The sequence below is a fragment of the Loxodonta africana genome, chromosome 2 (genome assembly GCF_030014295.1).
Source record: "Loxodonta africana isolate mLoxAfr1 chromosome 2, mLoxAfr1.hap2, whole genome shotgun sequence".
Taxonomy (NCBI): domain Eukaryota; kingdom Metazoa; phylum Chordata; class Mammalia; order Proboscidea; family Elephantidae; genus Loxodonta; species Loxodonta africana.
In genome coordinates, this window is record NC_087343.1 from 102666463 (window position 1) to 102810641 (window position 144179).

Consider the following 144179-nt stretch of genomic DNA (forward strand, 5'->3'; position numbering starts at 1 on the left):
CTATTAAAAAACAGTGTTAAGATAACTCTGAAGCATAAACAGAATATGAAACATAACAATGCACAAACGCCAGAAGAGAAACTAGATAACTGGGAGCTTCTAAAAACCAAACGCTTAAACGCTCATCAAAAACTTCACCAAAAGAGTGAAAAGACAACATACAGACAGGGAAAAATTTTTTGGCTATGACATATCCAATCAGGGTCTAATCTCTAAAATCTACAAGATACTGGAAAATCTCAACAACAAAAAGACAAATAGCCCAAACAAAAAAATGGGCAAAGGATATGGACAGACACTTCACCAAAGAAGACATTCAGGCAGCTAACAGATACATGAGGAAATGCTCTCGATCATTAGCCATTAGAGAAATGCAAATTAAAACTACGATGAGATTCCGTCTCACTCCAACAAGGCTGGCATTAATCCAGAAAACACAAAATAATAAATGTTGGAGAGGCTGCGGAGAGATTGGAACTCTTATACACTGCTGGTGGGAATGTAAAATGGTACAACCACTTTGGAAATCGATTCAGCACTTCCTTAAAAAGCTAGGAATAGAAGTACCATACGATCCAGCAATCTCAGTCCTTAGAATATATCCTAGAGAAATAAGAGCCGTCACACGAATAGATATATGCACAACCACGTTCACTGTAGCACTGTTCACAATAGCAAAAAGATGGAAACAACCTAGGTGCCCATCAACACACAAATGGATAAACAAGTTATGGTATATACACACAATGGAATACTATGCAATGATAATGAACAATGATGAATCTGCAAAACATCTCACAACACAGATGAATCTGGAAGGCACTATGCTGAGTGAAATTTGTTAGTCTCAAAAGGCCAAATATTGTATGAGACCACTATTAGAAGAACTCAAGAAAAGGTTTAAACACAGAAGAAAATATTCTTTGATGGTTAGGAGGGTGGGGAGGTAGAGGGGAATTCAATAACTATATAGTAGACAAAAATTATCTTAGGTGAAGTGAAGGACAACACACAATACAGGGAAAGTCAGGACAATTGGACTAAACCAAAAGCTAAGAAGTTTCCTGAACACAACCAAATACTTTGAGGAGCAGAGTAGCAGGGGTGGGGGTCTGGGGACCATGGTGTTGGGGGACATTTAGGTCAACTGGCATAACGAAGTTCGTTAAGAAAATGTTCTGTATCCCCTTTGGTGAGTGGCATCTAGGGTCTTAAAACTTGTGAGTAGCCATCTAAGATGCATCAATTGGTCCCAACCTACCTGGAGCAAAGGAGAATGAAGAACATGAAAAACGCAAGGAAAATATCAGCCCAAAAGACAAAAGCGTCACATAAACCGGGGACTCCATCAGCCTGAGACCAGAAGAACTAGATGATGATGCCTGGCTACCACCAACGAACACAACACAGAAGCCCTGACAGAGCAGGAGAAAAGTGCCGTGCAGAACTCAAACTCACATAAAAAGAACAGACTTAATGGTCTGACTGAGACTACAGGAACCCCAGAAGACATGGCCCTTGACTCTCCGTTGACCCAGAACTAAAACCATTCCTGAGGCCAACTCTTCAGACAAGGATTAGACTGGACTATAAAACATAAAATAATATTCATGAAGAGTATGCATCTTAGTTCAAGTAAATACAGGAGGCTAAATGGGCAGCTCCTGTCTGGAGGTGGAATGAGAAGGCAGGTAGGGACAGGAGCTGGTTGAATGGACACGGGAAACCTGGAGTGGAAAAGTGTACCATCACATTATAGCAGCTGCAACTAGGGTCACATAACAATATGCATATAAATTTTTGTATGAGAAATTAACTTGAGCTGTAAATTTTCACCTACAACACAATTAAAAAAAAAAAAAGAAGAAGATAACTACGAAGAGGGCCCAAGATGGCTGCTTATTTAGACATACCATGCTGTCCCCTACAGCAAAGACATGAGAAACCAAGTGAAACATACAGATGACAATCCTGAAACCCTAAGCTTCAAATGGAAGGATAAAGAATTAGATCAAATATGGACTGGAAGAAGAAACTAAACAAAAACAGTGAACAAAGAGAGACACTGAGCGGAGGTGCCCTGCCAGCCAGCTTGTCACAGCGTGGTCATCTTGAGACAAAGTCAGCAGCAATCCTGGGTGAGGATCACAGAAAGGCAACTTCACAGAATTCCCAATAGGAGACAGAGAAACTGTGTAGACATACCCTGTGAAGGAAGGTGAGCAGGACATGAACCAGCTCTAAGGAGGGAAAGTACAGGAAGGAGGGTGAGAGCTCTAGAGATCCTGGGATTCACAGAGCAGGGAGGGAGCCAGGATCTAAAGACAGGACTACTCACCAGAGGCGGTCCCTGACCATTAGGATAGGTGGCATACACAAAGTAATAGATCCATAGAGTGTCAGCAGGTGTTCCCCTCCCCAACCTGACCAGACTCTGGGCATCTGCTCCTCATACTAGGTTGGGGCCAGGTCCCGATTGCTGGCTACAGCCAACAAGATGTTCCCAGGCACCCATGCCTGGTTACCAGAGGAGCATGCCCCCCCTCCTGGTGAGTAGTGGCATGAGCCCGCACCCCCACTGCCACCCCATCCACCTGGGGACCATGGTACGAGTCCCCCCTTCTCCCTCTTCCCTGTTCACCACCCCACTGCCCACCACCCTGCCCACCCAGCGAGTGACAGAGAACTCCTGTGCTGCCAGTCACCTTCCACACCACCCTCTGCATGCCACCTCACCCCTCTGGCAAGTGGGAGAACTCTCTCACATCCCAGGTAGCCTGCCACAAATCATCAATGAGTGGCACTCAGTGAGCAGCAGTGAGTGCATCTGCCCCATTGGTCTTCTGTCACACACCCCCATGCAATGCCCCACCCACAGAATGAGCTGCAATGAGTATGCTCATGCTGCCAGTCAGCTGCTACACCACCCCACCCACCTCCCTGCCCACAATGAGTGCCACTGCATGCTCCTATGCTCCTGGGCCAATGACATGCAGCAGCTGGCACCCACCCAGCCTGTCCCCTGCTGCCCAGCACACCCAGTGACCAGTGATGCACCCTTGCCATGCCTGCCATGGCCCATCCCATCCAGGGACAGGTAGTGAGTGCTCCTGTGCCGCCAGACCAGTGATAAGTGGAGCATGCCTGCCCCACCTGCCCTGATATACCAAAATAAAATAAAAGAAAAAATCAGGACAAAACAAACAAACATGCAATCAATCAATCAATAAATACATAATACCTTAATGCCTTTGAGACGGCAGACAACAACATATCATATTAAAAAAAAAAAAAAGACAAGATGTCTCAAACAGGTGAGCAAGACAAAGGGAAAGAAAATATTCCTGAGGAAGAAAGAATAATAGAACTACATGATAAGGAATTCAAAAGATTTATTTTTAGGACCCCCAAAGAGATCAAGGAAAACACAGAAAAAATCCTAAAATAATTCAGGAAAATAATACAAGAATAAAATGACAGACTCAATACACAATTAGAAACCATACAAAAATGACAACTAGAAATTCAGAAGATTAACAATAAAATATCAGAAATAAATAAATAACTCAGTGGAAGAACATAGAACACAGAACTGAATCAATAGAACAAAGAATCAGCAAAAAGGAGGACAAATACTGTGATACTAATTTGTGTGAGGAACAATCAGAAAAAAGAATGAGGAAAGACGAAGAGTTATGTGGGACACCATAAGAAGAATAATTTATGCATAATAGGAATTCCAGAAGAAGACGGGGGAAAAAAAGTACAGAGAAAATTTTTGATGATATATCAGCTGAAATCTTCCCAAATATCATGAAAGATGAGAAAGTTTCCATCCAAGAAGCTCAGCAAACCCGATTCAGAATAGACACACACCCACAAAAAAAAATTCACCAAGACGTGTCGTAATCAAACTTTCTAAAACCAAAGACAAAGAATGATTTCTGAAAGCAGCTTGTGAAAAATGAAATATCACTTACAAAGGGGAACCAATAAGACTAAGTGCTGATTTCTCATCAGAAACCATGGAGGGAATAAGGCAGCGGGATGACATATATACAATCCTGAAGGAAAAGAATGCAACCAAGAATCATATATCCAGCAAAATAGTCTTTCAAAAATGATGGTGAAACTAACATTCCCAGATAAGCAAAAATTAAGGGAATTTGTAAAAATCAGACATGCCTTACAAGAATTATTAAAGCTAGTTCTTCAGATAGAGAACCAATGACATCAGACAGCAACTGAGATAAAGATACAGTATCACCCAGATACCAACTCAGATAAAGACTTCACAAAAGCAAAATAAAGCTAAAACCTGACTACAGGGAACCAGAGGAGTTAAGTTGTAAATGATGACAACTTCAAAACAAAAAGGGGGAATAAAAGATGTAGCTATACAGCTTCCATATGGGGAGGAAATAAGATGATTTCAAGATATAACAGACTGCTTTAAATTTAAAAAAATTGTGGTAAACTTCAGGGTAACCACAAAGAAAAGTAATAAATCTACTCACTAAAATAAAGATGAAAATCAAAAAGGCTTGGAAAACACAAAAACAACAACGATTGATAAGAAAAGAAAACCTGTATACAAAAAGAAATCAGCACAGAAAATTAAGAGGAACAAAGAAACCATTAACACACACACACACACACAAATTATAACAAAATGACAGCAATGAACTTACACAGTTGAATGCCTTTGGATAGTCAATGAAACATAGGTAAACAACTTTATGGTATTCTCTCCTTTCAGCCAAGATCCATTTGACATCAGCAGTGACATCTTGTTACACATCCGCTTCTGAATCCGGCTCACATTTCTGGCAGTTAACAGTTGATGTACTGTTGCAATAGTTTTTGAATTACCTTCAGTAAAACTTTACTTGTATCTGAAATTGTTTGATAATTTCTGGATTCTGTTGGATTACATTTCTTTGGAATGGGCACAAATATGGAACTCTTTCAGTTTGTTGGTCAGGGTAGTTGTCTTCCAAATTTCTTAGCATAGACGAATGAGTGTTTCCAGCATTGCAACCATTTGTTGAAATATCAAAATTGGTGTTCTATCAATTCCTGGAGCCTTGTTTTTTGCCAATGCCTTCAGTGCAGCTTGGGCTTCGTCCCCCAATACCATCAGTTCTTGATCATATGCTGCCTCCTGAAATGGTTGAACATCAACAAATTCTTTTTGGTACAGTGACTTGTGTCTTCCCACCATCTCCTTTTGATGCTTCCTGCATGCATGTTGTTGTGTTAGTAGAAGCTATGTCACCAGTGTTTCAAATATCAGCAGGGTCACCCGTGGTGGACAGGTTCCAGCTGAGCTTCCAGACTAAGAAAGACTAGGAAGACCTGGTGATCCACTTAAAAAAAAAGTAATCAGTGAAAACCTTATAGATAGCAGTGGAATATTGTATGATACAGCATCAGAAGATGAGCCTTTGGGTTGGAAGGTATTCAAAATACAACTGGGGAGGAGATGCCTCCTTAAAGTAGAGTCACCCTTAATGACATGGATGGAGTCAAGCTTTTGGGGTCTTCATTTACTGATATGGCATGACTCAAAATGAGAAGAAACAGCTGCAAACATCCATTAATAATCAAAATGTGGAATGTACAGAGTATGAATCTAGGAAAATTAGAAGTTGTCTAAAATGAAATGAAAGGCATAAGCATTGATATCCTAGGCATTAGTGAGCTGAAATGGAATGGTATTGGCCATTGTGAATCAGACAATCACATGGTCTACTATGCTGGGAATGACAAAGAGGAAGAGAAATATGTCACATTCATTGTCAAAAAGAATATTTCAAGATCTATCCAGAAGTACAATGCTGTCAGTGATAGGATAACATCCATATGCCTACAAGGAAGACCAGTTAATATGACCATTATTCAAATTTATGCATCTGCCACTAATGCCAAAGATGAATAAATTGAACATTTTTACCAACTTATGAAGTCTGAAATTGATCAAACGTGCAATCAAGATACATTAATTACTGGTGATTGGGATGCGAAAGTTGGAAACAAAGAAGAAGGATCAGTAGTTGGAAAATATGGTCTGGGTGATAGAAATGATACTGGAGATCACATGACCGAATTTTGCAAGACCAATGACTTTTTCATTGCAAATGCCTTTTTTCAACAACATAAACCACGAACGGAAAATACAGAAATCAAATGGACGATGTCTGTGGCATGAGACAATGGAAAAGCTCAACATCATCAGTCAGAACAAGGCCAGGGATCAACTGCGGAACAGACCATCAATTACTCATATGCAAGTTCAAGTTGAAGCTGAAAAGATCTAAAGAGACCTAGACAACTGGAAAAACATACCAAGGTCATGGATTTGAAGAATTAACATTATGAAAATGTCAGTACTATTCAAAGGGGTCTATCGACACTATGCAATCCCAATTCGAATCCCAACAACATTCTTTGATTAATGAAATGGAAAATCTAATTTCCAACTCCATATGGAAAGAAAAGAAGCACTGAATAGCTAAAGCATTATTGAAGAAGAAGAACAAAGTAGGAGGCCTCAAGCTTCCCCATCTCAGAACTTACTCTACAGCCAGGGTAATCAAAACAGCCTGATACTGGTACAATGACACACACATAGACCAATGGTACAGCATTCAGAACGCAGAAGTAAATCGTTCCAGCTATGGACAGCTGAACAAAGGGTCAAAGTCCATTCAGTGGGGAAGAGATAATCTCCTTAACAAACAGTGCTGGCAAAGCTGGATATCCATTTGCACAAAATAAGACAGGATCCATACCACACACCATACACAAAAACTAACGCAAAATGGATCAAAGACCTAAATGTAAAACCTACAACTCTAAAGTTCCTGGAAGATACACAGGAACAAAGCTAGAGGTCCTGATTTATGGCAAAAATACACTATCAAACATAACTAAAAATGTACAAACAACAGAAGATAAACTAGATAAGTGGTTTATCAAAACATTAAATACTTACGCTCATCAAAAGACTTTACCAAAAGAGTAAAAGTAGAACTTACAGACTGGGAAAAAAATTTTGGCAACATATATCTCACAAGGATCTAATCTCTAAAATATGTAGAAAACTTCAACACCTCAACAACACAAAGACAAACAATCCAATAAAACGGAATGGGCAAAGGATATGAACAAACACTTCACGAAGAAGACGATCAGGCAGCTAACCCATGAAAAGAGGCTCGTGTTTCTTAGCCATCAGACGGCTGGAAATCAAAACCACAATGAGATACCATCTTACCCCTTCCACAATGGCACTGATCAAAAAAAAATTGAACACAGCAAATGCTGTGGAGGTCATTGGAAGATTGGAACTCTTATACCCTGCTGGTGGGATTGCAAAATGGTACAACTATGGAACATTGTATGGTGCTTCCTCTAAAAGCTACAAATAGAAATACCATATGATCCAGCAATCCCACTCGTAGGTATATATCTTAGGGTAATAAGAGAAGTGATATGAATAGACATATGCACATCTGTGTTCATTGCAGCAGCATTCACTGTAGTAAAAAGATGGAAACAACCTAAGTGCCCATCGATAGATGAATGGATAAACAAAATATGGTTCATACATACAAAGGAATACCATGCAATGGTAAATAATAATGATGAGTCTGCAAAACCTAACATGGATGAATCTGGACATTATGTGGAGTGAAATAAGTCAATCACAAAAGAACAAACATATGATACCACATTTATGAAAAGTAAAGAACAGGTTTATACACAGAAAGCAAAATTCTTTGATCGTTATCAGTGTTTGGAGGGTGAAGGAGGGAGAACCCCTCACTAGATAGTAGGCACCTGTTAATTCTGGTGAAGGGAAAGGCAATACACAATATGGGAGAAGTCAGCAAAATGCGCCCAAGGTAAATAATGACACTAAGAGGTACGCAAGAATAAAGGACAACTATGGTAAATGCTGTAACATTTATGGTAAATGCTGTAACATATACAATTCTGCTACAATAGTATTAACAACCAAAAATTTGTGAGTGGTTACACAAGTAGATAGGTATGCTATCTAGGTGAGGGAAGACATATGGAAGTACATGGATGTGCATTTACAGTATAGTTGTGGGCATTTGTACATACATATTTGTATGTGCTGCATATATATTCATATATATAATAGAGCACAGAGGGGGCATGTTATGGATACTTTTTAGATATTTCCAAACACCTCATGGGACTGAGTTACTGGGCTTGAAGGTTAAAGGATATAGTCTCGGGGAACATCTAGGTCAGTTGGCATAACATAGTTCATAAAAATGATGTTCTATATCCTAGTTTGGTGAGTAGTCTCTGGGGTCTTAAAAGCTTGCGAACGGCCATCTAAGATGCAATTATTGGCCTCTTCCTGTCTAAAGCAAAGGAGAGTGAAGGAAACCAAAGCTTCAAGGAAGCAATTATTCCACCGGACCAATGGTCCACAGAAATCACGACCTCCTCAAGCCCGAAATCAGAAGAACTAGATAGTGGCCGGCCACCACCACCAACTGCTCTGATCTGGGTAACCATGGAAGTTCCCTTTTAGCATGGGAGAAAAATGTAGAGTAAAACTCAAACTCATAAAAAAAAAAAAGCCAGACTTACTGGACTGGTGGAGACTGGAGAAACCCCAGAGGCTATTGCCCTAAGACACCTTTTAAATGTGGAGCTGAAACTACTCCTGGAGGTCACCTTTCGGTTAAGTAATAGATTGGCCTATAAAGTAAACAACACCAGTGAGGAATGTGCTTCTTAGAACAATCAACTATAGGAAACGAAATGGGCAGCCACATTTGCCTGAAAGCAAAGATGAGAAGGCAAGGAGGAGCAAGGAAACTGGAGGGATGGAAACGGGGAAGGCAGGGTGGAAATGGGGAGAGTGCTGACACATTTCAGGGATAGCAGCCAATGTCACGGGACAATTTGTGTGTGAATTGTTGAATGGGAAGCAAATTTTCTGTGTAAATGTTCACCTAAAACACCATAAAATGTTAAAAAAAAAAAAAAACATGAAAAAGATCTTTAAGAGATCAGAAGATGGTCCATGTATGATATTGTATTGGCCAAGATAAGTTGCACTAGCGGCTGTAATAGCTGACCCCGAAATATCTGGCTTACTTCAATAAAGATTTTTTTATATCACAGTACAATGTATGCTGTGAGGAGGCTCTGCTGTAACAAGTCATTCAGGAACCCAGGTTTCTTCTTTGCTGCAGCTCCAACATCTTCAAGCACATGGCTTCCAGGCTGACCCGGCTTCATCCAGTTAGGAGACAGAAGGTTAAAGACAGTGAAGACGGCAGTGCTCTTAACTGCCACAGCAGGGATCATATTCCATCGGTGAGAACAAATCACCTAGTCCTATCTACATGCAAAAGTATTGGAAAATATAGTTTATGGGCTGTAGAAGAGAAAACAGGTTTGACGAGCATTTAGCTAGGCTTTGTCACATACACAGAGACTGGTCTAGACCAGGGGGTCTCCATATAACTTGACCATCGCCAGGTCTAAGTTTTGAAATCTCTTGTGAAGCTTCCACCACTTTCTTTTCTGCCTTCCTTAATATAAGAATTTGCAGACAATACTACATCATTCATGGGTCCCTGCTTAAGCCATCCATGATGTTCCACGTCTCCACACCTTTATAAGTGATTCTGTTCCCTTTGCCTGATACTCATTCCCTTCCAACCTCCTCCTTCTCCAAATCTAGAAACTCATCTTTTAAGACCTAAGTCAATGGTTACTTCCTCTATGATGACATAGAAACACAGATCTCTTTAATGCTCACTGACCTTTATTTATTCTTACCTCTATTACTGAATGCATAAGCCTGTATTATAATTATTTAAAGACCAGCTTGTTTTCAAAAGGACTGGGTTCATTAATATTCACAATCTAGTGACTGTTAATAGACTTACCTTCTCAAGGGCAAGGACTTGGTCATTTACCTTAGTATGTCCCATGTCTACCTGCATGGGCCTGGCTCCCATACTCAGTAACTGAGGGAAGAATGAATTCCTGCCACTCTCAGTTGCCACACTTCTAAAGCCTTTGTTTTGACTTGTGGGTTATTGGAAGGGACTAACAAGGAAGTACATTTTCTGTTGACATAACAGAAAACGTGATCCTGTATTCTCGATTTTCTCAGGGTAGTTACGTTCTAGAGACTAAAAGAGAAAGCATACTGAGTGCAAAGGGAAATTACATTAAAAAAATCAGCGACCACACACAGAATGCCTCCTATTATGTCCTACCTGAGTATTAAACTATTACTTTCAACTGAGCAATAAGGGCTCATAATAAAAAATTGTAGACATTCCCAAGGCCTCATACCCTAGCCTTTTCACTGCCCTAGTCAGTACCTAGTATTTCATACCCTCAAAATAGCTCTTTTGAGAAAAGAAAAGAGCATGATTTCAAAGTAGGCCAAAATAAATCAACAAAAGGATAAATGAGAACTTTTTCAACTCAGAGCACTTGTAAGAATTTTAATATTTATGGAGAAGCTGAGCCCCCAGTAACCCCTGGCCCTTCTTCCTGGTTTTAGTAGTGAATTCCACTGTTCATTTGCATTGAGGTAGTTCGAGGTCCTTTGGGGACATTCATAACCTTTACTTAAGTGCCTTATCATAAAATAATCTAAATTATCCTTGCATTAGGATGGTCATGATTTTTTTCAGTTGGTCTGAGAAGCTATTATTAAATATGTAGCCATAATGTTTATTGAGAAATCTCCAGGTACACTAGCACTTAGCTTGCAAACCCATCAAATACCTCACATATAACTTCTTTTAAAAGCTATCACAATAAAAGCCCCAACACTTAAAAAAAAAAATCCTGCAGTTACTACAATTTGGGTAGAATATGCCAAAAGTAGCTAGAAATAGTAAATAATCCCTTAAAAGCGACATTAGCAAATTGCTTGGCTTGTGAACAAAGAATCGTTTCTGCATCAGCATGAATGTTGCCTTTATTTTTTCTCACGAGTATGCTTTTAGAAAACAGCTGTAGTGCATGTTGACAAATGACAAAGCAGCAGACGTGGTAAAATACTTTCGGTCAAGGCCAAGTAGGGGAAGAAAAACCGGGTTGCTAGCGGAGCAAACCGGCCTGAATCCTAAGCTTCCTTCACCTCTTTTTTTGGACTTTAGTTGAGCAGGGGCGTCACCGCCCCACCCCACTTTCTTTGGCTCTGGTTACACAGGCCCTTCAGAGTTGAACCAACTTGCTGCAGGCGGATAGGCGGCCGCGAGCTCCAGGACTTGTGCGTTTTATTTGTTAATTTATTTCCCGCGGCGCCCCGCGCCGGCCGCTCCTTTGTATCTGGCCGCGGCTCCGGGGCCTCGGAGGGGAGCGCGTCCCCCGCGTCCACCAGCCTGCGGGGACCCACACGTGCGCGCCCGCCCGCCCTGTCCGTCAAGGGGGCGGAGGCCCCTGCTTTTCCCCTCACTCCCTCCCTCCAGCAGAAGGAGGAGGAGCAGCAGCAGGAGGCGACAGCTGCCCGGCGGAGGAGGTGTAGTGTAGAGGGGGCTGCGGTCAGCGGAATCTACTCGGGTCTGCAGAGAGGGGCTGCAGCGCGGCCCCGCGCCCGGCGACTCGCGGCGGTGGCCGCCCGGGCCGTTCCTGGGCACTTCCTGACTGGCTGGCGGCGCGCACACGGCCGGCTAGTACGCCCCGTTCCTCCCCGCTCGCTCGCTCGCTCGCTCCCTCGCCTCCTGGCTCGCGCGGCCTCGCTCTGCGTCGGCGGCGCCGCGGTGGAGGCGCGCGAGGGGGACGCGGCCGGGGATGAGCGGATTGCGGGTAAACACGCCGCCGACGGGCCCTGAGAGGCCGTGAGAAGCCGCTTTTCTCCGAGTTGCCGCCCCGCCCGTGGATTTGAGATCATGTACGTACGCGTCGCGGTCTTGCCATTGTCTGTACCCCGAACGCGTGTCTTGCGCCTAGGCGAGGGGCTCGTGCCTATCCTTGGCGCGCGTCTGGCCCCCGCACTTCCTGTTCCCATTAAAGTGAACAATCGAGCTGACCGTGGTCCTTTTCTCCTCTGGCTCCCTTCTGTGACCATGTAGGTCCATTCACATCGTGGCGCTGGGGAACGAGGGGGACGCGTTTCACCAGGACAATCGGCCGTCGGGGCTCATCCGCACTTACCTGGGGAGAAGCCCTCTCGTCTCGGGGGACGAAAGCAGCTTGTTGCTGAACGCGACCAGCACGGTTGCGCGCCCCGTGTTCACCGAGTATCAAGCCAGCGCGTTTGGGAATGTCAAGCTGGTGGTCCACGACTGTCCTGTCTGGGTAAGCGGCAGCAGCTGCTCTGTGCCGAGGCCAAAGGAGCTTTTCTTTCTTTTTTTTTTTTCTCCTTCCTCTTTGCCCCTTCCCTGAATGTGGAGTGTCTGGGTCACCTGGGTAGAGTTTTTAAACATTTTGGGGGAAAATCTTTGGTTCTTTGTTTCATTGAGCAGGGGGCAGCCCAGTCAGAGAACACTCTTGGAAGGCAAAAAGCCCCAGTGGGAATGTGAAGCACTTACTCCTACCCTTCACCGCTGTGGATCGTCCCTTGGTAGGCAGCTGACAGTTGAATGTGCCAACCCCAAGGGAAGGGGCCACTAAGTTTCACCAGCAGACAGCTATGTTTTTTCATGCCTACCCAGTGGGTGATAATGTAAAAACGCTTTGACTGGGGCCATTCAGAAATAGGATCTCTGGAAAGGGGAAAAAGACAGGGCTGAGAATTAATTTTAAATGGTTCATTTTTAGTGTTATCTATATCTGAAAATTTTAAATCAGTGTTTTTATTTTGAATAATGCAGATGCTGTTAATATATTGGCCATTTGCTTTTAGTGATACATAAATGAGAGATATTGTTACTGGTGCTTAGAATTAATTTTGAAAAAATTTGGAGTAATCGAAATAAATTGTAACAGTTGATCAATTCCAATGTAATTACTGTTTGGTAAAAGGAGAAAGGAATCTACTTCCTCGCACACATAAATGTTTCCAGTATACAATAACATTATATTTTGAACGTTTTCATTTAATCTTTGAAAATTGGATTTTTTACTGATAATTGGAATTATATTGCATTTAGAGATTGAATTTTATAATACAAGAAAATTCAGTGTCTGAAAAGAAAATACGCAGATTAACATTAAATGAGATTTTGCGTTCAAACAGCAATTAAAAAAAAAAACCTTAATGGGGGCCAATAGGAACTAGCACCACTTTCTAAAGAAGTGTGTACAATGTCCATAGAGAAGTTTCATATGTAGTTTTCCATATTATGAAAGAAAAGATCATTTGCCTGTATAAATTTTCAGTTAAAGGAAAGTTAGTAGTTGTTGTATACCATCGAGGTGATTCCAACTCATAGCAACCCCATAGGACAGATTAGAACTGGCCCGTAAGCTTCTCAAGGCTGGAATCTTTATCGGAACAGATGCCTAGGAGTTAGAACCCACCAGTAGCTCCTCAGGAGAACAGACCTGGCAATCTGCACCTGTAAAGATTATAGCCTGGGAAACACTATGGGGCAGTTCTGTTTTGTCATATAAGGGTGACTATGAGTTGGATTTGACTCGATGGCAAATTACAACAAGGGAAAGTGGCTAAAATAAATGAAAACCAGGCTTTTTCAATAACAGCGTTGCTGTTAAATCCCTAATTATGACAGTGATGATGCTGACCATAAGAAGTATTGGTAGAGAACTTATTTGATGGAGTCCATGCAAACACATGAAACACTTTTTTTTACTTCATCTCTTTCATTGTGAAGAATCTTACTGCCTACAAACTTACTGGTTCAACATGCATTTGAACACGTGAGTTAGTAGAGTAAATAAATGTAGGGAAAATAAAACAAGCTGAATTAGCATGTTAGACTCGCGTTTCTTGTTTTTTCTCTGAGCTGTTAACCGCTTCCTGTTTATGTTGTTAATTTAGCAAAAAGCAGTACTGGTGACCCCGTGTATTGTGTATAGTAAATGAAATCTTCCAAATGGATTTAAGTAAGCCTCTTTGGCCTGGATTTTTGCCATATACTGAGTGTTATGGTTTATTACGCTAATCAGTTTTTGTTTGGCTAGTCTCTGGCCCTGCTTAAGGCGCTGAGTTTGTAACCAGGTACAATTTTCTAGGTCATAATGGTCAGCAGGCATAATAGCATACATTTCTAGGATTACGCTTTATAAAGTGCTTTTCTTCTTTTGGTGGTAAGGAAAGCTCATCAGAGATATTAAAGTTGATTGTATTCATCTGCTGATATTTGTCATATGTACTGAATCAGAGCATTAAATATGGCAAAGCAGAGAGAGCACAGATTTTGATATCAAAAGAACTTGATTTTAGAACCCCACACTGCCACTTGATGCCTGTGTGTCCTTGGTAAGTCATTTATCATCTCTCAGCGTTATATTGCCTGTCTCCTAGAGCTGTGGTAAGGATTCAATGAGATTCAATGAGATAGCACACGTAAAATTCTTAGGATAGCGGCTGGCACATGGTGGATGCTCCGTAAGTGGTAGCTGCTCTGATAAATGAGCATTTACTGCTATTTTAGCCGTGTATCACTTGTACTCAGCAACAGTAAAGTTTTCCTGCACATCATTCAGTATATACACAAAGTTCATTGAGGCGGTGATGTTAGTACTTAGTAGGTGCTGTATTTGCAGTCTCACGGTCAAGCAGAATAAAGTTCACTATATAAATTCAGATTTTTTAGAAAAAAAGTATTTTTAAAGGTATTTAAAAGTGATTTTTCAAAAGATGAGTTCAATTCTCCAAATGCGGCTCCAAGCCTTCTGTTGCATAACCCCCTAGAGGAAATCCTGGAACTGAATTACAAAGGGTGGGAGAATTTGATTTCCTTCATAATTCTGGAAACAAATGGAGCACTTTGACATAGTTTGAGGAAAAAATGCATTGTTGTCTTAGACTCGGATTGAGATAGTTGTGCTTCTCTTTCCTGGTTCTTGTCTGTAGATCCTTAGTCTTACCCAGGATCCTTGCCCTATATATACTTGGCGCTTTTTAAATAAACGTGTTTCCAATTTATTAGATGTAGCTCATTATTTAGTATAGATCTCTTCAACCCACTCCCTTTTCCTGTGTAGTTACACTGTTATTTCATTTCACATTTCTGTATCTTTTCCTGTTCACCAAAAATATTCCCCCAAAAAAGAAAAACCAGGTAATACATTTACAATTTTTTGTGTGTACAGTATTTGAAGCTCTGATTTGTATTACAAATACAATTATAGTCTTCAGATCCTCAGTACCACAGTATTAATGGTGCAAGTACCCATTTTTTCATGACAGCTTTCCTTAAATGTCTCCTTTCCTACCCTTCCCCACATATACCTTTCTGGTCACTCTGGAATTTCGAACTGTCTGGAATGCAAAGAGAAATTATTTTGATCTGTTCTCTCAGAGTGAAATAGCTGTTTAATATTGGTCCTGCGTATATTTAATTTTTTATCACATTCATCTGATTTTCCCCTCTTTGTTACACTTGTATACTTTGTCATACTTATATATCTGAACTTGAGTAATATAACAGTTGGAACTGAAGAGGTTTTCTGGTTTGGGACTTAGAAATTAGAGTAGAACTCTGTTGGGAAGCTTTCACGTTTCTTGCTGTGTCTTACTCCACTTCCACCCACTGTTAGGTCCCCTGCCCAGCGCAGACCTTTGCCTTTGGTGTTTTTATTTCACAGTTTGCCAGTTTTTTTTTTAACTTAAAAAATGCTGTATCCATCCCATTTTCAAAAGGGTATTCATATTTATAACTTCTGTACTCGTCCTTTGAGTGTACTTGTGAGAGATGGAGAGGTTTATCCTGAACTTTTCACTTACAGCAATATACCTTCAGTGCAGATGTAACCCTTACCATGTTAACCCCTTAATAACATTCACAGTCCCTTTCAGAGGCATAAACCACCCCCGCCCACACGCACATACAGATACACTACACACATACAGTATTGTCCAAAGAATGGTTAAAGTTGAAAAGCATATATGAATTTTGGAAATATGGATGAAATATTTGAAACGACCCAGAATTCACAGTTGATTTACATCATCAAAACACTGAACAATCCTGCAGCATCAAACTGAGTTACACAAAATCCTTTGAAGTGTCTACACTCATACTAGTGCATTGCATCTAATGCCTAGTGTTACATACTTGAAATTATTAGGTGATAAAAGCGTACATAACTTTAAACCAAAATGTTTGTTTTTAATAGAGTGTTGAAAGAGGTTGTTCGTTTAATCAGATTCTCAGAAATTTTCTAGATCTTCTGTTTTTTTTATTTTCTCTAGGCTAAATGAATTAAGTAAAAATTAAAAAAAATTGAGTTGACAGACTTTAAACATTTTAATTTTTTGTGGTTACTTATTTAAAAATTAAGTTTACTTGATGAATTGCAAACATTAAAATATAGAAAAATTAAACTAATATGTTACAGTTGATTTTACGATTGATTTCACGACAGGTAAACTAAAGACTGCTATTTGCATTTTGGTTTAGGATATTTTTGACAGTGATTGGTACACCTCTAGAAATCTAATTGGAGGCGCTGACATCATTGTGATAAAATACAATGTAAATGACAAGTTTTCATTCCATGAAGTAAAGGATAACTATATTCCAGTGATAAAAAGAGCATTAAATTCAGTTCCAGTAATCATTGCTGCTGTTGGTACCAGACAAAATGGTGAGTATTTAAATTTCTGTATTATAATGAGAGTGCAGGTACCACATTACTTTTAATAGAGCTAAGTTTATTAATGATGAATACAGGTTTTTAAAAACAGAAGTTGCCTCCAGATTCAAATACCAGCTGCTGTCTCTCTGTCATTGGATATGCTAATGAAACATCAGAGGAGAGTATCTGAAGCTTCCGTGGTTCTGATGGATACAATATGTCTTCTAAACTGCTCATCCACAGTAGCCAGTAATTGTGTTCTTTTGATATATAAGAGGTAGTAGGCTGACACAGCTCTGGAAAACTATTTTTTAGCAATCTAAACATCTGTCATAGTGAGAAGGATAGATTGTACACATAAGGATATGTGCTTGGGAGCAGGACTTTTAGATCATCAATAAGCTGAATACACTGACTACATCACCTGAGAGAGGTTTACTCCAGGTCTGGTGGCTTCATTATTTGTTGCTATGAAGATTATTGTTAAATATCTCAGGGTCAACCCAGGATTCACGTTGATTTGGTGGTATTTTACAAGGTTGAGGTCCTGGTGGCGAAGTTGTTAAGAGTTCGGCTGCTAACCAAAAGGTTGGCAGTTCAAATCCACCAGCTACTCCCTGGAAACCCTATGGGACAGTTCTGCTGTGTCGTGTAGGGTCACTATGAGTCGGAATCGACTTGAGGGCATTGGGTTTGGTTTTTGATTTTTCAGATCTTCTTAGTGGTATTTTCCTCACTAAAGCTGTCTTTAAAATTTTAGTTTTATCCTTTTTTTTTTTTTTTATTGAAGTATATATAGCAAGGTAAGGAAATGCTGGTGGTGTAGTGGTGAAAAGCTACAGCTGCTAACCAAAAGGTCGGCAGTTTGAATCCACCAGGCGCTTCTTGGAAACTCTGTGGGGCAGTTCTGCTCTGTCCTTTAGGGTCGCTACAAGTCGGAAACGACCCAACAGCCAGAGGTTAGCAAAGGTAAAGTACGTAAATTCACACTGATCTTAGAGTTCAGCTTATTGCATTTTTACGTATGTATTCATCCCCTTGCCACTGTCACCCAGATCAAGATACAGAACATTTTCTGCCCTGTTAATAACCCCCCTCCCCAGAGGTCACCGCTATTCTGACTTCTGACACCATAGATTAGTTTCTTAAATTTATCACCAATGCAATTATATATAGTGCTTTGGAAACCCTGGTGGTGTAGTGGTTAAGTGCTACAGCAGCTAACCAAAAGATCGGCAGTTCAAATCCACCAGGCAATCCCTGGAAACTCTATGGTGCAGTTCTACTGTGACCTATAGGGTTGCTATGAGTCGGAATTGACTTGATGGCAGTGGGTTTGGTTTTTGTTTTTTTTTTTGTGTCTGGCTGATTTCACTTAGCATAATGCTTTAGAGATTCATCCATGCTGTCTATAATCTGTAGTTTGTTCTTATTGCTGTGTAATATTCTATTGTGTGGATGTGCCACAGTTGGCCTCCTTATTGCCATTCTCCTTTTGACGGGTGTTTGTGTTGTTATCTTAGGACTGGGTCATAGGATAGCGTATGTTCAGCATTAGTGAAAAATAAGCATTAGTAGGTACCATTAAAGGAGGCTTAACCCTCCCTTGACCCCACATCCCCACTGTTTCCCTAACTTTATTTTGTTCTGGCCATGATTCTTGAAAGAGGCGCTCACACTTCCTGAGTCTGCTGTTGACTTCCCATTTATTCTTCAGTCCTCTGTGGTCTGACTTCCACTTTCACAATTACACTGAGTTCTCACCCATGTTGCCAAGTATGTCCTTACTGCCAAATTTAATAGACTTTAATGTCTATTCTGTCTTTGAGAGATTATTCAAACACAACTCTCCTTCCACTTAGTAAAGCTACTGTGTTTTTCTTGTCGTGGTTCTTCTAATTCTGGGTCTCCCCTTCCCCACACCACATGTTGTATAGTAGTTTCCCAGGGTTCCTTGCATTGGCTTCATCTCTTCTGCTCTTTACCCAGACCAGGAGCTCTCTAATCTGTTGCCCTGGCTTTCCCTGTATTTTCACTGAAGATGGTCCAGTCTGTTTCTCTGGCTCCAGTTTAACTTTTGATCTGTATCTCTGCAGACATCTTTTTTTCTGGATTCCCTGTCTTGGTGAATGCTGTGAAAACTACCATCCACCCAAGCCAGAATCATTAAGACCTCACTTTCTCTCTCATTCTCCACATCAGTTGCCTGTGAGGCTCTTTGATTGTGCATGTTAAGTAAATCTCAAACTCACCACTTTCTCTTCATCTCCACTGGACTTCAGATCCTAGTCATTTAGTTATCTGTAGCGGCCTTATTTGGTTTCCTAAGGGGGCAGTTTCAGATTTTCTAGGGGCTCAAATTACACAATTTGGGAGGTCCTTTGTAAGGAAAGAACTCACAAAACTACAAATACATATATGTACAAAAGTGAATATTTAAGGTAAGAAAAGCACACAAATTACAAATCTGAAAAAGCTGTCAAACTCCCAAACATTTTCCAAAATAGCATGAAGTTTTTACTGTTCAACAGCCTGATACTTCTTTTTCTTCCTCGATTTTTTGGGCTGCATACTTTTTTTTTTTTAATACTTTTGGTGAGAATTTCCCTTCCAGTTTGTGAGTGTTGTTTTTATGTTCGTGCTCTCTCTTCTCTTTCTTTCTCTCCCTCCCTCCCTCCTCCTCCTCTCTCCTTCCCTCATTTCTTGAATTTGGCAGGGAAGGGAGATCCCAGTGTGGACATAGCCTGCCATCTTGAACTTGGACGTGAATATTATCCTTCTTTCTCTCTCCAGGCTTCTGCATTTGCTGTACCCTCTGATTGGAGTGCCCTCTACACAGCCCCACTGTGTCTACCCACCAAATTCATACTCATCCTTTAAATCGTTACCTTTTCTCTGAAATCTCTCACATTTCAGGCAGACTTAATTTCCTCTCCCCTGTTCCCATAGTGACTTCGTACACCTTTATTATAATATTATTGTAATTGTTTACAGTCTTATCTGTCTTGCTTAGATGACTCTGAGCTTCTCTTTGTATCTTAATAGCCCTAGTGCCCCATGTATAGTGGGTGCTCAATAAACATTTGTTCAGTCAGTGAATGAATGTTTTATAAATGATTTAAATCTGTGAAAAACTCAATTTCAGTAACAATAAGAAATTAATTTGCCATGCACACTGTGATTACAAAGTAATCACAAAGCTAAATCTAGCTCTTCAACTCAAGGATGTTTATTGAGGGCCCCCCACCCACGCAACACATGTAACTGTGCTCAGTGCTCTTTGTAATTCCTCTCTTAGAATCCATTTTATAATTAGTTCAACAAAGACAATCAATCTCATCTCTTTCCTTTGTTACGCATTGTTTTTGACAAGTGTGACTGTGTGTTCCTTCTTCATCAGACTTGGCTATGAATAAATTTTTCGCTGTTACAAAATATTGAATCTGTCTTTAAAGGGGGGATTCCCCCCCCTCCGCCCCAGAACATACCGGGGCTGTATTCATAGCCTTAAGCTCCTGAAGACGGGAATCATGTCTTGTTCTTTTTGAAGCTCTGATAGAGCCTAGTGCATTGCTAGGAAGAGAATACTTGAAAAGAATTTCTAAACTATTTTAAACAATGGTAACATTGTAAAAATCACACTCCAGGTTCTCAAAGCAACCACTTGGAGAAGAGATTCATTTGAATGCTGGAGTTACATGTTGTTTGCTTTTTTTTTTTTTTTTTTTAAGAAACCCTTTATTATATTTTAAAAGATAACTGGGCACTAATTCACAAAGTAGATATGACCCTGAGATAGAGCCACAGGAGTTAGCTCCTGAAGAAGGTACCACACTTTAATTAAAGTTATTGTGTGCCTTCTGATCGTTCCTGACAAGATGCTCAGACTAGCTTAATTTAATCCATAAGTGTTTTGTTGGTTCTCTTGCTGTACAAGTCAGACTTCTTCTTAGAATCTTAGATTATATAGGTGATTGATATGGAAGAATATAGGAATGGTTCAGAAGAGAATCGCAGAACAAATAATCAGGAACAGAAACCTATGAATAAAGTTTTAAGAAAGAATATTTTAGAATCCAGATAAAAGTTTGTTCAGTGGCGATTAATTATAGGATAATATTGTTATAATGACTAGTCATTTTTTCTTTTTTGGTGAATGTGAACAAAAAGAACTGTCTGATAGAAATTAGTACAAAAGGAAGAGCTTTCTAGGGTAGTGTATCAGAAAGGTGCTTACCGCTACACACAAAGGAAAACCCTACTTGGCTGGCTTAAACCTGGCTGAAATTAGTTTTGTTTTCCCTTCAAATCACGATTATTTGTTTAAAATTATTTCACATTTTGTTCACTTTTCCATTGAAACACTACTGACTTTCATATATTTTTGTCCAGAAATAAGAGTTTGATAGGATGATCTGCCTACCCACCCACCCCATTCCATCAGCATAAGGAGAGCTTTGTAAACAGAAGAAGGCCTCAGTCTCTCAGAAATCAAAGGCCCTGTTTGTGAAGGCTTTGTAAAGAATGTGAAATACCAACGTGTTATTTTTCAAGATAGGCTAAATTCTTTCTGAAAACTTTATTTGCTCCAAACCTAAAATGACCTTAGGAAAGGTAAAGCAGAAACTCAGACTTTATGGCATAACTTAGGGAACTTAAGTATAGTTTTTAAATCACCATAACTTTGTCATCAATAATCGTTTACCCAAACTAAATTTTTATCTTCTCTCTTGATGTCACACATCTATTCTTGTTTTGCTATGTCGAACTCACAGTGAGACTTGGACAAATCACTTAATCTCTTGAACTTCAGTTTCTCCTCTGTAAAATGACAATTGGAATGCATGGTGGTTTCTCAGCTCTAAAATGCTTTCTATGAAGCTGAAATTATGCAGGTAGTGTGCGTATGCACATACACACACATTTTTACATACGTAGTATGCAAACGTACTAAATATCCTTAGTGTGCTCCCAGTATATACATATACGTGTTCCATCTATATACAGTTCATTGGCAGAAATTGTGTGGTGGATCTTATGGGAAGCTGTCCAGATGCCCCTTCAGGGCCAGTGTGCTTCCACCTTTAGTTACTCAGCTTGTTGGCTGCTGACCACTCACAGTTGACCGAGTTCCTTTTCAGGACTTGCTCTTTGTGGAAGGAAGCTGCCTTGCCTGAGTCACCCGCCCCCCCCCCCCCGCACCGCCCCTCCGCCTCATCCCATTACTGGTTAATTTAGGAGTAAAAAGACCTAGCCTTCTTTCCTCAAATGGAAAATTACTCGAAAGGGCCGTCCAAGCTTAAGGGTGCCCTGAAGGATCAGCTGAGGTCTCTCTTGCTGATGCATTGTAGCTCAGCTTTTCCTGTGCCCAGCCCCACTTCTGTCACCCTAAGAAGAGTTGTTCCTAGGATCACCCCATCCCTTCCTCAGTGATCCTCCCATACACAAATCTCCATCTCAGAGTCTGCTCCCCAGGGAAGCAGCCTATAACAGTATGCATCCTCCTCTTTTAGGGACATGAATTGTCCTCTTTGAACTTGACTACTTTTTGAACAATGCACATCCAGTGTAGTGGTAATGAAATAAAACAAAGCTAACTGATGCCTGTGGAGCTGGACATACATTTTTAGCTGTATGAAAGAGTGTTCTTACAGATAGGTTAATCTAGTACCGTCCCAGCCATGGATATATACATGATACAACCATGAATACTGGGGCAGTTCACATTTTGAGTGAATACTTTTTATTCCTCCTGTTTTTTTTTTTTTTGAGTATTTTTTAATGTTGAGGAAAAAGATAAAAAGAGTGATTGAATTTGGTCTCTGCAGTTGAATGCTTTAGAGTCTAATGATTGAAATGTCTGGATTAATAAGAATGTACCTTATATGAAATTTATGAAGGCAGTGGCATTTTGCAGCCTTAAATATTCAGGGAAAATTGAAGATTCCATTCAGACTTGGTGAATATATTTAAAGCAAATTACCAAAAACAAAACAAAACAAAAAACCAATCCACCATTCTCCATGTTTTAAATTTGTTGTTAAATTTGCATTCTTTTCTGTTAGCGTAGAAATATTGATACTTGGGAAGTCAAGGTTGTATAAAAGGAAGTAGGTGTCATTCCTGGTGGTGGCTTTAATCACTTTACTAGCCTTGGTAATGTCTACCACCTATTTTTAAATCCTTCTATTTCTAAAATACTGTTTATACTTCTTGCAGTTAAAGCTTATTTAGTTAGACCTTTCTATCATCATTGACACTTTTATCTAGAGTCTAGCAGTCAGTGGTTTCACTGAAGGTCCTTGAATGGTAATTCTGAGATGAGCTCTTAATTTGTTATTTAGTGTTCATATTGTCTGTGTATATTTTTTTCTGTTTTACTTAAAATCTCTTTGTTATTCAAATTTATTTTCTCAGAAGAATTACCTTGTACATGCCCACTGTGTACCTCAGACAGAGGGAGCTGTGTTAGTACAACTGAAGGGATCCAACTCGCTAAAGAACTAGGGGCTACCTATCTTGAACTGCACAGCCTTGATGACTTCTATATAGGAAAATATTTTGGAGGAGTGGTAAGTGGAAATCCCTGTAACATAAATTAAAGCAATTTCTTAGGTTGTCTAAAGAGCAGTTTTCCGTAGCATCAATAAGACCTTTAGTTTTAGAAACATGATTAGCCCTAATTGAGAAATAAGAGTAAGTTGAAAAGGTTTAAGTAGCCCTGGAGGCACCGTAGTTAAGTGTTTGGCTGCAAACCAAAAGGTTGGTGGTTCGAATCCATTAGCTGCTTCTTGGTAGGAATATGTGGCAGTCTGCTTCCATAAAGGTTACAGCCTTGGAAACCCTATGGGGCAGTTCTGCTCTGTCCTGTAGGGTTGCTATGAGTTGAAATTGACTCTACAACAAAGAGTTTTTTTGGCTAGGAAGGGTTTTGTTACAGTAAAATTAAAATTTTATTTTTCTCTTCAAATGAAACATTTTCCATATTTTAATATGCTATTTAGCATTTTCCCATTTGGTGATACTTTATTGATCCTTGTTTTACATACCACAAGCATGTTTATTTATACAAACCTGTGATGTCAGTTTTAATAATCACCTTTATTCAGCTGAGAAAGCCTGGCAGCCACAGGCAGTGGACCCTGAAAGTTCCCCTTTTCCGGCTAACAGTTTTGAAAAGAATACTTTTTCTTCCTGTACGTGTGCTTTGGCAACATTTCATATCTTCTGATCTTGTGATAGTTAAAAAAAATACCCAGAGAAACTGTTTATTGTCAGGTATGTGGGGAACCAGAATTTGCTCACTCCGTTGCAGGGGCATTTGCAGGCTATGAGTTGGAGTTGACTTGACAATGACAGCAACTGCAGCGGCCAGGCATTTTGAAGCTCGTTTTAGCCTATAGCACACACCCTAAAATATTAGGACTCCAGGGTCCTTGGGGAATATAATGAGTTGCATCATTTAAGTGTTTACTGACTTCAGAGCTATCTTTATAACTCTCCAAAATAGTAACTCCTCTCAACAGACACCTGATAAACATAAATAAGAGGTTTAATACAAAGAAAACCCTCCCTTAAGCAGCAGAACTTTGGAATTCTTCACTTGTCTGTTCCCCAAGCCCTATGTTGAGTTCTCTTTCTAATTTGCCAGAACATTTGTTATATAAATGTGTGACTGAATATGTTGAAATGTTGATGTTTCTATAGATGACTATAGAAATTTCATTTATTGTGAAGTCATTCAGCTGGGTAAAATAAATACCAAATATAAATGGTACTGATTCCTGTACGATATAAATCAAAACCAAACCTATGAGACAGAGTAGAACTGCCCCACAGGATTTCCAAGGCTGTAGTCTTTACAGAAGCAGACTGCCACATCTTTCTGGGTGGGATTGAACCTTCAACTTTTTAGTTAGCAGCTGAGCACTTAACAACTGTTCCACCAGGGCTCCTTCTATATAATATAAATGACTGTTATTCACCCAGTAACGTAAAGAAGCATTAATAACATGGATTCAGGAAAATACACTCACAATATTGGTATTATCCATGGCATTGAGAGAATTTTGCTTTATTTATACTGATAAGCATTGAGGGAGAGAAGGGACAAAAATCTAATTATCCTGTCACAAAGATTATATTATAGTGACTTTTTAAAAAGTCTTAATTTGGTCTAAGACTCCTACATTTCCCAGAAGTCCCTATGGAGTTGAGAGAAAAAGAAATTTTGGTGTCATTTGTTCAGAGCAAAGAGGTGGAGGCTGGTTCCTTTTGGGTCCTTAGGTCTCCTTGTTCCCTGTTCCAGGTTTCTGAACCTGAAGTACTCGGGTTTACTCTTCACACCTTCCAAATTCAGTGAAACCTGTGAGAGCCAGAACTTGATGGGACTACCGTGTTTTTCTGTGTCTCACAAGGTTTCTGCTGTTGACAGGGTGCAGTCTTACCACGTTTGTATTGCTTGGTTTAGTGAAAAATATTTTAGTTTTCCTTTTTGGATGGTATTCCACCTTACGTGGGTTTTGGGTTTCTCAGGTTTTACTGTATCACTTTTTCTTCTTTCTCCCCATTGTTTTTCTTTGTTCCTAAAGCCTAGTGTTGCAGTTAGGGTTTTAGTATGATGAAGATGGAAGATTTGTTTAAGGTTGGAAGAAAGACATGGCTGTTTCTTTTTTCCTTAACTCAAGACTTGATGAGGATATGAAAGTAAGATCCAAATGATCTCTTTATAGACACTTGAATGCCAAAGTATGACTAAGATCTTGTGCGTAAGAAATAGTGGCATTTGCAAGAATCATGGATGGATATGATAATGTTAGAGGGGAAATCTTACATTAAAGAGTCAGGGATGAAGACATATGTAGCATTACCCTCACACCTGGCTGAGAGAGATACCTGCCCTCTCCCTGAGCTTTAGAGAGTCCCATCTGGCTCTCTTCCAGTTGCACTCCGCCCCACAGGGCATGAGTCCATTGGGCCAAGAGGATATCCCACTTAAAGCTGGTACCCCCCTTTTAGACCTGTACTATCCATTGTGGTAGCCACTAGCCACATATGGTTATTTATGTTTAAATTGATTAAAATAAAATAAAAGGTAAAATTTAGTGTCTCAGGTGTACTAGCTGTGTTTCAGGTGCTCAGTGACCATATGTGGCTAGTAACTACTATGTCGGACAGTGCAGAGATTACAGAATATTTCCGTCAACACAGAAAGTTCTGTTGGACAGTGTTATGACCATACTCCAGAACCCCAGGCCCGAGAATTTGCTGACCACCTGGCCTTGAGCCTGTTTCCAGGACCTGTGCAGGCCCTTTGCTTGGTCCGTCCTGCTGAAGGTGAATTGCACCACTGGTGTGTGCATACTTAGACCTGAGAGGTGGCCAAGGGGTGATTGTTCATGGGGAGTGAAGGGAGCAGAGTGGATGGAGCTTAGATATGTGAGCCTAGATGTCTACCTGTGTGCACAAATCGCTTGAGGTGTAGGATAGAGCAGGGGATGAGAACAGAAAGGGTGGTCTTGGGGCCCAGAATTAGGGGCCAGCTCTCTCTATGCTGATGAAACTCCAGGAAGTCTGAGGATTTAAATCTGAACCTAGCCTTCAGGGCTTTCACAGCAATATATTTGTCAAAGCAGGAGGAAAGAATATATTTTATGTAACAGTTTGTTTTCCTGATTTACAGCTTTTAAATATTTAGATATACATAATGCGGACTTCCATTGTACTTTTGCCCCAGGCCTCACAGCGTAGGCCAGGAGCAGTGTAAGTACGTGTGGATGATATTTTTAATTTGTAAAATAAAGGACAGACTTGAGAGTATTTTGTTCAAGAAAAAGAAGTTGGAGCACATGTGAAGTTCTCTAGTTGATATGAACATCTGTTTACAAAGAGCCAACGCAGTTCCTGCCTTGAATCTGCTTCTAGTATTAACTGCTGTGGTTGCCCACTGAAAAGATTCTTGACAGCCACACAGTGGTAGTGCTTGGCTTTCTTGATTATTCAAGAGAATCAACAATTTCTCCTTGAATGAATAGTTTTTTTTATGTTTAAACAAGGTACAGTCCTTTCCACTTGGTGTTTTTGAAAAATTTTTAAATGGATTTAAGTGTTCCACTTAAACGTTAACATGTTTAATAAAACACATGCTAAAACACTTAATAAAACATTAACATGTTTAAATAAAACTTTAAAAGCATTTGTTAATGCGTGCATGTAGGTAATACTGATAGTAAAAATGTTTGCCACCTGTGGTTTGGTGTACAAATAATCATGTCAGATACAATTGTGTTGGTGCTTTAATTAAAATCTGTTTCACGTTTTAGTTGGAGTATTTTATGATTCAAGCCTTAAATCAGAAGACAAGTGAAAAAATGAAGAAAAGGAAAATGAGCAGCTCATTTCATGGAATTAGACCACCTCAGCTTGAACAACCAGGTACATTTATAAGCCAATATCCAGACATTCAGTTGCTATTTATTATTTAAAAAATTCTTTTTCAGCTGCTGTTTATTAGAGATCATTAAGTCTTAGAACAACGGTTCTCAAATTTAAGTGTGCTCAGGAGCCACCTGACATTCTGATTCAGTAGTTTGGGGTGGCAGCATACATCTGCTTTTTCAGTAAGCTGCTCAGCTGATTCTGAAGCAGGTGGTTCACAACCCACGTCTTAGACCACACTTTGAGTAATACTGTCTTTAAAAACTTGAGCCTATAGATTCTTAAAAATAATGTTGGTGGAGAGGGGTGTCTGTTCTAGATTGAAGTTTGACACATAATAACAACCAGATGTAATGCATGTACTTTGATGAAATTCTGCTTCAATTAAAAACATCTGTAAAAGTCATTCTTGGGACATTGGGTAATATGTTAGTAGGGACTGGAAATCAGGTGATACTATGAAATTATTGTTAATTTTTTTATGTCTGATAATGCATTGTGGTTGAATAGGAGGATGTCCTTATTCTTAGGAGACGAATGTGAAAGTAATTAGAGCTAAAGTATCCTGATGAGTGCAGCTTACGTGCTTTTCAATGGTTCAGCAATGTGTATGTGCGTCTGTCTAGCTAGAGATAAGGCAAAAGTAACAAAACGTTCATAATTGCAGAATCTAAGTGGAGGATATATGTGTGTTCATTGTATCATCCAACCTTTTTGAATGTTTGGGAATTTTCATAGTAAAAGGTTAAGGGAAGACAAAGTGAAAAATAAATGAAATTACATCAGTGGTTATTACAAATAACCAGTTATATCTCAGAATTTTTTTCACAGTTTTGTGACAAATAATAATCTGGATCAGTTTTCTACTGGTATTTTTAAAAGTAGGGACTCAATAAATTTTTGTTAAATGAACAGATACAAATTAAAAAATCATGAAAATATAAATTAGGATGGGAGGTCAACTCCAGGTTTAAAAACAGATGCACATAAGTTGACCATAAATGATACACCCTTGGCTTTCACCTTCCTGGTGTGCAGAGTTAAAGGGGAGACTTGGTATGTTATGTAGCAAACGGTGGGACCTTAAATACTTTCTGGATTAGAAAATGGGTAGAGAATGAGTAAATAAGTAATGTAGATAGCTAGTTCTTTTTTTCTTATTAACCAAGAAGAGAAAACATACCAGTTTTTGAGAGAAAGCAAAGCAGTAAAAATGTCATTTAGCTCTACAAGAAATTTTTCACGTGGGTCTTGGTCTAGGGATACCAAGTAATAAAGTAGATAGGACTTTCGTAAGTGCCTCTTCAGCAAATGCAGTCACAGCTTTCACAAGGCTGTTTTCTATACCATTCTGTAAAAAGAACTGGGTATGATGCTATCCATAATCTTAGGTAAAAGGGAGCCATATTGTTTTGCTAGGAAGAAAAAAATACTAATACTAGGATCAAGATAAAATGGCAACGATACTTTCAAATAATAGAGTCCAAAACTCTGAGCCCTGAGCCTTTGAGAAGTTGAAGAATTTTAACAGTTTAGCCCTCTACTCTACCCCCTCTTCAGGCCCAGGAGGAGATCGACTGCAGATGTGAGGTTGTGCTCTTTGGAACCCATTCGGTAATTGGTTTGGGTTTTTTAATCAAGTGAAAGTAAAGAATGATGACTGCTAAACTTCAGTGTTTGGAGGAATATTTTTTTTTAAAAAAAAACAAAAACCCAAACCCGTTGCTGTCGAGTCATTCCCAACTCATGGCGACCCTGTCAGACAGAGTAGAACTGCCTCATAGGGTTTCCAAGGCCGTAAATCTGTACGGAAGCAGACTGCCATTATCTTTCTCCCATTGAGCGGCCGGTGGGTTCAAACACCGACCTTTCAGTTAGCAGCCAAGGGCTTAATCACTGTACTACCATGGCTCCTTTGTTTTAGAGACCCGTAAATTATGAAAATTGTTACTTTATTTCTTTTTATGTCATTTGTAGCTTTTCCGTTTGCACTATAAAATGTAAACGCAGTATTTAAGTGTGTGCCTGTGTTGTGAAATCCTACAATACCTGAATAATTAGTTTATATGTGTTTGTAATTAGGTTAATTTATATAAAGTTGCTGTTTTTGTAGGTCAAAAATTGACAGTTTCCTATGGTTGAACCTAATAATATTAAAATATACTGTGTATTTTGTTGTACTTAAAGAAAACCTGAAATTATTGGAACTATAGACCTAAAGAGCAGTTTATTATTTTTATTTTCTTTTTTGAAACAGAAAAAATGCCTGTCTTAAAGGCCGAAGCATCACATTATAATTCTGATTTACATAACTTGTTGTTCTGCTGCCAGTGTGTGGACGTGGTATTCTACAACCCAGATTTAAGGGAAGTTGTAGAGGCCCACAAGATCGTTCTCTGTGCTGTAAGCCACGTTTTCATGCTGCTTTTCAATGTGAAGAGTCCCACTGACATTCAGGATTCCAGTATCATCCGGACTGCCCAGGATCTCTTTGCTATAAACAGAGACCCTGTATTTCCAGGTGCCGGCCAGGAGTCACCTGGCAACCCACCATTACGAGTCGTCGTTAAGGACGTCCTCTTCTGCTCTTGTTTATCAGACATCCTGCGCTTCATTTATTCAGGTATTTTGTCTAATGGTTCTGGTTACGTAACACTGTCTTATGCTTTTGAAATGAAGTATGCCTGTAATCCTTGAGAGTATTAGTTTTACAATCTGTCTTCTTCCCACCATCAAGAGGAAAATTATACATGAAATGTTACTTGCTTTATGTATAGAAATTGATCCAAACTTTCTCTTTCTAGCAAGTTTGCCTTACTGTTCAGTCTACTTGTAAAAACAGTAATCTCTTTTCCTACTGAGCAGGAATGTTAGTAGTTTATTTCTTTTTCTAAATACCCAAAATATGGAAACACAAGGATCTATCGTCCAGTTTAACTTAAAGGAAATAAAACATTTCCAAGCGTACTTAACAAGTTTCTGCATCTTAAAACCTAGCCATTCACTCTTCTGATTGATTGAGATTGTGGAGTGAATCTAGGCAAGAAATTAGCAGGGTCATTGCACTCAGTTTAGGGACTAGAAATCTATCCAAATTGAGCCAGGCTGAGATCTGATTAACGTTGACCATGACTCTCCTGATGGCTACTTTTTCACCCTTACTGTGCCCTTATCTGGAAACCTTAGTGACGTAGTGGTTAAGTGCTACAGCTGCTATCCAAAAGATCAGCTGTTCCAATCCATGCGGTTCTCCTTGGAAACTCTATGGGGCAGTTCTGCTCTGTTTTACAGGGTCACCGTGAGCCAGAATTGACTAAACAGCAATAGGTTTGGTTTTAGTTTGGTGCCCTTATCTTTTGAAGAATTCAGCTTATCAGTTATTTTTATTTTTGTCCTTTTAAAAACTCAGTAGCAACTCTGTTCTAAAGAATAGGAGTTTAATCTGAGTCATTTTAGCACATCCAGGTGCTCCATAAAGAATGGAAAAGAATGGATGTAAAATGACTTTTAAAGTAAGCCTCTAAATATGAATTTTCCAAGGACTTCTCCTTTTTCTTTTTCCACTTGGAATCGTGTACTGGTGGACTATTAGGCCAAGGCCATTCCTGCTCTGGAATGTATCTGAGGAGATGTGTATAATCTGTTTTTAGGCTTTAGAGTTGAAAAATTAGGAACAAATGAGAAATTTATAGGGATTTGCAAATAAAACAAATTTCGTGTAGGTAGGAAAGTTTTGGTATAGCCTTCAGTTGAAATGATTGATGTTAAAGATCTTATTTTTCATTTGGTTTGTGGTTATATAATTTTACAAGTTAAAATAAAAATTATTGTTTTGACAAATATAGTTGCAATGTGCAGACTTATATGGATTAAAAAATATATTTTGGAACAGAATGTGGTGGTAGTTCTTAAATCCTTTGTTCAGTGAATATTGGTTGGGAAAAGACATAAATAACCACTCATGCGTTGAACACACAGCACAGTGGCTTCAGTGTGGCAAGTTCTCTGTAAGTTTCAATTGAATTAATGAGTAAGCTCGAGTAGTTATGAATCATCTACAAATAGGGCAGACTAGTTAAGGACCTCATTCAGTGCTATAGATTTCTATGTTTAAACTTTGAATCTCACAGTTCAGAATTTAAGACTTAATTTTGAAAAACCAAAATGTTTAAATGTCAAAATAAGAAATATTTTAATAATATGTTTAAGGAGTCATAAAGGAAGTGTATAGCTTTTCTTTTCAGTGCTTTTACTGTTGAAATTATGTGAATTATTCAGCAAGTTTCCCATAATATCCACTGAATACTTTCAAAGACACGTGACCACTTTGAGGTTAGGTACAGGCTGTTTAGTAGCAATGAAATAGCTAGCTGCATTCCCAGTGACTGAGCCTGCTTTTAGCTTTCTCCTAGGGAGTGATTTTATTTAAAATGCAATATAAATACATGCAAATAGAAAGGAAATTACGTGCAGAGGGAAAAAAGGAAAAGAAGAAAAGTCCTCATACCCCAGACCTCTAGTTCCCCGTCCCCTCTCCATGTTTCTTATGTATTCACTTTAATAATATTTGAAAGATGCTAATATATTGGGAAAAGTTAATAAAATGTAAGCCTTGGGTAACTGCTGTTTCCAGGGAACCACAGGTAGTTCCCCTTCCCATGGCTGAAGTATAAAGTGGGAAGTGATGGCTGGCAGGAGATGAGGCCAGTGGGAGCCATTCCTACCATTCTTAGAATTTTAAACATCATCGTATTGGTCTGTAGAGAGTTCATCTGTGGGAATGATGGGGGGTTGGCATAGAGCAGGCAGGACAGGAGTTTGGTTGGGGGCTCGCCATGGTCTGGGCGATCAGCCTCATGAAGGCCAGTGTTCTGACACGGGTGGTTGGAATTGGGGCATATCCCTCATCATGCTTCTCAAGCTTTAAAGTGCCTCCAGATCTCCTGGCGATCTTGTTCGTATGAACATTCTGATTCAGTAGGCCTGGGGCAGGACCTGAGATTCTGCATTTCCAGCAGCCTTCCAGGGGACACTTTTGCTCTGGCTAACAAGAGGCAGCTGGGACACCTGGTGTTGGAATCCAGCCCAGAGGCCTAGGAGAGGAACCTAGTTATCATTCTCAGCGCACAGAGTTAAATTGGGGTCAGCTGCAAGGCTGACCAGATGCTGAGCTTTTTGGAGCTTGGGCTCTCAGTACTCTGTTGTATCCTCTGCCTGCAGTTGGGGAAAGTAAATGCTTAGTAGAAGCTGAGGAGCCTGGCGATAGGGATAGGAGGCAGAAGAGCATGGTGGCATGGAGAGCTTGCTGAGCTACAGGTCCCGAACCAGTTCAGAGCACAGGCCTCTTAATCTGGTACTGAGCTATTATGTGTCTGCTCTGATCTCTCTTTATGTCATGGCCAAGGTGGGAAGTGGTGTCAGGTATGATCAAGGGCTCAGGTGATTGACCTGGAACTGCAGGGAGACACTGATGCTGGTTGAGGAGAAGGAAAATAACTGGTTCTTCAGGGTACCTGTTAATTGTTTTTTAATTATTTACAGATTTTAACCCCTGACTCAAGCAAAATTTATGTATGTTATGTTTAAAAAGGTATTAAAACTTAATTTGCACATTTTTGGGAAAATATGAAACATTGAAAAGAGGAAAAAAAAGAATCGCCCAGATTCCCACTATCAGAAGAAAATGTCTAAGCATTTATTGGTGTTTTGCTTTACACTCTACTCTTTGTTTTTCTGTGACTGAGGTGTGGTTTTTTTTAAAACATAGTTTTTAACAAAAATTTTCAACCTGCATTTTTATCAGACACATCAAATAAAGGGGCCAGACCTGTCTTTTTCGTTGAACATTTAAACAATTTTGAACAGAACACAACTTCTAAGACACAGTTGTGCAGTGGTTTCCTCACAGAGGGACTGGCCTGCCCATGGGCTATGTTAGGAAGCTGTTGACGACAGGAGTCGTTTGATTGTACTCAGGCCACTAATACAGACGTAAAACTCCAGGATGTGGCATGCTCAGGAATATATACTCTGAGAACACATGGGCTGAAGCATCATATTAAACCCATCTCCTGCCTTTTTTCCAGTGAATGTCTTAATCATTTTTAAAAGAACATAATTTTCTAACTTTAAGAATTTGAAATTTTTACATGTATATCGTACCACAGTGGACATTTGGTCCTCTATTGCTAGTCTGGTTAACTCTTTCCACCTACATACAAGGCTTCAGTTTATTTTCCTATTCAGATTTCCAAGTAAATAGACACAGTAAAGGTAGGTCTGTTTGGTGTGTTAATTTTCTCTTGGCTAACAGCTAACACTGCATAATGTTTAAGTACTTACAGACTAACCCTAAAGGAGGAGGAGTAATCTGGAAAGTGAGGCCAGCACAGGGTAATCCATAAATGGTGCACGATTGTAACATTCTTAAAGTATTCGATGCAGCCTTTAGGCTTACGAATTATGGAGTCACATGGTCCCAAATGGTTAGGAATTTAAATAGTTGTAACAGCCTCAGGAGTTTAGCTTTGAGTTCTTCCTGCCACAGATAAAAAACCAAACCAACCCCCCTGCGTCAAGTTCTGACTCGTAGTGACCCTATGGATGAACGTTAGAATTTCACATCAGTTACTGAAATGCTGCCAGAGCAGATGAATATGTGGACAGGAGATTTCGTCTTCAGTTTGTGGAGTATTTTCTGGTACTTGGAATTACTCTGTGGCATGCTCTTTTCTGCATCGCCTAAAAGCACAGCGTGGTACACGTGGCTACACCATGCTGTAGGAGCCTCAGTAAATTAAATAAGGCCTCTGAGAAGTTAAAGAAAATCTCAATGCAAAGACCATGGCTTTATTAGGATCTAAAAGTGTCAAAGATGACTTAACACTTCTATGATTATGAAAACAGCCCAATCTTTTAGAGTGTCCTTGAGAACTAGTCATACTTTCATTTTCGTTTATTAGGTTTTTCTGACTTTTTTTCTAATAGATCAGTGTCTCCTGGAGATTTTTTTCCCCATTTCTGGTTCAGTTGATGCTGACTCATGTCGACCCCATGTGTTACACAGTAGAACTGCTCCATAGGGTTTTCTTAGCTGTAATCTTTATGGAAGCAGATTGCTAGGCCTTTCTTCCACAGTTTCACTGGGTGGGTTTGAACTGCCAACCTTTAGGTTAGTAGTTGAGTGCCAACTGTTCATGCCACCCAGGGACCTCCTGGGGATTCACCTGTTACTTCTTGTTAGTTTGCCGTCGAGTCGTTTCTGACTCGTAACGACCCTGTGTACAACAGATGGAAACTCCACCCGGTCCTGCGCCATCCTCACAATCGTTATGCTTAAGCCCGTTGTTATAGCCACTGGGGTCAGTCTGTTTCATTGAGGGTCTTCCTCTTTTTCACTGACCCTCTACTTTACCAAGCATGATGTCCTTCTCCAGGGACTGGTCCCTCCTGATAAAATGTCCAAAGTATGTGAGACGTAGTCTTGACATCCTTGCTTTCAGGGAGCATTCTGGTTGTACCTGTCACTAACACCATATATTTATGGAACCCTGGTGGCACAGTGGTTAAGAACTCTGCTGCTAACCAAAAGGTCGGCAGTTCAAATCCACCAGCTGCTCCTTGGAAACCCTATGGGGCAGTTCTACTCTGTCGTATAGAGTTGCTATGAGTTGGAATTGATCCAACGGCAGTGGGTTAGGTTTTTTTTTTTTTTTAATACCATGTATTTATTTTTTGCCTTCTTTCAGATAATCTTCTGAATGGAGATATTGTATAGGTGTTCTTTAGATAGTATAATTTTACTTTTAAGAAACATCTGTGCTCCTTTTAGCATGCATAAAAGTAGACAATCAGAAGTACCTCACATCTACTGTATGCTGAAGGGTCCCTGTGTAATACAAATGATTAACATTCTCGGCTGCTAACCAAAAGGTTGGAGGCTCGAGTCCACCCAGCGGCATCTTGGTGGAAAGGCCTGGTGATCTGCTTCTGAAAAATCATCCACTGAAAATCCTATGGAGCACAGTTCTACTCTGACATACATGACTCAACGGCAGACTGGTTTGGTTTTGGTTTACCGATTGCTGGATACCACTAACCCTGGGTTTTCATAATGGATAAGATTTCTAAAGAAAGAGCAGTGGTCACCAGCACTCAGTGCACATTAGAACCGTCAGGGAAACTTTTGAACAGTATTGATGCCTGGGCCCCAGCCCCAGAAATTCTAATTTAATTAGTCCGGAGTGAGAATTCCTCCAATGGTATTTTATAAAAGATCTTTATGTAACTATAATGCACAGCTAGGGTTGAGAATCACTAGTATAAAGAAGTTTCTTAGAGTCCACAGGACTCTAAGGAGTTCTTACATTCCTGACATTTTATGCAGACTTTAATGTGTATGTGTGTGTGTGCAATTTTCTGGAGAGGAGATCTGAAGAATTTATCGGATTCTAAAAAGTATGTGACCCCAATGTTAAAAAAATTATCTGTGTAGGAAGAGGAAAAAAAGCATGGCGCTCTTCCAGACTGCATACCCTTGGAAGAATGAGGTGAAAAGAGAAAGAGCTAACAGCGAAGTCAGAAAAAGAGCTGTGTTAGGTAGGAAGAAGTGGTGTCCTGGAACCAGCCAGCACTGGTTTTGAGAGCCAGTTTTGTTCATCTCTTCCCAAATCCTCATTCTGTTATATCATGTGGGCACTTTGAAATTGGCTGTAGTGGTAGTATTTACAGCACAGAAATAGGAAAAAAGACTTCTTTCCCTCCCCCCCCCCCCCCCCGCCAGTACACACTGACTAGAAGGGCACAGTCATCACAAAGGCCGGGTGAGGAGAAGTTAAAGGATATGTGAGACTGCTAAGTGCTGCAGGGATCAGCAGTAATGAGGCCTGAGAACTGCTGGGTTATAAGGCTGACCCTTCAGATTGTCTTTGGAGTCCAGTTGATACAGGTTGGCTGTAACTGCCTGACCTCCTTGGTTTAAAAAAAAGAGTTTATTACATATACTCCCTACTCCCCAGTATCCATGAAGGCATCTAGTAAAGTGCTGGATACATGAAGGGAAGCATTAGAAGAAATAGATTGGGAACAGATAGAAAAGGATCTTGAATCAAGCAGACAGGTGTGATGGGCTTAAAGCAGGGCTTCAAGCCATTTTGTTCCAGTTCAACCTCCTGCTGAGAATTTGGATTTCTACCCCAGACATCCTGAATCAGAATCTACATTTTAACAAGATCCCCAGGTTATTGTTGTAGCAGAATTTACAGTTTAACAAGTTCCCCAGGTGATTCATATTTATACTTAAGAAACACCTGGATACTTGTTAAAATGTAGATTCTGATTCAGTATGTCTGGGGTAGAAATGCAAATTCTCAGCAGGGGGTTGAGCTGGACCCAACCGGTTCGAAGCCCTGGCTTAAAGTCATGCCACTAATTAATGGTAGAAATAGAGCTAGAACTTGGGACTCCAGCTATGCCTTCCCATACTGTGTTGTTGTTAGGTGGTGATGGGTCAGTTCTAACTCATAGTGACCCTATCTGTGTACAACAGGATGAAACACTGCCCAGTCCTGTGCAATCCTTACAGTTGTTGTTTTATTTGAACCCATTGTTGAAGCCACGGTGACAATCCATTTCATTGAGGTCTTCCTCTTTTTCACTGACCCTCTGCTTCACTACACTATACCTTTTTTAATTTTATTTTTACAATTAGTGCTTTCTATAAAACATGGAATAGATGGGGTAATACAGTAAAACATGTGAAAGCCAGAACATTTGTAAGACAGAAACCTCTCAGAGAAAGAAAACCCAAATATTTTCTGCTAAAAACGAGTGATAGAAAAGTAATAAGACTGCACTCTGTCAAAGGCAAAAAAGTTGCGAGACCTGGAAAAACAAGACAGTTCCATCAAGTTCTGGCTCTCACAGGTTTCACTGTATCTAGGAGTATCATGATCAGAATTATATTTTTTGAAAACTTAACAGCATTGAGTACGTTGGATGGATTCAATTGGGGGAAAAGACTAGAAGCTGGGAGGCTGGATAGGAGGCCACTGTTGGCCAAGTATAAACAGTACTTGGAGAAAAGGTGAACTTTTGCTAACCATAGAACAGGAGTTTCATAAGACACAGAGAAAAAGGAGCTAAGAGAATGAGAGAAGTGACGTGAACCTAGGAAGAGATAGCTTTGAAGTGAGCTGGGGTGAATACAAAGACAGGAAAGACCAGGTGGAGGGATTTTGTTCCAGTGACAACAATCACGTAGCTCATTAGGAAATTATCTAGCTCCTTTTTCAGACTGGTTCTGTAGAGTTGGCTATTGAGCATACCAGTCTGCCCTTGACTGCATTAGACCTTCTGAATGTGTTCTATTCCTATTGCATAGTCCTCTACTTAATAGTAGGCTTTGCCTTCCACAATTAAAAAAAAAAAACACGAACCCACTGCCGTTGAGATTCATAGTGACCCTATAGGACAGAGTAGACTGCCCCACAGGGTTTCCAAAGAATAGCTGGTGAATTCGAACTGCCAATCTTTTGGTTAGCAGCTGAGCTCTTTAACCACTGTGTCACCAGGGCTCCCTTCTGTGATTAAAAAAAAAATTAGTGTGATTTAATTCAGCCGTGGTAAAGACCACATCTGCAGCCTTATCCAGGGCAAGTAAATAATTTGTACGTTGGGCCACTTGTGATGTTGGCTCCTTTTCTGGCCATTGCAGTTATCACTCTACTCTGTACCTATTACAGACAGGTAGACGCTGTTCATGGAGCAAGACTTCATGTTTTGAGAAATAATTTAGGGGAAGGCAAACTGATGTTTTCAAAATGAGTGCTACTGAAATTTTTTAGCTTATGAGGATATTAGAGAAAAAGTAAAAGATAATACTGGAAAAAAGGGAACGTTGGTATCTAATAAAAGCTTTATTTTTCTTACTGCTTAACGGTTAGAAAAATTCAGCATGTTTTAATTCGTGTACAGGTGCTTTTCAATGGGAAGAATTGGAAGAAGATATCAGGAAGAAGTTGAAAGATTCTGGGGATGTCTCAGATGTAATTGAGAAGGTTAAATGCATTTTAAAAACACCAGGAAAGGTAAATTAGTTAATTATAAATTAGTCTACTTTGGCTTTTAGTGAATTATAACTGAAGTGCTATGATGAATATAATAACTGAGTTATGAGAAGAGTCAAATAAGATAGAAGTGTAAATATTTTCCTAAAGTATATTTTGCCATTTAAATGTATTAAGCATAAACATATGTTATTTCCCACTATCTTAGATTTTAATTCATGTAAAAATTAGCATATGTATGAGTTATATCTTTAAAATGTTGATATGTAGGTCCTGTTCTCTGAAACATTCTCCTGAAGCTCTAGGAATACAAGATCTATGCCAAGAATGAAGGGTTGTTTAATTTGTATAGTTAAAGTTTATTGGAGAGGATGCTTTCTCACTCCTCCAAATAGTTTCCAAATAGTTTTCAGGAGCAAGAGTTTCTATGTGTACTTTTTTCAAGAGCTCTGGGAAATGATCTGTTTAAGTGGACAGTTATGGCTTTTTCTCTCATCAAGCTTCAAAGTTATAAATTAGGTTGAAAGCTTTTAAAATATATATATCTAGTTATAAATTTCTGCACATTAAAACGCCAGTAACTTAGACTGAATAGAGTTTTGTAAAGGCTTTCAAAGTAGGTTTGTTAAATTTTAAGACAAGTACGTTACACAGTTTAGCCAGTGTATTCTTATTTCAGAGTCTGTGATAAACAAATTGACTATAGTTATCTATAAGATAAGTTGTGTGCGCTGCCTAGCAGAATATAAGTTTACTGTGTATGTAAACAAAATGATTATTCCTTTAAGTTTTCACAGGTGATTTTTTTGTCAGTCCTGAAGCCCTGGTGACACAATGGTTTAAGAGCTCGGCTACTTACCAAAAGGTCGGCAGTTCAAATCCACCAGCCTCTCCTTGGAAACTTTATGGGGCAGTTCTGCCCTGTCCTGTTGGGTTGCTATGAGTTGGAATTGACTCAACAGCAACGAGTGTTTTGGTTTGTCAATTCTACAGTCGAAGTTGTTAACATTTTCAAGTTGATATTTTAAAAATGTGAAACATGCTAGGCTTTAGTGAAGATTCCTGAACATTCTGTAATTGAGGAAAAAAAATTTTTATTTAAACAAAGTACCTTGGAACGAAGGGTCAAGACCTTTCTTCTCTTGCTTCAGTGAGTGACACATTCAAGCAGGTATACAGAAGTTGTCCAGTTTTACAGGTATATGACAGAGTGGTAGTTCTCTTACACTTTAATTCAACTAAATAATCCTTTTGTAGAAATGTGCAGATACACCTATATTCTGTGTTTCAGAGTTCTCTAGATTAACTTGTTTATGAATCAGTGAAAATGTTCATCTGTGTTCTTTCCAAACTTTTATTGTCTCTTTTTTTTTTTTTAATTTAAGGCATAGGTGAAAAAGGAGTCCGTTTATACAGATTCATAGTCTTTATATATGTCTGTTCATATATAATATCTACGTAATATTCATGATATACAAATCAATTATCTTTATATGAATGGTAAGGAGCACTGGTGGTGTAGTGGTTAAGCAATCAGCTGCTAACCGAAAGGTTGGCAGCTCGAACCCACCGGCTGCTTCATGGGAGAAGGATGTGGCAGTCTGCTTCGGTTAAGGATTTATAGCCTTAGAAACCCTACGGGGCAGTTCTGCTCTGTCCTATGGGGTCTTTATGAATCAGAATAGACTTGACAGCAATGGATAGCTGAATAGTAATGTCAGAAGTGTTGTTTCTTGTTCTGAACCTGGCTAGACCTTTCCTTGGATCTGATTCTGAACACATTCCTTTAAGTATTGAAAATAAAATGAATTCTAGTTGAGAAAGGGGGACTCTGGGAGCTATATGATTCCATAATATTGAACTAAATTCCCACCTTTGCCCGGGAGGAGAGTGGAGTTCTTCCACTCCCTGCTGTGCTTTCTTGGGGCTAGGGCCTCTCTCAGTCACTGAAGGATGTAACACTGAATTGGGAATTAGGAAATGTACATTTAAGTTGTGAATTGGCAGTGGGTGGTCTCTGTTGCTTTGAGCAAGTCAACAAACTTCACAGGGCTTTCTATACAATAAGGGATACACTGGATAATTTGTAAAGCCCCTGCTAGTTGTCAAATTCTGTGATGCTTTTTGGCCCTTCTTCTCTTTTTTCTCAGGTGTGGCAGTCACCTGAATCCTATCCCCCTATGCCATCAATATGTATCATGGTTGTTTACTATGCATAGGATCTGAGGATGTACTTTATAGGACCAGGACTTACATGAGCCTGTTTTGCTTCTCTGTCTTGCTCATGCATACTATCCTGGGTTGTGTTTTCTTCTTCCTTGTGAGGAGGGATGGTACCATTTTTCCCCCTCACCAAAGTTTTTTTTTTAAAGTCATACAACTTGGCTCTGTGTCCACAGTGGATTATCCAGAATGGAGAGTGGACATCATTTCTTCTTATTGTTAAAGTTGTATGACACATTATTTCTTAGAGACAAAGTGTTCTGAGTTCTGTAGCTAGCCAAACAGACACTCAGGGTTCTGACTGGAGCTAAAGGTCAGAGAGATTCAGCAAGGGATTTGGGTGAAGGGCGAGGGAAGAGGACTGGCCCTCAACTTCTGGGGTTGAAACAAAGGGATTTCTGAAAAGACAGCAACAGGGGATGAAAGTGAGATTGAACACCACAGAAAGTACAAACAAAGCACCAAGTTCTGAATGCACAGCAGAGGAGACCACCAGGTCAGACAGAGACACTGTTACCGGAGGCTGCCAACTAGAGTAAGCGGGTATAAGATAGGTGTTCTCATGGGAAGAGATTTTCTGAAGTTCCTGATGAGAGATCCAGGCATCCTTTTGTAGATGCTAGCCATCTGTACTATCGGTGGGAAAGATACTTAGGATTATAATATTGTAGAGAAAATGGGGACGAACAAATTAATCACTCTCAGGTATTTTTTTTATATTCATTCCTTTAGGAGAAAATACTGAGCTAATTATCAGTAGCAGGACATGGTGTGGTAGGGAAAAAATAATAAAAATTTATATGTAATTTTCCTAATTACAGATTAAACGTTTGTAAATGTCTTTTCTTCATTGGCAACCAAACTATCAGATTACATGTGAAAACATATTTTACTAGGCACTCGTATGAGGTTGGACTACTGTGGCCTGTCTCCCAGATAACAAAGACCTGTGGGGATTCAGGTCTATCCAGCGTATCAGCTGTAGAATTCATTTTCCACATAGCCAATTCATTTACTGCCGTAAATGCTGAATAGTATAATGTTGCTTATTGGCAGGTAGTGGATGCCACTCTTGAGGGTAAGTTCCCATGAATGCTATGATCAGAGTTGTCGTAGAGTAGGTAATCATTATTTCTTTAGAAATTTAGCACAGTTTTCTAGATTTTCTAATCCGCTCATACCAAAAAAACCAAACCCATTGCCTTCAAGTCAATTCCAACTCATAGCGACCATATAGGACAGAGTGGAACTGTCCCTTCGGGTTTCCAAGGAGCAGCTTGTGAATTCGAACTACCAACCTTTTGGTTAGCAGCTGTAGCTCTTCACCACTGTGCCAGTTACCTCATATATAGTATTAAAGCATATTGTGCAACATTTCCCCTTGTCTTTTTTTTTTTTTTTAACTTATAGATTAACTGCCTAAGGAATTGCAAAACTTATCAAGCCAGAAAACCTCTGTGGTTTTATAACACTTCCCTCAAGTTTTTCCTTAATAAACCTATGCTTGCTGATGTTGTCTTCGAAATACAAGGTACAGTTTAACTTTTGTTACTCTTTCTTGTTTTGTCTCTTTATTTTCTGTTTAAGCTTTGAATACGTTGGGGAAAGAAAGATTATTCTCTCTTGCAGTATGTAGATTGACACTGCCTGAGTTTTAACAAAATTTTCCGGGGAAATCAAAAGAAATATATATTTTCCTTAGGTTTTTTTTTTTTTTTCTTTACCATATGCTTCATTAACTTTTAAGGACCAACAAGGGTTGGGATCATCTGTAATATTTCATTATACATTTTGTTTATTTCTTTAAGATCCCAGTTTTTTGATTCAGCTGAAACTAGCTACCTTAAAATCATGTTGTTGTTGTTGGATGCTGTCGGGTCATTTTTGACTCATATTGACCTCATGTGATAGAGTAGAACTGCCCCATGGGGTTTTCTAGGATGTAATCAGATTGCCAGGTCTTTCTCCTGGGGAGACACTGGTGGGTTTGAACCACCGACCTTTCATTTAGCAGCCAAGTGCTTAACCGTTCGCACCACCAGGGCTCCTTAAAATCATATTACCTTTAGCTTATTTTATTCAGCTCTTTTCCTTTTTATCTGAGCAAAAGGAACTAAGCGTGGGTTGAGGGTCCTGCCTGGCCTACATCAGGCCTACATACTGCTGCGTTTATTCCTCACAACACTCTGAGAAGTGCCATCTCCACAGCAACTGAGAGCTGCCGCTTATCTATGTGGGGGAGTAAGGCTACCTAATTTTAATGAAGGTGAGCTGTTCTAATGCCCATTAATGATGATTCTTTTGGGTAATTTTGTAACTCTAGTACATTAAGAACATAACCTTAAAAATGAATTGTCAGATGCTTTCAATTACGCAAGCAGGTTAGAAGTTGTTCCCAAACTAATTGGATAGAGCTTCAGATGGGCTGTTACTAAGAGGGACATACCATTTCTGATTTTACGGTAGAAATCTATGGCAGCTGACATAGTTATTTACTTTTTCAAATCGCACCCCAGAAAGATCCTTTTTACTTTTAACCTTGGTCACTTGCCAAGGCAAACAGTGAATTGGAGGCTTCCCAGAGTGCCCTCTGCCAAGCTGCTGTCAGTGCTGTGTGCACTGTGAGCCTGGGACTCTTGAGAATGGGGCAGTAAGAGTGACCTTGATATGCATAAAGATGGTTTGAAGGGGAAAAAAAAAAAGCTAACAGGAGAACCCAGACTTTATGTGATCCTTTTGTCATTTTAAGGAAGACTGAAACTGACTCTGATTTAGCCCCTAATATTTTCACACCCTGATTTATTAGCCGAAATAAAAATCCAGTTTGTTTATGTAAAGCCAGCTCTCATAAATTATTCATTAGAGGGAGAACAGGCCTTGTCAGGGATAAAGCTGCTGGTGATTACAGAATCCCTTCATTAGCTTCTAGGAGAGAAATCTCTGTTGATGAAGGTGTTTACTAAAAGTGCTTGGTATACTCTATCCATACGAGAAAGAGTGATAGATAATTTTGTGCAAGTCATTTAATAAGCTTCACATTCCAATAGAAAAGACCACATCCATGTTGAGAATAAATATGATTGGTAAATAAAAGCATCTTTCCAAAATTAATCCTGGAAAAAAAGAAGTGTGGTTTAGAAAAATGGGATAGTAATTTCTATATTCTGTAACAGAAGATGCGACGGATGCCACAGGAGATGGCTGAATTCAGTTTTTCAGATGACTTCCTGGGTGCACTAAGGCTGTGCTTTGGCCCCACTGGTTTTTAGGGTTGATTGGATTCATGCTGAGTAGGCTCAGACAGACGGGATTAGGGTGGGGATGGACACACCTTTCCAGTGACTGTGTTACAGTCTAAAAAATCACCAAACCAGTTGCCATCAAGTGGATTCTGACTCATGGCAACCCCATATGTTCCACAGTGGAACTGTGCTCCATAGGGTTTTCAGTGGCTGTGATCTCTTGGGAGCAGATCGCCAGTTTTTCTTCAGAGGTACCTCTAAGTAGATTCAAACCGCTAGCCTTTTTTTATTTCAGTTGTGCTTTAAGTGAAAGTTTACAAGTCAAGTCAGTCTCTCACACAAAAGCTTATATACACCTTGCTATATACTCCTAGTTGCTCTCCCCCAAATGAGACAGCACACTCCTTCTCTCCACCCTGTATTTCTGTGTCCATTCGGCCAGCTTCTGCCCCCTCGGCCTTCACATCTCCCCTCCAGACAGGAACTGCCCACATAGTCTCATGTGTTTACTTGATCTGAGAAGCTCACTCTTCACCAATATCATTTTCTATCCCATAGTCCAGTCCAATCTCTGTCTAAAGAGTTGGCTTTGGGAATGGTTCTTGTCTTGGGCTAACAGAAGGTCTGGGGACCATGACCACTGGGGTCCTTCTAGTCTCAGACCAGTAAGTCTGGTCTTAGGAGAATTTGGGATCTGTATCCCACTGCTCTCCTGCTCCTTAAGGGATTCTCTGTTGTCGAACCACCAACCTTTTGGTTTGTAGCCAAGCGCCTGTTTGTACCACCCAGGATACCATACGACAATCTGGGGCATTGCTTGTCATAACCAGGAAAAAATTAACCTCCCCCCCCCAAAAAAGCATTGCCATCAAGTCAATTCCAACTCATAGTGACCTTATAGGACAGAGTAGAAGTGTCCCCACAGAGTTGCTGAAAAAATTAGGAAACTGAGTATTATATGGTGTAGTTTCTAGTGGTGTTTCATGTGGGTCATGGTGAGTTCTGATGAATGTTCTGATGAATAATAGACTGTAAGAACAACAACAACAAAACCCATTGCTGTGGAGCTGAGTTCGACTCATAGTGACCCTATAGGACTGAGTAGAACTGCCCCATAGAGTTTCCAAGGAGTGCCTGGTGGATTCAAACTGCCAACCTTTTGGTTAGCAGCCGTACCTCTTAACCACTATGCCACCAGGGTTTCCATGATAGACTGTAGTGTTTTTATTAATTAGATGGACTATCTCTGACCTTCGTGGATGATGCTAAGAATAAAACTGCCTGTCAGTTACTGGTTCTTTGGCCTGGGCTAACCAATCTCTCTTACCTTTTACACAGTATTCTCTATCAGTAAAGTACAATGTAATCGATTAAATATTCACTTCCTAATCATCACTTTCAAGTCCTCTATCTGCCTTTTTACCTAAGCCACCTTGATCGGAGATTTGGGTGTTCCAAACTCTTCATCATCACTTAGAGACAGATTCTTGGGTTATTCTCCAGAAGGTTAATCTCATCCTTTGTATATTTTAGAAATTTAACTGTGAGAGGGACATCAAAGTTACTGATCTCAGAAGGAAACTTAAAATGACTGCTAAAGAAAGCATCTGTATCTTCACTGTTCTTGTTGCCTGCAGTATCTCGAACAGTGACTTACGTTGATAAATAGTTGTTAATGATGCTGAACCTGAGAATCAACAACTCACGCATAAATGCTGTCCTAAAAGACTTTGCATGGCAATGAAACTATGAAATGAGAGAGGATAGTCTTCCTGCCAGGGCTGTTAATAATTTAGCAAAGTTTGAGAGCAGCCTTTCTCAAGGGAATTGAGTATAATGTGTGACCCTGTTGTAGCTTAATGAATGTAGGGATTATCTCCCATCCCCACCTTTTATCTCTTGTTGTGCTATTACGTAGCTACCAAATTTGCTTATAATTGGCATTAGAGGCATTAACAGGTCACTATGAGTCGAAATCCATTCTATGGCATACGACAATAATTTGTATAAGAGGCACTGACACCAAACATGTTAGTGTAACCTACTGAAAAAGATTTTCAGAGGGAATACGCAACACATAAAGATATATATTATATTAAAAGAGATAAGCAATGATGCAGAGAATCCTTTCTATCAACTCTTGGTGACCCTCTTGTAGGCACTTGTTCACACTCCTGCACGTATGAAGGGGTTGGGAGTCAAGAAGAACTAGTTGTGTGCCTGTGCTGGTGACTAGCAGCAGTTGCAGGGCGGTCTTGGTAGCCTCCCCAGCTCAAAAACAAAGGCCCCCCAGGGAGACTGGGGCGGGGCAGGGGTGGTGCAGAGAGAAGCAGGAACCTGGTAGAAGCGGGGTCTGGTACCAGCTTCCCTGCCATCAGCTAGAGGAGCCTGCAAGTCTAGCTTCTGAAGAGTGTAGAGGGAGAAGAATTGTAGAAGGCAACAGTGTTGTCTCTTCCAGAAGAGGGTGAACCTGGACCCTTGGCTCCAGCCTTGGCTTTGCATTCCTTGGGCAAGTCACTTAACACTTCTGGCCTTCAAGTCTTCTCATTTGCAAAGCAAGAAGCGTGAACCCTATAGATTCTAAGCTCCCTTCTGGTGTTAATAGCCCCCTTTATTTGATTTTCCCTGCACCTACTGAGTAACAGACTACTGGGGAGGAGTTTTGAGTTGGAAAAAGTTGAGTGAATGCTTGTCCCTTTCTGGGATTAAAATAGGAGTCCGTCGTCCTGCTGAATGCTGTGGAGCATTTTTTAATGCACTTCAGCGTGCTCACTTGGTCACTGGCAGCAGGCTGAGTTTACAAGGGCCCAGTTCTCCCATGTACTTCTGGAATTCTTCCAACACGTAGAGGGAGAGAGAAGTAGCAAAACCAGAGGCATTCTAAATGAGCAAAGTAGTAAAGGACTTAGAGAATCACTGATCTAATTGATAGCTCTCCCTGAGTAACAAATAGTTGAATACATATTCATGAAGAAAGTTTACTTTTCTGATTATGAAAGTCACGTATGATTGTTACATAGCAGTGTGCTCAGAATGATCCCATTTAGAGAAAATATGTCTATTAGGTTTATAAATGTAAAAAAAAAGTTTTAAAATATATTTTTAAGATAGAAGAATATGTAGAACATGGTAAACAACGGTTATCCTTAGAGAATGAGATGGGGATGGTAGTGATTAGAAAAATGGTATAATTGTTCACTAAAAGATTGTCAGGTAATATATAATGACACATACACAGACAAAATCCACCCATACTGCTGCTACTCAGTGATAATCACTGTTGACATTTTGGCATATTTCCCTCCAGTCATTTTTCTTCTGCTTAAAAAAAAGATAATAAATACTGTCCAATTGTTTATCCTTTATTTTTAAACTTGTGTCATAATCATTTTGCATGGCATTAAAAACCTTTTGTTAACATTTTTAATGTCATTACATAGCTGTGTCCTATTTTTCGGTCTAGGTACGAATTTACATATTTCCTGCGTTTTCAGTATTACAGATAATAGCTGCATTGAAGATTTACTACAATTATCTCACTCGGAAATTAGGATTATCTCCTTGGGATGTATTCTTAGTCAAAGGATTTGAACATCTTTAAGACTCCATGTATGCGTGTAAAAATAGCATGGGGCCAGTGTGTGACTTTCTCCAGCCCCACATGGGGAAGGAGAACCAAGATCAACAGCTCAAGGCTGTTTCTTATGAGGCAGAAGTCAGACATGCCTCCCCTCTCCGCCATCTCTGCCAGTTCTGACACCAACTGCCCTGCACACAGCACTCTCTACTGAGTTCGATAGTTCATTGCAGTGGCCACACACAACTCACAGACCATACTCAGAATTATGGGGCTTATTAGGGAAGTAGCAGTTACAATTCAGGCTCAAGAACACTGAGGATACAGTTCTTCCATCAGGACAGCCTCTCCCCAGCTATGCTCGAAGGCATGCCTCTCCCTGACCCTAGGCTTCTGCCCAAAGGCACTTGGCTTTTTCTGTTTGGGGGCTGAGAAGTCCACCAGGACGTCTGCTGCTGTAGGGTCCCTCCTCCTCTTGTGGTGGTGGGCTCTTCCTGCCTGCTCTGGAATTGGCTGTCTTTTAAGGCAAAACTGACCAGTCCCCTTGGTAGGCCACAATTTTCTTATCACACAATCACGTGGGTGGGAGTTGCAAGCCCATGGCTAGAAAGGCCACACATAAAAGTAATTAATCACACTGCAATGCTGTTAAACTCTATACATATCCAGAAACATTGTGTCAATTCCCATTTCCACTGGCAGCATGTGAGAGTGCTTGTTTTACCACACCTTTGCCAGCATTAAGTATGCTTCAGTCACCGTTTTTCTTGCAAGTTTGGTGTGGCTGTGTGCTTTTAATATTCAAAACTGTGTTCATGAAGCCCACATTATGCAAATCCATTGAACATTTTAGTTTTGAGACATTCTTACAATAACAGTAGTGATTGCACCTCTACTAGAGATTATGCATGCCAAGGTCAAGTCTCTAAGCAGCCCTGTATTTTGGTATTGTTATTCTAACAGTTGAGGAGACCCAGAGACGTAAAGTAACTGGTTCAACGTCACCGCACTGGTCACCTAGTGATGATGAAGCAGAAATGTGTGCCCAGACCTTTCTAACTTGAAGACTGGGGCAGTGTGTGCTTAAAACATCTGGTTAGCGTTACTGGAAAGGTTAAATAGATTTTCAGAGTGGTTTAGTGATAGCTGTAGCTTTATTCAAACGGGTTTCTGGGTAGCTCTATTCAAAGTCAGCGTGCCTTCTGTCATATATACTATTTTATATTTTTGTCATTTTCAAAATTTATACCTGGCATGGAAGTTTGTCTTTTTTTAGGTCATATTAATGCCTCTCAGCGTGGCAACACTTAGGCCTATGGGTTTTAATTGTAGTTAAAATATTAACAGACAGCTAACCTTCAGTGTCACTCTGAAGAATTAACTAATGCGTGTGTATGTGTGTGTGTGTGTAAATAAAATAGCTGTTTGAAGTGTGACTGTATCTCCAACTTTGTCGGGGGAGGGAAAGAATTAATATATTTTAAATTTGTTTATAGTTGAACTCTAGACGCTTAGTGTAATATTTGGGTAATAACCTGTCTCAAATCTTAATTATAATTTTTTTTTATTAAAGTTACAGTGGAATTTTCTCTACACACTTTGCCTAAAATATTTATAATGCAAAATACACATTTTTAAAGGTTTACATTTATGAAATAATTCACATATGTAGTTTTGATCTTAATATAAAATTATATAAAGTAATGAGAAAGATAATTTAAAAACTAAATACTTATCCCTATGAACACAATGTTTTCTCTTTGTGCAATAATAAATTTGACATCATGTGTAATAACTCTTTGACTTCTTCACTTCAGTTTTTAGAATGACTATGACTCAACCTCATGAGAGGTTTAATGAAACCTGACAGAATAGACTGTATGGAACAGTCCAGACCAGAGCTGCAACATAGATCCACCAGCAAGACGAGGTGGTAGTGACATGTACTTTGGGTTAGAAAGCCCTGGTTGGAATCTTTGCTTTCATGCACATTTACTGTGGAGGTCTGGCTGTGTTACTTTACATTTCTGATCCTTTGTTCCTCACTTGTGAAATGGGGATACTAATTTTTACCTTGTGGAGTTGTCACAAGGATTGAAATGGTGTATATAAAGAACTAGCAGGGGCACATAGTGTAAACTCCACTTCCCTCCCCCTGCAATGGCAGCCGACACTGGTTGATCACTGTGCTCTTTCTTACTGAACCCGGGTACAGAATTGAATCCTTCTTTAAAAATGTTCTAGGCCGTCAACAACAACTAGATGGAGTTGACATGGGACATAAAACAGCCTATTTAATATCCCTGTAATAGGTGTTCATCAGATTATCATCTGTCTTTCTGTCTGTCTATCTCCACCTTCAGCTTGGTTTGGTTTGTATCTTTTTCCATTAAATAGAAAAAACTGCAAGAGCAGCTCTAAAATTAGTCTTGGTAAACATTTAGACCTGATATAGGAAAATAGGAGTTTTTCCTTTTGACATTTGAATCTGTGTTGCATGAAAATACTCTTACAAAATTATATTCCTTCCCTATTCTGTTGTGTAAACTCTAAATCTCTTTTGAGCTAGACAGATTGCCAATTTTCAGAATAAAACAAAAAACGATTAAAATTTTTATTTTTGAAAGCTGGAATGTAGTGTGAAGAAGGTATGACAAATGGTAGTATTTTAAGATACAGTAAAAACAAAGGTCTTTCATAATTTATGCAAAATGACTAGAAAACTTAGGCTTTATATTTCGTTCTACTCTCAGAGTTCTTATAAAAAGTTTCTTAAGACTGCAACAACAAATAAAGAAAAGATACTTTGGACCTTGACGTTTTCAAAGAACATGTTTATTTTTTAACTAGAAAATTGATGTTTTGTGTAGGTATCTTGTGATACCTAGTTTCTGTTCTGATTATACCAAGCAAACAAAAAACCCAAAATTGTCTTTTTCTTGCTAAGAAATTTTTCAGCTGTATCCTACTGCTGGTTGTTGGTATATAAATACTGCATTATTTTCATTCAGAATATTTTTATATACAGTGTGTAAAAACATGACTAGTGAGGTATTGTGTTACAGTTTCACAGTAGAACAATTTAGAACACCAAAACAGTAGCTTAAACAGGTAAGAAACAGAAGTTGATGTTCTCTTAACTGAAAGTATAATGGTTTTTCACACTAAATTCTAAGCTTGAAATGGGTTTGAAAATACCTTAAGGTACTTGAGTGTTTTGTTGCTAATTTTGTAACTATTGTAACCACATTAAGCAACTGAAAATTTCTGTTAAAATATCAAGGTTACTTCTCAAATTCCACCCCCCTGTACTATCCACTTGGTATTTTTGGTCAGTCTTAAATCTCTCTGCTTATCTCAAATGATGGGTTATTTAGTTTGTTTAAACCCTGCTTGTAATTTTCCTTTCTTCTTCCTTTTTTTATGTTGACCTATTTAGGATTTTAAAACCTTAAAATTATAAGTCAAACCACATTACCTGTTTGAGTTCTTTGTTAATCACTTTATACAAATAATGACAGAGAGGAGTGCTGGGATATTCAGTGTGTTTTTACTATGGAAACCAGTCTTCCTCCATAGAGGGACACTGTAACATTAAGGGCATCCACCTGCAGCCGAAAGCCAAGGGCAGGGGGGTGATTAGGGAGGGGAAAGAGCTGAGTGGCAGGGATGCCTGCTAGTGGGTGGGATTGCTCAGTGGGAGGTGTGGTTGTGCTAATCACAGTGCCAAGCCGTGGACGCAGAAATGGTTAAGTCAGGTGTTGCTTATGGATCCTGAGGGATTATTGGCTTTGAGGAAAGCCACTGGTCTTAGGTGGAACTCTTTGCTTCCTTCTTAAGCCAGGAAATGTTTTACTTCGGTTTAAAGGGGATGGAGAACCCAATTGTGACTATTTTAGAGAAAAATTTGTGCCCCTGATAAGTATGATATTTTAGGGATGCGTAGGTGAAGACTCTTGGGTGGAGCACAACGGTTGGGTTCATAGAATTGCTTTCTGGAAGGGTGGCAGCTTTGTCCCTCGTACTGACTGTAGCATTTTTCTTCCACATTAAAAGCTTGGCTGCTCCAGAGTGGGGGTAGGTTTGTCTTCCTCATCTTTTTATCTTTGATACCAAACGTGGTAATCGGCACATGGTAGGTGTTCAGTAATGATCTGTTGAATTGTTTTAGACTGAATTGAAGGCTGGCAGTATGGACTCACGGTTTCCTAAGGTGGTTGGAGTGGTAAGAGCTGCCTTACCACCCCATGAGCCATGAGCCACGAGCCACGTGTGCTCTGGTCTGATGCTGCCTTTGTACATGGGAATAGTACCTGCAGAGCTTAACAAGCTTTAACTAGAGTGTCTATTTAGTTTAATGAGCGTCAGTGAGGAGTGTGGGGTAAGGGGGCCTTTTACATTTAACATAGCTCTGACTGTCTGAGAAGCAGGTATGGTTTATTTAGGAAAGAGAGGTCCGGGGTGCGGGGGAGGGGCAGTGTGCTGGGGAGACAGCAAGGAAACTAGGGTCATCACCTTCCAGATTTTTCCTTAAGTTCTGAAATGTTCTCCATAGCTCCACAAAAGATGCCTTTGTTGTTCCTGCTGTGATCTACAGACCTCTTAGGCCTAGGGTGGTTTGCTTCTTAGTTTTCTCTTTCTGGTAAGGGGAAGTCTAGCCAGGACTATGGTGTGAGTATGGCCAAGAAAGGGTAATGGTGGTGTTTTCTTGGAAAGCACGTGGGCAGGGGTGGTGGTGTTATTTTAAGCCAATTGGAAAGGAATTAAAAACATGAAGCAAAAATATTTCATTGCATCTATTTTAAGGAAATAAAAACTAAGTAACAAATAAATAGTTGCCTGACTTTCAGATTGTTGGTTTCAAAGTCAACTTTTGAACTTCATTTTCCAATTAAAAACCCTTATGCCTAATGTTTATTTAGAAGGAAACTTGTAGAATAGTAACTATGTACGTTTTTCTTACTTAGCTATCTGTTGTCTTTGTTTCCCTTTTGGATCTTGTAGGTACAACGGTGCCAGCCCACAGGGCCATCCTGGTGGCCCGCTGTGAAGTGATGGCAGCCATGTTTAATGGTAATTACATGGAAGCAAAGAGTGTTCTGATTCCAGTTTATGGTGTTTCCAAAGAGACTTTTCTGTCATTTTTAGAGTATCTATACACAGACTCCTGCTGCCCAGGTGAGCAGTTTTAAGTGTTAATACCTCACAATACATTCTTCCCTTTTCAACTGTCTTGATAAATTGCTTTCAGTGGAATCGATGTTTCTGTTTAAGGTTTATCAGAGTTGACATCATGGAATGTGCTAAGCAGTTGGCAACGGTATTGGTGCAATGATGAATTTTCAGTCAGTTCAAGTAGGAGAGCAGATTGGCTGCTCTCAGACTCTGGCATCATTTCCCATACTTTAGCCAGCGCCGATGGCGTGGTGACTGTTACAGGTACTCTGGAGATGGAAGGTATCTTGTGCTACCCAGTGGTTAGCCTAGTCTTACAGATTGGAGCAGAGAGCTCCCTTCCATGACAGGAGGAGGGTGGCCAATTGCTTTTATGGAGCTGATTTCTGATCTAGGCACTTTTAAGACTGAATATTCTGAGAGCTCCTTGGTCTTCTCTCTGGCCCAGAGGATGTACGTTATTTTTTTAAAAAACCCACCTCAGTTTGGCTTCTCCTAAAACTTCTCCTAAAACAGTTAGAATGCCCAGCAGACTGTAGGATTTAGTTCCCTATCAAGTCACCTAGAACTGTCTTTAACAAGGAAGCAACTCACCATGGCACCTACAAGATGGAGCACATCTTACATGTTTCCTCTAGCTGGAGGTACCTGAAAAAATGGCAGAATCCTTTCAGCAGGCCTGGAGCATTGGGATGCAGGCATGGAAGCCCTCTTTGATTAGTCTTCACTCTTTCTCCTTTGGCCACCAGATGGCTCCCACCACAGACACAGCTAGAACAAGCCACTTGTGGCTCGGTCCAGGAGACTGAGACCTTGATTTCAGAACCCGGCCAAGCACCTCAGCAAACATAAAAAGAAAACACTCATTTGAGATCATATCTCTCTTCGGGTTCACAGCTTTATTTTTAGATTTGGATGATTTCGTGTGTTTGTTAGTGAAATCTCTAATTTTAAGCAAGTCATGAGCCCTCTAGTGAAAGGCTTTAGAACTTCCAAAACAGAAAATTCCTTTTTTAATTGAGTCATTTCTGGTCTTGGAGCTAGCTATAGTTTTTTGGAGCTACGGTGTTACTATGAATGATAAAGACTGGCTTATCATATTTGCTTAATAAAAATGAAAGAATTGATTCTTATTGGAAGTAAGTATTGTTTATTATTTCAAGACTGAAAAATTTGTATATTAAACTTAAAATATGACTAGATTCGAATAGGGAAGTATTTCTAGTAATTGAAAAATTCCCAGTAATTGAAGCTGCTAATTTTAGATTTTACCTAGCTAATTAGGAAAAAATGCTCAGAAAAACAACACTAGTACAAGACACTTTAAAAACTGGTTAAAAGTGTGGGGGAAAATGGGTCAAAATAAATAATCAAAAAGTTAAGTTGGACACTGGGACATAGGCAATGGGGAAATCATAGAGAGAAAGAGGATCTGTTCGTTACGTTAAATATTTGCCATACATAGTGTTCCCAGTTTCACAGCTACAAAAGAATGGAAGGAGCTTAAGGTGTGATAAGATAAAGAGAATTACATTAAAAATCAGACTTAAAAGAAGTGTTAAAAAATAAAACAAAAAATTTGGGGACTAAAACCAGGAGAAGAAAAATCAGAAGGATTTAGATTAGCTAGCCTTCAGTTAGCCTTCAGTATGGATTGCACCTCAACATAAAGTAAACAAAAATCCTCACGACTGGACCAGTGAGCAACATCATGATAAACGGAGAAAAGATTGAAGTTGTCAAGGATTTCATTTTACTTGGATCCACAATCAACACCCATGGAAGCAGGAGTCAAGAAATCAAACGATGCATTGCATTGGGTAAATCTGCTGCAAAAGACCTTTTAAAGTGTTGAAGAGCAAAGATGTCACCTTGAAGACTAAGGTGCGCCTGACCTAAGCCATGGTATTTTCAGTTGCATCATATGCATGTGAAAGCTGGACAGTGAATAAGGAAGACCGAAGAAGAATTGATGCTTTTAAATTGTGGTGTTGGTGAAGAATATTGAATATACCGTGGACTGCCAAAAGAATGAACAAATCTGTTTTGGAAGAAGGACAGCCAGAATGCTCCTTGGAAGCAAGAGTGGCGAGACTGCGTCTTACATACTTTGGACATGTTGTCAGGAGGGATCAGTCCCTGCAGAAGGACATCATGCTTGGCAGAGTACAGGATCAGTGAAAAAGAGGAAGACCCTCAGTGAGGTGGATTGACACCGTGGCTGCAACAATGGGCTTAAGCATAACAACAATTATAAGGATGGCGCAGGACAGGACAGTATTTCGTTCTGTTGTGCGTAGGGTTGCTGTGAGTCGGAACCGACTCAGCAGCACCTAACAACAAGAACAACAACAGCAAGAAGGTTTACTCATGTAGCCTTGGAATTGATTATTAAGGGCAATTATAGAATCACCCTCTCTGAAAAATAAAAAGATTTACTTCTCAGCGTAAAGGCTTAAATTGATTCTTTCTGAAAATAGCATAGTAGTTTAGAATGCTGGCTCCTTCAAGGCTTTTTCTAAGCATTTTATTCTACATTTGATGATACAGTCAAAATATAGATAGATAGATACATGTTTATACATATATATGTGGAAACCGTGGTGACGTAGTGATTAAGAGCTACTGCTGCTAACCAAAAGGTTGGCAGTTCAAATCCACCGGGCGCTCCTTGGGAGCACTATGGGGGGCAGTTCTACTCTGTCCTATAGGGTCTCTATGAGTTGAAATCGACTGGACAGCAACGGGCTTCTGTGTGTGTGTGTATATATATATATATTTAGGTTATAAATGATCTTATTGCCTGTTTTCTCTTATTTCCTTTCTTTATCAGCTGGCATTTTCCAGGCCATGTGTCTCCTGATCTGTGCTGAGATGTACCAGGTGTCCAGACTGCAGCATATCTGTGAGCTTTTCATCATCACACAGCTGCAGAGCATGCCAAGTCGGGAGCTGGCTGCCATGAACCTGGATATAGTTGACCTGCTCAAAAAAGCCAAGGTAATTGCCTCTTACGTGTCTGGTGGTGGTGGTGGTTGCCTTCAATCCTGTAACAAATTATACCGCTCTTGTTAAAGTTATTGTTTATTAAGAGACGTATTGCTGATCTCAGTTTGAAAGTTTGGCTAAAGGATGCCAGTGGGGCCTCACAACAGTATCTATGGCTAGGTAACTCAATAGCACTAGGTTTTTGTGCAGTCCCTATTTAAGGAGGTAGAATTGTGGGTGTAGAATTTTTTTCAAGTAGATTATGGCCTTTAGCAAGTCATTTGAATACGGTGCTGTACTGTCTCACGTAGGTACTGTAGGAAATAGGATTTACATACAGTTTCTTCAAAATGATCACATCCTATGGTTGCTGAAAGAAAAATGAGAGGATTGGTCTATACATATCAGTAGAGATGGTTAGCTAAACTCATTCATTCATTTATTCAATCTTCATTTGTTTCATGAACATGTTTTGAAGTTACAGTCATGTATAGGAAATATTGGTGTACTTCACAAGTCTTTTCAAAATGTGTTTTGCTGGTATGTCTTACTGTGTCAGGAATACCATCAGCAAAAATCTTGGGAGGCTGAGAATCACTGCAGTACACCATGCTTCTTCTTCTAAGGTTACAGATCCATTTTATTTTTAAGAATTGTACTGCCACTCATTCTAGGGAATAGACAGGATTTACACGATTAAACTAATTGTGAGTAACTGTAATCACAGAGACTGCAGAACATGAGTCTGACAAAGAACCCGACCAGGTCTGTAAACAAACTAGGTTGGCTGTTCTTGAAATCTGTTTTGTGAGTTCCTATATGTGGTCCCAGTGAAAAATCTGCTGTCTCCTCATTCCTGCTTCCTTATATTCCTGGGAATAGAAAGTTAATCCGCACAGGTCATCCTACCTTCGGTTATTCTGCCATTCTGTTCCCTTCCCTAAAGCAGTTTTAGGGCTTGCTGTGGTCATGGCACACTGTTGATGTGTCCTGAATTTGTAGTAAGCAGAACCCTCTAGGTCTTTTGCACAGGAGTATATTTGATCCATCATTACAGATGGTCAGGAACTTATTTTTTTTAAATAATTATAGTAAATATATATACCAAAAATGTTGCCATTTTAGCCGTTTTTAAGCATACAATTGAGTGACATTAATACATTCACCAAGAAGCCCTGGTGACACAATAGTTAAGCACCCAGCTACTAACCGAAAGGTCACTGGTTCAAACCCACCAGCCATCCACAGGAGAAGGATGTATCAGTGTGTTTCTGTGAAGATTACAGCCTTGGAAACCCTATGGGATAGCTCTGCCCTGTCCTATAGGGTGCCTGTGAATTGGAACCAGCGCGACACAGCAGGTTTTGTTTTTTTTTTTTCAGAGTACATTTACCATTTTTCTGTAACCATCACCACTATCTATTTAAAAAGGTGTCAGAACCTTTGTAAATATTATCTGTTATCCAACATATTAGCCATCCCTAGCAACTTTGGCATCCAGGATTAGAAAAGCATGATGACTTTGTTGTCATCCAAGTTGCTGAGGTGGAGCCACGTGATGGGCAAAGGGCCGAACTCTGTGACAGCTAAAAACTTGCCTCCACGCTGAGATGAATTCACTAATCGAACAAATATATTTCTGAGCATAGCGGGAAACTCATTTTAAAGAATCTCGGTCTTCTCTTACCATCTCTTTAACTATCTTATTTCTCTTATCATCAGATCTTGAGGCCATTTTTTACTTAGTATTAGAGACAAAATAAATTAAAAAATTGAGTAACCCTGCTCTCTTTTTGTAATGTATTTACACTGAGCTTGGGGTAAATAAATAGCTGTCCTCAAAATTTAGTTTAAAAATTCTTTCTTATTTTTCATAGCATGTTCACAGCCTCAGTTCATTTTTGATGTATTATTTTCATACTATCCTAACAAACCTGTCACACTTTTAAAAAAACAAAGCTTCTTTTTCCTTATTTTGTAAACATCCTTTTAAATTGTATACGCGTAAGAGAACTTCCTGTGGGGTCAGATTAATTTCTTCAGGTGTGCTCCCCCCTGCCCCGCGCATGTGTGTGCGCATGCGCACACACGCACACAGACACACTTGGTTCCTCCTCAGGATGATTTATGGCTGTAATGCCAGAAATTTTTCCTGACTTGTTTTTCCTATTATTTCTGACTATGGGATTATCCATTTTTTTCTCCTTATATCTTAATATCTACTAACTTTTTGAATTTTACTCTTTATTTTTGAAGAGTTTTCTATTTGCTAAGACTAACCTAAAATTACAAATTTTTCTCTTGTCTATCCACCATTTGTCTCCATGTTGGTTACATTGTGGTGGCTTGTGTGTTTCTGTGGTTCTGGAAGCTATGTCACTGGTATTTCAAACACCACGTCAGCAGTTTGAATCCACCAGGTGCTCCTTGGAAACCCTGCGGGGCAGTTCTACTCTGTCCTATAGGGTCACTATGAATCAGAATCGACTAGATGGCACTGGGCTTTACGGGTCACCCACAGTGGACAAGTTTCGGTAGAGCTTCCAGACTAAGACAGATTAGGAATAAGGACCTGGCGATCTACTTCTGAAAAAAATTGGGCAGTGAAAACCTCATGAATAGCAGCAGAATATTGTCTGATATAGTGCCAAGACATACCTATCAGGTTGGAAGACACTCAAAATATAACTGGGAAAGAGCTGCCTCCTCAAAGTAGAGTTGACTTTAATGATGTAGATGGAGAAAAGCTTTCAGGACCTTCATTTGCTTATGTTACATGACTCAAAATGAGAAGAAAAAAAGCACCTGAAAATATCTATTAAAAATCAAAACATGGAATATACAAAGTATGAATCTAGAAAAATTGGAAGCCATCAAAAATGAAATGGGACACTTAAAGATTGATATTCTAGGTATTAGTGAACTGAAATGGACTGATGTTGGTCTTTTGAATCAAACAATCATATGGTCTGCTATGCTGGGAATGACAAATTGAAGAGGTACACCGTCACATTAATTATCAAAAAGGACATTTCAAGATCTGTCCTGAAGTACAATGCCGTCAGTTATAGAATAATATCCATACACCAACAAGGAAGACCAGTTAATACTATTGTTCAAATTTATGCACCAACCACTAATGCCAAAGATGAAGAAATTGAAGATTTTTACTGACTTCTGCAGTCTGAAATTGATCAAACATGCAGTCAGGATGCATTGATAATGACTGGTGACTGGAATGCAAAAGTAGGAAACAAAGAAGGATCAGTAGTTAGAAAATATGGCCTCAGTGATAGAAAAGATGATGGCAACCACATGGTAGAATTTTCTAAGACCAAAAACCTATTCACTGCAGATACCTTTTTTCAATAACATAAATTGCAACTATACACGTGGTTCTCACCAGATAGAGTATGCAGGAATTAAATTGACTACATCTGTGGAAAGAGTTGATGGAGAAGCCCAATATCATCAGTTAGAACAAGGCCAGGGGCTGACTGCAGAACAGATTATCAATTGGAGATTCGCAAGTTCAACTTGAAGCTGAAGGAAGTTAAAACAAGTCCATGGGAGCCAAAGTACAACCTTGATTATATTCTACCTGAATTTAGAGAGGAAACCCTTGGTGGCATAGTGGTTAAATGCTACGGCTGCTAACCAAAAAGATCAGCAGTTCAGATCCACGAGGCGCCCCTTGGAAGCTCTGTGGGGCAGTTCTACTCTGTCCTATAGGGTCGCTATGAGTCAGAATCAACTTGACAGCAATGGTTTGGGTTTTTTTGGTATTTAGAGACCATCTCAAGAATAGAGTTGACACATTGAACACTAATGACCAAAGACCAGACGAGGTGTGGGATGACATCATATGTGAAGACAGCAAAAGATCATTAAAAAGACAGGAAAGAAATAAAAGACCAAAATGGATGTCAGAAGAGACACTGAAACTTGCTCTTATACGTAGAGTAGCTAAAACGAGTGTCATGGATTGAATTGTGTCCCCCACAAATATGTCACTGTGGTTAGGCCATGATTCCCAGTATTGTGTGGTTGTCCTCAATTTTGTGATAGGTGTAATTTTCCTGTGTGCTGTAAATCCTCATCTCTGCCAGTGGTTAATGAGGCAAGACTAGATTATGTTAAAGAGGATTGGGGTAGGATATAACACACTTACCCAGGTCATATCACTGATACAGTGTAAAGGGAGTTTCCCTGGGATGTGGCCTATACCACCTTTTATCTTACAGGAAGTGAAAGGGAAGTGAGCAGAGAGTTGGGGACCTCATACCATCAAGAAAGAAGCACCAAGAGCAGGGTGTATCCCTTGGACCTGGGGTCCCTGCACCTGAGAGACTCCTCAACCAGGGAAAAATTGATGACAAGGACCTTCCTCCAGAGCCGATGGAGAGAGAAAGCCTTCCCCTGGAGCTGATGCCGTGAATTTGGACTTGTAGCCTACTAGACTGTGAAAGAATACATTCCTCTTTGTTAAAGCCATCCACCTGTGGTATTTCTGTTATAGCAACACTAGATGACTAAGACAGTGAATGACAGAAATAATGAAGGAGCTGAACAGAAGACTTCAAAGGGCAACTTGAGAAGACAAAGTAAAGTGTTACAATGTAATGTTCAAAGACCTGGAGTTAGAAACCAAAAGAGAAGAACACACTTGGCATTTCTCAAGCTGAAAGAAGAAAAAATTCAAGCCTCAAGTTGCAGTATTGAAGGATTCTTTGGGGAACATTAAACGACTCAGGAAGCGTCAAAAGAAGATGGAAGGAATACACAGAGTCACTGTACCAAAAAGAATTGGTCAACATTCAACCATTTCAGAAGGTAGGGTATGATCAAGAACCAGTGGTACTGAAGGAAGAGGTCCAAGCTGCACTGAAGGCATTGGCGAAAAACAGGTCTCCAGGAATTGACAGAATACCAATTGAGATATTTGAACAAATTGATGCGGTGCTTGAGGCGCTTACTTATCTATGCCAAGAAATTTGGAAGACAGCTGCCTAGCCAACCAACTGGAAGAGATCCATATTTGTGCCCATTCCAAAGAAAGGTGATCCAACAGAATGTGAAAATTATCTAATAATAATATCACACACAAAATTTTGCTGAGGATGATTTAAAAATGGTCACAGTAGTACATTGACAGGGAACTGCCAAAAAGTCAAGTCGTTTTCAGAAAAGGATATGGAATGAAGGATATCACTACTGATGTCAGATGGGTCTTGGCTGAAAACAGGTAATACCAGAAAGATATTTACCTGCATTTTATTGATTATGCAGAGGCATTGAACTATATGGATCATAACAAATTATGGGTAACATTGCAAAGAATGGGAATTCCAGAACACTTGATTGTACTCATGAGGAACTTGTACATAGACCAAGAGGCAGTTGTTCAAAGAGAACGAGGGGATACTGCATGATTTAAAATCAGGAAAGGTGTGCCTGAGGGTTGTATCCTTTCACATATTTAATTCAGTCTGTATGTTGAGCAAATTATCTGAGAAGCTGGACTGTATGAAGAATTGGACATCAGGGTTGGAGGAACACTCGTTAACAGCGAACAATATGCAGATGACACCACCTTACTTGCTGAAAGCGAAGAGTACTTCAAGCACGTACTGATAAAGGTCAACAGCCACAGTCTTCAAATACCTCAATATAAAACAAAAATCCTCACAACTGGACAAGTAAGCAGCATCATGATAATTGGAGGAAAGATTGAAGTTGTCAAGGATTTCATTTTACTTGTATCCACAATCAACACCCATGGAAGCAGCAATCATGAAATAAAATGACCCATTGCGTTGGGCAAATCTGCTGCAAAAGACCTTTTTAAAGTGTTAAAAAGCAAAAATGTCACTTTAAGAATGCCATGGTATTTTCAGTCGCCTTATTAAAAAAAGCTGGACAATGGATAAGGAAGACAAAAGAACTGATGCCTTTGAATTATGGTGTTGGTGAAAATATTGAATATACTATGGACTACCAGAAGAGCAAACAAATCTGTCTTGAAAGAAGTATAGCCAGAATGTATACAGAACTCTAGGATCTAGAAATTAATTTCCTTTAAGATCTGTCTTGGAAGAAATACAGCCAGAATGCTCCTTAGATACAAGGATGGTAAGACTTTGTTTCATGTACTTCATGTTACCAGGAGAAACCAGTCCCTGGAGCAGGACATCATGCTTGGTAAAGTAGAGGGCCAGCGAAAAAGAGGAAGACCCTCAATGAGATGGATTGATGCAATGGCGACAACAGTGGGCTCAAACACAGGAACAATTGTGAGGATGGCACAGCACCTGGCATTGTTTCGTTCTGTGTACATGGAGTCCCTGCGAGTCAAAACTGACACAACAGCAGCAAACAACAACAACTTTGGTCTATTCTTTTATTGTTAATTGCCATAGATTTGATTCCGACTCATGGCAGCCCTACATGAGCAGAGTAGAACTATTTCATAGGGTTTCCAAGACTGTAATCTTAAAGAAAGCAGATTGCCACATCTTTTCTGGGTGGGTTCAAACCGCTGACCTTTCAGTTAGCAGCCAAGCGCTTTTAACCACTGTGCCACCAGGGCTCCTGTGCCATCCCCTGTCGTTGTTGTTTTTGTTCTGTGTCGTGATTCCTACTCACACCAACCCTATAGGACAGAGTAGAACTGTGCCATAGGATTTTCTAGGCTGAAATTTTTTTTTTTTTTTAATCTTGACAGAGCATATTGCCAGGTTTTTTCTTTGGCTAAGCTGCTGGTGAAAGAAAAGAACTGCCAACCTTTTAGTTAGCAACTGAATTCTTTAACCATTGTGCCACTAGGCTCCATTGTGTCAACTGTAGTGGTTCCTAATTTGGCTATTATGAACCCCAGAAAGCAGAATATCTTTTAGGGTTCTCTTTGAGGTTCACGGTTTGAAGTTCCACTTCACCAACCAGTTTATCCCTCTTGATCAGAATTTAGTGAACCCTTTGTCTCATTGTTTCTATGACTTCTATTGTTGTTAGGTACCATCGAGCTGATTTCAACTCATAGTGACCCCATGTGACAGATTAGAACTACCCTGTAGGGTTTTCTAGGCTGTAATCTTTACAGGACTAGATCACAAGGTCTTTTTCCCGCGGAACCTCTGGGTTCAAACTGCCAACCTTTTGGTTAGCAGCGAAGCACTTAATCAAAGAAGCGCCACCAGGGCTCCTTTCTCTGATTTCTAGGAGGCGCAATTGCCCTTTAGCAGAATTTGACTTCCAGTAGCTCTCTGAATAATTAAAATTTCTATTCACTTTGTTATCTCCCAGTTTCGTATTGTGTATCAGGAAAGCACCATTCATATCTTCTGTATAGATGAACAATTTTAGTATTCTCTCACTTCTTCTACTTTCCATTTAACCTCTCTCTATCTCTACCATCATTCTATCTTCAAGATATAATTTTCCATCAAGGTGGATTCTTTTAACATACAAGAGAAGTTTCTTTCTCTGAATCAGCTCAATTTCTTTGGATTGAGGTACAGATTTCCTTATCTCTACTCCCCTTTAAGAAAACCCTGGTGGCTTTCTTAAGTGCTGCTACAGCTGTTAACCAAAAGGTCGGGAGTTCAAATCCATCCACCAGGCACACCTTGGAAATTCTATGGGGCAGTTCTACTCTGTCCTAGAGGGTCACTATGAGTTGGAATCAACTCGGTGGCAATGGGTTTGGTTTTTTTTTTTTTATTGGTTACTTCCCCTTAAACCCCATCTGTCCAAACTTTGGTGTTTCTTGTGAAATTTATTTACTCTTATAGTAAAATTTTAAATCTTCTTACTTATAATCTTTGTGTTACTATTTGGCCACCTGAGACGACAAATTTTGTTTCTGACCTTTTCCTGGGAGTTCCTGGTTACGTGCTCTACCAACATTACTCTTCATATAGCTGTTCAATGCTGTAGCATTTGGTTTGTTGTTTGTTTTCCAATGCCCTTTTTTTATTCTGTTGCTTAAACCTATTTTCTCAGGTCAGCACATACTGTTCGCAAAAACTGGTTTTTATGATGAGATGTATTTCATCTCTTGCCAAGAGCCCACAGTTATGGTACCTTAAATCTTGATCAAAAATAAAATGCTGTGTTTTACCCATGCTTTTCTATCCAGTTGTTCATTTCCGTGATCTCCCCCTTCTCTTCCAAAACCACTGCCCTTAGGCTGTATCCTGACCTTTTCTTGGTAGGTTATCTGCTCTGGGTTAATCTTCTGATAGCAGTGGTAGTGGTGGCTTCTGCTAAAACAGCCACATGCTCTTGGTTGGTTCCCTTGAGATCACTAACATTCATCTGCTAAAAGATAAGAGGAATAAGATTGTTAAATTTGAGATGGGATTAAATGATCAAGTCCCAAATTAAAAATTCTGATTTCGTATGTGATAAAAATAAGAGGGACCTGTGAATTTACTTGGAAACTCTGGTGGCGTAGTGGTTAAGTGCTACGCCTGCTAACCAAGAGGTTGGCAGTTCGAATCCACCAGGGGCTCCTTGGAAGCTCTATGGGGCAGTTCTGCTCTGTCCTATAGGGTCGCTGTGAGTTGGAATTAGACTCGACGGCAGTAGGTTTGGTTTTTGGTGGGTGAATTTACTTATTAAGATGTTCCCACATCATGACTTTTTTAAAAGGGCAAATCTTTGAGTTTGTTCTTCAAGATTTGAGATTATAAATCTCTCATTAACCTGGCGTTACTTGTTTTTGAGTGTCCTTAAAAGGGCTATATTCATGTACGGAAGTTGCCTGCCAGCAAGTTACTATGGTTGGGTGAATCAGCGAATGTCATTGGATTGACACCAACAAGGTGATGAAGTCACCGCCAGGTTGCTCTGAGTTTCCCATCCATTAGCAGCTGTTGGAACTCAGAATGAGGAGAATTACGCCAGAAACTCCTCAGTGTAACAGTACATCCTAGTAAAAAGAAACTCTTCAGATATAACTTTCTTGTGGAAACATGTACACATTGGAACTCACACTCAGGCTGATAGAACTTACCTCCCCACCATATATTTTAGTTTGCTCTGCAGGTAAACTTTTTAGATAGCAGTCTTATCTCTGCTACACAGATAAAAGTGCAGTTAGTGAAGTCCATGAGTTTAAACTAAATCCTCAAGAACCTCAGATAGTCTTTGTTAGCCACAAGGATAGCCATGCATCTGCCTAAAGACATGTGGCCACTCCAGCAGCAGGAGCTTGTTATTCACTATTGGTTCTCTCATGTTCTCATTCCCTTTTGGGGGGTGGAAGGCCTTTTGGCTTCCTCATTGGATAATGTTATTTTATTGTTTGTTAATAATGCTCCCTTTTCCTTTCTGCTGTTAGAGCGGCCTGAGGGCTGCATCATATAGACACGTTGAACATGGCTGTGGGTTCTCCCTAATTCTCCACAGGTTACTCCCTCCGTCGGTTCATTCTTATTGGTGATTGTTATGCACAATATTGTTTTACTTTCCCATTTTTCTTGCAGTTTCACCACTCCGATTGCCTTTCTACCTGGCTGCTTCATTTCATTGCCACTAACTACCTCATCTTCAGTCAAAAGCCTGAATTTCAGGACCTTTCAGGTAGATTGCCAATTTCTATTTTGGAAAGAAAACTTTATGTTTTTTTGTTCTTAGATCTGAGACATAATTAGTCAAAATTAAAAAGAATAGGCACTGTAATGCATTCCTTTTAAATATGCAGCGTGAATTGAGGACATTTTGGTTTATGGTCACTTCTGTTACATAAGCAGCTTGACTTGTGTTACACAAAAAGTTTTTAATGATTATTTTCTAGCACCCATCCGTTTTGAAGTGCATCTTTTTTTTTTTCCTTCCCTGAAATAGAGAATAAGGTGGAGAAATGTGTTCTCATGTGCCATTTGGTGGTAATAAATAAGGTTTTGGTTTTAACCATGTAAGTCAGAAGCAAAATTTAAACAGTTCAAATTTCTTTAAAAGGTTCTTGTAAAAGAATTGTAACTATTATTATTTTTAAAAGCCCAAACCAAACCCATGTCCGTGAAGTCAGTTCCGACTCAAAGCAACCCATAGGACAGAGTAGAACTGCCCCATACGGTTTCCAAGGAGCGCCTGGTGGATTTGAACTGCTGACCGCTTGGCTTATATTTGTGTATATTATGTATACTTCTAATACATATAATTATACCTATACTACATATACTTTACAATGTAATATTTATAATATTATTTCATTATAATGAATATACTTAAGTATACCTGCTGGTGCAGTGGTTAAGAGCTCAGCTACTAACCAAAAGGTCAGCAGTTCGAATCCATCAGCTGCTCCTTGGAAACACTATGAGGAATTTCTGTTCTTTCCTATAGGGTCATTATGAGTCGAGATCCACTTGATGGCAGTGGGTTTGGTTTTTTGTTTGGTTTTATCTGTATCAAACAAACAAACAAACAAAAACCAAATCCATTGCCCTCAAGTCAATTCCGACTCATAGCCCTCTGTACAGGAGCCCATTATATTACTTTGCAATAATAAACAATTATTTTATTGATAAAAAATGTCACAGAACTTACTGAGCAGAGAGTATATGTAATGTCCTTTTTAAGGTAAATTATAAAGATCAAAACGAATCAAAGGGTGAGCTTCTGAGTGCTGCATAAGAGGAAAGAAAATGAAAACAGGATAGTCGTCAGATTAGACAGTCACTTTAGATAGAATGGTTTGCTCATCTTATTACCTAGAATAAAGTCAAGAAATGTTAGAACTAAAAGGAAAGGGGAATTAAAGATCACCTAGTCAAGTTGTTTTCAAACTCTGGACAGAAGAGTCTCCTTGGAGGTTTTCTGGGATGGGGGCAGAGAGTAGGGAACAGGTGAAGGGGAGAGGAGAGACAGAGTAAGGGAAGGGGGAAGAGCCAGCTAAAATCTGCAGTTATTGGACTATGCTATCCTCCCTTCAACTATAGTACTTCTGCTTTATCTGTTTTATATTTTGGAGCTCTACATCAGATTTTATTTGTAAAAAGGATTCTGTTGCCAAAAGATGTGACAATCTCTTGGTTGGTTCAGCTATTCATTGTGAAATTAAGGAAACCAAAAACATACTGATTTTCAGCAGACATATTCAGCTAGTTGATAAACATTGTATATCGGGAGCAGGTAGCATCCTAGACTCTGGAGCCTCCTTACTTAGAATTCAGCTGTGAATACAATAGATTAATATAATCAAATCAAAGCAAAACAAACCAAAACCAGTTGCCATGGAGTTGATGCCAACTCCTGAAGACAGAATAGAAATGTGCATCATAGAGTTTTCAGTGACTGATTTTTCAGAAGTAGATCCGTAGGCCTATCTTCCAAGGTGCCTCTGGGTGGACTCAAACCTCCAGTCTTTGGGTTAGTAGCTGAGGACTAAACTGCATTTAGCACCAATTCTGTGCAAGAACCCCCACGTGTCTGTCAGTTTGTTGCACTCTGGGGGCTTGTATGTTGCTGTGATGCTGGAAGCTATGCCACGGGAATTCAGATACCAGCAAGGTCACCCATGGAGGACAGGTTTCAGCTGAGCTTCCAGACTAAGACAGACTAGGAAGAAGGACCCGGAAGTCTACTTCTGAAAAGCATTAGCCAGTGAAGACCTTATGAATAGCAGCAGAACATTGTCTGGTATAGTGCTGGAAGATGAGCCCCCAGGTTGGAAGGCAGTTAAAAGATGACTGGGGAAGAGCTGCCTCCTCAAAGTAGAATCGACTTTAATGACGTGGATGGAGTAGAACTTTCGGGACCTTCATTTGCTGATGTGGCATGACTCAAAATGAGAAGAAGCAGCTGTAACCATCCATTAATAATCGGAACCTGGAATGTACAAAGTATGAATCCAGGAAAATTGGAAATCGCCAAAAATGAAATAGAACACATAAACATCGATATCCTAGGCATTAGTGAGCTGAAATGGACTGATATTGGCCATTTTGAATCGGACAATCATGTAGTCTACCATGCTGGGAATGACAATTCGAAGAGCAATGGAGTTGCATTAATCGTCAAAAAGAATGTCTCAAGATGTATCCTGAAGTACAGCGCCGTCAGTGATGGGATAATATCCGTACGCCTACAAGGAAGACCAGTTAATACGACTACTATTCAAATTGACGCACCAACCACTAGGGCCAAAGATGAAGAAATAGAAGATTTTTATCAGCTGCTGCAGTCTGAAATTGATCGAACATGCAATCAAGATGCATTGATAATTACTAGCGACTGGAATGCAAAAGTTGGAAACAAAGAAGAAGGATCAGTAGTTGGAAAATATGGCCTTGGTGATAGAAACAATGCCGGAGATTGAATGAAAGAATTTTGCAAGACCAACGACTTCTTCATTGCAAATACCTTCTTTCAACAACATAAACGGCGACTATACACATGGACCTCGCCAGATGGAACGCACGGAAATCAAATTGGCTATGTCTGTGGAAAGAGACGATGGAAAAGCTGAATATCATCAGGCAGAACAAGGCCAGGGCCCGACTGTGGGACAGACCATCAACTGCTCATATGCAAGTTCAAGCTGAAACCGAAGAAAATCAGAGCAAGTCCACGAGAGCCAAAATATGACCTTGAGTATATTCCACCTGAATTTAGAGACCATCTGAAGAATAGATTTGACACATTGAACACTGGTGACTGAAGACCAGACGAGTTGTGAAATGACATCAAGGACATCATCCATGAAGAAAGCAAGACGTCACTGAAAAGACAGGAAAGAAAGAAAAGACCAAGATGAATGTCAGAGGAGACTCTGAAACTTGCTCTTGAGCATCAAGCAGCTAAAGCAAAAGGAAGAATTGATGAAGTAAAAGAACTGGACAGAAGATTTCAAAGGGCCTCTCGAGGAGACAAAGTAAAGTATTATAATGACATGTGCAAAGAGCTGGAGATGGAAAACCAAAAGGGAAGAACACGCTCCATGTTTCTCAAGCTGAAAGAACTGAAGAAAAAATTCAAACCTCGAGTTGCAAGAGTGAAGAATTCCATGGGGAAAATATTAAACAATGCAGGAAGCATCAAAAGAAGATGGAAGGAATACACAGAGTCATTATACCAAAAAGAATTAGTTGATATTCAACCATTTCAAGAGGTGGCATATGATCAGGAACCGATGGTACTGAAGGAAGAAGTCCAGGCTGCTCTGAAGGCATTGGTGAAAAACAAGGCTCCAGGAATTGATGGAATATCATTTGAGATGTTTCAACAAACAGATGCATCGCTGGAGGTGCTCACTCATCTATGCCAAGAAACATGGAAGACAGCTTCCTGGCCAACTGACTGGAAGAGATCCATATTTATGCCTATTCCCAAGAAAGGTGATCCAACCGAATGTGGAAATTATAGAACAATATCGTTAATATCACACGCAAGCAAACCTTTGCTGAAGATCATTCAAAAACGGCTGCAGCAGTATATTGACAGGGAACTGCCAGAAATTCAGGCCATTTCAGAAGAGGACGTGGAACCAGGGATATCATTGCTGATGTCAGATGGATCCTGGCTGAAAGCAGAGAATACCAGAAGGATGTTTACCTCTGTTTTATTGGCTATGCAAAGGCATTTGACTGTGTGAATCATAACAAACTATGGGTAACACTGCGAAGAATGGGAATTCCAGAACACTTAATTGTGCTCATGAGGAAGCTTTACATAGATTAAGAGGCAGTTGTTCAGACAGAACAAGGGGATACTGATTGGTTTAAAGTCAGGAAAGGTGTGCATCAGGGTTGTATTCTTTCACCGTACCTATTTAATCTGTATGCTGAAGAGATAATATAAGAAGCTGGACTATATGAAGAAGAACGGGGCATCAGGATTGGAGGAAGACTCATTAACAACCTGCATTATGCAGATGACATAACCTTGCTTGCTGAAAGTGAAGAGGACTTGAAGCATTTACTAATGAAGATCAAAGACCACAGCCTTCAGTATGGATTGCACCTCAACATAAAGAAAACAAAAATCCTCACAAATGGACCAACGAGCAACATCATGATAAACGGAGCAAAGATTGAAGTTGTCAAGGATTTCATTTTACTTGGATCCACAATCAACAGTCATGGAAGCAGCAGTCAAGAAATCAAAAAACGCATTGCATTTGGCCAGTCTGCTGCAAAGGACCTCTTCAAAGTGTTGAAGAGCAAAGATGTCACCCTGAAGACTAAGGTGCGCCTGACCCAAGCCATGGGTATTTTCAATCCCATCATATGCATGTGAAAGCTGGAGAATGAATAAGGAAGACCGAAGAAGAGTTGACGCCTTTGAATTGTGGTGTTGGCGAAGAATATTGAATATACCATGGACTGCCAGAAGAACGAACAAATCTGTCTTGGAAGAAGTGTGTGTGGACAGAATGCTCCTTAGAGGCAAGGATGGCAAGACTGCATCCTACATAGTTTGGACATGGTGTCATGAGGGATCAGTCCCTGGAGAAGGACATCATGCTTGGCAGAGTACAGGGTGAGCGGAAAAGAGGAAGACCCTCAACAAGGTGGATTGACACAGTGGCTGCAACAATGAGCTCAAACATAACGATTGTAAGGATGGCACAGGACTGGGCAGTGTTTCGTTCTGTTGTGCTTAGGGTTGCTATAAGTTGGAACTGACTCGACGGCACCTAACAACAACGTGTGCGAGAAAAAACAATCCCAATCACAAAGATAAGGCATGCTTCTGCTTGCTGTCAGTGTAGTAGGGATATTCTTACATAGTTACCCTTCAATAAGTTAGCTAAAAGTTAAATAAACTGCATTTTAATCTTAGATCTGCTTTCATTATGCCACCTTAGGTCATCTTCGTTTGTAAAAGAATGAGATTATTTTCCACTTACTATCTTGTATAGAGGAAACCCTGGTGGCATAGTGGTCAAGTAGTATGGTTGCTACCCAAAGGATGTGCAGGTGGAATCTGCTAGGTGCTCCTTGGAAACTCTATGGGGCAGTTCTGCTCTGTCCTGTAGGGTCACTGTGAGTCGGAATTGACTCAATGGCAATGGGTTTTTTTTTTTTTTAAATCTTCTATAGATGAATGATACACATGGAGTACTGGTACAGCTTTGGGATAAAGGTGCTCCATAATTCCTTCGAGTTATTAACTTTTATCGTATTACACAATTACCTCTAGGGTACGTTATGACCACCTGGCATGATAAAAAGCAGGGCTACAGGGCACATTTTGAGATGGCAGGGTAAGGCGCTGAGGCTTTGTCAGTGATTATCTTATGTTACTTTGATGAGAATTGAAAGGGTATCCTAGAGCTTTGAATCATCAGTACCTGTTCAGGCCCAGGATCCCACTGGTGAGGCATCCTCTTGGGCAGAGAAGAATATCTCCTACTGGACAAGGGAGAATTTGATAGTCTAAATCAGAGGTCATGAACTGGCAGTCCATGGGTTGAATACAGCCTGCCTAGGGTTTTTTGTTTTTAAATAGAGTGACCACACAGTATTTTTTTTTTGTTAATTTAATGACAACAATTAAAAATTGTGGCATGTCACATTTTAAAAACCCATATTTCCGGCGTCTTTGGAGAAGCTGGAAGACCTGGGTACTCTGGGCCCACCCTCATGGCAATAGTAACCTGGAGCCAAGTGCTGGCTGGCCATTCAAAGGTAGCATGCACTCTCCAGTCGTCACAGTCCCCTCTGCTCCTGTTATCATGGCCCACTCATGGAGTACTGTACCAACCCGAACTCTGTAGGCATATAAGCTAGTGACCCCTCGACCATAGAGCCTACTTTGTATGCTGTATGGGAGATACTTCAGCGTCCTTTCTTGTAGGGGAGCACATGTAAAAAAAGAGCCTCCGTCTGCCGGAGATCTGTCTGAGGAAGTGGATGAAGTGTTTTTCACTTGGAGCCCAGTTTTGGTTTTTTGTTTATGCTGCTAATACTTCTGCTAGGCATCAACTAAACCCATATCCTATTTCCTACTCAGTGTTTTTTTTATAGCGGCCACCGTACATTTCGTAGGTTTTCCATTTGTATTTTTGAGAACATTCTGTTTGTTAAAGATGTTTCTTAGAAGATTTATGCAGAGATAAAGGGAAATGGACAGCAAACTATTTATGATCTTACTATTTGTTCATTTTTAATTTTGTTGTCTTCCCAGCCATCACTGATTTAAAGCCCCCAAAAGCCTTATTCAGATTTCAGATATTACCATTAGAAATCCTATAGAAAAAAAAAAAAAGGTTCATATAAACACAGAACATTCATGATCTCATGATCAAATTTTTATTTGAATTCTTAGCAAATCTTGTGATGTCCTTGTTCTGAGTTTTTTTTTTTTATATAATTTTTACTGTGCTTTAAGTGAAAGTTTACAAATCAAGTCAGTCTCTGACACAAAAACTTACATAACACCTTGCTACATACTCCCAGTTACTCTCCCCCTAACGAAACAGACTGCTCTCTCCCTCCACTCTCTCTTTTCGTGTCTATTTCGCCAGCTTCTAACCCCCTCTACCCTCTCATCTACCCTCCAGGCAGGAGATGCCAACATAGTCTGAAGTGTCCACCTGATCCAAGAAGCTCACTCCTCACCAGCATCCCTCTCAACCCATTGTCCAGTCTAATCCATGTCTGAAGAGTTGGCTTCAGGAATGGTTCCTTTCCTGGGCCAGCAGAAGGTCTAGGGGCCATGACCACCGGGGTCCCTCTAGTCTCAGTCAGACCATTAAATCTGGTCTTTTTATGAGAATTTGGGGTCTGCATCCTACTGTTCTCTTGCTCCCTCAGGGGTTCTCTGTTGTGTTCCCTGTCAGGGCAGCCATCGGTTGTGGCTGGGCACCATCTAGTTCTTCTGGTCTCAGGATGATGTAGTCTCTGGTTTATGTGGCCCTTTCTGTTTCTTGGGCTCTAATTACCTTGTGTCCTTGGTGTTTTTCATTCTCCTTTGATCCAGGTGGGTTGAGACCAATTGATGCATCTTAGATGGCTGCTTGCTAGCATTTAAGATCCCAGATGCCACTTTTCAAAGTGGGATGCAGAATGTTTTCTTAACAGATTTTATTATGCCAGTTGACTTAGATGTCCCCTGAAATCATGGTCCCCAAACCTCTGCCCCTGCTACACTGCCCTTAAAAGCATTTATTCGGGAAACTTCTTTGCTTTTGGTTTAGTCCAATTGTATTGACCTCTCCTGTATTGTGATTATTCTGATTTTTAAATTCCACTTCTTTTGCAGTATCACCATCTTTGTAATCAGCCTTCATTTCCATGTGCTTTTTAAGAGAAATTATGTGCCTTGGAGCCCTGGTGGCATAGTAGTTAAGAGCTCGGCTGCTGACCAGAAGGTCAGCAGTTCGAATCCACCAGGTGCTTCTTGGAAACTCTGCAGGGCAGTTCTGTTCTGTCTTACAGGGTTACCATGAGTTGGAATTTGGTTTTCAGGGCCATGGGTTGACTCTCCCCACCATTCTGATCTCACTCCCACCCCTGCCCCCACCCTCCCGTCGCCCCCCCCCCCCCCCAGTCCCTTGCTGTGCTCCAGCCACACTGGTCTTCTTGCTGTCCATCCAACTTGTCAAGCATATTCCCACCTTTGCCTGGAATACTCTTCCCTCAGATCTTCGCAAGGCTACCTCCCTCATCTCATTCAGATCCCTGCTCAACTGTTCCTTTCTCAGAGCAGCCGTTTCTGACCACCTGACCTAACAACTCCTTTCCTGCAGGCCTTCCTTGCTTCATTTTTCTGCAGAGCACTGATTACCACCTGATAACTGCATTATATAATATTTAATTTATCAGTTTGTCTGATCCTGCCGCTAATACGTAAGTGCCTAGAAGGGAGGTACTTTGTTTTATTCATTGCTGTGTTGCTAATGCTTTCAGCAGTGCCTGGTGCACAGCAGACACTGAATAAATATTTATTGAATGAATGAATACACAAATAATAGAACTTTCATACTCCTTATTAATAACTACATTTACCCAAGTTCACTTAGGATGAACCTAATTATTGGAAGGAACCTTGGCCTTACTAAGAAGAATTTCTCTGAATAGAGGGAACCTAAGAAATAAATGATTATACTGAACGTGTGAGTTTGTTGTAGTATTGGCATAGCAAAAGATTTCCATTAAAGCTTCAGATTTCTTCATCACCCTGAGCTTAATCCAGCAAAGGCTCAGTGAACACCTGGGGATGCTGCATCATTGGAGTGCAGGAAGTGCTGAGTTCTGGATTAGAAGACTGTGAAACACTCGACTTCACGCGCAGCGTAAACCCACATTAGCCTACAGTCAAAATAAGGGCTTTTTTTTTTTTTTTTTTTTTATGGCCTTAGCAGGGCTGCACTTAGAGAGCGTTTTTGGCTTGTGCTAACTTCAGCCACTGTTTTTGACTCCAGCCCTGATAGTGTACAGACTGGCAGCCAGGCAGTTGCCGTCCCATCTCACCCCCATACTCTGAGCATGAAATTGAAGCATCTTTCTCTGTCCTCAAAGAAAAAATTTACAGGTGCAAACATTGGGAATTTTCTCAATGAACCCAACAGATACCTGTTCAGTCGTGCTACAGTGTATTCTACCAGTCAGCAAGTCCTATTGATGCCTCAAGGGTTGGTTTCCAAACAGGTTTCAGTGTCTTACTCTTAAATATAAAGAGATAAATTGAGAATTAACAGATATTTGAAGCAATCACCAACATGAAAGATAGATACCAAAGAAAAAAAAAAGAACTTGAGGAAAGAAAGACACAGGAATAAAAGAAAAATCTTAAAAAAAAAAAAAACAAAAAAAACCCTGAATTTAATATCCTCAAAGAATAAGAGATATACAGCCATAAAACAGGAATAGAAGGTTGTGGGAAAGAAACCATAAGAGAACAAGAAGTTGTTCTTTGAAATGAAAAATATGATAAAAAACCAAACAAATAAAAAAGCTAAATAAAAGATTTGAAAGACAAAGAAAATAGGACAAAAAGATAACAAGGAGAGAATGATTTTAAAAAAATTGGAGGTTTAATCCAGGAGTTGCAGTATCTAACTAATAGCAGTTCATATAGGAAAAAACAGTGGGGAGGAAATTATCAAAGAAAAAATGCAAGAAGTTATCCTGCTCCTTAAGGGCCTGAGACAACAGATTAAAAGATTGAAGTGTTTCAGCTTAATGCATATACAAGGTACATCATTGGAACACGTTTGAACACTGAATATAAATGGAAAAATCTTAAAGTTTATAGGATTAAAAAAAAACAGCAACACAGGTCGCCTCCCAGGGACTGAGTCTAAATGGCAGTGGAGTTCTGTGATCTGCATTCTGAGAGAAGCTTTCTATCTAGAATTCTGTACCAAACCAAGTGATCAATTGTTTATAGTTATCAACCATAGATAGACTGAATCATCACAGGCAAGGTCTCAAAATACTTCCTATGTACCCCCTTTTCAGGAAGCAAGTAAAATTTTTTTTCAACAAAACTAGAGAACAAAGAATGAAGAACCTTGAGTCCAGGAGAGGAGGGATCCAGCACAAAAGGATGAAGCAGGTCTAGAAAGCAAGAAGGTGCAGGGCTCTGTTGAGAAGGGAGGTCTCAGGCAGCAGTAACAACAACAGAAATGGACAGATTATCAGATGACTGTGACTGGGTAGATAGTAGAATGGAGAGGGCTTCACAACATCGGCAAGGTCAGGTTAGCTACAAAGAATAGGAAATGAAAAAACAGGTCAGTCGTCATCTCCAGGAAAAAGAGAAATTCATTGAAAAAGAAAAGGAACAAAGTACTACTTGATGAAGCAGTAGACAAAAATGTATATAATTGTAATTCACATAATAACATATAAAAAAAAACATAACATAAAACCTGATTATTTATTTAACAAGAATTATAATGATTTTGGAGAGTTGGAGGGAAGGATGGGGTATGGGCATTTAACAGACCTTGATTCTCATCTATTAAGTAGGAAATCAGTAGTTAATTTCTGAATTTGAGCCATTCGGAGATACCTAGAAATTTTAAGGCAAATTCCAGAAGCAGCAGCTAAGAGCTGAAAGTGTGTTTGAAGAATAGGAGGAATGCAAGGGCTATTGGGAGGGTCTTGCTGGTTTGAGTGTGAGCCTTTACACTCCGGTTTTAAAAAAGCATATGCATGTATTACTTTGATATGAATATGAAATAATCAAAATAGAATATATTCAATTAATATTCTTTTTCTAAAAATTTTAGTGGAAGAACGCAGTTTTGTTGAAAAACACAGATGGCCATCGAATATGTACTTGAAACAGCTTGCAGAATACAGGAAGTATATCCACTCCCGGAAATGTCGCTGCCTAGTAATGTAACCTGGAGCTTTTATATACATACACTTTCTTTTTAAATTATTATTATGAAGAATGGGATACCACTGGGTTCCAGAAAAATTCTCATGACTGAAAACAATGTGGGAGTTAAAAAAGAAATCACCATACAGGTCAATGTGATTATTAGTTCTCTTTGAATAAATGATAGTGGTCTTAAAAGGGAGCAAGATATACCATAGGCTAGAACTAAGGCCTTAACCTAATGTAGAAAGCCATGGTAAGTTACTTTTTCCCTTTAAGAGGCCCTGTTGCTTCGATGATAAGAAGATCTCCCAGTTAAGAAATGTTTAAATTAAAAAAAAAAAAAAAATCACATAGGATTAATGCAGAAATTTCATCATGTCTAATTCCTCTATTAAAATAAGGGGCATTTAAAGACCCAGTATGACTGTTTATAGAATGAGAAATCTATGAGAAGATGATCAGCCTAACATGAGATTTTAGGAATAGAAATTTGCCTGAGATTTTGAAAGTGAAATGCCACTTAGTTCCAAATCAGTGACAGTGTTTGAAGCTATCATGAAAAAAAGAAGGTGGACTGGACCACCTTGTCTCGTCCCGGGGGTTCTGATTAGGCAGGAAACCTAACAGCGCTGGGTCCATGGGTCTGTAGTCTCTGTGGTCACACAGGGCTCCATGCTTAGAAGAGCCCCTGCCTTGGCTCACAGCTCCATCATCACCGTCTTGAAATTCTTAATGTTTGAACAAAGAGCTCCGAGTCTTCAATTTGCAGTGGGCTGCCTAAATTATGTATATTTCGTGGAAGGAAATATAATACGTTTTCATGCTCAAACAGGATTCTCTCTGAAAGCAGATAAGAGGGGATGATAATCAAGGGAAAGGAAGGAGGTGCACGCTGGAGGGAGGAGCACATGATGGAATTGCCTCCTTTGAGGAAGCCTGTACCACCAAGGGCCTCCACTACCCCCGGGCTGGCAAGTGAGAAGTACATCGAATGCCATCTTAGCTTTGAAATAGTTCTTGCTCTAGATCGTTCTGTAAGACCAGGATGTCGGTAAGAGTGATTGACCAGTGTGGCCTTTATACCCATTTAAAAAGATGCTTGTAAGAAATGATGCTTTAGAGAATTTGTTGAGTTCAAGACTTTCTTGTATTAATGTATTTACTAAGAGTAGGATGTCAGTGGCTTGAATTGTTTGAATTATTTGATAAGGAGTAGCATGAATCTTGTCCTTTAAGATAACTCACTAAGTTAAAAGAAAGGATATATAAATCAAAGACTTGGTACATGTAGAGAAAATGGTACTAAAATAGCAGACAGAATTGTAGTTTCACTTGTATCCCATGCCTGTAGAAATAATTACACCGGAAGCTCACCATCCTAGAGATGGGAAACCAGATTATTATTTATTGTTAGCATCATTTCCATCTGTAATTCAGTATTAGAATATGTTTTTTTCAATTTCCAGTGATGTTAGCATATGCATACCTTTCCACCTGTTCACAGGTTTGATTAGTTTTGTACTATAGTATTAGGTCACAAACAGTTAGCCCTTGAGTGTGTATCAATACTTGCAGAGTAAAACAGTAAAAACTCCCTACTGGTAGCCTCCAAGAAACCTGATTTTAATTAGACTGTGTTGATGAAGATTACCGAAATGCACTGTGTTTTTTTTTGTTTTTGTTTTAATCAACTATTTACAAATCCCATTTGACAAGATTAGTACTGTAAAGAATAGATACCATAGTAAACTCTAGGAATTCATTCACGTTTAAGAACTTTTAAACACACAGTTGTAGCCTTTCCTTCTTCAAAAGCATATTCTTTCTATATGAATTATAACATTTAAAATTCTAAATCAGTAACTTTTAATCTAGGAAGTGGAGAAATATAATTTCTAAAGCAAACTAAAGTATTTTCTTGAAAATACTATTTAATGTTTAAATAGACTGTAGGTAGTTTTTTAGATTGGTTGATCTAAGTGGGAGTTGGGTTTGGAAGCTGGTGTTCCATTGGTGTTGAGCATGTAGTTACAGACTTTTTTTTTTTAATGAAAGTTCTTACCACCTTGTGTGAGAGAGTTTAACACCCAGATATGACAGCTGTCCAGAGCTAGTCAGAACAGTAATCAAGTTAGTTTTTAAACCTGTTTGGATGTAGACTCTTTAAATATCTTTGAATTTATACAATTTAAAACAATAAGAAATTTAAAAATACTTAAAGACTATCTTGAGACATCAGTGCGTTTTTTTTTTTTTATTGAAAGATTATTTCTAGACGGATATATGCCTTGTGCTGATCTCTGCTTCAATATATTTATCAACCATTTTAGTTAGAGGAGATACAGTATGTTAGAAATAAGACCTTTTTTTTCTGGGCCAGGTTTCCATCCCATTTAACTCTTTGTATACCTCTAACTACTCTGTACTCTTATTAATAGGAGACTAGACTTCTAATAGAGAAGTTTCAGCAACATAACTGAAATTCACCTTGGTCCAAGCCAGCATGATGATGGCTTCCTACTGCGTAATAGCAGAAGACAGAAATTGGATAAATTTGACTTTCAAGAGAGCTAACCGTTTCAACTGTTTAAAAATGACACTACACTGATACAGTTAGACAAAAATGTCTTAAAGAGTACTTTATTTTATTTAAAGCATCTGTTTCAACCTTTAATAATTTTGCAAAGAAGGGTATGTGTGTATTTTAATATAGCCTGACCTGAATTTATATGTTTTTAGATTTAGTATTTAACATTTTGTAACAAATAAACTTTTTTTTTTTAAAACAAGTTTAAAATAATGTACTGTGGTTATTTTACCTTGGATGTTGAAGTGCTGCGGTGGATTTGAAACATAGCACATTGCATAATTATGTCTCACATAATTTCCATTATGTGTAAAATATTTAGAACGTTGCTGATTTTGTAGATGACTCCTATGTGATTAGATAAAGAAATTCATATTACCTTCATCAGCTGGTCCCAGAATTCCTCTTAGCAAGGTAACAGGCTTTGTTTAGAAGATGCTTGGATAATTAGCACAGAAGTGAACTCTCTGCAGGCTTAAGTGTTTAGAACCAAGCCTTTAGAGAAGTAGAGAAGAGAAGCTAAGAATAAAGAACTTCCTGTGACCCAGAAGTCAAGATAGAGGGAAAGAAGGGAAAAAGCACTAACTAGATCCAGGCGCTCCTTGGAAGCCCTATGGGGCAGTTCTACTCTGTCCTATAGGATCGCTACGAGTCAGAATCGACTTGAAGGCACTGGGTAGATACAGATAACTCGCTTGCTGAAAGTGAGGAGGACTTGTAGCGCTTGACTGATGAAGATGAAAGACCATAGCCTTCAATATGGATTATATCTCAACATAAACAAAAATCGTCACAAATGGACCAATAAACAACATCATGATAAATGGAGAAAAGATGGAAGTTGTCCAGGATTTCATTTTATTTGGATCCACAGTCAACACCCATGGAAGCAGCCGTCAGAAATCAAAAGACACATTGCATTGGGCAAAAGATCTCTTTTTAAAGTGTTGAGAAGTAAAGATGTCACCTTGAAGACTAAAGTGCACCTGACCCAAGCCATGGTATTTTCAGTCACATCATATACATGTGAAAACTGGACAATGAATAAGGAAGACTGAAGAAGAATTGACCCCTTTGAATTGTGGCATTGGAAGAGAATATTGAATAAAGCATGGACTGCCAGAAGGATGAACAAACCTGTCTTGGAAGAAGTACAACCAGAATGCTCCTTAGAAGCAAGGATGGCAAGACTACATCTTAGATACTTTGGACGTGTTGTCAAGGAAGGATCAGTCCCTGAGGAAGGACATCATGCTTGGTAAAGTGGAGGGTCAGTGAAGGAGAGGAAGACCCCCAGTGAGGTGGATTGACACAGTGGGTACAACAGTGAGCTCAAACATGGCAGTGATTCTGAGTGGCTCTGGACGAGGCAGTATTTTGTCCTGTGGTATGTGGGGTTGCTGTGAGCTGGCACTGACTCGATGGCACCTAACAACAACAAGATAGTAGGTAAGTGGTAACTTCGGTGAAGGGTAAGACATACAGTACTGGGGAAGTCAGCACAACTTGACCAAGGTAAAGTCATAGAACTTCACAGACACATCCAAACGCCCTGAGAGACCGAGCTGCTGGGCTGAGGGCTGGGAACCATGGTCTCAGGGACATCTAATTCAATCATATCATAATTTATAAAGAAATATTCTAAATCTGACTGGTAAGTAGCATCTAGGGTCTTAAAAGCCTTCAAGCAGCCATCTAAGATACATCTACTGGTTCTGTCCTGGCTGGAGCAAAGAAGAACAAAGAAAACCAAAGACAAAAGGGAAAGATTAGTCCCAAGGACTAATGGACCACAACTACTACAGCCTCCACCAGACTGAGCCTAGAACAACTAGATGGTGCCCGGTTACTGCCACCAGCTGCTCTGGCAGGGATCACAATAGAGGGTTCTGGACAGAGCGGGAGAGAAATGTACAACAAAATTCAGATTCACACACAAAGTCTTGCTGGTCTGACAGAGACTGGAGAAACCCCGATAATATGCCCATCTGACACCCTTTTAGCTCAGTACTGAAGTCACTCCTGAGGTTTGCCCTTCAGCCAAAGATTAGACAGGTTCTAGGGCCAACAATAGCACACATGAGGAATGTGCTTCATAGTTAGTCATGTCCTTGAGTCTAATGGGCACACCAGCCCAAAAGCAAAGACAAGAAAGCAGGAAGGAACAGGAAAAATGGATTAATGGAAACGGAGGACCCAGGGTGGAGAAGGAGAGGGTGTTGACACATCGCAGGGTTGACAAGCAATGTGACAAAACAATTTGTGTATTATTTAATGAGAAACTAATTTTGCTCTGTAAACTTTAACCTAAAATGCACGCATGCACACACACACACGCACAGAAAGATAGGGGAGAGAGAAAATGTTTCTGGGTGGAAACCCCAGGTTCTTGCTCGGCATGACTTGCATTGGCCAATAAATGAGAGACCGAGGTGGGAGAAAAGGAAAGGCACCTTTATTTCCTTGTACAGTGAAGAGGAGTCAGTTGGAGCTGTTGCTGCCAAGACTGTTCCCCAGGGGCAAGTAGACAGGTTACTTTTAAAGGAGTTTACAAGTAGGGAGTTCATAAAAGTCAGCAACATTCCTAATCGTACTAAGCAGGCACAATAGAGTTTACACACAACCTCCAAGCAAAAGCAGGATTCAGATGCAAAACTGGTGGGGAGAAAGCCCAACAAAGGGAACAGGATTTTTAATACAACACTGGGGGGGGGGGAATCCAAGCAATGAAAACAATTTTTTTTTTTATTGTGCTTTAAGTGAAAGTTTACAAATCGTCAGTCTCATACAAAAATTTATATACACCTTGTTATATACTCCTAGTTGCTCTCCCCCAATGAGACAGCACACTCCTTCCCTCTGTATTTTCATGTCCATTCGGCCAGCTTCTGATCCACTCTGCTCTCTCATCCCCCATCCAGACAGGAGCTGCCCACGTAGTCTCATGTGTCTACTTGATTCAAGAAGCTTACTCCTCACCAGCATCATTTCCTATCCCATAGTCCAGTCCAATCCCTGTCTGAGAGTTGGCTTTGGGAATGGTTCCTGCCTTGGGCTAGCAGAAGATCTGGGGACCATGACCTCTGGGGTCCTTCTAGTCTCAGACCATTATGTCTGGTCTTTTTATGAGAGTTTGAGGTCTACATCCCACTGCTCTCCTGCTCTCTGAAGGTTCTCAGTTCTGTTCCCTGTAAGGGCAGTCATCGGTTACAGCCGGGCACCATCTAGTTCTTCTGGTCTCAGGCTGATGTAGTCTCTGGTTTATGTGGCCCTTTCTGTCTCTTGGGCTCATAATTACCTTGTATCTTTGGTGTCCTTCATTCTCCTTTGGTCCAGGTGGGTTGAGACCAATTGATACATCTTAGATGGCCGCTTGCTAGTGTTTTAAGACTCCAGACGCCACCCTCCAAAGTGGGATGCAGAATGTTTTCTTAATAGATTTTATTATGCCAGTTGACCTAGATATTACCTGAAACCATGGTCCCCAAACCCCCACCCCTGCTCCACTGGCCTTTGAAGCATTCGATTTATCCAGGACACTTCTTTGCTTTTGGTTTAGTTGAGTTGTGCTGACCTCTCCTGTATTGCGTGTTGTCTTTCCCTTCACCTAAAATAGTTCTTATCTACTATCTAATTAGTGAAAACCCCTCTCCTTCCCTTCCTCCCCCTTCTTGTAACCATCAATGAATATTTTCTTCTGTGTTTAAACTGTGTCTCGAGTTCTTATAATAGTGGTCTCATACAATATTTGTCCTTTTGCAACTGACTAATTTCACTCAGCATAATGCCTTCCAGATTCCTCCATGTTATGAAATGTTCATGGATTCATTGTTCTTTATTGATGTGTAATATTCCATTGTGTGAATATACCATAATTTATCTATTCATCTGTTGATGGGTACCCTGGTTTCTTCCATCTTTTTGTTACTGTAAACAGTACTGCAGTGAACATGGGTGTGCATATATCTGTTCATGTAAAGATTCTTATTTCTCTAGGATATATTCCAAGGAATGGGATTGCTGGATTGTATGGTAGTTCTATTTCTAGCTTTTTAAGGAAGTGCCAAATCGATTTCCAAAGTGATTGTACCATGTATAAGTGAAAACAGAATTTTTAATGCAGCACAGTGGGGGTTCTGTCTCACAATTATGAATTGTGTGTGGTACAACACAGCCCCTCCCCGAAGACTCCCAAATGGCCAGTAAAATCAAATTGCCACTAAACTTAAAAAGGGCTCTCTGCAATTACATTGGAATTTTGTTCCTAACATAGGTCTGATAAGGGCACACATCTTTCTAGAAAAAGACCATTATTGCCTATAGAAGAAACTCCACCCCCCACAGTGCTGCATTAAAAATTCTGTTTTGCCTTACACACTGCTGGTGGGAAACCACTCCTAGTGTTACACACATGTTACATTGTATGCCAGTGACCCTAACTGCATGCAGATAATTTCCCTGGCACATGGCAGGCTGTTCTTCAAAATCTCAGTTGCCCTGCTCTATGTTACAGCTTAACGTTCAGCAATGAGCTAGTGATCAACATTAGTATGAGAGTCTCACATTCTCTAAACATTTTCAGAAAATGTTAGGTGCCATCAAGTTGGTTCTAACTCATAGCAACCCTGTGTACAACAGAATGGAACACTGTCTGGTCCTGCACCATCCTCATAATCATTGTTATGTTTGAGCCCACTGTTATACAATGTGTCAATCCATGTCATTGAGGGTCTTTCTTTTTCACTCACCCCTTGCTTTACCAAGCCAGGATGTCCTTCTCCAGGGACTGGTCCCTCCTGATAACATGTCCAAAGTATGTGAGACGAAGTCTTGCCATCCTCGCTTCCAAGCAGCGCTCTAGCTATACTTCTTCCCAGACAGACTTGTTCATTCTTCTGGCCGTCCATGGTATATTCAACGTTCTTCACCAACACCATAGTTCAAAGGCATCGATTCTGCTTTGGTCTTCCTTATTTTCAGAAAAAAGGGCTCTCTTATTACTCCAATCAGAAATAGCATGTAATTTAGCAGCCTCAATATATTATTTTAAAAATGAAAAGTAGAAAGGAGAAGGGATCTCAGCCCATTTCCCCTTTGGGGAACTTTCTAAGATCTGCTGGAGAACTCCTTGATTCAAAACAAACCAACAGAAACCAAAACATTTACTTTTCTTACAGGTTGAGTTTAGTCACCACTCATCTATGATTTAGCCCACATCTTGTTTTGTCCACACCCAAGTGGGATGATTGCCCTTGCGACATCTTTGAGATGTCCTTTTATCCTGTTTCTTCTTCCTCTACCACCCTGCATCACCCTGAAAACTCTTTTGTTCTTAATACTTAGAACTCCAGTAACTGCAAAGACCCCAGTAGTTTAGTCTCTGATACGTCATGTTTGAGCAGAACAGTTCAACGGCCAAAAATTATTAAAAGAGTATCTCATTCTGTGTATTTTTTAGTGTTAAAATTTTATAACAGCCTGGCTTAAAACTCAAAATAGCATAAAAAGTATGCTTTGGAAAGAAAATCCTTGCTCTCGTCCCTGGTTCCTGCCACCCTATTTCCCACTGCCCTTGTAGATAGTCACTTATATTAGTTTCTTGTGTATCATGACAGTGTTTATACAAATACAAGCAGATGAAAATACATATTCTCATCTTCCCCTCTGTGGTAGACAGAATAGTGGTCTCCTAAAGATGTTCATATCCTAATCCCAGAACCTGTGAGTATATTACTTTATGTGGCAAAGGGAATTTTGCAGACGTGATTAAGGATCTTGAGATGAGGAGATAATCCTGGATTATCTGACGAGGCCCAGTGTATTCCCAAGGGTCTTTATAAGTGGGAGGGAGTAGAGTTAGAGACCATGTGATAATGGAAGAGAAAGATATGAAGATACTATGAATAGGGAGGAGGGGTCACCAGCCAAGAAATAAGAGCCACCTCTAGAAGGTGGAAAAGGCAAGGAAACAAATTGCCCTTTCAGAACCTCTAGAATGAATCAGCCTTGCTGACATCTTGATTTTAGCCCAGTCAGACTGATTTTGAATTTCTGACTTCCACAGCTGAAAGGTAATAAATTTTCATTGTTTTAAGCCAGTTCTTTTTTTTGGGTTTGACCCTCTGCTGAGAATTTGCATTTCTAACAAGTTCACAGGGGATGCTAATGCTGCTAACTACAGACCAATTCTGAGAACGACTAGTAGAGCAACTGTTCTTAAAATTTATTATATGTAAGAATGACCTGTGGATCTTGTTAAAATGTAGATTCTGGGTGGAAAGGCAAATTTTCAGCAGGGGGTTGAACCGAAATGGACCTGTTTGAAGCTCTGGTTTTAAGCCACTAAATTTGTGATAAGTTGTTACAGTAGCCATAGGAGACTCATACACCTCCTGGTTACACAAAGGTGACGTGAATTACATCTTTTATCCTCAATACCATTTAGGGGTGCAGAGCGTCTCAATACCTTGAGCACAGTAATATATCAAACCAGTTGTTCGCAAACTGTAGTGGTCCTCAGAATCATTTATGAGCTGATGCTGCTGGTCCACACTTCACACTTTGAGAACCTCTTAAAGAATCCCAGTTCTGTCCTGTCTGAAGCCCTCTAAGCACCCAGCAACTCAGAGCCTCCCTCCTCTTGCCCACCACTCTCTCCTCCAGACCACAGTGCCTTCCCCTCTCCCTCCACCATCAGTTTGATCTGTGGCCTCTAGACCCAAGTTCCTCCCTATCTCCTGGGTAGTTTTTCTAGCTCTGTTGCTCTTGCTTCACAAGAGTTTGACTAAAGGACCAGTCTTTGCCCCGGGGCTAGAAAGGTGGAGTAGCCACCCAGAGCTCCCCCCACCCCCAAGATGGAGTGGGAAGGTGGGGGCTTTGCCTCCCCTCAGATTCTCTGCTGACCTTCCAACCTCCTTTCCTGTTTGGGGTTTCCCCTGGATTTACACTGAGTGATGGGCCGTTGACCTCTTTTCCCAATTGGTGACACAGCGTTATGAATCGTCATGGAATTAATATAAAATTAAATTCTCAAAGGACTTAAAAACAGTCCTATATACACTTTTAAAGGAGCTTAAACAAGAAACTTGAGTCCTTCAATTTTTTTTGTTCACGATGACAAGTTTTGCTAGTATCTCGGAATATAATTTTTTCCTGAAAATGTACTTTAAAAAATAATTTTTTGTTGAGAACATACACCAGTTCAACAATTTCAACATGTGCAGTTCAATCATAATCTTTGAGTTGTGCAATCATTCCCACTCTCCTTTTCTGAGTTGTTGAAAATATACTATTTCTGTTATCGTCTTAGTTTTTAAAGTATTCATTTGCCATGTAAGAATTAGAAACAATACTGAGGCATAACCATAAATAGTCTTTTCAAGCTAAAGGGCCTTACAGGACAAAGTTTGTTTAAACCTGTTTTATGAGCTCTGGTAATTTTTATCCCAAGTATCAGGGTGTTAAAAACCTAAATGTATAGAGAAACACCAGAAATTACTGTTTTTATTGTGAATAGATACAATTCAAATCAGCCAGCTAGGAAGAGGGGGAAGAGGGACAGTAAAAGCAAGTTGATTAGGTCATTGCTATGTTAATTTTCAGGAGATAACATCAAAACATGTACAGGTTTCCAGGCAGTTGGAGAAACAGTCACTAAAGACATACCATACATTTTCCAGTCAGAACATGGGGTTTTTGATTCTTGAAACTCGCTGCACATAGATAATTCTCCAGAAGAGCCCAATGGCTAAGGCCAAATGATCTCTGCTAAGCTGCTTATTAGGCTTTTGTTTGACTTGAAGGGGAATTTAAGAAAACAGTTCCTTGAAGGCTCAAAGTTCAAAAGGGCACCTAAGGTCAGATGGCCTGGGTGCATCACCCCGCTTTGATTTAGGAAATAATATTGGAAGCATTATTCTCTCTGTCCTTGAGCACAGAGAATGTGACCCAGCTGGAGGTGGACTCGCAAGAGGACATACCGCCTTGGGCCCTGAGATAATGACAATAGCTAGGACAATCTTGGAAAATAGCTCTTAGGGAACTTTTCACGCAAACCAAACAGAATGCAAAAGACTTTGCACTCGTATCTTTTCCTATTAGCATTTAGTGAACAGAAAATTTATTGGACCAATGAAGACCCTCCTGACCTTACTGAAGTCTGTACCAATGATTATTAAGAAAGACAGTTTGAAATACAGGATCACAGTTTCTAGCCAATCTGTGAAAAGGAGGAAACTTTCAGTGATTTTGCCCAATTGTAATGTTAATATGTACTGATGATTCTGTAATGTTCCTTGGTCTCAGGCAGACATGGCTGTGGCAGCATGCTTGTCCACTTGCCACTTTTGCCTTTTTGAATATATGCCAAATAAAACTTTCTTTTTGCCTTACTAAACTTCATGATGTTTTTACCCTACAACAACTTCCAGGAATCCAGAAATCCAGATTCCAGGCGAGTCAAAATGATTTTTTCAAGGGAGTTACTAAGTAACCATTGCTCCATTTACACAGCTTGCCTGGAACTTGTGCTTTCCCCTTGCTCCTACCCTTAAAGTATCTTTCTTTTGCCTTTACTTTTAGTAAATGAAGAAACCCTGGTAGCATAGTGGTTAAGAGCTATGGCTGCTGACCAAAAGGTCAGCGGCTCGAATCTACCAGGCACTCCTTGGAAACCATATGGGGTAGTTCTACCCTGTCCTATAGGGTCGCTATGAGTCAGAATCGACGGCAATGGGTTTTTAGTAAATGTTAAGTCTATAGAAAAATAACTATAATTTCCTAAATTTAAATTTTCATAAAATTAAGTATTACATAGAAAAATTTTCTTCTAGAAATCTTGTCTAATTGTTGCCTGGGTAATTGAACACATTGTTCTTGGGGCTTTTGCTGCCTTGGTTGGAGCAGTAAGAGAGTTAGTTCTCTAAATTTACAGCAACTTCCTCTGAGGAGGGAAATCCTGGTGGCATAGTGGTTAAGTGCTGTGGCTGTTAACCAAGAGGTCAACAGTTCAAATCTGCCAAGCACTCTTTGGAAACCCTATGGGGCAGTTCTACTCTGTCCTATAGGGTTGCTGTGAGTTGAAACCAACCCGACAGCAGTGGGTTTGGTTTGGTTTTGGTCCTCTGAGGAATGGAATTGCCTCAGGGCAGTGAGGACATTTTGGTCTAGAGTAACTACACTGAAATCCCTGAGAAGCCACCAAGTAGAACACGTGGTAACGGATAAGAAGGCAGATGACAGTGCTGCAGTGCCTAAAAAAAAAAATTTTTTTTTTTTTTAGTGCCTAGGTGAGGTTTAAATGTTTCCTTACTTGATAGAAAACAAAAAGTCAGTTTCCTTGGCAATAATTCAAATGAAAAAATGATTATTTAAATAATTGTTGTGTGCTGTTCAGTTAATTCTGACTCATAGTGACCCTATATGATAGTAGAGCTGCCCCATAGGGTTTCCTAGGCTGTAATCTTTATAGGAGCACATCATCAGGTCTTTTCTTCCAGGGAGTGGCTGGTAGGTTAGAAATGCCAACCCTTCAGTTACCAGCCAAGTGCTTAACCAATTGTCCCACCAGGGCTCCTTCAAATAGTAAATAAAAAATCCAAACCCAAACCCAAACCCATTGCCTTTGAGTTGATTTTGACTGATAGCAACCCTACAGGACAAAGTAGACAGCCCCATAGATTTTCCAGGGAGTGGCTGGTGGATTCAAACTGTGAACATTTTAGTTAGCAGACATAGCTCTTAACCAGTGCACCGCCAGGGTTTCCACATCAAATAGTAAATAGGTACTATCAAAGATTGCCTGGATACAATCTAAACTGCATACCACCACCACAACAACAAAAAATTTCCTCTTCTGTGACCTTCGTTAGTTTTAAGAATAGGGTATGAAAGGCCGAACTTGTATGGCACCTTAACATTTGTAGGCATCAGTGACTTCTAAGCTACTATAGGGTACTGATCTGGACATATAAACTGTAAGTTGCTTCTATTTGATTTCAGTTTTGGCCCTCTAGGGTTTAGCACCATTTCTGAAACAACAGTTGCTCAAGAAATGTCAGTTGACTGTAACTGAACACAATTAATGGAGGACCTGCAGCGTTACTAGTCTCCAAGTCCACAGTGTTGACTGTTGTGGCTCAGGTGTCCCCTTTATGTTCAGGACCCAGGGAGCTTAACCACAAGGCTTGGGTACCAGGGGGGGATAGCAGACACTGACAGCAGAGGCAGGACGAGGCCCCACCCTCTGGGGGCTTCAAAGGAAGGCCTTTGAAGTGGTGAGTATGGAAGGACAGGATAGCTACATTAAACACCAGATGGATTCCTAGAAATAATGACAGGAATTTGGGGCCAGTAGTTTAGGCAGAGGCGTAATCAAGTGAAATTTCTGTTATTACTTTTATTATCAACTTCATATGCTGGTAAGGGCTGGGGAATTTGAAATACGGTTTATTACTTCAAGATTACCATCTATCGTATTTCTACTATATGTCAGACATTTTGCATATGTAATTTCATCTAGAAGAAACAACATAGCATAGGAAAGCAATCTGGTGGAGTGGTTGAACATTCAGGCTATGAAGCCAAACTTAAGGGTTGATTCAGACTCTAGCTCCAAATCTTATTGTGTAACCTCAGGCAGCATGGCCTGTCTCTGGACCGTGTTTGCTCATTTATAAAATGGGACTAATGGAAGTACCAACCTCAAGGTCTCGTTAGGAAGAACAGTAAAAGGGTGTGATATACATAAAGTGTTGAAACCAGTGCCTTGTACAGAGAGTTGTTGGATGCCATCGACATGATTCTGACTCATGGCAACTCCATGTGACAGAGTAGAACTGCATCGTAGTGTTTCCTAGGCTGTAATCTTTATGACCACCACTCATCTGTCAGTCTGTTGTAAGGTGGTGGCTTGCGTGTTGCTGTGATGCTGGAAGCTATGCCACAGGTATTTCAAATGCCGGCAGGGTAACCCATAGTGGACAGGTTTCAGTGGAACTTCCAGACTAAGACAGACTACTTCTGAACAAATTGGCCAGTGAAAACCTTATGGATAGCAGTGGAAGACTGTCTGATATAGTGCCAGAAGATGAGCCTCTCAGGTTGGAAGGCACTCAAAATACAACTGGGGAAGAGCTGCCTCTTCAAAGTAGAGTCAACCTTACTGATGTGGATGGAGTCAAGCTTTCAGGACCTTCATTTGCTGATGTGGCATGACTCAAAATGATGATGAGATGAAACAGCTGCAAACATCCTTTCACAATTGGAACATGGAATGTACTAAGTATGTATTTAGGAAAATTGGAAGTTGTAAAAAAATAAAATTAAATGCATAAAGGTTGATATCCTAGGCATTAGTGAGCCGAAATAGACTGGTATTGGCCATTTTGAATCAGAAAATCATATGGTCTACTATGCCAGGAATGACAAATTGAAGAGGAATGGTATCACATTCATTGTCAAAAACAACATGTCAAGATCAATCTTGAAGTACAACACTGTCAGTGATAGGATAATATCCATATGCTTTACTAGGAAGACCATTTAATATGACTATTATTCAAATTTTCAAATTTTTTTGAATAAAATTCAATTTATTTGAATAAAATTCAAATTATTATTCAAATTTACCCATCAACCACTAATACCAAAGATGAAGAAATTGGAAATTTTTACCAACTTTTGCAGCCTGAAATCAATCACACATGCAATCAAGATGCATTGATGATGACTGGTGATTGGAATGCAAAAGTAGGAAATAAAGAAGAAGGATCAGTAGTTGGAAAATATGACCTTGGTGATAGAAACAACGTTAAAGATCACATCATAGAGTTTTGCAAGACTGGCAACCTATTCATTGGAAATGCCTTTTTTCTACAACATAAACAGCAACTATACATGTGAACCTCACCAGGTAGAATACACAGGAATCAAATCGACTACATCTCTGGAAAGGCATGATGGAGAAGCTCAATATCACCAGTCAGAACAAGGCTAGGGGGTGACTATTGAATAGACCATCAGTTGCTCACACACAAGTTCGAGTTGAAGCTAAGGAAAATTAAAACAATTCCACGAGAGCCAAAGTACAACCTTGAGTATATCCCACCTGTATTTAGAGATCATCTCAAGATTTGATGAATTGAACAATAATGACTGAAGACCAGATGAGTTGTGGGATGACATCAAGGACATCATACATGAAGAAAGCAAGAAATCATTAAAAAAACAGGAAAGAAAGAAAAGACCAAAATGCATGTCAGAAGAGACTCTGAAACTTGCTCTTGAACGTAGAGTAGCTAAAGCAAAAGGAAGAAATGATGAAGTAAAAGAGCTGAACAGAAGATTTCAAAGGGTAGTTTGAGATGACAAAGTAAAGTATCATAATGAAATGTGCAAAGACCTGGATTTAGAAAACCAAAAGCGGAGAACATGCTTGGCATTTCTCAGACTGAAAGAACTGAAGAAAAATTCAAGCCTTGAGTTGCAATACTCAAGGATTCTATGGGCAAAATATTGAATGACACAAGAAGCATCAAAAGCAGATGGAAGGAATACACAGAGTCTCTGTACCAAAAAACTGGTGGACATTCAGCCATTTCCGGGGGTAGCATATGATCAAGAACCGATGATACTGAAGGAAGAGGTCCAAGCTGCATGGAAGGCATTGGCAAAAAACAAGCCTCCAGGAATTGATAGAATACCAATTGAGATGTTTCAACAAACAGATGCAACACTGGAAGTGCTCACTCATGTATGCCAAGAAATTTGAAAGACAGCTACCTGGCCAACTGACTAGAAAAGAGATCCATATTTGTGCCTATTCCAAAGAAAGGTTATCCAATAGAATGTGAAAATTATCAAACAACATCATTAATATCACAGGCAAGTAAAATTTTGCTGAAAATAATTAAAACACGATTAAACGACAGTACATCAACAGGGAACTGCCAGAAATTCAAGCCAGATTCAGAAGAGGACATGGGACAAGGGATAACATTGCTGATGTCAGATGGATCTTGGCTGAAAGCAGAGAATACCAGAAAGACATTTACTTGTGTTTTATTGACTAAGCATTCGAATGTGTGGATCATAACAAATTATGGATAACATTGCAAAGAATATACATTCCAGTACATTTAATTGTGTTCATGAGGAACCTGTACATAGACCAAGAGGCAGTCATTCGAACAGAACAAGGGAATACAGCATGGTTTAAAATCAGGAAAGGTGTAGTTCAAGGTTGTATACCATACTTATTTAATCCGTGTGCTGAGCAAATAATCAGAAAAGCGGAACTGTGTGAAGAACATCACATCAGGACTGGAGGAAGCCTCGTTAACAACCTGTAATATGCAGATGACACAACCTTGCTTGCTGAAAGCAAAAAGGACTAGAAACACTGATGAAGATCAAAGACTACAGCCATCAGTATGGATTACACCTCAACATAAAGAAAACAAAAATCCTCACAACTGGACCAATAAGCAAATCATGATAAACAGAGAAAAGATTGAAGTTGTCAAGGATTTCATTTTACTTGGATCCACAACCAGCACCCATGGGAGCAACAGTCAAGAAGTCCAATGACGTATTGTGTTGGACAAATCTGCTGCAAAAGGCCTCTTTAAAGTGTTAAAAAGCAAAGATGTCCTTTAGGACTAAGGTGCACCTGACCCAAGCCTCATATGCACACAAAAGCTGGACAATGAATAAGGAAGACCGAAGAATTAATGCCTTTGAATTGTGGTGTTGGCGAAGAATACTGAATATACCATGAACTGCCAGAAGAATGAACAAATCTGTCTTGGAAGAGGTACAGCCAGAACGTTCCTTAGAAGTGAGGATGAGAGATTCGTCTCATGTACTTGGACCTGTTGTCAGGAGGGACCAGTCCCTGGAGATGCACATCATACTTGGTAAGGTAGAGGGTCAGTGAAAAAGATGAAGACCTCAATGAGATGGATTGACATAGTGGCTGCAACAGTGGGCTCAAATATAGCAATGATTATGAGGATCGAGCAGAGCTAGGCAGTGTTTTGTTCTGTTGTACATGGGGTCACTGTGAGTCGGAATTGACTCGAGGGCACCTAACAACAGCAACGATCTTATTTTATTTCTTTTTTTTTAATTAGGCTTTAAGTGAAAGTTTACAGTTCAATTTCTCATACAAAAATTTACATACACATTGTTAGGTGACCTAGTTGCCCTCCCTGTAATGTGACAGCACACTCCTCCTTTCCACCCCCGATTTCCCATGTCCATTCAACCAGCTCCTGTCCCTTTCTGCCTTCTCATCTCACCGCTAGACAGGAGTTGCCCGTTTAGTCTTATGTATCTACTTGAGCTAAGAAGCACACTCTTTACGAGTATCATTTTATGTCTTATACGCCAGTCTAATCTTTGTCTGAAGAGTTGTCTTCGGGAATGGTTTTAGTTTTGGGCTAACAGAGTCCGGGTGCCATGTCTTCCAGGTCCCTCCAGTCTCAGACCATTAAGTCTGGTAATTTTACTAGAATTTGAGTTCTGCACCCCACTTTTCTCCTGGTCCATCAGGCACTCTCTGTTGTGTTCCCTGTCAGGATGGTCATTGGTGGTAGCTGGGCACCATCTAGTTCTTTTGGTCTCAGGCTGATGGGATCTCTAGTTTATGTGGCCTTTTCTGTCTCTTGAGCTCATATTTTCCTTGTGTCTTTGGTATTCTTCATTCTCCTTTGCTCCAGGTGGGTTGGAACCAACTGATGCATCTTAGATGGCTGCTCGCTAGCTTTTAAGACCCCAGATGCCACTTACTAAAATGGGATGCAGAACATTTTCTTAATAAACTTTGTTATGCCAATTGACCTAGGTGTCCCCTGAAACCGTGGTCCCCAGATCCCTCCCCTACTACTCTGTCCATGGAAGTGTTCAGTCGTATTCAGGAAACTTCTTAGCTTTTGGGTTAGTCCAGTTGTGCTGACTTCCCCTGTATTGTGTGTTGTCCTTCTCTTCACCTAAGGTAATTCTTGTCTATTATCTAGTTAGTAAATATCCCTCGCCCTCCCTTTCCATGCTCATAGCCATCAAAGAATGTTTTCTTCTGTATTTAAACCTTTTCTTGAGTTCTTATAATAGTGATCTCATACAATATTTGTCCTTTTGCAGCCGACTAATTTCACTCAGCATAATGCCTTTCAGATTCATCCATGAACAGCAACAATCTTTACAGAGCAGATCACCAGGTCTGTCCTCCCTTGGAGCTGCTGGGTGGGTTTGAACCCCCATCCTTTCGGTTAGCAGCTGAGTGCTTAACCATTTTTCCTTGCAAAGAGAGTTAGCACTTTATAAATATCACTGTCATTACTATTTAATCTTCGCAGCAATCCTGTGCACCTGGTGCTGTCAGATTCTCCATTCTGAAATGAGCATGGTGAGTAACTTCCCAAGGCCACAGAGATCCTTTGCGGCAGAGCTGGAAAGGATCCAGACTTGATCTCAGAGTCCATTCTTGATTGCCTAGCCAAAAGCCTCTATAAACATTCTAATAAAAGTGTAAAATAATCCAGCTAACACTGGGATGATGTTCTCCTTTGAAGGTGATGCAGCTCTGCTGCCTTTGTGTAATGTGGGGAAGACCAGTGAAAACTGGGCGTCTGCTACTGGGAGACACACTCTAAGCTTACTTACAAGGCTGACTTGAAGGTCGGAGGAGTCATCAAGGTCATCACCCCTTCCCCAGAGTCATCCCTTCCTCTGTCCCTACACCCCTACCAAGGAAGGATTCCAAGGTCTAATAGATAACCCCTCCCTGCCCTTTGGCTCTAAAAAAACTATAACAGCAACAACAACAACAACAACAAAAACATTGCCTTCCAGTCAGTTCTGACTCACAGGGACCCTTGGCTCTGAAAAGTTTCTATTACCCAGGAAACAACAACAAATTGCCATCAAGTCAATTCTGACTCATTGTGACTCTGTGTGTTTCAGATTAGAACTGAGCATCGTAGCATTTTCAATGACCATGCCCTTTTACAGAAATAGATCACTAAACCTTTCTTTTGAGGCACGTCTGGGTGGATTTGTACCACCAACCTTTCAGTTAGTTAGTAGCCTAGTGCTTAACTGTTGGTGCCACAAGTTGTTAATTTTAAAAAAAACTGATCATGTTAGACACTGCAATTATCGTTGATATTTGAAGTAAGTAACCCAAGACCGTTAACAGGAAACCAGACAGTACCACAGACTATCCTGTTATGAAATGGTCAGAGAAAAATGTAACTGATTGCAGGGTTCATTTAGCCCCAACAGCAGGGAGCAAGGTTTCTTTATTCTGAGAATGTTCATCTATGCAGCACAGTTTCTGATGGGAACTGGCCATAGAGCCTGATGCTGCAGCTCCAAGGATAGATGTTTATGTCTTAGGAACAACATGGACTAGATTCAAATACTAGTTAGGCTGTTTCTGCGCTGTGTAGGTAAGTCAATCTCTCCAGCTTGAGTTCTCACTGGGAGAATTAAAAGGGGCAACATATGTGTAGCACTTGGCTCAGAGAGGCCCCAGTCCCTTACCCGCCATTCCAAAATCCAAAAAGCTCTGGAAACTGGAAATTTCACTCTGACCTGTATTCGTCAGGGGTTTCATTTGGGTTTCAGCTATACTTCGTCACATGCATCTCTACTGATGTTTTTGATGCTTTTGGTTCTTGTTTTTCTGAGAATTTGAACTTAATTGCACTGTGAAAATGTCACAAAGAGTTGGAGATACCCACGTGGGTAATAGTGAGAAGAAAAGGGAGCATGTTTCCTTATCAATGGAGTAGAACATGAAATAAGGTCAAGGAAGCTGACATGGAAGAATTGCTGAACACTGGCATGGTGTGCCAGGTGAACATTGCTTGAGGGAAATGGTGTTACACAGAAAAGCAAGTAAGGATTGGCAAAGTGAGTTAGGGGAGAGAAGTGAAAGGATCATACGACAACATTTCTTATGCTGTTGACTCATAAAAGGAATTCTGAGAGGTGCTTCTTGAAGAAACAATTGCTAGTTAAATACTTTGAGAAATAATGGCTAGTACTACTTTGGAAATTCACAATGCACCCCAGCAAATTAAAGACTCTGACAAGTCCCTAGGTAAACTAGCAGCCTGGCGAACACTGGCAGAGGCTTCTCAAGCCTCTGGGCGTATCTCCTGGGTACATATGGCACTTTCAGGATCTTTCCAGTGCTATGTTCTTGCCCTGCTGCTAATGTCCAGACAGGCAGTAAGCAGAAGTGCCTATAACAGGGCAAGTCAGATGTCCACTTCTAACACATTGGAGCACAGTACATCTACAGAGGGGCCGAAGTATGAGTGGGTTTGGCTTTAGTTGAGCTCACCTGCTGTGACTGGTAGGGTTGAGCTCACCCTACATAACCTATCTTTACCACTTCATCCCTCCAAACTGGAGATGCCCCTCAGGGAGGCTGTTCCACACCATTCATGCTTTCTTTCCCCTTTCTATATTTCAGCAAACGTCAGAGGTGAATGTTTGTATGCTTTTAGAGTTTTGTGAGGCTGAGGGCATCAGTTTTTAAATTTTACAGAATAAAAGGCTTGGACTCTCAAAATGAGTACAAGGCCTGCAGGCTAGCACATCACATAGCCTAGCATTTCCCAAACTCATCTGACCAGGGAACTCTTTTTTTATATTTGTTGTTGTTTGGTACCATCAAGTCGGTTTTGACCCATAGCAACCCTATGTATAACAGAACGAAACACTGCCTGGTCCTGTGCCATCCTCACAATAGTTGCTATGCTTGAGCCCGTTGTTGCAGCCACCGTGCAGTCTATCTCATTGAGGGTCTTCCTCTTTTTTTTTTTTTTTAGTTTTTATTGTGTTTTCAGTGAAAGTTTACAAATCAAGTCAGTCTCTCACACAAAAACTTACATACACCTTGCTATATACTCCCAAGTGCTCTCCCCCAGTGAGACAGCCCACTCCCTCCCTCCACTCTGTCTTTTCATGTCCATTTCGCCAGCTTCTAACCGCCCCCCACCCACTCATCTCTCCTCTGGGAGGAGATGCCAACATAGTCTCAAGTGTCCACCTGACCTAAGAAGCTCACTCCTCACCAGCATCCCTGTCCAACCCATTTTCCAGTCTAATCCCTGTCTGAAGATTTGGCTTCGGGAATGGTTCCTGTCCTGGGCCAACGAAGGTCTGGGTGCCATGACCACTGGGGTCCTTCTAGCCTGAGTCAGACCATTAAGTCTGGTCTTTTTATGAGAATTTGGGGTCTGCATCCCACTGCTCTCATGCTCCCTCAGGGGTTCTCTGTTGCGTTCCCTGTCAGGGCAGTCATCGATTGTAGCTGGGCACCATCTAGCTCTTTTGGTCTCAGGCTGATGTAGTCTCTGGTTTATGTGGCCTTTTCTGTCTCTTGGGCTTGTAATTACCTTGTGTCCTTGGTGTTCTTCATTCTCCTTTGATCCAGGTAGGTTGAGGCCAATTGATGCATCACAATCATCCTTTTTGAATAAAAGTCACCCTTGCCTGTTTTCACATGGTCCAATGAAATTATTTCTTTGATAAGCAACAAAGTCCTGACTTCAAGAAATTTACAGAACAGTGCAGGACACAAATTAGTAGGCAATTATAAGTGTGCAGTCGAAAGTATAAAGCTAAAGGTAAGCATAAAGAGCCTAAGAACAATGGAGGGATGTCTGACCCAGTCTTAGATAGTTAGGAAAAACTTCCCCAAGATGTTAAAATTTGCTTCTCGAAAGATGGATGGGAGGTGGGGGGGAGGGGGCATTAAAAACGGTGAGTAATGAGCCTGGAGGGGAAGGGCCAGCTCACATATATTAAGTTTGTACTCTATCCTGAGATTAGTGGAGAGACTAAAGCAATTAAAAGGTAGAGGGTGATATAATCAGTTGTGTACTTTTTACTTTGGCTCTGTTGTAGGATGGATGTCAAAACTGGATAGAAAAGGAGCACCTCACCTTGAGGACCAGTTAATTGAATCTCAGTCTTGAAAAGGACCTAGAAATGTAGGGAAAAGCTAAGTGTAAAGCAATTCCGTATAAACAAAACAAAAAACCACTACCCTGACATGGGGGGGTGTTGCGGGTAGGAATAGAGCAAGCAGCATCTCTGAGACTACAGTATTAGGATTCTTATGTCTGGTAGGAGGCTAAGAATGGTATTAATTTCAATCTGTACAATGAGAATGCATCATAGATAAACTTAGATTTAAAGCTTGATCCTTAAATCCTCAATATTAGAAGTATAACTAATAAAAGTTAATCTGGGTATAATTCTAAGACAAATAAGTAATATTGCTTCCAACAGTATGTTGTAAACATGAACCTCTATTACCCCAAGCTTCAAAAAGAAGCTTGTTACCACAGTGCAATAGAATTACACAGTTGGACTTATGTACATGAAGCAAATTTTCAATATGGATTGGGAATTATAAGTCTGTTTTTGTTGCATTGTTTACTTGTTTTTACTTTGCTTCCCCCCGCTCCCCGAGTCTAGGCTGTACCGCTAAGTAGGTGTATGGCTTTGGCCAAGTTAGATGAAATTCGTGGGCCACAAGAGATGAATTTCATTCTTTCTTATAGCTTGACAATCTGACAATAATTGCAATGTCCATTTGCTTCACTGGCAAACTGGTGGTAAGAAATATGAAACATGTGCAAAGGTGATATTTTTGGTTCCACATTAGGGTCGCCCTGAGTAAATTCTGCATTGTCCATTAGCTGTAACTGTATCTAAAATATGGGTCTCAATTAAAAAATTTTTTTAAATTTGGTGTTATTTTGGTGAGGGAGTATTGTAGGTAGTTAGAAATTACTTATTTTTATAGACTGAAGTTTCCAAGTATCAGAAGTATTTGAAAGGAAGCTTTATACAGTAAGTAGTAAATTTTGAATAAAAATAGGGAAAAGGAGAAGTTAGAGGAGGGCTATGGACCAAACTGAAGTACAGAAGCCTTGACAAACTTTTATACCTATTCTCATAATGTCTCCAGTACTTTTAGGCATAGCACAACAAAACAAAACAAAACAAAAAACCCAGAATATATGAACTTAGGATAGGGAAAGAGGAAAGGCCCTTATCAGACACCGTTACCCAACTTGCTTAGAGTAGACTGAGCATAACTCCAAGCAGTTCATAAAGCTTGTATGTCTATGGCTGATACTATTCATCTTTCCTAAAAGTCCCTCATGCCTGCTGAAATGACTTCAAATGCCTTTGACCTAGGAACCTGTTACCTACTGAACTTGCCTTTTATCAAAGGAATAGTAATTCAATCTACATTACCTGAACCAAGGTACTAACCCTGAAGCTTGAAACTGAGAAGTACTCTTTACTGATTCAAATAAACGAACAAAAAATCCAGCACCTTACCAAAAAGGGGGAGGGGCAGCCAATAGCATGTGGAAAATGTTATGTTGTTAGGTGCTGTCGAGTCCGTTCCAACTCATAGCGACCCTAAGTGTGATAGAATGAAACACTGCCGGTCCTGCACCATCCTCACAATTGTTGCTATGTTTGAGCCCATTTTTGCAGCCACTGTGTCAATCTGTCTCATTGAGGGGCTTCCTCTTTTTTGCTGACCCACCACTTTACCAAGCACAATGTCTTTCTCCAGGTACTAGTGGTCTTCCTCTTTTTTGCTGACCCTCTACCAAACATGATGTCCTCCTCCTGATAACATGTCCAAAGTATGTGAGACATAGTCTTGCCATCCTTGCTTCTAAGGGGCATTCTGGCTGTACTTCTTCCAAGACAGATTTGTTCGTTCTTTTGGCAGATTTTTATGTAACATTAATGTACCATGGACCTAGTCTCCTGGGAAACCTACTCTGGGAAACACTAAACTAAGAATCTGTCCATGATGGAGAAATATCAAGTCGTTTCTTGAGGATGTGGCTCAGTGCCCAGAGCCCATGGAGGCTCATCATCATTCTATTAGGCCAGAGAAACACAGGTGGGCCCCCATACCATGAAAAGCAATGAAGGGTGGAGTGGCTTTAAGTGCATGCTCCTGGAAGCCTCTTGGGCTCAAATCCTAGCTCTATCATTTACCAGTTAAGTGGCCTTGGGCAACTTAATCTCTCTGTGCCTTGGTCTCCCTATCTGTAAAATGGAAATGATGATAGTGGTAGCTGTCTCGTAGGGCTACTGTGTGGATTACATGAGTGAAAACATGTACAGAACTTAAGATGTGCTTGGTTCTTAGCAAGTGCTCAATGTCTAGGCACCTGGGTCTCTATTCACCTACCATCATAGTATGCAGGCTCTTTCATTCACCTTATTTTAACCAAAGGGGCAATTATATACATCTTTAAAACCCCTGGGAAACACTGGATGCTATTGTTGTTAGGTGCCGTTGAGTTGGTCCCAACTCATTAATGACCCTACAAACAACAGAACAAAACACTGCCTAGAAACACTGGATGAGACTCATGGATTGAATTGTGTCCCCAAAAATGTCAACTTGGCTAGGCTGTGATTCCCAGTATTGTGTGATTGTCCACCATTTTTTCATCTAATTTGATTTTCCTGTGCGTTGTAAATCCTACCTCTATGGTGTTAATGCGGTAGAATTATCGGTAGTTGTTTGTTGTGTTAATGAGGCAGGACTCAATTTACAAGATTAGATTTTGTCTTAAGTCAATCTCTTTTGAGTTTACCCAGCCCCCTGCATGAAAGATCCAAGTTGACCCCACAAATGCAGTCACTGGATGATTGGAGAGTTCTGTGGAAGAGGGTCACAGGCTGCTTCCATGAAGAGAAGAAGGTGGGTTCCCTCAGACAGGTAAACCAAGGAGGACCCCAGGTTCTTTTCCCCATCTAGAAGGCCCATGCAGGCAGTATCAGGAAGGAGATGGTCCAGGTTTAGGCCACCTTTCAAGGCCAAGTTATCCCCACCCCTGGTGTTAAGGTGTGGCCCAATGTCTGATAGACCGTCCTTAATCTAACCATAGAAATCCCCCTTCCCCTAGATGGGAGGAGAAGCAGTAAAAAGGAGGGATGGAGCAAAAGATGCAAAGTGCTCCCTTAAACATTCTCTGAGCTGGCATAAATAAACCCCCCCCACACCTTTTTAGAAATTTGAGGAGTAAGCGATAAGTTTCCCACTAACATACGTAATCTTTAGCCTGAGAAACTTTTTTTCTTGCGATTTGCTGACCCTGGGGGACCTCAGGGCTATTGAGTGGGTCAGATTATATATGTGTATGTATGTGTCTATGCATATACATAAAAATATTAGGGATAGGAAACAAATTTATACTGGTGGTGTAGTGGTTAAGAGCTATGGCTGCTAACCAAAAGGTCAGCAGTTCGAATCCACCAGTCTCTTCTTGGAAACCCTATGGGGGAGTTCTGCTGTGTCCTATAGGGTCGCTATGAGAATCGACTCGATGGCAACGGGTTTGGTTTTGGTTTATCATTGCTATATGCATGTAATTGCCTATTAAAAATATTCAATTAATTGCTTTTTAAAAAGCATCCTAGAATTTATAGTAGCTGTTGGCCATTATTATTTTCTCAGTCGATGGCCATTATTGTTTTCTCAGTCGATCGCTACAGCACAATCGCTCCATGTGGAGAGGTTGTGGTCTGCCCCGATCTTTTAATATTGAAAAAACAACTTGTAATTTTATATATGAAATACTCCAAGTTTCACAAGGCACATAAGAGAAAAGGAAGAAAGCAGTTGCTGTCTTCTGTCTTGAGAAAACTCAGCTGCATGCACCTAGATGGTTATAGGAAGGGCCTTTGGGTAAGAAATCCAAGGGCACAGCTTACCAGAAAAGTCACCCAGGGACAGGAAATATAAACCTGTGTGTAAATATAGACCTGTGTTTAAGTATCACTTGTGCTTAAAGGAACCAGGCCAGAAATCTTCAATACCTGGCATGATTCAATTCTGTCCCCTTCAAACGTTCAGTATATTTAAGTTTTTTTTTTTTAAAAAAAGCCTGCTATTAATATAAGAAATGGATTTTATGTAAAATATCTCAGAAGCTCAGTTCGTTAAAATATTTTCCAGGATCTGCTAACAATTATGTTGTAGTGAATTAGAGAGCGTTCCTTTCTTTTCTAATCAAATTTCAAGATAATGGCCTGATAATACTCACTGGGGTTATAAATGGTGTGGTCTGAGCCACATAGACCCATTTGTCACCCCTGGCTGTTATTTCCCCTTAAGGGCCATCTGTGGACAGCCCTCAGTTGGGAGGAATGGCTGGTAGGCTTCCTACTTCAGAAGCCAGGTTGGAGGCAAAGAAAAGGTAGTTATTAAAATGAGACATTTGCAGAGGATTGAATTATTTCCTTTGTTAAGTTAAAAGGAGTAGAGCTTTGGCTCTAAATTTTGTTTGGCTATTCTTGCTACTTTTCTCTGCCAACTCCTTGTGTCAAGCTCTCTGTGCTCTTTGGATGACAGTCTTTTCTATTCTTGCATATCACACAGCTCCTCAGCAAGGAGCCGGACAGAAACTAGGAGGTTACATGAGAGTCTGCACACTGACGAGGGAGCTGCCAAGCCTTTTCCCCTGCTTGGCAGCTAGAGTGCTGGCAGCAAGACCCAACCCCCAAGCTGCAAAACTAGAGAAACTGAACAGCTCAAAAGTCCAGGAACTGACTGTTGGGGAATCTCCCAGTGAAATGGTCAGGTCTGTACCTGATCGTTCACTCACTCATTCATTCAAAACTCAGGAGATATTTATCAAGTGCCTACTATGTACCAGGCGCTTTCTTGATGCTGCAGATACAGCAATAAATAAAACAGACACAAATCCCTGGCCTCAAGGAGTTTACATTCTAGGGGTGGAGATAGACAATAAACAAAATTAGTATACATTAGGTGATAAATGCTATAGAAAAAATAAAACAAGGAAGAGAGAGAGGGAATGCTAAGTGGGAGTTTGGGGGGGGGTTAAATTTTAAGTAGGGTAATCAGGGAGGCCTTGCTAAGAAGATGACATTTGAACAGAAACTCTGGTGAAGCCCACAAGTTGGCGAACCCAATTCATGCACACAAATTTTCCAACCAGCCTTTCAGTGCCTCAGTCATAAATATTGACAGAGCCAAATCTTCAGATGTTTAAGGAAGTCTTTTAAATGTAAAACAGAAACAGAAAAAGTAGTAACTCAGAGGAAAAGAGATAATACAGGAATCAGAAGACAACTTTAAAAAAAAACCCCAACTATAATATAGGAGCCTTGGTGGCATACCAGTTAAGTGCTCAGCTGCTAACCAAAAGGTTGGTGGTTCAAACACACTCAGTGGCTCTGAGGGAGAAAGACCTGGCACTCTGCTTCCATAAAGATCACAGCCAAGAAAACCCTATGGAGAACACAACAGAGAACCCCTGAGAGAACAGGAGAGCAGTGGGATGCAGACATCAAATTCTCGTAAAAAGACCAGACTTAATGGTCTGACTGAGACTAGAAGGACCCTGGAGGTCATGGTCCCCAGACGTTCTGTTAGCCCAAGACAGCTTCTTGGATCAAGTAGACACATGAGACTATGTGGGCAGCTCCTGTCTGGAGGGGAGAGGAGAAGGCAGAGGGGGTCAGAAGCTGGCTGAATGGACATGAAAATAGAGGGTGGAGAGAAGGGGCAGGCTGTCTCATTGAGGGAGAGTAACTAGGAGTATATAGCAAGGCATATACAAATTTTTGTATGAGAAACTGACGATTTGTAAACTTTCACTTAAAGCACAATAAAAATTAAAAAAAAGAAAACCCAGTGGAACAGTTCTGCTCTGTCACATGCCATTGATATGAGTCAGAACTGACACAGTGGTATCCAACAACAACAGTTAATATTTTCAGGGAGATATACAACCTATGAAACAAGAAAAAGGAAACAACTGAGAACAAGAAAGAGCTCTTGGAAATAAAAAATATTATAGTTGGAAACAACTTAGTAAAAGTTGAAAAATTACAATAACCTTAGAGATAAGACTTCATCAATGAAACAAAACAGAATGCTGTAAAAAAGGACATTCAGATAATATTAAAGAACTATTGGAAATTAAAAACGTGATAACCTATCCTGTTGCTGTCGAGTTGATTCCGACTCAGTGACCTTATAGGACAGAGTAGAACTGCCCCGTAGAGTTCCAAGGAGCGCCTGGTGGATTCTAACTGCCCACCTTTTGGTTAGTAGCCGCATCTCTTAACCGCTATGCCACCAGAGTTTCCAGGCTAGGAGGGCCAATATCTGATTACTAGGAATTCCAGAAAAAGAACAGAGAAAATGGAGGGGAAGAAATGATCAATAATCCAATAATATTTCCAAGGACAGGAGTTGTCAGGTCAAATGGGCCTTCCAAGTATCCCCAAAATGTATGAAAATAGACCCACACTAAGGTACATCATTAAGATACTTCAGAGCCAAGGGTCAAAAGGAAGATTTTGTAAACTTCCAGTGGGGGCGGGGGGGCGGGGGGGATTGGACAGGGGGGATGGGACAATTCAAACAGGTCATATACAAAGAATGAAGAATCATAATGGCTTCAGACTTCTTAACAGCAATACTGGAGGCAAAAGACAATGAGCAATGCCTTCAAACTTGGGAAGATGATTCCCAACTAGACTCTATACCTAGATGAACTATCAATTGGGTATGATGGTATAATAAAGATCTCTTCTGGCAAGCAAAGTTTCAAAAAGTTTACCTCCCATTCTTTCTCAAAAGCTATAGAGAACATGGTCCTCCAAAACAAGAGAGAAGACTGAAAAAGACACATCTGCTATTTTCCTTCAATATCCATTCTCCCCTTCTTTTGGTACAGAGCTCCCTGAGTTTTAGTTGGGCAAGAGGATTCCTAACCAGAGACAACATTACGTAGCCTCCCCTGCAGCTGAGTGGGGCCACAAGAAGAAGATCTGGCCAAGGGGATGTGAACAGAAGTGGTACATACGACTCCCGGATGGAGCAACGTCACTGCCTCTGGACTGTTACAAGAGATAACACCCTATCATGTTCTTGTCTTTGCTACAGAGGTTTAGCTGGTATTCTAATGTATGTGGGACACAGGAAACAGAAGATCCAGCAAAGGAGAGAGGTCAAAGGAATCTCCAGGAAGACAGTGAAGGGATATCCGAGGAAGAGAGCTGTGTATTGTGTATAAGACATACAGAGTAACCAGTCCAGACCTGATGGAGCAGTGTGACTCCCCATGTTGAGGGCTCTGCAGTTGTACATTTTTAACTTGAGGACAGCATGCCCAAATAAGCCTGAAGCAGATCCTTATCTGTACTTAGCTCATCTCGTGCTAATGACATTTCTTTCTCCATGCCACACACCCAGCCAGTTGAGACTCATTTTACGAACCTGTCCCTTCACCCCCCCTCCAAAAGTGGTGTGCTTTGAGCTACTCCTGAAAGCTAGAAGTGGGCCATGCTGAGCTTAGAAGCAGAAAATGCAGCACAGCCTGCTCCCATTGACCATATTTCTGGAGGATGCCCAGTACCTAGCTCACATTATAGCCTTCCCAACCATGGGGTACCCTGTGTTTCCAAGACTTACTCAGGACCATCCCTCTGACCTCCCCAGAAAGAGGTTCTGGTAAACCCGCTGGGTCTCTGTTCAGCTTAGCTTCTCACAGGATTCTTCATCTAGTTGTGATAATATTGCCCTTGCACAGCTAAGCTGGCGCTTGCTGTTGCTTTTCATAACTAAAATGTATTGTTTAGGGACATTATAGGGAGTAAAACTATAAAAAGCATGAAAATTACAAAAAAAAAAAAAAAGCCAGGGAAGAGGATACACCTGGGGGAGACACATGGGCCAATCAGTACCTCAGAGGCACCCTGTATATAGGTGCTTTATCTCTTAACCTAGGAGGTAGACACATGGGTGTTAAGTAAAATTTATGTACTGTGGTATATACTCTTCTTTATGTCTAATACACTTCACAGTATTTGAAAGTAGGCTTAAATACCCCTGTGAAGCTGATCAATGTGTGGTCAGGAGTGGGGTTTAGGGAGGACTGGAGCAGGAAAGACTTTTAGTGCTGTGGGGCTTTTTAAAGCAAGTACGTGTATTACACTTTGATAAAATCAAACTGCTGTGTTAGAAACTGGGGATACAAAGATGGTTAAGGTTCTTACCTTTGCGTATTTCTAAATCTGGCAAGAGAGCAATACAGATAATTAACTACAATACTACAGTCTTACGAGGCTTATAAAGTACCTGTAACTAGAGCACTTCAGGATTGTAGAAGGAGCACTGATTTTTTTCCCCCTAGTCAAAAAGCAGTGAGAGAAGAGGGGATGTATAGAGAGTATACCTGTAAATCAGGCCTTGAAGAATGAGGAGTTGGAGAGTAGAACAAAGGAGAAGGGCATCTGAGAAGGAGACATGATGAGTAAGGCACACAACTGTGCAAGCACAGGCAAGTGATCCAGGGCGGATCAAGGGCTGTGCAGGCTGCACATTGCACAGGTGGCGGCACTCAGTGTTGTTCAGTGCGTAACCTGCACAATCATCCACAGCAAGCCTGGTTGAAGGGAATGGCTAGAACCTATAAAAGAAAGGAAAGGAAGCCAAAAATATATGAGTATTAGGTGGGAAATGAAAAACTGAAAAAGACTATTATTGAACCCTAAACATAATTCAGTAGGCTACATACTACATTCAAATTATTTTCAAATATTCAAATGGCTTTCAACATTAAATAATATCAACTGTTTGTACTCAATGAGTAACAGCAAAACGTGCCTTTATGATGGCAGGCCACAAACATGAATAAAGCTTGAAATTGGTATATTTCCCACTAATACCATTTTGTAAGGCCTTGAGAATATGGGAAAAAATTTGACAAAGTCATTGACTCATCATTTATGTATACTTCTTTATTAGAAATCAACTATTTGTACTAGAGACCACAGAAGGAAGTTAACTTTGTAATTCTAGAATAGAAAAATTATACTTCACAGTAAGAAATTTTTTCAAGTGTAAAAAAAAAATGGCAAGAAAGATTGAGAATCATTTAAGACAATGTTTCTCAAATTTGGCTCCTTGACTTTTCCCACAAATGTTTCCTTAGGGGCGGGAGCTGCAGGTCTTGGATAATTTTTTAGTTTTGCTGATAACGTACATCAAATTAACATACACTTGTTCAGGATTGCCTGGACAACCATCTTATGTGAGAGTGTCACCACATGATCACAGCACCTACATCTGTGTCTCTGACCTTGGGGCACCCAGTGGAGACCAATAGTGCTCAACTTTTCATGTCGAGTGTCCCCACATTGGGTCCTCAGACCCTGCACAGAATTGTTAAACACTTCCTGTGACATCCGTGAGTCAATTTTGAGAACACTGGTTCAGAGCATGATTCTCAAGGTGGGGAGTGGTAGAGATGGCAAGAGGGAGATGCATTTAGTTTGAAAAAGTACCTTCAAAATGGTTATTGATTTCATAGTACAAACTCCATCAGGTCAAGATCAGAGAAATAATTTTAGCTCATGGGCAGTTACAGAAGACCAAGTATAGACTCATCCTGGGGGGCCAGGAGTAAACGTGATTAAAAACACTGGTTTTAGAGGTAGAGGAGTACCGGCACATGGAGACACACTGTAGGAAAAACATACCAAAAAGGGAGAACACCATTCGGTCAGTGAGTGAATCCTAAGCCAGAACTTGATCTGGTCTTTTGGAACCCAAAAGGCCAACCCAGAGGAAACCTAAGACCATACATTAACCTTTTTGGCCCTGTTTTTGGGGCAAGTTGGTCTACTTTTTAATAAATGATCCAAAAGAAAAAAGCAGTTTTTGCCAAATATCTTCCTCCTCCCTCCCTCCCCGTTTTTTTTTTTTTTTTTTGGTTAAGGTATTTCAGATTTTTAAGTAAACAGTTGCTGTAGCCAGGAAAGAACAGTCCCAGATCCATCCACCAGGAAATTCTGTCATCATTTGTGATGCCATCCAGCTCCCGAGGAGACATCAGCCTGGGGGCTCTGCCAGGAAAGAAACAAAGAATTGGATTTTCTTAGAAAAGCAGATTCCCCCCATTTCCTTTTCATTACTAGACCAGTTACTCTTGCTATTTAAACACATTTATTACATGTGGCCTTGAGATGTAGTTGGTGGCAAAATACTGATAGCATATAATGCTGAAGGGAAAAAACAAACAGACCCAGTTGCTGTGGAGTTGGTTTTCACTCATGGCAACCCCATGTGTATCAGAGTGGAACTGTGCTCCATAGGGTTTTCAATGGCTGATTTTTGGGAAGCAGGTCTCCAGACCTGTCTTCCGAGGTACCTCTGGATGGACTCAAGCCTCCAACCTTTCAGTGAGCAGCCAAGCGTTTTAACTGTTTACACCACCCAGGGATTCCACTGAAGGAAAAGGCCTCGTGAATGTAGGCAACTCCAGCACCCGCCTTTTCCTGGAAAAAGATCACTTTCCTGGGATGATAGGAAATACCATTTCCTCAACTACCACTTGTAAACTAAACCTAAATTGCTAAAAGTGGCCCAGAATAGGGACATTTGACACAACAGCAAATTGGATTTTGAGTGCTTTAGTGCATTGTGTGATCCCAGAAAGCTAACCCAAACAGACTGTCTGCCTGCTGTGACAATGTTGTAGAATTGTGGTTGGAAGGTTTATAATATTGACTTTATTTCAGAGACTCAGTTGTATTTTTTTTTTCCCGGATTTTTTTAAACTTCCGTTACTATTCTGAGTAAAAAAATAAACCAAACCTGTTGCCATCAAGTCAATTCCGACTCATACTCATTGCCCAAAGGGTAAGTTAATATTATTAGGCAATAAATATTGGGCAATAGATACCCCTTTAAAGAATGTTTTGATTAAAGAACCATAAATTTATTCCTTAACTAAAGAAACCCTTGAATCTCTCTGCATATGATGTCAGTGGAATCGGCCTATTTAGAAGCCAGCTGGCGCTATCAATACTGGAGAGCCGGGGTGTGGAGGAAGACATTAGACCCCAATTCTGTCTCGGTTTCTTCCTAAAGCGTCTATCATCTGACAGTTTCCATTCAGCCAACGGATCTCCTTTAGTTTAATAATTTTAGACAACTTTGTTTTAGCATTTGGGAAGCCAGTTAGATTGAGTTGATTGCCATGTGGACACAGGTAAAGCAGAAGTACCTTTATTTTTCATTGCACTTAAAATGAATCCATATTTCTTACCATGGACTAGAAGGCCTGTGTGCTCTGGTCTCTGCCTACTTTTCTTACCATCCTTCAGCTTCACTGTACTTCATCTGCTCTTGCTTTCTTTCTGTTCCTTGAAGATCCCACACTTCTGTCACCTCAGGCCTTTGTACTTGCCCTTCCCTCTGCCTGAAAAGTATTCTGCTTAATATTTACCTGGCTACCTCCTTGTCTATCAGGTCTCAGCTCAACTAGCTGAGAAAGGCCCTCCCTCATCATCTTAGCTAAATTTGCTCTTCTATTCCTTCCATGTTCTATCCCATTATTCTATTTATTTTTTCAGGAACTATTTGCTACTTGTTTTTGATCCATCTACCTCTCTAGAATATAAATTCCAAGGTTTATTGTTTTGTTTTTTCTCATTACTATATTCCCAGTGCCAGGTATACAGTAGGTGCCCAATAGATATTTGTTAAATGAAAGTTGAGGGAAAGAACTTCTCCCACTGACACAATTAATCCCTTTGTAGAATGTGAAATTCATAAATGATCAATGTCACACTTTCCTAGCCAGAATACCTTCAAGGAGTATAATAAAACATGGCAGTAGAATTTCATCGTCTCCCGGTATTCTGGACCCTGTGTCCCGCCTATTACCTACCTAGCCTATCCATTGCCGTCAAGTCTATTCTAACTCGTAGTGACCCTGTAGGACAGGGTAGAACTGCCCCCATAGGGCTTCCAAGGCTGTAATGTTTACAAAAGCAGACTGCCACATCTTTCTCTCACGCAGCAGCTAGTGTGTTCAAACCGCCAACCTGTCGGTTAGCAGCCGGGCACATAACCACTGTACCAGCAGGGCTCCTTACCACCTGTTACTCACCTGTAATTATTCTAGAACCCCCATATCTGCTAGCTGCTTCGACAACTCTCCACTCTGTTGCAAAGCTATCAGATCAGAGCATCCACCAATACAATCTTTACCCATAAAAACTCGAGGCACCTAGAAAAGCAAATAAACCAGGACATTTAAGGAACTTAATTATATTAGTAGATTAGAAAGAGCGATTCCCTGCCCTCCCCCAGGGGCCCTATTACTCTTGGGCTAGGCTCCCTGTGTAAGGACAAAAGAGCTGGCCAAAGGAAAGGGCATGGGAAACCCAAAAAAGGAGTGCGGAAGGGACCACAACTTCAGGATGGATTCCTTCCCTCCTTTACTGGGTCAGACACTGCTAGTAGAAAGAATATTTTATCCTTCCTCAAATGTTTTCTGTGATCCATAGCTTTCAAATCACTTTACAACCTCCTCATGTTTACCCTTTCAGAACAAATATTCTTACTGTTTTAAGAGTAAAATTATTCATTGAAGAATGTTTTTAAGCTAGGCTATTTTTCAAATTGAGTGTACTGTGCATGAGATTGGCCCAGCTTGTCAAAGTGATTTAAAAATTTCACTCTAGAAGGACAAGTGTCAGGAAAAGAATTGTGGTTAGCTGCAGGTCTACTGCCCTGATTGAATTCTGGTTTCTCGGCAGCTGTGACCACACCTGAGCTCTTAAGCTGAGCCACCAAAAAAAAAAAAAACCATTGAGTCTCTTCCAACTCATAGCAGCCCTATAGGACAAAGTAGAACCACCCCATAGGATTTCCAAAGAGTGACTGTTGGATTCGAACTGCCAACTTTTTGGTTAGCAGCCAAGCTCTTAACCACTGTGCTACCAGGGCCACAGTAACCAGGAATTCTTTTCTAAACACAATTGGAAAAGAAATTATATTAGGTCCCTGTCCCTGAGTTTTAAGTTTGCAGTTTATTATAGTCATCTCTCTCAGTTGTTAAAACACAGGTGAGCTCTGTCCTTAACCAGGGCAAAGGGCGGTGGTATCTGAATCTTGTTCCTTAATCCCTGGTTCATCATAAGGTGTTTAAATGCTACAGCTGTGGGACCAAGGACATTCATCTACCCTGCCTTCACACCTGGCAAGGCAAGCCAGACTGATGTATCATTACGCCTGGTACGTGGGTTCATCTCCAGCCACACTCAACCCTCCCTCCCTGCTGCTAGGTGCAGGCACATCCCAAAATCCCAGAGGGCTTTTAGAATACTGAGGGAGGAGGGAGTCCGTTCACTGCAGCCCAAACAATTTTAGGTCCACGGTGTTACACAAATGCTGATAAGCAGTGAAGAAATAAACACAATATAGATCACCTGACTAATCAGAAGCAAGCAGGCCCTCACCACCAACGCTAGGAACATACCAACTAGGAACACATCAGAAGGGGTGGAAGAGACGAGAGGCAGAAAGCAGTAAGACCATTTTCAATGCTTTTGATTTTCCTCAGAAGGCTTAATAATTCAAGTCAATTTTTTAGAGAATGGGAGAGGAGAGAAAAAGGGCTGAATTGTTGCAAATAAATTTTTATAATATTTTATTAAGAAAGAACCCCTGGTGGAAACGGGCTTTAAAATAAAGGCCAAAAATTAAAGAAACCTGGCACCAAATTCCCCTGGCTATTTCCTGTGCCCAGAGAGCAGGAAAGAACACCCAGGACTCAGTTCTGAAGCTGGCAGTGCCACTTATGGGCAGTGTGTGTGCCTGGAAATGTCACGTTTAGTCACAGTTAGGCTGCCTACACCACCTGCACTGGGTGGGAGTCTTTGCAACCACTGCTTTTATCAACTTAAAGCTGCAGAAAGAGGAGGTTAAGAAACCTGGATTTTCCTCTGAACCTTGACCCTTGTTTCAAAAGAAAAGAAAGTCCCCCTCTCCCAGATTGTTGGGGGCTGTCAGCATCTGTCTTCCCAGAAAGACTTGGCTCTGGGCAGCTGTAACAGGAAGCAGAACAGAGTCTTAATGTTAATTATATAGCATGGCTCCTTCTGTGGAAGTCAGTGCCTAATTAAATAAAAATCATCTGAGCTTAAACAAGTGATTTATTCACTCCCAAACTTTCATATTTTCCAAAATTGAGCAACTGTCACTACTGCTAAGACTTGCCACTTTACCTTTGACCATGTGTGGTCGGTTCACACCTGAGTTTGAATTAAGGTGTGAGGATGCCCTGAGGGGCAGCATCCTCTCCCTAGTCAGTGGTTCTCAAATTTGAACATGCATCAGAATCACCTGAGGGCCTGTTAACACATAGACTTCTGCCCCCTCCCCCAATCTCCTAGAAGGGTTGGGGCCCAAGAATTGTGCAATTCTATTTAGTTCCCAGGTGATGCTGAAGGTGCTGGTTAAAGGGATCATGATTGCCAACCGCAGGTTAAACTACTGTCATTGGGTGCCATGGAGTCGATTTCAACTCATAGCAACCCTATATGACAGAGTAGAACTGCCCCATAAGTTTTTCTTTGCTGTGATCTTTACAGAAGCAGATCACCAGTTCTTTCTCCTACGGAAGCACTGAGGGGACTTGGACTGCCAACCTTTGTGTTAGCAGCTGAGCGTTTAACTGTTGCGCCACCAGGGCTCCTTGATTTAGCTTGAACAGCCATTTATTCCTCCCAGGATAGCTGAGGCTTTGAAAACCTACAGTCTGACAGCTGCCCCCAGGTGCCTGAGCCAGGCCCTGAAACAGACTAGGCCATCTCCAGGGCAGAGTTTTGTGCACACCATGTGGCAGAGAAGCTGGCTTGCCTGAGGGATGAGAGGTCCCTCTGCCTTCAGAGCCACCTTCTAGGCTGGGAACAGCAAAACCACCTTAGAGCACAGGGGTTACTGTCACCCTTCCAGGGAGCTGAACCACAAGCTGTGCAGGACAGCGTGGGTGCTGTTTTGAAACAGGAAGCACAAAGGTCCTGTTGATTCAGCTGGAAGGAGAAATACACCCTCCACTGCCCCCCACCTGCAGAGGAACTTGAAAGCCTGTTACTGTTGGTGAGAGGAAAAAGAACTGCTAGCATAAACACAAGCTGGGTAACATTGGGGCCTTAGTCTCCTGGGCTAGGTTTCTCCAGGCCCCAGCCTCAGCTAGGCAAGATCTTCAGCACTCCGGAGTTACTCAGATGCAGCTACCCAAGGCTAGTTCCCAACACTTCTCACTGCCGCCTTGGCTACTCCCCTGGTACAAGCTACTGTTATTTCTCAGCTGGATTACTGCTGTAGCCTCCATTATCTCCCAACTGCCAGCCTCACCCTGGCCCTCTAGCAAAACCACTTTAAAGCACATGGGAAACAGGAAATACAGAGCCCCTGTTGATTCAGCTGGAGGGAGAAGAAATATACCCTTTACTGCCCCCCAGCCCCGACAGGTACCTGAGAGCCTGTTACTGTCAGTGAGAGCAAAGAGAACTGCCCCACAAACACAAGTTGTCTTTCTCCCCACAGCCACCAAAACCAAAAAACCAAACCCATTGCCATCGAGCCGATTCCATCTTATAGTGACCCTATAGGACAGGGTAGAACTGCCCCATAGGATTTCCAAGGAGTGCCTGGTAGATTCGAACTGCTGACCTTTTGGTTAGCAGCTGTAGCTCTTAGCCACTATGCCACCAGGGTTTAACACAGCCACCAGAGTGACCCTTTTAAACATAAGTCAGATCAGGTCACTCCTCAAAACCTTTTGATGGCACCTCATCTTGTATGAGTACAAGCCAAAGTTCTTACAATAGCTTTAAAGGCCTTTCCCAATTTACCCCCATTACTTCTCAGGCCTCATCTCCTCCTACTCTCCCCACTATCTTACAATGCTGCAGCCATACCGACCTCCTTACTATTCTGTGAACCTGCTAGGCACACTTCTACCACAGGGCCTTTGCACTTGCTGTTACCACTACCCCCAGATTCCTGCATGCCTTGTTCCTTCACCTCCTTTATAGATCTACTCAAGTGTTGCCTTCTTAGTGAGGACCCGATGGCTGCATTTATAATTTCACCCTGCTGCCTACCCCCTTACCTGCCCCCTCTCCTACTTAATTTTTCTCCTTAGCACAATATTGCTTACCAGCTTTCAACACAACTGTTTTATTTATTGTTTATCTCCCCCAGTAGAATGAAAGTTCCATGAAGGCAGGTGTTTTTGTCTGTTTTCTTCACTGCTGTGTTCCCAGTGTCCAGAGGAGTGCCTGGTACATGTTGTTGTTGGGTGCCGTCAAGTAGATTCTGGCTCATAGTGACCCCATGTGACAGAATAGAACTGCCCCGTAGGTTTTTTTTTTTTTTTTTTGGCTATAATCTTTACAGAAGCAGATCACCAGATCTACCATGGAGCTGCTGGGTAGGTTCAAATTGCCAACCTTTCAGTTGTCAGTTGAGTGCTTAACTGTTGCACCACCCAGGCTCCTTCCTGTACATACCCACTGCCACTGAGTTGATTCCTACTCATAGCGATCCTGTAGGACAGTGTAGAATTGCCCCATATGGTTTTCTAGGCTATAAATCTTTACCAAAAAGTAGACTGCCACATCCTTCTTGCTTGGAGAGGCTTGTGGGTTAGAACTGCCAAACTTTGGGTTAGCAGCCAAGTGCTTAACCACTGCACCACCAGGGCTTTTTACATAGTTGTTAGGTGCCATCGAGTTAGCTCTAATTAAGTAACCCTATGTATAACAGAACGAAACACTGCCTGGTCCTGCGCCATCCTCACAATCGTTATGCTTGAGCCCATGGTTGCAGCCACCATGTCAATTCGTCTCGTCCAGGGTCTTCCTCTTTTTCACTAATCCTGTACTTTACCCAGTGTGATGTCTTTCTTGAGGGACTGGTCCGTCCGGATAACATGTCCAAAGTACGTGAGATGAAGTCTTGCCATCCTCACTTCTAAGGAGCGTTCTGGCTGTACTTCTTCCAAGACAGATCTGTTCATTCTTCTGGCAGTCTATGGTATATTCAATATTCTTCATCAACACTAGAATTCAAACGCATCAATTCTTCTTCAGTCTTTTGTGCGTATGAGAAGATTGAAAATACCATGTCTTGGGTCAGGGGCACCTTAGTGCTCAAGGTGACATCTTTGCTTTTTAACACCTTAAAGAGTTTTAGCACTTTGCAAATTTGCCCAAAGCAATATGTCATTAGATTTCTTGATACTGCTTCCATGGGTGTTGACTGTGGATCCAAGTAAAATGAAATCCTTGACTTCAGTCTTTCCTCTGTTTATCGTGGTGTTGCTTATTGGTCCAGTTGTGAGGATTTTTGTTTTATGTTGAGATATAATCCATACTGACAGCTGTAGTCTTTGATCTTCATCAGTAAGTGCTTCAAGTATTCTTCACTTTCAGCAAGCAAGGTTGTGTCATCTGCATATCTCAGGTTGTTAATGAGTCTTCTTCCAATCCTGATACCACGTTCCAGCTTCTCAAATTATTTCCAGCATACAGACTGAATAAGTATGGCGAAAAGATAAACTCTGACGCGCACCTTTCCTTTTTTTAAACCAATTGTATCCCCTTGTTCTGTTGGCATGACTGCCTCTTGGTCTATGTACAGGTTCCACATAAGCATAATTAAGTGTTCTGGAATTCCCATTCTTTGCAATGTTACCCGTAATTTGTTATGGTTCACACAGTTGAGTGCCTTTGCATAGTCGATAGAAACACAGGTAAAGATCTTACCCTGCATAGTCCTTACGTAAAAACCAACAAAAAACAAACCTGCTGCTGTTGAGTAGATCCCGACTCATAGCGACCCTATAGGACAGAGAAGAACTGCCCTATAGGTTTCCAAAGAGCAGCTGGTGGATTCAAACTGCCGACCTTTTGGTTAGCAGCTGAGCTCTTAACCACTGCACCACCAGGGCTCCAGTCCTTACACAGTAAAACCGTTGCCGTTGTGTCAATTCCAACTCACAACGACAATAGTAGGTGCTTAAAAATATTTGTTGAATATTTGCTTAAGAACAGAATGCTGCCAAAATGCTGCCAGGCTGACAGCAGTGGCTCCCAAACTTTGTTGCAAATTAGAATCACCTGAGGATCTTTAAAAATGGCTGATGCTTAGCTCCTGCCTCCTGCCATTCTAATTTAATTGGTTTGGGGTGTGACTTGGGCATCAGATTTTTTTTCAATGTTCCCCAGGTGATTCTAATGTGCCTTGGAAGTTTGAGAACCACCAGCTGAGAGGGCCCCATGGATGCAAGCCACAAGGGGGCCATGGCAGTAACTGCACTGCTTGTTCTCTCTCAGGACCTGGCTTAGGCAGTAGGAGCCTCCTTGTCCCTGTGTCCTCTGGTCCAGGACCTAGCAGAGACTAAAGCTTTCAGTTCACAACTGGGGCTCTTGCAGCAATAAGGTAACACATTTAGACCCACTCTATACCAAAAAGCTGACTTATGGATTAGGAAGGAGAGAAGCAACCTCCAAGGCGTTAATACTCAGAACCTAGAGAAAACCCTAAGGTTTAGTCAAACTAAAACAGAAACAGGGTATGTGCGTCTGCAAACACTATGTTCTAGAATGTCGATCTTGAAAGGGAATGTAGGTTCGCCCCACTAATTACCAGAACAGATTCAGGTGACTGGCTGACTGGGCCACCCACCAGAAACCATGAGCTCTGATGAAGAGGAAGTCTTTTCTGATTCTGATAGAGGAGAAAAAAGTTCTTAGGCGGCCCCATGGGCCACTCGTAGCAAAAAGCCCATAGGTTACCTGCTCTTATCTGAACCTGCAGCCTAGGTCCCCAAGGATCACACGGCAAGCCACAGTGTCAGGCCAGAACCCAGAGTGCCCCTTCCCACTATGACAGGCCTAGAAACACCCCATAATTAAGCAAGGGGCAAATAATGGCCATTTGATTTTCTTCCAGTGGGAAGAGTTAGGCAAGATAAGAATGAACATATTAGGTTATGGTTAAAGGAAGCCTGGAGGAAAACTGAAGGTCAGCAAGTCTGACTCCGCTGTGTAAACACAGAAGGAACTGGCACATGACTCCTTGGTTGAGAAGCGGAAGTGTACAGACCACTGCAGGCCCTTCCACCCCCACCTCCCACCCCTAGCCCCGCAAGCTGAGGAACTGTCATTTCTCGGCAGTGCTTGAACAAGGGCTCCAGATAATTCCCACGATGACTCCTGACAAGCTGCGGGGTCCACTGGCCCTGGGCACACAGGACACATCAGCTGCGCCCTCCTCTGATGTGTGAGGGATACTAGCTACAGCCCAGCTGCCCCTTCAAGAGAGCAGTGTCTTCTCTCAGATGCCCTACTCCACTGTGCACAGCCCTCCTGACCCCTGGAGTGATGGAGCCCTAGCCTTGTCCTAGAGAGAGCCACAGGCGTCCCCGTTCACAACCCTGACAAGAAAACGGAACCTGGAGCCTTGTCCCTGTCTTTTCAAAGAGCCCCAGACTTACTGTTCTTGCTCCTGTGAGCTGTTGGAGATAATCCTGAATTGCGCTCATGACGCTGGTGGCTGTGATATCGACAAATTCCAAAAGCCCTTGTTTGAAAGGCAATTCGGAGAGGATCTGTTGGGTCTTTCTGCAGTAGGGGCAGGTGGGCTTGATGAACACAACCACCTTCCCGGGGTGGATTTTGCTGTTCACAAACTCTTGAGCCATGCTGACAAGCTGCTATCTCCCCAGAAGGGCTCCTCAATTGCAGAGTGTAAACCTGCAGCCCAGACAGCTGGCTTTCCTTTAAAGGAACCTCCCTGGAGGAGGAGTTTGCTTGGTAGCGTGCTTGATTTTAAAGGGACAGCCCCAAAGTCATTCCAGTCTGGTGTGATTCACTAGGTGAACATGCAATGAATGCATGTTTCCTATTTAATCACCAACAGCTCTGCCCTGGGTGTCGGTGCTATTATCAGACCTGACCTTTGGCAGAGGTTAGAATCAACTCAACTTCTGGAGAAGCATAAAGTGCACAGACCAGACTCAGGAGGGGGCTGAGGAAAGAACCCAAAAAACCAAACCCGGTGCCATCAAGTTGTTTCTGACTCATAAAACCCACCCATGCTGTGGAGTCAATTCTGACTCATAGCGACCCTATAGGACAGAGTAGAACTGCCCCATAGGATTTCCAAGGAGCGGCTGGTGGATTTGAACTGCCCACCTTTTGGTTAGCAGCCGCGCTGTTAACCACAAAGAAAATAGTAATATTAAAAAGGTCAGGTCTGGCAATATTGAGCTTGCATTCTTTGTGGTAGCAGCTGGAGCTGAGTAGCCAGTGTTCCCTTTGGACAGGGCAGACAGGTCCAGTTTGCTATGGGCCCCACCCACCTGGCTGGCCTTTGGCTTTGAGATACCTGCTTCACCCCATAACCATTTCAGTTTACAATGCTTGAACAGGAGTTTTGTATGGAAGCAAATTCCAACACAACCCCTCTGTTATCGCCGTTTGTGAGTGGAAGTAGTGTAATAACTTGGCTATCATGTTCAACTTTTTTCTTACCTTCTCAAAATCACATTATGCTTTTTTTTTTTTTTTAAATAGGACAAGAAGCAGGGGCTGTAGGGCTAGAAAATCTGATGTTCTTCCCTATGGTGCCCATTTTCCCTAAAGGTGGAGCAAGTTGTCTCTTCTTAGGCCTGATCCTCACCGTTCCTGTGTGGGGTAAGTCAGATGAATAATCAAATCAAGGAAAAACCATCTCCTTTAAAGGTAAATCATCTATTTTTCCCCATGAAATTTTACCTTGAAACTGGAGTATCTTCGGAGAGGTGGGGCAGGGCCAGAGCTGGACACCGCCATTGACATATCGGTGGAATCCCAAGCGTGATGTGATTTCAAGGTCAAAAAATTGATCCCAGGAGCAGCTTTTTACTCTTGATTCTAAGTGTTACTAAAATTAAAATAGCAATACGGGAAACCCAGAATCTGAGTCACAGAGAGAGAACTAAGTGAGAGCTCTGTCAACCAAAAGAATGTGTCAGGGCTGAGAAACTGGAGGCAACTTGTTAGGGATTGTGGCTACTTGACCCAGAGCTTCACTTGCCTCCTGAATAACCCAGGGGCAGTATCTGTGTCTCCTCTCTCCTTTTTGTTCCTTTAGCTCAGACTCCTGTAGCTAGTTTCCTCACTGACCACAGGGGTGCCCACTTGTGTTAACATGGCCCGTTGTTAGAAGATAGCAAGACTTCAACTTGCTTACTTTGGACATGTCATTAGGAAAGGCCAGTTGCTAGAAAAGAATATCACATTTGGTAAAGGAGAGGGTCAGTGAAAACAAAGGAAGCCCTTGATAAGATGGATTGATACAACAACCAAAACAATGGACTCAAATACCAACGATCATAAAAATGGCACAGGACCAGGCAAGTTTTTGTTCTGTTATACATAAGGTAACCATGACTTGGAGCTGACTTGATGGCAACTAACAATACAACAATAACAACATGCTTCATCAGCATACCTAGTACCTGGCTATTCCCCCAGAGCCTTTTTTTTTATTAGGGTCTGGCATTAGCCTCTCCCTCTCTTTTGGCTCTTTCCCCTCAATACGTAGCTATGTTCAAGTCTCTCCCATGTTAAAAACCACCACCACTACCCCCACCATCACCACCATCTTTCACCTCCTTTGATCTTGCTTTCCTGCCTCTGTCCTTTCCTTAACAGCCATGCATCATAAAACCTGCTGTTATCTTTGCTATCTGTACTTTACCCAATTCCTTGTCTCATTGCAGTCTGAACTCAGTATCTACAATTCTGCTGAAACTCCTTTGGGCAACATCAGCCATGCTAAATCTAAACTGCTAAATCACATTGTAACTAGGTGTCCTGATAGAGCCTAACAGAGAAGTCTGGGTATGGAGTTTTTGATAAAAATGGTGGGGTGTAGTGGGATGCAGACCTCAAATTCTCATAAAAAAGACCAGACTTAATGGTCTGACTGAGACTAGAGGGACCCCAGAGGTCATGATCCCCAGACCTTCTGTTGGCCCAAGACAGGAACCATTCCCAAAGCCAACTCTTCAGACAGGGATTGGACTGGTCTATAGGATAGAAAATGATACTGGTGAGGAGTGAGCTTCTTGGATCAAGTAGACACATGAGACTATGTGGGTAGCTCCTGTCTGGAGGGGACATGAGAGGGCAGAGTGGATCAGAAGCTGACCGAATGGACACGAAAATAGAGAGTGGAGGGAAGGAGTGTGCTGTCTCATTAGGGAGAGAGCAACTAGGAGTATATAGCAAGGGATATATAAGGTGTTTGTATGAGAGACTGACTTGATTTATAAACTTTCACTTAAAGCACAATAAAAATTAAAAATTAAAAAAAAAAAAATGGTGGGGTGAACTTCCCAAAGGAGTTGTTTTGCACAGGGCTACCTGAGGGTTAGAAAGAGGGTTAGAGAGAGTAGTAATTTGGTTGCCTGGGATACAGGGGGACTATATTGTCTGCTCCACAGCTCAGCCTTAAGGACTGCTGCCAGAGGCCTTAGGATAGATGGCCACAGGCCACAAGCTGAAGAAGGTATTTTCATGTGGGACTATGAGGGACTATGTGAGACGTGGAACAGAAACAGATTGCAAAAAGGGAGTGTTCTTCCCATCTGGAGCAAGGGAAAATGCCTAATACCAGAGACACAAGAGAAAGATTAGTCCAAAGGAATAATGGGCCACAACTACCACAGCCTGCACCAGACTGAGTCCAGCATGACTAAATGGTGCCTGGCTACTACCACTGACTGCTAACAGGGATCACAATAGAGGGTCCTGGTCAGAGCTAGAGAAAAAATTTAGAACAAAATTCTAACTCACAAAAAAAAAAAGACGAGACTTACAGGTCTGACAGAGACTGGAGAAACTGTGAGAGTATGGCCCCCTGGAAACCTTTTTAACTCAGTACTGAAGTCCCTCCTGAAGTTCACCCTTCAGCCAAAGATTAGACAGGCCCATAAAACAAAAGGAGATTAAATGGACTCACCAGCCCAGGGGCAAGGATGAGAAGGCAGGAGGGTTCAGGAAAGCTGGTAATGGAGGAACCCAAGATTGAGAAGGGGAGTGTGATGGATTGAATTATGTCCCCCGCCAAAATCTGTGTATCAATTTGTCTGGGCCATGATTTCCACTATTATGTGGTTGCCCTCCATTTTGTGATTGTAATTTTATGTTAAAGAGGATTAGGGTGGGATTGTAACTCCCTTACCCAGGTCACAATACTGATCCAATGTAAAGGGAGTTTCCTTGGGGTGTGGTCTGCACCACCTTTTATCTCTCAAGAGATAAAAACGAAAGGGAAGCAAGCAGAGAGTAGAGTTGGGGACCTCATACCACCAAGAAAGAAGCACCAGTAGCAGAGCATGTCCTTTGGACCTGGGGTTCCTGCGCGGAGAAGCTTCTAGTCCAGAGAAAGATTGATGAGAAGGACCTTCTTCCAGAGCTGACAGAGACAGCCTCATCCTGGAGCTGACGCCTTGAATTTGGACTTCTAGCCTACTAGATTTTGAGAAAATAAATTTCTCTTTGTTAAAGCTATCCATTTGTGGTATTATAGCAGCACTAGATGACTAAGACAGGGAGTGTGTTGACATGTCGTGGGTTTGGCAACCAATGTCACAAAACAATGTGCATTAATTGTTTAATGAGAAACTAGTTTGCTCTGTAAATCTTCATCTAAAGTACAACAAAAAAGGGGGTGTTCTTCCCATTTCTTGGGAAATGATGTGGCTTTAGCTCAGTGAAGGATTCAGAGAATAGAACACTCTGTTGCTGTGGCTCCATGAAGGCTTGTAGCTGTGGCACATTAGGAGATGGGACCCAAAATGGATCCACAGTGGGCAACCTCACTGTAAATCTCCTTACATCTCTCCAGGGTAAAGTCCAGATTCCTTAGTGGGGACGTGACCCTACTGATTTGTCCTTGGTGCCTCTTTAGCCATATCCCTACCTAACTTAGTTTCCTAGGGCTCCATAACAAAATACAACAAAGTGGGTTGCTTATAAGAAAGAAAAAAAAAATACCGTCTCACAGTTGTGAAGACTAGCAATGTGAATTCAGGGTGTTGGTAAGTTCATGTTCTCTCCCAAGGCTCTAAGGGAAAATATTTTGTCCCTTTCAGCTTTTGGTAGCCCCAGATGTTCCTTGGCATGCAGCTGCAGTATAACCATTTTCCCTCAGTCTCTTTGTGTCTCTTCTCTTCACCACTCAGATTGGATAAGGACCCACTCTACTCTGGTATGAACTCATGTTAACTGATAACATCTTTAAAGACCCTGTTTCCAAACAAGGTTATATTCACAAGCACTGGGGTTAGGACTTCAACATAAATTTTAGGGAGACACAATTTAATCTATAACATTGCCTTTCTCACATTTGCCTCTTACCCGACTATATGGAGTCTGAGCTGTTCTGACACTTCTGCCCCTCATACCTTCATTCATTAGTTCCCGCTACTTCCTCTTCCTAGAATGGCCTTCCTTCCTGTTTCTGTGTGGATGACTCTTGCTGTTCCAGCAGGATCCAGATTGAGTGCTAGCTAGCCTAGAAAGGACCTCTGAGCACAGATTTCTTTCCCCCAGGATTGGGTGCCTCTCATCTGAGCTCACACAGCATGCTGTGCCCTAACTCATCACATTTCTTTGTTCTTTTTGTTATTTATTTATTTTTTGTCATCTCCAGTTCAGTTCCTTGAGGTCGGGGAAAACTCTTTCATCTCTATATTTGCCAAAGCTTAGAAGATTAACTGGAATCCCTGTGTGGTGCAAATGGTTAACATGCTGGTCTGTTAAACAAAATGCTGGAGGTTCGAGTCTACCCAGAGGTGCCTTGGAAGAAAGGCCTGGTGATCTACTTCTGAAAAAATCAGTCATTGAAAACCCTATGAAACACAGTTCTACTCTGACACAGATGGGGTCGATTTGAGTCAGAATTGACTCAACGGCAACTGGTTTATATGGTAGCAGATTAACTGATACACAATGTCTCTTAACCATTCATCCATGTGGCCATCCAATGAACATTTATTAATCAACTACTTTGGGCCAGACACAGTCAATCATATACAGCCTCAGTCCTCAAGGAGTTTATAGTCTAGTGTGGGATATAGACACGGAGAATGAATACAAGTGTTATAAAGTATTCTAGGTGCCATAATTGAAATATGTATGGGCACTAGGGTGACCACCTGGGGAGTGGTTAGGGAAAGGGTTATAACAAAGGTAAGCTAGTGTTAATCTTGAGAAGAGAATCTTGAGACGTGCAAAGATGTTAGTGAGTCCACAAGATAGGGAAGGCCGCTGCAGGCAGAGGGAACAGGAAAGGAGAAATAACATAAATGGGGCTCAGTGTTGAGTGTGGATAGAACAGTATGGGTTTGAGGTGGGATTAGGGAGAAAGACAGCAGGCAAATCACCGTGTCCTGTACCATGCTGAAGAGTGAGGAGTTTACACATAGGAAGTAAGTACCATAATGGGTAAATTTTAAGCATGGATAGATTTGCATAAATGTTTGATGAATTATTGATTGTGTCACACTAAATGCAGGTTATTGCCAAAACCAAAACCATTGCCACTGAGTTGATTCCAATTCATGGCAACCTCACGTGGTACAGAGTAGAATTGTCTCCTAGGGTTTTCTTGGCTCTAATCTTTATGGAAACAGATCTTCAGGCCTTTTTTTTTTTTCTGACACTGCTGTGTGGGTTTGAACTACCAACTTTTAGTTAGTAGTCGAGTGCAAACCACCTGTGTCACTCAGGAACCATGAATTTGATCACCAAAACAAAAAACCAAACCCATTGCCATTGAGCCTGTTCCGACTCATAGTGACCATATGGGACAGAGCAGAAGTGCCCCATAGGGTTTCCAAGGTTGTAATCTTTCATGGAAGCAGATTTCTCTGCTTTCTCCCTTGAAGTCGCTGGTAGATTTGAACCGCAGACCTTTAGGTTAGCAGCCAAGCACTTTAACCACTGTACGACCAGGGCTTCTTACATTTCATCACAGAAAGACTCTAAGAAGTGACAGGAATGCTTTGGGGCAGACAAACCTATCAGGGTCCCTCAAAGCTCACCCTGGGAACAGCCCATGAGCTTGACATGATGAGTGGTGCAGAGGGGGTAGCTCAGTGGGCATGGGCCCACCATTGCTCTGAATGCCTTAAGACTAATCACTGCTGCCCTTGTCCGTTTAGATGTGCTGTTGTCAGGGTTCAGGTCTGACCCAAGAGCAAGCCATGTACCAGCAGCCCTTTCCAACCTCAGACACGTGGCGATTCTGATTTGTAGTTGTGCCATTTTCAGAGCTTGATCCTATGCGAAGCTCTTTCTCTGGACCTCTTGAGATTTGACTATACAAAGCCACCCTGACTCTGTAGTCTCTCCATCCCCAGTGTTTCCTCACCTTCCACCAATGTGCAGGGCTGCTTGATGCTGAAATCAACAACACTGACAGCTACCACTTACTATGCACCTACTATGTGCCAGGCTTTGTGCTAAGAGCTTTACACACCTCTAATCCTTACAGCAACTTCAAAAGGTTCGTATTTTGGTGCCCAAAGTGACAAGAGGAATAAGGAGGGGGTCTTTGGCTTGGTCAGGGGTATAGGCTGCTTGCCAGTAGTCTCCACTGTACGTTTGGGAAGTCTTCCTTGTTGCTGCTTCTTCTAAGATCCGGTCCTAGTTTAGGTAGGGAGTTTCACCTACTAATACTGGTGACCTGAGAATCCATGGGTCCCACTGAGGTTTCTCGCTTTCACTTAAGTCCAAGACTCTGTATCTTTGACCTTTCTAGGTGTTTTACCACACTTAGGTCTTACTCTTGCTGTTCCTATCCTTCCTTCCTAACCTAATCATGTGGGGCAAACCAAATTAAGCACTTCTAATGTGGGAATGGAAACCCTGGTGGTGTAGTGGTTAAGTGCTACGGCTGCTAACCAAAGGGTTGGCAGTTTGAATCCACCAGGCGCTCCTTGGAAACTCTATGGGGCAGTTCTACTCTGTGCTATAGGGTCACTATGAGTCAGAATTGACTTGACGGCACTGGGTTTTTTTTTTTTTTTTTTTTTTAATGTGGAAATCTCTTTACTAGGGGTATCAAGAAGGAACAGTATTGCCCTTTCTCCCTTTTCCCAAACCTTTGTGCCAAGACAGGATACTCTCATAGGATATCATACCTGTCTTCTTTGGAATAGATGGTTAGGTGCCCCTCTTAGGCTTGGACACCCTCTAACAGGTTCTGGGGTACTTGTTTGGGGGAAAGCAAATGATTCAGATTTTGGGGCATCAAACAGAATACTCCAGCTTTTGTAGCCCTGGCTGTTAACAAAGTTTATCCATTAAGTTATTTTTTATAGAAAGTAACAGAACACTCACCTAAAAGTGCTTTTGATTAGAGAAGTTTATTTTTCTTGTATATTGCGATGTCTGGAGCCAGAAAGTTGGTTCAGAGGCTTGGTGATCCTGGGGCTCCAGGTAGGTGTCTCTGAGATTCCCTTGGTCTGCCCCATTATGATCGCAAGTTGTCTGCAGCAGATCCAAGCACTCAGTCCTCACACAGATGGGCTCAGAGGTAGGAAGCAGAGGGTGGCCCAGGCAAGGCGTTCCTCCTTACATGCTTTTTCACCAGCATCCTGCCCCTGTGCCTCCTTGGCTAGAACCAGTTCACGTGCCCACCTAAGATCATGGTTTCTCTTCCCTAAGCACGTTGCTGTCTGCCTGATTTCTGGCCAGCAACAAGAGGATACACTGCTTGTAGACAATCAGACTGGCTCTTTGCCACCTGGGCACTCTGATTTTATTTGTTCACCATCAGGAGCAGGGGTCTGCTTTTACTGGTGCATCCTTCCCAAGGTAGCCACAACAGAAGCCGAGGGATTTCATATGAGTTTAGCCTTCCTGTACCTGTTAGCTTGCTTTGGCTGCAAGGAACAGAAATTCCAGCTCAAACTGTTTTAAATAATAATATTCAGAAAACCGAAAGTAGTGCTAGCTTCAGTGCTGGCGTACCAGTGGCTCCAGCTCTGTTTCCCAGATCTCTTCCATGTGTTGTCTTCATCCACAACCTCGTGGTGGGATGTCCCATCTCCTTGAACTGTTCCCAGAGGAAGTGAGAGATGGTCATTCTGAAGTTTTCCTACCACAAACCTCACCTTGTACTGTTGGTCCAATTGCCTCATGAGTAGCAAAAGGAATGGGATGACCCCTCTTTTAGAGAAAATCAGGCCCATTCCTGGAGTAGAGATGGTTACGTGTCTCCTGAGTGAAACGGGTATGTTGGAGAGGGAGGAGTAACTTCTTGAGCAAAACCGGAGTTCTGCTAGGAAGGAGAAAGAAGACAATGAATGTGGAGTTAGCAACCAACCATATTCACCACAACTCCTAGGACTAACATCTTAGAAGCAGTGGGCCACTGATAGGAACTTTATCTTGCTTAGCCAAAAAAAGCTGAAAAAAATAAAATAAACAAAAAAAGATGGCAGCTTCTGCTGTTGATTAGAAAATTTTATTCATTTCTTTGATTCAGTGCAGAGCCTTCTAGACCTAAATATTTTCAGCAGTTTCATATCTGTCCCTTCGTCTTTTCCCAAGGCAGGGTTATCAAAATGATCTTTATTTAATAAATAAATAAATACTCCCACCCCACACAGTAGGTATTTGCAGATAAGAAAATTGAGACTCAGGGAGGTTAGGAGAGTGGCCCAAGGCTCCCAGCTAGGAAGCTGTAGACTTGAGATTTAACCTCAGTTGTGTCTGAGTCCAAAGTCAGAGCTCCGCAGCACCAGAGGGAACTCCAACATCTTAGAGGGAAGATAATGTAAGGCTGGAAGGAGTCTCAAAGGTCATCTACCCTAATCCCAACAGGTGCTTGCATCCCTTGCGTTTTTCTGATGAGGGCTTGTCCAGTCTGTCCTGTCCAGCCTGCCCCGGAGTCCCCTTGGTAGAACAGGCAGGAGTTCATATCAATGAAAGGAATGCTGAGCCTCCTTCACGGAGGGCAGAGACTGCTCCTAAGGTGAACTAAATGCCCATATCCAGCTCAAACACAGCTTCCGGATAAGAGAGGACATTTTAATAATTTCACTCAAGATTATAAATCCAAGATCAGGAAGAGGACAGCACATATGTGCAAAGACATCCTATGAGATACAATCGCAGCCTTGCTTGTGAGAGGAAAAAAAAAAATCGCAGCCTTGCTTGTGAGAGGAAAAAAAAAAATGTCCCAAATGGAGTGAAGATAAAATCATATTGCTAGGCTTTTCTAAAAACTCACCTGAGCACATTTCTGCTTGAGGGAAAACTTTGTCAGTGATGTTTCTACCAGATGGCATTATATCTGATTGACAGCTCCATCCTTCAAGCCGGGCTTTACTCCACACAGCTGATAAAGGCTCACCCTACAATTAGGCATCCCTCTTTTCATCTTGTTCCTAGTCTACCTTTTATATTTGTTGTTGTTAGTTGCTGTCAAGTTGATTCCAATTCATGGGAACCCAACGAATACCGCTTTTTGTCTATATACATCCTCTCACCCAAAACAATCTATGAACTGAATTCCTTTTTGCTAATTCCCTTGTTGTAAATAATAAAACATTGGCAAGTGCTCAACTTAAATGCCCATCAAAGAGGCACTATTTTAGTAGTGATAGATACATCAACATGATGGACTACTATGCAGTGTTTTAAAAAAAGAGGCAGATCTGAGTGAACTGAGATGTGACAAGCTCTAAAATATGTTATTAAGGGGCATCGCAGTGAATATAGCATGCTACCACTTGTGCTAAAAATTTGTATGTTGAGTGGGACTTTCTTGTTGGTGTAGAATTGAGAGGCCAAAGCTAGAGACAAAGAAGGGTAAATACTGCATCTTCTATTAAAAACCCATCAATAGCTGGCCAGACTTCCTTTCCAGGGTGTGTTAAGACGTGATAGAACTGACCTTATGGCCATCAGCACTACACTCCCCACCTCCCAACATCCATCCCAGTTGGCCTAGTAAGAAGCGTTGAAGTTTTCCCTTTCCCTCCCCCAAGTCAAGTGAGAAGAGCTCTAAGAGATACAGTCTTAAAGACTGGGGTACACTTGCAGGAAGGGGAGACTGGTATCCCCTTCCCCAGTTGGTTAGCTGCTCAGGTAGTTGATATATTGGTCTGCCCTGTGCCTACTGGGCAGGGCAGAAGAGCATTGGGAGAGATGGAAGGGTGTAGATTCGGTCTTAGTTTCCTTGAGCTGCCATAACAAAATACCACAAGGTGGGTGATTTTAACAAACAGAAATTTATTTTCTCACAGTTCTGGAGTTCGAATTTGGGGTGTTGGCTGGGCCATGCTCTCTGCCAGCTCTATGGAAAGAGCCTTCTTTGTCTCCTTCAGCTTTGGATAACCCTGGGCATTTCTTGGTGTTCCTTGGCTCATAGACAGATCCTCATATGGTGTCTTCCCCCTGTGGGTGTGTGTGCCTGTGTCTGTTCTGTTTTTTATATGATGCCAGTCACATAGGACTAGCATTTACCCTACTCAACTTAACAGATAACATCTACAAAGAAAAACCCTATTTCCCCAGGCAGGGTCACATTCACAGGTACCAAATAAATAAATAAACTCATTGCCATTGAGTTGATTCCGACAGTGACCCTATACGACAGAGTAGAACTGTCCCATAGGGCTTCCAAGGAGGGGCTGGTAGATTCAAACTGTCGACCTTTTGGTTAGCAGCCATAGCTCTTAACCACTGCACCACCAGGGCTCCTTCACAGGTACAGGGGTTAGGATTTTGACATATCTTTTTGGGGGACACAATTCAATCCATAACAGAAGAAATATGTGAGTTTCCCATGGGGCAAGTGGACACCATGGAGGGTGAAGGCTTTGAGCTGCCTAGTGGCCTGTTACTGGGCAAAGAGACCCCTGTGTAGCAAGAGGCTGTTGGGTGTGCACAGGGGCAAGGGCTAAGGGGTCGAAAGAGGCCAATTTGCAGCTAGATCTCCCAAGTTAGGAAGCTGTGTGTGAGAGAGACCATCTCTAAAGAACTTACCTGTGAGGCCCAAAGAGCCCACGTTAGGATGCCAAGCCACTCAGAGGACATCCCAGATGTTTAGCGCTGACCAGAAGCTGTCACCATTCACAGAGAGAGGACCACCAAATGTTCAGGCAGTTAAGTAAAGAGATATTTGCCCTCCTTCTCCATCGTCCCTCCTAGTCCCCAACCCTAAAAAGGAGGAAGAGGAGGGATCACAGCACCTAGTCATGACACTTTCCCCTCCACTCCAAGAGCTGGAAAGCGGACAGGAGCAAGAGAGCAGATATGCCTGCTGCCCACTGCAGGTGCTAACAGCCACAAGCTGGACAAGCAATAAGGGAGGGAGTTTTGAGTTGATATGAGATTGGGATTTTAAACTAGAGTAGACCAGACTTTTAATAACTAAAAGTGAGCTGAGAGCTCTGGGATCTGCCCATCTTTTGCCTACCCAGTAATGAAGGGACATTTGACAAAGCACAATTGTAAATGGTAATCAGTGAAAAATAAAACCCTTTCACATTAGTTTCCTGCCACTTCATATATTTGGATCAGTGTAGATTATCTCTGGAAGGACACGCGAGAAATGAGGAGCAGAGACTGACTCTTGGGGGATGACGTGGGAAGTGAATGCAGACGGGCAAGGGGAAGACCTTTGCAAAAACCTTTGGAGCTCTTTTGTTTGCTTGTTATTATATATACGTATTACATAAAATAGGAAACCCTGGTGGTATAGTGGTTAAGAGCTATGGCTGCTAACCAAAAGATTGGCAGTTAGAGTCCAGCAGGCACTCCTTGGAAACTCTATGGGGCAGTTGTACTCTGTCCTATTGGATCTCTATGAATCAGAATCAACTAGATGGCGATTGTTTTTTTTTTTTAAACATAAAATAGGCATGCCCAAAACAGTGAGATGAAATAGAAGGAATGAAAGAAGTGGAGACAGCACCCTTACAGAGCTCAGAAAAAGCCAGCTAGGTTCACCTCTCTAGGGTAACAGGCTCACCAAAACAAACCCAGTGCTGTCGAGTCGATTCTGACTCAAAGCAACCCTATAGGACAGAGTAGAACTGCCCCATAGAGTTTCCAAGGAGCACCTGGCGGATTCGAACTGCTGACCCTTTAGTTAGCAGCTGTAGCAGTTAACCACTATGCCACCAGGGTTTCCAACAGGCTTACAATGAGGTGTCAAACCCAAATCCCTTTTATGTCCCAGCAGGAACAGGGTGCAGGGTGTTGAAGTGTTACCCTGCACCCTGTCTGGTTTTGAGAAACAGAAGAAGTGAGGATGATTGAAGGTGTTCACGGACAAGCCGTGTGCTGCAATTGGCCTGTCGGGGTGGCAGAAGCAGAATAGTATGTGTGGCACACAGCCTCCACCTGCCTGGCCTGCTGCCCAAAGGGATCTCTCACCCCCTTCCTGGGTCATGAGGACATTCCAGAAGGCTTGGAACCTGATCCTGGCCTTCTCCTCATCTGGATTTCCTGCAAAGGCTGATCCAGAAAAACTCATTTCATTCAACAGTGAGTAAGCGAAAAAGGAGCCAAGGCAAGACCTAGTACAGATAGAACAAGAGGAAAGGAGTCCAGGAGCAGGAAGAGATGAAGTGTCACCAAAGCTCCACAAGGTATATGGACAAAGATTTTCCTTGTGGTATTGTTTGTAATAATAATAATAATGTTTTAAAATATAAAGAGAAAAGGAGGGAGAAGAATAAAAGATCAACCATTGGCTAATCTGAACATGATTGATTGAACCCTGCCCTCCCCCTTTTACTGAGATCAACTGATAGCAGGTCCCAAGGTAGTCTTGATTCCAGGAGAATTAAAATGGTTTCTCAGCACATATATATACATATGTATGTATAAAAGGTGCCCTCGTGACTCAATGGTTAAGTGCTTGCCTGCTAACCAAAAGGTCGGCAGTCTGAACCCACTAGCAGGCCCACAGGAGGAAAGATCTGGTGATCTGCTCTTATAGAGATTGTTGTTGTTGTTACTGTGTGCTGTCAAGTCAATTCCATCTCATAGTGACCCTATAGGATAGAGTAGAACTACCCCATAGGGTTTCCAAGGCTGTAAATCTTTACAGGAGCAGATTACCAGGTCTTTTCTCCTGCAGAGCTGCTGGTAGGTTCAAACTGCAAATCTTTCGGTTAGCAACTGAATGCTTAACCCCTGTGCCACTAGGGCTCCTCCTGTAAAGATTACAGCCTAGGAAAATCCGTGGGGCAGTTCTACACTGTCCTATTAGGTTACTATGAGGTGGAATCCACTTGACGGACAACGACAACAACATATGTGTATATACATATACATATAAAAAAATACACGTACATATATATACATACATATATATATCATACTAAAACCAAACCAAACCTGTCGCCATTGAGTCATTTCCAACTCACAGTGACCCTATAGGACAGGGTAGAACTGCCTCATAGAGTGTCCAAGGAGCGCCTGGTGGATTCGTACTGCCGACCTTTTGGTTAGCGGCTGCAAACCTCTAAAACTGAGGCACTTGGTGTAATAAAATGGCTGACGTGAGGTCTGTATCAAAACTCCATTTTGTTGTAAGCTCTTCTGCATTCCTGACAATGTACTCTTGACTTTCTCCCATTCATATGCATATAGCCTTGGGCCTCTGGCTGGATGCATCAGATGACCCTGGCCATCTATCAATCATCTTGTTTAACTGGCCTGGCTCTTGCCCCAAGAGCCGTTTAGCAAATATGGGAGGGGGATCAGGAATGCAGTTTAGCCACTCTTAGTAAATGGGGAGGGGGAGCGGTCAGGAATGGGACTGTAGGAGAATAAGCTTACTCAAGATGTTCCAGGAAGAAGGTAGTCAAGCTGATGATGTACCCACATTGTGACCATGCCACCTTCATTCCCTTTCCCCGTCTTTACTATAAAACGCACCTCATCCTCCATGCTCCAGAATATTTGGTAGATTCCTTTCTGTGCTGTGTTTCACCAGTTCATGAACTGTATTACCCTCAATAAATCTCTTTACTTTTACTTTAACAGAGTGAGCATACTCACTCTTTGCCAATATATACACATATGTGTGTGCGCCTATTTGTCTATCAATCTATAGGTTTTCCGAGAAAAGACTCAGAATGCTCTTAAGAGTGGTCATCATTGGGGAAAATGATAGTGGTCAGCCGGGGGTAGGGGCTTTTTATTTTTTTCATTTTATGCCTTCTTCACTGGATATTTACCACACGCATGTATTACTTTTTTTTTCTTTAATTTAAAGTAGTGGTTGAGAGGTAAAGAAGTGGAGAAAACCAGTGCAGACTAGTCTTTAAAGAACTTTGGTAGGAGAAGAGGAGGAGATGGGGCAATAACTTAAGTGAATAGCAGGGTTAGGGAAAAGTATTTTTAGTATGAGGGTACCCTGAGTATGATTTTTTTTGAAGAAGGAAGCAAACAGCTGAAGGGATAAAATATGAGTGAGAGAGAGATAGAGAGGATGCTTGGTGGAGCAAGGTCACAGGAAGTATTGGTAGGAGGGGGACAAAGAGCCAGGCAGGAGGGTTAACCTTGGTGTCTTAGTCATCTAGTGCTTCTATAACAGAAATACCCCAAGTGGATGGCTTTAACAAAGACAAATATATTTTCTCACAGTTTAGTAGGCTAGAAGTCTGAATTCAGGGCACCGGCTCCAGGGGAAGACTTTCTCTCTCTGTCAGCTTTGGAGGAAGGTCCTTGACATCAGTCTTCCCTTGGTTTGGGAGTATCTCAACTCAGGAACCTGAGGTCCAAAGGACATGCTCTGCTCCAGGAGCTACTTTCTTGGTGGTATGAGGTCCCCACTCCGCTTGCTTCCCTTTCCTTTTATTTCTTATAAGATAAAAGGTGGTACAGGCCATACCCCAGGGAAACTGCCTTTACATTGGATCATAGTAAGGGTGTTGCAATCCCACCCTAATCCTCTTTAACATAAAATTACAATCACAAAATGGAGGACAATCACACAATACTGGGAATCATGGCCCAGCCAAACTGATATACACATTTTGGGGGGGGGGGGACATAATTATATCCATAACACTTGGCAAAAAGGAGGGACACATCTTCAGAGGGAGAAGAGCTGCAGAAGTTCTGTCAGAGAAGTGAGTCTCAATGAAGGAGAAGGAGGTCTCCACTTAACATGAGAAGGCAGGGTGAGAACTGGCACTCCAGTAGGATGAGGACAGGGAAGCTTGGAATAGCTGCTGTTTGGGAACTAAATAAGGAGTCCTTAAGATAAGAGCTAAAGGGCTCCTTGGATGGTGGTTAGGTGCATAAAGTCAGTTTTGACTCAGCAACCCTGCCCAGTCCTGCACCATCCTCACAATTGTTATGCTTGAGCGCATTGTTGCATGATCAATCCATCTTGTTGAGGGTCTTCCTCTTTTTTTCTGACCCTCTGGTTTACCAAGCGTGATGTCCTTCTCCAGGGACAGATTCCTTCTAATAACATGTCCAAAGTATGTGAGATGTAGTCTCGCCATCCTTGCTTCTAAGGAGCATTCTGGCTGTACTTCTTCTAAGACAGATTTGTTCATTCTTTTGGCAGCCCATGGTATATTCATCTTGGATGGTACAACTGGTTAACTGCTAGACTATTAGCTGAAAGGTTGGATGTTCAAACCCATCAAGAAGTGCCTAGGAAGAGAGGCCCGAGAGCTTGGTAAACAGTAGCCAAGATTTTTTTTTTTAACTTTCTCCAGCAATGTGTAAGGCAATGGTGGTTCAGTGGTAGAATTCTTGCCTTTCGTTTGGGAGACCTGGGTTCAATTCCCAGCCAATCTACCTCATGCACAGCTACCTCTCATCTATCAGTGCTGGATTGCCCTCTGCTGTGATGCTGAACAAGTTTTAGTGGAGCTTCCAGGCTAAGTGGACTAGGAAGAAAAGACGACGTGATCTACCTCCAAAAACCAGCCAGTGAAAACTCTATGGATCACAACAGTCTGGTCTGCAGCTGATCATGGAGATGGTACAAGACCAGGCAGCAATTTGTTCCATTGTGTAAGGGGTCACCGTGAGTCAGGAGCTGACCTGATGACAGCTAACAACAGCAATGACTAGAAGCTTAAGTGGGAAAAGCAAACAGGGCTGAGGATGGGCAAGCCACGTGGCTGCAGTGAAAGCCCAAGGGGACAAGGGAGTCTAGATTCTGGACTCAGACCAAAAGAGCCAGTCGTGGGTTCCAGGCTTGAAAGGAGGTAAGTAGAGCCAAGAGAAGATGATGAAAGAGCAGAATGGGAAGGGAGGGGTCAAGGTACTAATGAAGATGAAAAACTGGTTCAGTGGCAGGGATTTAAAAGAAAAGCTTGGTGACAGGTAATTCAGACTCATAAGCCTGCACATGTGGATGTTTGGCTCCATGACTAAATGTGAACAGCAGTGTCGACAATGCTGAAATAAAGCAACAAAAACGTCACCCAAAGCCAAAAAGCAATGTTTCCAGCCTTTCTGGGGGAAACACAGTTTTATTCTGGCTGAAACACACTGAGTGAACTAGATGACTTCTGGCTGACCGGGGAGGCAGCACATCAAGGAGAAAGCAAACAGCCTAGGCCAATACATTTCTAATGCATCAAACCATTAAATTAATATTTTTTGATTATTAGGTGTAGAGCACCTGCCATGTACAGAAGTAACTGCTACATTCACGTGCAACTGGTTGTGAAAAACGATTTCTTAAGCATAAGCTGGGATGCTCTAAGGAGATGGCTCACTTAGGGACAGAGCATCTTTAATCAGAAAGGACAGCTTGTCCCACCCAGAAACAATCGCAGGGTAGATGGAGCTGCCATTTGGAAAGATTTGTCAAAAGAGCCTAAGGTAAAACTAAGAGAAGCTGTAACTGGAAAATAAAGATCTGAGCTAACAGTAAACAGTGAACAACATCACCGGAAAAAGTTAGGAAATGAATCAAGAGGAAACAACAGCCTCTTAGCCCTTCCCTGTCCAGAAATCCGTTTCTTCCCATCCATCTTCCTTTCCCCATATAATAACTGTCATGTGTCATCATTCCTCTGCAGAATCCAAGGTTTAATTAACGGACTCTTGTTGTAAAGAGAGATGAGAAGTATGTTTGTAACAAACATGTTCTTCAGTGGGATTCTGGTTCGTAAATTTTGGCACATCAAATGATCAAAGAAAATGGAGTTGTTAATAAGGGTGATATGTACATATGTATATGTTGATTTTCTGGGTTTAAAAATCAAAGTACAGAACCATGTGTATAAGATGATCCCTTTTGCATTGTATAAATATAAAAAGGACATATATGGTATATTATATGTCATGTGTATATATGATTATATGGCTGATTTTTCAGAAGTAGATCGCCAGGCCTTTCTTCTGAGGTGCCTCTGGGTGGACTCAAACCTCCAACCTTTTGGTTAGCAGCTGAGCATGCTGTTTGCACCACCCAGGGACCCCCGTCCATTCTAAACCAGCCTGTCTGACCTCAGAGCCCTTCCCAGGGCTTCACTGCTCCAAGATTAATTGATGGCATTGTCTTAATAGGAGGGAAACAGTTACTGAACTCCCAGCTTGTAAAATCAGTGAAGGAAGGGAAGAGAGATGAAGCTCTTGTTTATCTCCTTGGATGAGAGGCACACAGCAAGGGGGGTCGGGAGGGCATCTGGGCCCTGCCAGCTAGGGATTTAGCTGTGTATAATCCCTGGACCTCCAGCTGGCAGCTTTAAAAAACCTGCTGTGGTACTTTATTGCTACTTTCCTCCCCCACATCCCATCTGGCTACTAAGGTACAGGTGGCCCAGCTGGTTATAGTGGTCCTGGCCATTCTCCCTCTCTAATGCCTAATAAGGGTCAGTGGGGGAGCGCCACATCCCACATCCTGGACACCACAATGGGGACTCAGGGAAAGGAAGGGCCCTAAACATGAGCAGGCGACTCCAGCCTCCAATTGTTTGGGGCCTGGAGACTGTGGGGATCATAACTCTGAAGGACAGAGTGTTTATCTGATGGGTATATGAGGACTGGGGCTATGAAATTAACCCAGAGTACTGGTGAAATGTAAATCTTTAGACCTCCATGAGTGGTTTCCAATCCTGTCTGCACATGAGACTTACTTGGGAAGATTTTAGAAATACCTGCCCAGGGCCTGACCCCAGACAAATTAAATCAGAACCTCTGGGGGTGGTGCCCTCTTGGATTTATGCTCCCACCAAAGGCCTTCATTCCCCAGAGCAAGACCCTCCCCAAGATGCCCTTGCTGGAAGACAGGAAGTTCACTTTGCGCTCAGGTTTATCTGCCAAACCTTGGGAAGCGTATCCACCCTGGTACCCATATCCAACAGGTGCTGTTTTACCTGGGAGAGTGACTCACCTAGGAGATTAAATTCAGGAAACTGGGTCTCAGGTACACTGACTAAGAACTGCTCTTGCCTCCCTTTGGGAGTATCCCATTTATTTAAGGGAAGTAATTTCCTCCCCGTAATGCACAAAAATTCACTGAAGCGGGGTGTAACAGAGAGGTTGACAGATAATTCCTATGTGGAGTTTCTGCTGGGCAGGTGACTTCCCTTTCTTCCTCACAGGAAGGACAGGCTTCTGTGTTGTGAGCTCTGAATTCCCTTGTCCTGGGTTGAGAATGAAGGTTCCTGGGTGGTGGTTGGCATTCGGGTATAGGTTTGCTATGAGTCACAATTAACTTGATGGCAATGAGTTGGTGGTTTGAATCCACCCAGTAGAGCCACAGGAGAAAGGCCCAGCGATCTGCTTCTGTAAAGATTATAGCCAGGAAAGCCTTATGGAGCTCAGTTCTACTCTGTAACATATGAGGTTGCCATGAGTTGGAGTCAGCTTGACAGCAAAGGGGGGTTCTTTTCATATGGGTAGAGAATGGGTGTTAAGCTCTTCTGATATATAGAGTGGAAACACTTGTTTTGAAGTGCAAGGAGTGAAGGAGGGAATGGGAAATGGGCTTTGAAGGGAAGAAGAGAGTGACCTGGCTCTGATGGCAGAGGAAGGTGGCAGGTCTTGAGTGGCGGGGACCTATGTGCTTTTCACCCATCTGGTACCTTGAGGTGGTAAACTGAGGCTGTGGATACCTGGGGATGAGCACTTCAGTCTCTGGACTTTAGGGACAAATAAAACTGCCAGCTTGGCCTGAGGTTGCCAGAGGCCACCAGAGGAAGCTTTAGGTGGTGTCTGTGGGCTTGGGTAGTGAGAAGCTCACTGGTTACTATAATGTTCCAAAGGCTCAGTGTTCTGGGTCATGGAAACGCTAGAATTCTTTCATGATCCCAAGGGAGGGGAAGGGCCAGGATGGCTAGAGACTGAGCAAGATTTAATTTTCTTCAAATCTTAAGAAAATTTAAGAAATATGGCAATTCTTAATTTTTAGAGTAATGGAGTGAGTGGCACCAGGCACATAAATCTGTTGGTTTCATGCAGATCATTAGAGAGGTAATTTTTATCCAATGGCTTTTGTTTCCTCTGTGAGGTAGCAGGCAAAGTCATCGTATAAAAGAGAAGATGGCTGGGGAGGAGGGTAGTGTTGAATATTTGAGGTGGCTGGAGAAGCTCGAAATAGTTGTTGCAGACAGTGTGTATCCAGGAAACAAAGCAAGACCGATGGCAGCATCTGAGGCCCGGGTTAGTGTGTGACTATAAAATTGTTGGTAATGCTGATTTGTGGGATTGTGAGAGGAAGATGGTTGAGTTTTGTCTGTTATGTTGATACCTCCCAGGAAGGTGAAACAAGTTACCAGGAAGATTTTTGCTCCCTGGAGCACCTAGAGAGTTTTTTGAAGGTGAGTTTAGAAACAGAAGTTAGAGGGTTGAATTGTTAGGCATAAAGGAGAGGTAGAATCTGAGTTTGGCATGCAGAGAAATGAGAGCAAGTAAAAAGACCCAGCAGAGCTGAAGGTGCCATTGGGGAAGGCCAGGAGAGGAGCACCTACCTAGTAGCAGGTGGTCAAAAAGGACTTTGGAGACGGAAGTCTCTGTTTTGCAGTGGGTTGTTATCTGAAGCTCTTTTCTGTTTCTTCCAGGACATCTTCAGTGAAGTTTTAACTTGCTCCCTAATGCTTTTGTGAGAGTGGCTTCCCCTCCTCCTCCCTCTTCATTAGAAATGTTTTTAAGTAACTCTGGTTGGCTCATTGTTAACAAAAACCCACGTTAAAAGCTGTTTGCTCTCTCATTCCCGTCCCCTCTGCCAGCCTCAAGTTCCTCTCTTCATATGTATACCACTGTTACCAGTTCTTGCCCTCCTTCTGGAGATGTTCTTTATGCATTTCTTCATAAAAAGTAGCATATCCACCCACTCTCATACACTTGTTTTTGTTATTTAACAATTTATCTTGAGTAGATACAGCTCTAACTCACTCTATAAAATGCTACCTAGTATTTCATTTTATGAAGGTATCATAATACACTTAACCAGTTTCCTCTCCTTGGAGTTTTTGGCTGTTTCCAGTCTAGCAATGACACTGCTATGAATTTCCCTGTTGTGTGGGTAGTTCTTTTGGAGAAATCAGAAAATGGAGTGCCATTGTTGTGCAGAGCCAGAGGAAGGGACTCAGGGTCTTGGAGTCAGATAGAGATTAAACCTCAGAGAGTTGTTGTTGATATTGGGTAACATTGGGGTTTTCCCAGGCAAGAAACTGGAGATTTCAGGTGATCTTAAAGTGATTAAAAAAAAAATTATGGTTATATATGTATAACAAAGTGTTTACCATTTCATCCATTTTTAAGTGTACAATTCAGTGACATTCATTTACATTTCCCATGTGGTGCAACCCTAAGAAGATCTTAAAGGCTGCTGTTTCAGTTCTCTCCTTCCTCGGAATTCCAGAAACACCTTGATTTCCGTCCTCTAACATGCTATGCGCCGGAATCGACTCGACGGCAATGGGTTTGGTTTTTGTTGGTTTAACGTGCTTACGTTACTGCCCTCAGGAGGGAAACGCCCCTTTATATTTCTGCAGCACCTACAAATAGACCATCAATAAAATTGGATGGAATAGAACATACCTCATGTGACCACAATATGATGGGGGGCTGAGAGATTGAACCTATAAGTTTTTCTTCCTCTTCTTCTGCCTACCTCCTCCTTCACATACCTCTGTTAATGACTTTGTTCTTTGTTTTAATCTGATGCAAATAATTTTGTTTTGTTCTTTCCAACCACCTGTGGCTTAGAACCCCCTCTCCACAGGAAAATGAGAGCCCAGGTATCTGATATGTATCTCGTAGGCTGATAAAGGAAAACTTGGTGGCGTGGTAGTAGAGCTAGGGCTCCTAACCAAAGGGTCTGCAGTTTGAATCCCCCAGGTGCTCCTTGGAAACTCTATGGGGCAGCTCTACTCTGTCCTATAGGGTCACTATGAGTTGGAATCAACTCCAGGGCACTGGGTTTGGTTTTGGTGTTTAGTCTGATAAAGAGTCTTTTGTCACTATCTTGTAATGAATAACTCCTCTGGCCAGGCCACCTACAGACTGTAAAGACAATTCTAACCCTTGTAAGTAAGATTCTATATAAGCTTTAATGTAAAATTCTCTTTGGGACTCCACAGAGACAGCCTATATTGCTGTTGGGTCCCTGGTGGTATATACATCTCCTTAATAAACTTTCTGACTTGGAGTATGTTTCATTGGCTCGACTGCTCCAGGGCATAGACCCTAATCAGGTAACACTCATTTTTTGTGAACAAAAATATAATCCGTTTCACTGTTTTTTTTTCTCTGAATCTTTCAGTGGAGAACTGCAGTCCCCTGCAGAGGCCTTCCAGTTATTTCTGGGAGTCACCAGATGGAGGTTTCACACGTGCTTAATAGTAAGTTTTGTGTAATGCCTGTGGTCTCTTTTTTACCTTCATCCAGACTCTGGTCCATCTCCCTTGGGTCCCCCTGCTGTTTTCCTGGGCTTACTTTCCTCACTGACTTCGAGGCGCTGGACTGTGAGCATGTTTCCCAGGAGGAGTACAGGCACTTTCCTGTGATGTCATTGTGTTCCTCTCCTAACACAGGCAAGGGCAGAAAGGTTCTCATTTGGGTGGTGGCCTCTTTTTCCAGGACTGGATTAATGTGTAAGGGTTATGAAACCAAGTGCCTCGCCCACCATGACCTGAAAAGCCAATGGACATTCCCTTGGGAAGAACAAGTGGGTGGCTGCTGAATAGGTATCTGCTGCGTTTCCTAATATTTGAATTTTGAGATGAGCAATAGGGTGATATCACCTGATAGCAATTTAAAGGACTGTAGGACCTGATTCTATACATGGCAACACACCTGGCTGTTAGTTACTGGTCTATGATAATTCTCAATCCCACCATGATGAAGAAATTGACTGGGAGAGAGGTTTATATCAAGGAAAGGTGAAGGAGAATTAAGTAAAGCAGCTTTTGCTTCTTCCTCATCTAGTAGAGTTCTGTGGTAACATTAGCAGAAACACAGGACCTACTTCAATTTTTCTTCATTATGGTGGTGAAGGGCCCTCAGGAGGTATTGTAGGCCTCCTGGCTGGGGTGGCTGCAGGGCTGATGTTCATACTGTATTCACCAGTATGCTATAAGGACCAGCAGCCATTCTGATGGGTTGAGGCTCATGCCATATGAGGTGTAAGTATTTTATATAGTCCTTGGCATATTTTGAAAATCATGGTTAATTTACATGACAATATACAGAGAAAATTAAAAAAGAAAATTTCTTTGTAATTCCAACTACAATAGCTGGTAAACAAACAAAAATAAACCAAACCCTGTGCTGTTTGAGTCGATTCCAACTCATAGCAACCTTACAGGACATAGTAGAACTGCTCCATAGGGTTTCTAAGGCTGTAAATCCTTACAGAAGCAGACTGCCGTATCTTTCTCCTGCAGAGTGGCTGATGAGTTTGAACCTCTGGCCTTTTGGTTAGCAGCTGAGTTCTTTAACCACTGCACCACTAGGTTTCTTCAATGGCTGGTGAGGTGATACAAAGGACAAAATGGGAGGAAAGAAACTGCTGGGGACCATACCAGAATTTGGGATGGTGGTCATAAGAATTTTGCACTTATTTGAAGGGTACATTACATGAAATGTGCCTGAGAAACATTCAATGACAGAAAATGGAGGGGATTCTGGTTCGGCACCAGCTGGGGCAATGAACGAGGAAAACCCCTATTCTGACCTCTTTTGTGTGTATTGGTTGGTGGTTGGGGGACAAGGAGGTCAGGCGTCGAGACTGAAATCACTCAGTCTTGTCATCAGAGGCATAAATGTCCTTCTTGAGTCTTTGGGAGCTTGCTAGTGTCTTCTAGTTCACCCCTGTTTGTTCTTGTCAAGCTATACCTTTAGACTTCCATGGTGGAAGAAGGGCTTCTAAAGCAAGGTCCTCAGAGGGCAATACGTGGTGGGCAAGAACATGGTTTCAGTGCCGGGCAGACCTCATTCCAGTCCCTGGGCTGCCACTGACTACCTGGGTGAATTCAGGCAAGTGGTTTTATCTCTCTGGTCCCCAGTTACCTCTTTGGTGATGGTAATAGTACCTGTCTCAGAGGAGAGGTGACGATTTGTGAGATAATATACTAAAGTACTTTTCATAGTGCCTGGCCCAGAGTAAGTGCTCATAACCATTAACCGGTATTGCTAATATGTAGGAGATGGGGAGAGATTCTGTGAATTCACGTCAGGAACAGAAGAGGAGACAGAAATGCCATGGGAATTCAGGAACCCCCTAAGGTTGGGAACACAAAAAGGGTGATGATCGGGAGTAATAACCTTAAGAAAACGATAAGACTTTAGAATCTTTGAAGCTTCCCTAGTCCCCAGTGTATCACCAGCCCTGATATTCCTTGTTCTTATGGGTCTTATGTCTGGAAAGGTGTATCCAATGCTTGGCCAAATTTACAGGAAGAGAAAACTCCCAGGAAATAAAGTAGAAAGGCCAGTAACCTGGGGCCTGCAGGAAGGAAGAAAGAGGAGCTGACAACCAGCCAAGCCTCACAATGTGGCCCTGGGACTTGGCCAGCAGGAAGCCTACAGAACCTCTTAGAAGCCAGTTTACCCAGCAACACTTTGTGTATGCCTAGCCCAAATTTGTGGTTTAATACAAATAAACATTTGTTTAATGAGCACAGAATTGAATAGGCAGGCCAGCTTAACTAATAGTTTCTATTATTTAGCTACTCTACAGTCTTCCAAAGGTATCAGGTGTGCATGATCCGATTAGCAAAACAGCAGAGCTAGGCAGGTAAGGGAGAGACAGCTATGGCTTTTGCCTGCTCAGCATCCCTTCTTCCTGCAACAGAACCTGTCTTTTCCTTTTAGGGAACCACACCTTCCCCACTCTCAGCTCTTGATTCAGATTCTTTTAAAACCCAGTTCTACCAGGAGGTGACTTCTGGAAAGTTCTCAATTCCCAGGTCCAGGGTTTGGCATGTGACTCAGATTGACTAATCAAAATCAAAGCACTATGTTCAAGGATAGATGCATATGACAATGCAAGCCAATGAGGTGCAACTCCCAATAGATGGAGCTATTGGGGCAGAAGTGTTCTCTTCCTGGAGGACTTCAAGTCTGTAAGCCTGTGACTGCTAGAATTTTGCCCTTTCTTGAGATTCTGAGTGAGGATAAAGTCAACAGAATAAAGCAGATAAGAAATGGAGAGATTGATGCTCGATGATTTCATTTGAGCGCCTGCTACTGTTTGAGCCTGATAAGCTCCTCAAATTTTCCATTGCCTGCCTTGTAAATTCTTTTTTTGCTTAAGTCAGGTTGAAGTGGGTTTCATTCACCTAAATACACCAGGAAATAGAGGGAATACCTTCTGGGTTTTTTGTTTTGTCAGCAGAATAGAGAAGCAACAGGGTCCTTTGACTTGTATTATAGATTTCTTGCTTGTTTTTGAGAGTGGCAGTGGGTTTTGAGAGTTAGCTTCTTCATGCTGACCCTTGACTTTTCCAACTCCTGTGCTTGACTCAAGCTCTTAAAGCTAGCCTGAATATAATTCCACATTTTGTAAAATAACGAGGTGGTGGAAAAGAGTAAACACTTTACAGTGAGATAGGATTTGTATAAAATTTGCCAAAAGTCTGCCAGTGTACCCACTGTGAGGAGTCTAGGACTTTGCCCTGGGAGGGAGTAATGCCTTTTTCATAATTGTATTATATGTATTTTGAGGAAGAGTAGCAAATAACATTAACATGGTAAGTAAAAAGATGGAAAAGAAAAAGAAATTATTTGGATGATGGAAATGAATACTCTATTACTTTCCAAAAATTCTATGGGGTATAGATTTTGGGTTAAAAAAAAACTTGCTACACAGTTGATTCTGAATCACAGCAACCCTACAGGACAGAGTAGAATTGCTCCATAGTGTTTCTAAGGGTGTAATCTTTACGGGGGCAGACTACAACACCCTACTACTGAGGAGCCGCTGGTGGGTTTGAGACAGGCAGCAAAAGCCCTGAGATCGGAGGGTACCTATTTGAGAAATAGCGAAGGGACTGGTGTGGTTAGAGGAGAAACAAGTAAAAGAGAAACAGACTATATTATAAGGGAGGTAATAGGGGCTTGAGTGTGGAACCCAGAGACTTAGTAAGACAAGGAACAGAGGGGCCCCCAAATCTGCAAAGTAACAAGAAATGGGCCAGGGTGCAGAAACAAAGCCATTCCCCAGAACAATGGGGCAGGCTATCTAAAAATAGCCCGCAAACTTCTTTAAAGTTGCCTTTCAGAAGCAGCTGGAGAAAACCAGGCCCAAGGACATGTGCATAACATCCACCTGTGACCACTGTGTGACCTCCCACCAGGGGCAGTGAGGGGCTACAGCCCTCAGCCAGGGAATCGAACCTGGAAAGCTGGAGACTGCGCAGGCATGACACCCCATAATAAGTCCTTCTACGAATCCCAGAGGCCTCCAGGACAGGAGCCATCTTGGAAAGCTGCTGCGCACGCACCTTAGTTAACATATCCCTGCCTGTGCCTATGAGTGAATACAAATCTTTTTCCACCCAAGAACTTTTAAAAACTTGGGCCTGTCTTTTGTTCGGTGAGATGAGGGTAAGCGTTGCTCTAGGGCCTCCTCGTTTCTGCTTGCAAGCCTCTTCAATAAAGCTTTGCTCATGTGGAAAACTACATGCCTTACCTGCTCATTCTTGACCGGTGAGAGGCAAGAACCTTACTCCTGTAACAGATTCAAACCACTGACCTTTTGGTTAGTAGCTGAGCTCTTTACTACTGCACTGTCAGGGCTCCTTTGATTTTGGGCTTAAAAAAATTTTGCATCAGAGGCTCCAGGTCTGTCACTGGTAAGAGAAAATACATCATTTAATGGAATCTAAGAGGCAACAAATATAATCTTTCAGGTTCACATGGTTTGATAAACGTGTGCTTTTAAAACGTGTGGGTTAGATGGAAGTGTGACTCTTATGTTCCCATGCAGACACCATATTCTCCCCTCCTCTTCAGCCTCTCCAAAATGCTCCCACCTTTTAAGATCTACTTCAAGCAGTGTGTGACCTTAGAAAGTTCCACAGGCTTCAGTATTCTCATCTGTAAAATGAGCAGTTTGGACTATAGCAGTGGTTTCCAGGTTAGAAAACAAACAAGCAAGCAGCAGGATTCTTTGTTCAACTAAAGGCTACCCAGGAGCCCAATAAAGTAAACATAACACTAGAGCTGTTCAGTGGAGGTGGGGGTGGCAGCTTGCCTCCTGCTTGCTGGGCCTTTGCATGGCTCCTGAGTCACTTTCGTGAACCCTTAGGACTCTGATGAGCCATTGAGCGTGCACCCCCATGACCCCCAGATGTTCTCCAAGGCCTTTTCTAGCTCTAAAGATGACTGTTGCTGCCTAGTAGATTCTGACTCATGGCGTCCCTATAGGACAGAGTAGAACTGCCCCATAGGGTTTCCAAGGTCCTGGTGGTGCAACAGTTAAAGCACTCAGC

At 41.3% G+C, this 144179-nt stretch overlaps 2 protein-coding genes across 3 annotated transcripts; one reads left to right on the forward strand and one right to left on the reverse strand.

Annotated features, from left to right (window-relative positions):
* The first annotated feature begins 11797 nt into the window (after window positions 1–11797).
* RHOBTB3 (Rho related BTB domain containing 3) lies at window positions 11798–78600 on the forward strand. Of its 2 annotated transcripts, XM_064274224.1 has the most exons (13): window positions 11798–11917; window positions 12099–12324; window positions 16557–16743; window positions 23152–23306; window positions 27057–27168; window positions 29429–29794; window positions 38146–38258; window positions 41871–41991; window positions 52284–52457; window positions 55288–55454; window positions 64931–65027; window positions 75634–75745; window positions 78170–78520. In XM_064274224.1, coding segments are annotated over exons 1-13 (1848 nt in total). In that variant the 5' UTR covers window positions 11798–11915; the 3' UTR covers window positions 78186–78520. The 2 variants fall into 2 exon arrangements, with proteins under 2 accessions (XP_064130294.1, XP_064130301.1); XM_064274231.1 differs by having other exon boundaries at window positions 75634–78600.
* A 28501-nt stretch (window positions 78601–107101) lies between these two features.
* On the reverse strand, window positions 107102–117010 carry GLRX (glutaredoxin). Its single transcript, XM_003404724.4, has 3 exons — window positions 116730–117010; window positions 109326–109445; window positions 107102–107274 (listed from the first exon to the last, which is right to left on the reverse strand). Exons 1-2 carry the CDS (start codon window positions 116934–116936, stop codon window positions 109332–109334), a joined length of 321 nt encoding a protein of 106 aa, XP_003404772.1. The 5' UTR covers window positions 116937–117010; the 3' UTR covers window positions 107102–107274; window positions 109326–109331.
* Between the last annotated feature and the right edge of the window lie 27169 nt (window positions 117011–144179).

Coding starts and splice junctions, on each gene's coding strand:
- RHOBTB3 (XM_064274224.1), top strand. Junction 12,325..16,556: donor TCCACGACTGTCCTGTCTGG/GTAAGCGGCAGC, acceptor ATTTTGGTTTAG/GATATTTTTGACAGTGATTG. Junction 27,169..29,428: donor ACCTCAGCTTGAACAACCAG/GTACATTTATAA, acceptor TTTTTGAAACAG/AAAAAATGCCTGTCTTAAAG.
- GLRX (XM_003404724.4), bottom strand. CDS start 116,936: ATGGCTCAAGAGTTTGTGAACAGCAAAATCCACCCCGGGAAGGTGGTT. Junction 109,446..116,729: donor AGCTCACAGGAGCAAGAACA/GTAAGTCTGGGG, acceptor TTGCTTTTCTAG/GTGCCTCGAGTTTTTATGGG.